Source organism: Lissotriton vulgaris, chromosome 9 (assembly GCF_964263255.1).
Source record: "Lissotriton vulgaris chromosome 9, aLisVul1.2, whole genome shotgun sequence".
Lineage (NCBI taxonomy): Eukaryota > Metazoa > Chordata > Amphibia > Caudata > Salamandridae > Lissotriton > Lissotriton vulgaris.
Window position 1 is genome coordinate 924,397,568 of NC_141697.1, and position 144,179 is coordinate 924,541,746.

Below are 144,179 nucleotides of genomic sequence, written 5' to 3' on the forward strand. Positions count from 1 at the left end.
GTAGAAGATCCCGCGTTGCGGCAGCCATTTTAGTGCATTTGGATTACAGTTAGTAAAAGCACATAAGCGAGCTTCCCCTAGATACTAGAAATGTCGTGTGGTGCAATTATTTGTAAACAAAACATATTGGTTAGCATATTATTACGTTATTCTGAGAGGACTGAATCCAGGCAAGTCGCTTTACGTGCGCAACCTTGCTCCATCAATCCCCTCTTTGATGATATTTTATATCATCACTAATTAATGAAACAGATGCCAACTTTCACATTTCTCCCAACGCAATTTCTTCAAACTTTCTGTTTTGTTTCTTTTCATTATGCATGTGAAAGTTTTTCACTTTCTTGTACAAATTTCCATTCAACTCTTCTAATTCAATTTCATCAATATTTCTCTTCTTTCCTTTCTTATTTACTGTATATGTCTGTTTATGCTTACGACATTTGCAACAAATTATTATCGCCCAAATCAGCAGGGCTACTCCCACCATTGGCATCAGTATTCTACGTACAAAACCTTTTCCTACGTTAGAAAATCAACTACCGATAGAGGAGAGACCATCTGTAAGTCTCTTCCATGCACTATCAACTTCCAGTGGTTTGAGTTATTTTTCCAAATGTGTAATATTCTTTACATACCCTTTAATTTCAACACTTTTGTCATGTATGTAAGTGCAACAATGTTGCGCTTTCAACATTCTACAGACTCCGCCCTCTTTTGCAAATAATGTATCAAGAGCAAGTCGATTTTGCAAAACCCTTGATCTTATCACCACCAATTCTGTATTGATCATTAAAAATCCTCCAGCAGTGTCAGTCGATAAGCGATCCACCACTGTTGACACTTTGCAAATTATTTGAGTATTCAGAACCACTCCCACTGAAGGTATCAATGCACTAAATATATTGCCTACAATTTCTGAAAAACTAGCTCTTTTACTACGTGTTAGTCCATTAATTTCTTCATTGCTTCCAGTGATTGTATTCACATGATATACCGTTGGGAATACTATTCCAAAATATCAACTCCCATACCAATGATCTGGCAGTTTATAATATGCCTTGTTCCCACATATGTAATAAATTCCAGGAAATACTGGTTCAGTTCCATCTTTGAAACCCCAACCCCCAATTACCTTATAATTGTGTTCACATTCACTGGAACCAATGAATATATTGTTATAATAACTCGTTCTCTCCCTGTGGAAACAGCGTTTCCCTTTCTTTTCAAAATCCAGCAACTTAGCAGCGCGAATCTTGCCATTTAAGGTGAACTCTTTACTTTTAGCCCATTTAGGAATCTTTTGTTTCTGTTCTGTTGCTTTTCTCTGGAAATCCTCTCTCCTTTTCTCAACTAAGTTTAAAAATATTTTCTCTTTTTCATGTAAAAAGCATGGTAAATTGTTCTTGTGTGCTTCAAATACATCTATTGAACCTATTGTTAGAAAATATTCACCCATATAAGAGTTATGTTACTTTTAGTATGTACAGGATTCATGTTACTACGTATAGGAAGTTCAGAAAAAATCACATCTGAATTAGAATAATAATAGTGTAATGGTCCTTTCTTATAAAATAAACTAGCTAAAATACTACATGAAATGTCATATGTCAGGGGCAAATGGTGGTACGTAATACCCTCGGCTACAGATGTGGGTAATTTCATACAAACATAGCAATCACTTATTTCCATTGCTTCTACATAATGTACTACTAACAGGTTAGCAAATACATTCAAGTGTGTTCTATTTCTAACTCTACTATAGTGTAATCCTTCCTCATCTGATGCTTCTAAATCTACCTTTTGCAGTCTGAAACTATCTATCTTTTCATGTATATTTAACTTTTCAGGTGCATCTACTTTCTCATGTATGTTGGTTTTATTCTTCATGTTTTTACTCATTAGATAAGGAATAGCTACTGTCAGTCCTAGCCATGCTGCATATTCTACAGCATGCCTTTAAGCAATTTATTTTCGGTCTTCCATTAACGGTATGATAGCCATTTCTGATTAAGGAGACTTAGCTCCTCTTTGAGACTTTTTCCACAGAATTTTAACCTGTGAACCTTTTTCTCAAGTTGGTCTCACTTCTTCGGCAGTTTGGTCATCAATCAGCTCGTCATCACTTTCATCACTTAGTTCTAAATTTTCGAAATCTTCAAGGATGACATAAGTCCATTCTGGGCCTTTGAAATTGTTATTCAGCCATTTCAGTCATGGACTCCTCCTTCTCGGTTGCTCTATGGATGGTCCAGCCTGACTAGATATTTCATTTACTTGCCCTGGTTTTTCATTTATTGGTTTGAGGCGAAATTTCAGTCTTTTGACAAAACCAGGCCACTTATCCCCCTTTCTGAGTCTTTTAGCTGGCACTGTGCTTTGATTTTCTTCAAATGCTTTTTTATTCTCATTTAGTTGTGGCATAATTTGTACATTTTCATCTTCTGTATCCCTCTCTATCTGACTTTGTCCAGGTCTTGTTTCTGTCTCTTCTGCCTGGATACTAATCTGGCCTTGTTCAGGAGTGTGCTGAATTTGACTTTGATTTGGTGTTACATTCTTGCATTCCTTCATACTTTTTTATATTTGGTTTGCCTTCTTCTTCCTGAACATGTTTTTCTACAACTATCTGGTCCTGCTCAGGTATCTCGATCTCTTGTTTTTCTTCTTCCTGAGCCTTTGCCCAATACCTATCTGTCCCTCCTCAGACTCTGGAGCTGTGACAGGTATGTTGAATGTCTGAGTATATTGATCACTCCTTATCTGTTCCTCCTCAGAATTACTATTGGCTTTGATTTCTGTAATCTGAGTACGTTCTTCTATTACTGACTCATCCTCACTATCACTCTGTCTATCTAGATAGGTTTGACTTCTGGTTCTCACAACATCTGCAGGAATGTCAATCACTGGAATCCATTCATCCTGACTGGTGCTCGGTTGTTCATCATCAACTACTTCTGGATTAACTTCTTGAGACCCCTCAGCTGCACAACCTTCAGCTTCTGTTTCATCAGGTTCAGTCACTGTTTTGGTGTGACTCGCATGGATCCAATTCGGAATTCCCTTGAACTTCACAGCTGTGGTGGTAACCAATATCACTTGATGTGGCTTTCCCCACCTCGGAGCTAGGCAAGATTCTTGAGTATGTTCCTTTATCACAACCCAGTCACCTGGAATCAGATCATGTGCTGGAGTTGATTGTCTGACGACGGCGTCTTCTCCAACCTGGTGAGAGATAGAATGCACTTGGTCAGCCAGTTCTTTGCAGTACTCTAGTACTAAGTCATGAGATATATTTATCAGCTTGTGTCCTGGCACCCATGCCTGCCTCATTGCTCTTCCTATGAATATCTCATGGGGACTCAAGCCCATGTTTCTGTCTGGGATGCTTCTGAGTCCCATCAGAACAAGAGGTAAAGCATCAGGCCATTCTAATCGAATAGATTCATATAGCTTTCCCAATCTTGACTTGATTGTGTCATTCAGTTGTTCTACCACTCCAGAAGCCTCTGGACGGCATGCACAGTGCAGCCTTTGCTCAATTTTAAATGCTTCACAAATTAGACCAATTATTTCATTATTAAAATGTCTTCCTTGGTCTGATTTAATTGTTACTGGAAAACTGAAACGTGGAATGAGCTCTCTAAGTTGGAGTTTTGCTACAGTAATGCTATCATTTCTTCTCGTAGGGTAGGGTAGGCTTCCACCCATTTTGAGAATAAGCAATGACAAGGACATATTTCAGTCCTCGACAAAGGAGTAACTGAATAAAATCAATCTGTAGTCGTATGAATGGACCTTCGCCTTTCCAATCTTTTCCTGGTATCACTACAGTTTTCTCTCCAGGATTCATTTGTTGGCATATTAAGCACTTATGGCAAAGACTCTCTGCTACGTTCCTGAACCTCGCATTGAACCAAGTTTGCCTGAACAACCTAATCATGGCGTCCCGCCCTAGGTGAGAATCTCCGTGGTACATCCTAGCCATAGGAGCAAGCATACAGTCTGGTAACACACCATCAAGGTAAACAATGACACCATCTTCAGCTCTTCTCTGACAACCTATCTTTGCCCACTCTTCCTTTTCCTTTTGTTCTGCATCATTTTGCAAGTCTCTCACTTCCTCCCACGTTTTCACTCTTCCAAGCAACATAAGTTGGCAGCTGTTTCCACATGCATCAATGGTCTTGTTTATTGCCATTTTATTTTTGGCACAATGTTGGGCTAATTGGTCAGCATAGCGGTTACCTGCTGTAACTCTGTCGTTGCCAGATTGGTGAGCTGCACACTTGATCACAGCCACTCTTTCTGGTAATTGGATTGCTTTTAGCAAGTCTTTCACAAAATTTCCAATTTTAATAGCAGTACCTGATGAAGTCAGAAACTCCGTTTGCATCCAGAGTTGGCCAAAGTAATGCACAACCCCATAGCCGTACTGGCTATCGGTGTAAATGGTTACTTTCTATTTTTTTCCAATTTTGCAAGCCCTTGTCAATGCAATTAATTCAGCTACTTGTGCAGACTTGACTCCAGGTAAATAGTATGCTTCAACTGGGCCCCATAAAGTACACACAGCATAAGCAGCACTCAATCCTACTTCCTCATGTCGCATGCATAAACCATCTACAAATAGCTCATGTTCTGAATTTATTAATGGCTCTTCTCTTATGTCTGGACGAGGTTTGGTACAGTATTCTGTAAGGTCGATACAATTATGTTTGATTTCATTTTTGACTTCTGGAAAATGTGAATCAGGCAATAGTGTTGCTGGGTTCAGAATATTACACCTAGCAATGGTCACATTGGCTGCACCTAGAAGGATTCGCTCATACTTAGTCAGCCGACTAGGAGTCAAATACTGAGTTTTAGTTCTTGTTAACAAAATCACAACTGCATGTGGAACATAAACAGTTACTGGATGTCCCATAACAATGGACTCACTTTGCTCAAGACTCACTCAAGTCACAGCTACTGCTTTCAACCATCCTGGCAATGCAGACGCCACTGGATCCAGTTTGGAAGAAAAAATATGCCACAGGTCGTCTCATCAGACCATGTGTCTGAGTCAGAAATGAAAGCGCACAATTGTCTCGTGTATCACAAAATAATGCAAAATCTTTTGAATAGTCAGGTATCCCTAATGCTGGAGCTGAGCACAGACAATCTCGTAATTTTAAGAAAGATGACATGCTTTCGTCATCCCATTCTACTGGGTCCTTTGCTTTTTTCTTAGTCATTTGTATCAATGGTTTTGCTAGAACTGAAAATCCCACAATCCACTGCCTGCAGTAACCTACAACTTCAAGAAAAATTCTGATTTTTTTCTGTGTTTGAGGTAGATCCATGTTTCGAATTATTCTGATTCTTTCTGAGGTAACCCTTCTGACACCTCTCTCTATCTGGTGCCCCAAATATTTTACTGATGTGGTACAAAATTGCAGTTTCTCAGGTGATACTTTGTGCCCTCCTTCACCTAAATGATTCAGTAAATCAATGGTATCCACAACACTGTCATTTCGAGTTTTAGATGCCACTAGTAGGTCATCTATATACTGCACCAAGACTGAGTGTCCGGGCAGTATCAAAGATTCAAGACACTTTTTCAAAATCTGATTTAAAATCGATGGGCTTTCTGTGTACCCCTGAGGGACACGGTTCCAAACGTAGACATGGTCGTTGAATTTGAACGAGAAAAGATATTTGCTATCTGGATGTAATGGAATTGAAAAAAATGCACGACACAAATCAATTACAGTGAACCAACCTGCTGCCCACGGTATTTGATACAAAATCATAGCAGGATTTGGCACAACTGGGCAACATAGGACAACAATTTTATTAACTTTTCGGAGGTCCTGTACAACCCTGTACTTTCCGCTCGGTTTCTTTATGCCAATTATGGGTGAATGACAAGGACTGTTCATTATTTCTTGCAAAATGCCTGCTTCAACTAGACGCTGTATTTCTCCTACAACTCCTGCTTTTATTTCTGGGCTCATTTTATACTGTTGTATATTCGGGTAAACTGCACCTTCTTTTACTGTCACTTTTATTGGATTGACATTTGCCATTAATCCTACATTTTTCCCTGTGAAATCCCACACATTAGGTTTCACTGTATGCTGTAATTCTCTTGGCAAGTCTTCTAGAGCCAACTTTTTATTTTCAGTTTCCTGTTTTGCTAACATTAATTTATAAATTCCATCTTCATCTGGGGTTTGGATTTCAACACCACTTGGTGTGCAAAAGATAGTGCAATTCATTTTACACAGCCTAACAGGTTTACTGGACTAGAATCACATACCACAAACTTGTGCATCTCTTTAAAATTGCCTATTCTGACTTCCATTGGTTCTGTTGGGGTACTAATTGGTTTATTAGAAACGCCCGCTACTTGGATCGCTTCTCCCGAGAGTGGTAGGTTTGGAACATCTGCTGTTCTTACAGTAGAATGGGTAGCGCCAGTGTCCAATAAAAAGGTAACACCATTTCCTTCAACTTTTCCTTCAATATATGGACCTGACTGATCTACCGGCAAGGATGCGCCAAGTACGCACTCCTCGTCCTCCCCTCTCAGGCACCGTCAGAAACTGTCTTCATCAAAGTATGTGTCACTCAAAAGAAATTGTGGTGTCACTGTGTCCCTTTCACCACTTCCCTCCCAATTTGTAGTATCCACACTGTATGGGGCTTGACTCCCAGAATTTGGCATAGGCGCTAGTGGTAACTGATTCTGTATTACATGTTGTTGCTGTATTCTTAACACCTCATTCTGCGTCTGTGAATTTAAATTGTTAGTTTGCATATTATTCAATACAGCTTTACACTGGCTCCTCCAATGCCCCAGTTTTCAGCAAACCGTGACACGGGAACTTTTTCTTGGCCTCATCTCTATTGAATTTTCCCCTTGGCTTATCCCCACTTCCATTTCCTTGTGCCTGATTATTTTTCATCTTGCTTCATTGGAGTTCTTGCTGCTCTGCTAATTTTACTTGTGCCCACATTACCTTTTCTTCCAAATTCTTTCGTTTATTGTCTAACTCATCTCCACAATATTTTGGATATCTCAAAATGTCATCTATCGGCTTGGCCTGCCAACAGATTTTATGATCTTTAATCATTTGCAAAATTTCTGGTTTTAATCCTGACACAAACCGATAAATAAAATGTGTCATGTCTTTTGTATCAATGTTTTCCAAGCCACTGTACTGCTTGAATACCTGTAAAAGGCGCTCATAGTATGCATGTGCCGATTAAGCCTTATTTTGGGTAGTTCTGTCTATTCTTGTCCAGTCAGTTTCCTTTGGGGGGTACCTTTCCTTTCAAGTACAGTATTACTTGATTATACTTTTTCATAACTTCATCTGATGGGGCTCCTGTCTTCGGGTCTCTAGGGTACTCGTCAGTAGGCCAATCAACTGCAATCTTACATTCTGTCCATAAATCTACAGGGACAACCATGTCAAATAATCCAACTAAATCTTTTAGCAACACTTTTGAGACTTTTACAAATCTTTCGACCTGCCTGTACCATTCTACAGGTTTCTCTCTGAGTTTTGGAAAATCATTTGTAAATGATCAAATATCCTGTCGGGACCATGGGACATGCACATACCCTCCTCCTGGCACTTCTCTCATCAGACACAACTTTTCTACTTTTTCTTTTTCTTTTAATACATATTTAGATACAGTGCTTTTCTCTGGGGCTTCTTCCTTTTTCTTTATCAATCTAGCTTTCTACCTTTCTAAATCACCCCATTTTTGCAGTAAAGACAATAGTTCCTTAATTTGCAATTTACGACCTAACACATTCATATTTTCTAAATCTTTGTCAGAAAATTCAGCTCGATAAGGTTTCTGTAACACTTTAGATTTACCAATATCAACTCCCATTTCCAAGGCCAAACTCGTTAACTTTTCATGAAATATTTTTGTATTTCGAGTAATACTTCGACATATAAGAAACAATTCCTCTTCATTCAATGTATTTAATCTGTCTTATCCCACATTTCCAGCAAGCAATTCTTTTAATTCAACTCTTAATTTAAAAATACCAAATGTTTTTGGCTGGGATTTTGGCTTTTCTATTTCTCAGGACCATCTCTCAATTTCTTCTGTGGTAACTATAGTAGCACGTCTTTTACCAGAGTATGTTTCCATTCGCACCTCTCTAGAACTTGCTGGAGTAGTTTTCCTGACTGAGGTACTTACCGGTTCTCTTGTAGTTAAATCCATCAGAGAAATTTCCGACTCACATTCACTTGCTTGATCGTCCACTATTAATGTCTCTTTTCTTGTCTGCACTACAGAGTGGTCAGAACTGAAGGTTTAGGACTAGTCTTCTTATCTCCCTATAAGGGAAAAACAGGACCTACAGTTACTGGAATCATCAAGGCTTCAGAACTTGTATTCAACTGTGAAATTTTCTGAATGTAATAATTTCCCTGTTTATTTATCACTTCTCGTTCCCTTTCCTGTGACACCTTTTCCAATGAAGTCTCATCTATTACTTGCAGAACCAAAGGTGGCTTTAAGAACGGAGCACTAGCATTAACTGGGTTTAACTCCTCATTATAAGGTGGCGGATTTTTCATTACCAAATCCGCCAGGTAATCATCTTCAGGATCAACACTAGTCATTAGATGTTTTGTTTTCTCAGTACTCTTACTTCCTGTTTGTTCTTCTAAGGCTCGGACAGGATATAACCCTTCTACTAACATTGATTGTCTCCATTGTTTCATTTGCTTATCTCTTGTCTCTTTAACCGCATCATTGCTGCAGCAATTCCCGTGCTGTGCTGCAATTTTAAAAATCCCGGGTTATGTGACAAGGTGAACTCGTCACACGCACAGCGCAGGTAACACCCATGACGAGTTGACCTTGTCACACGCATCGAAGGGGTTAGGAAATCTGGGATAAAAATTACTCCAATTTCTGTCACTTATGGGTCTATCTCGTTCAAAAGCCTCAGTTTCCCATTCTTCTAATGCTTCGTACTGGGTTAATCTAGGTCTGGGATCTAATTCATTCATGCATGTTCTTAAATTATACAGAATCCTTCCATTAAAGGTACCATTTTCCGGAAATGCTAAAATAGCGTCATCTTTTGTGTACTCAATCCAGTTCTCTAACCACACACAAGTGTGATAGCCCCTTTCAACCAACATGTATGATGCTGGCATATTCGGTGGTGGAATAATAATCCCTTCTCTGGTTTTAATTGGTTTATCTTTTTTAAAGACATTTTTAACTTTCTTAATGAACGACAATTTTCTCTTATCTCCGTACATGATATGAGGTCTTCCTCTTTTGTATTGCTCTTGCGAAAAACCTAAGTACCTCATATCAGGTCTATTTCCTATTATTGCTGGGTCTAAATACCACATGTAATTTTATGCCACTTTGTTTTACAAGACACTTGATTGTTTACTAAAAGACTTCCAATACCAGGACGCTTCTTAATTTTTCAATGACCAATCGACAATTAGAATTCAAATAATTTCTGCCAATAGTTGCGCGGCCTTCCCGTGAGATGATTTCTCACGCTCCTGCACTCACCCCTCCTTTACAGTATTACCTCAGCTACACAGCCGCTGTCTCAACCAATACCAGCGTGGCTTTAAAAGTCATCAGTGCAGCTCCGCGACTGACTCCCTTCTTTGCAAGGTAGTACGAGAACTTACTTCTATTTACTTTTAAATGCACATTTCATTAATTAACGACGTAGAAAACACTCGCCACTGTGCCTGAGTGACTAATTCAAAGGAAAAAAGATTTGCACTCGCTGCGAGTAACTCCCTTCTGTTTATTCTTCATACACTACAAGTAGATCCCTCCATCTACCTTTCACGCAAGCATCGGAGAACCTGTTACTCCTTCGGGCTTACCCTTTCTAGGTGATATAAGGCCAACGTTTCACCAGCGAACCCCTTTGCTGTCAATCAAGTTCAGAAGAACCTGTTACTTCTTTAGTGTGACCCTTTCTAGGTGATATCACACCAGCGTTTTACTAGCGAACTCTTTGCTATCAATTATTCCCACATTTATACAGAAAGTCCCTAAACTAGTGCTTCCGGTTTTACCTAACCATGCACTTACTTCCACAGGCCAGTGACCTCACTGCAGTGTGGCTTCCATTTACCACCCGCTATTCTGCCTTCGGGGATTCCAAAACAAACATATCACAGGTACAAACAAGTTTGGTTAATACATAAATCAAATTCAAAATACAAGTCAATAATCCTAACAAGACTAACTACCTATCTTAACTAAACCCTAACCACTGCTCTGCTACCAAAAGAAACTGATAGAGCGTGGGTTAACCTGCTCATTCACCATACTCACCTGGGCCCATAAAAACAACATTCATACTTTGAACAGGTAACTCTTTACTCTCCACCAAATTTGAGTTTTATCAAATATGACCTATACCGTTGACTTGCCAACCCTAGTCACCGGTACCTAGAATCCTAAGGGATCAAGGGAGTTAGCAAGAAAATAGGTAGTAAATAACATTCCTTGTATGAATTGACCACAAATTCAGGGAGGTTTAAACACTTTATCTAGGAAAGTTTTAAGTGTCAGATGACCATACTAATTCAGTCAGAGTTTGTTATGATTAAAGCAAACTGATGCGGAAATATTTTACGAGACTTTCTTTAAGCATTGAGATATAGGGAAGGGAAGAAAAGGAAATAGTACAACAACATGGCCACTCTATTTCATATTTACCTAGAATGGTGTGAAGACCAACCCTGGCCATGGGCTGGGATAAAGAACAGGAAACCCCCCAAAAGTGCAGGTGCCAACAGGATAGAACAGGTGCAGACCAGAAATCAGGAAAAATACGGACCAAATTCGATCAGGACAGGACCACCGCAGATCAGGACCGGCACCCACAGCTAAAGTGCAACGCCAGCGTCACACCCCTCTCTGCAGCTAACAGTCGGACCCCGATTGGGTTATCAAATTCCTTCCCAGACCCCGATTGGGTTATCGAACTCCTTCCTTGAACCCCAATTAGGTTATTGAATTTTCTGACAGAGTGCTCCGTCAGCACCTCTGCTCTCGATCGCCTATTGAGTGCGTTGGGTCAGTGACAGGTCAGCTATTGGGACAAGTCGGACAATCTAGCTAGCTAAGCCTACCTTAGATATACCATTTTCCAGGGCAGTGTACCACTCCCCAATGTTGCAAGTTGTGTATTCCCGCAATGTGATTGGTCAAAAGACGAGGAGAGGTTAATCCACCATACCAGTCATGAGGTTACCTCATCCGTATAATCAAATTAATGTTCCCTCCCATAACTTTATTTTCCCATGCACTTTCATTCCACCCGGCAGTGAATGTATCAATATCAATAACATTGTATAATAAATTGTACAGTTCAGCTTCCTCTTGTGAGGTTGAGAGGTCAGCTTCCCAGGCGCATCTTCTAGCAAGTCAAGATTTAGCATCAATTCAATGCCATGGCTTGTGGACTCAAGTGAAGTCAGCGCATGTTCAGTTCAGAACCCAAGATGGAGTAACCTTGTATTGGATTGGTGTTAGACCTGGCACCATTGGTGTGGGTCTCCCTTCCATTTTTTGCCGTTGACTCAGGTATTTGTGCTGGTGTTAGATGCTTTGGGCACTGTGCCACTGCTATTCAGTGCCACAGTGCAAGTGCTCCCTATTGTAAATTGATGTATGGATTAGTGATTCCATGTTTGGCTATTTTGGTTTACTTGTCAGACCCTAGTCTAGTGCACTGAGTGTGCCAGGGCGTGTAATCCAAATGCTGCTGGTGGGCACTGTTCCCCCTAACCTGCGCGCTTGTGCACGCGCGCACTGAAGTCTTCCCGTGCGCGCAGTGTCTCATAATCAGCGCGCACATACCACTTAGTTCCCGCTAGGGCTCGTGTTCAACAGCAAGTGGCTCTGGCACTTGCTTATTTATTTTCTAATAGTGCGAGTCTGCTGGGCTGATTGTGGGCCTTTGTGAAAGTATTTGTGTTAATCGCAGTGCCGTCATGCACTGCAATTAATATGAATACTTTTACAAAGGCCCACAATCAGCCCCGCACTAGTACGAAAAGGAATGCAGAGTCTAAAACACGACGTGTGCTTTCAGAATCTGAAAGCACACGTCGTGTTTTAGACTCTGCATTCCTTTTCGTACTAGTGCACAGCTGCGAGGTTGATTGTGTGCCTTTGAAATGGAATTCCTTAATTGCAGCGCACACGGTGGGGGGGGGGGCAAATCTCATGGCCCACAATCAACCCCACAGCCGTGCACTATTAAAACAGGAAATTGACAACTTTATGTGCTCAGTACCAAAGAAACATTCATAATACAACTCTGAACACAGCAAATCAACAACATATATCTTATAGGAAACAAAAACATGGAAAATAAACAACTGATGAAAGGGATGTGCGGCATAGAAAACCCCGAGTTGGATGAAGCTAAATAGCGGGACTGCGTACCGTATGATTCCAAACCATCTGTAGGAATGTCCACATATAGACTGATGCATAATGGAGCTCCACGGAGCCTGCTTAAGGTTACACCTGATAATATGGGTAAGATGGGAGCGTTCTGAAAATGAGTATGGACGTGATAGAGATGTCGAAAGATAAGTATACAGCGAGAGCATACTTGCCCTTGGGGTGTGCTTCTAATATGGCAGAAGTCTGCGTAGGCCGAGACCCCTTGTACGTAAAATTACTTTAATTACTTTTTTCTGCATATTTATATAGCGCGAACTCGACCCAAAGGTATTGGAACGCTTTACATGAGCCCCGTATTTACATGACACATTCATTATTAATGCAGGTCAGGCTGTGGGCTGCAAGTCTCAACCATAGCTGGCAAGGTTTCAGATTGCTATGTGTGAGCAAAGAAGAGGAAAGTGAGACGAACAGAGCTGAAGATATAGGCAACGGAAGAAGGAATTACAGGCAAAGATAAAGTGGTGAGACAATATGATAAAAATTGATAGAAGCACAGAAAGAGTGGGAGAAACTAGAAGAGATAAGGAAAGAATGAAAGAGGACGACGCAAAGAAAAATAGGATGAACCAAGAAATGTAAGATAGAAACACAGGTGAAGAAAGAGGGAAAGGCCGACAGAGTGAGGAAGGGTCAACTAGAAAGAAGAAAAGACAACAATATAGAAGGTGAGACAATAAACACGGGATAGGTAGGTACATTTAGAGGGTGTCAAAGAGTCATAAAGAAAGAGAAACATATAAAGACATAATGAGACTGGAAACACAAAATAGAGAAAATGAAAACGAGAGTGGCAGACCTAACCTCATGCCCATTTGACCTGGTACCGGCAGCACCCCATATGTTGCCTGGGGTAGAACCCACAACAACCCTTTTTTAGGATAGGATCGCATTTTCTTGCACATCTGGGATTGTAAGAGGGAGTAGGGGAACAGATTCTTATAAAAAAAATATAACTGTGAGCGTTTTAAGAGATTAATTTTCTGTGGATAACGTGCAGCATCTTCAATGCTTAAAATGTGAATAATGTCTCCTTCCTACAAATGGTGCAAACGTGTTTCCTGCTCCGCTGTTGTTTCAGCCTGGATTCACCTGGACATAGATCGTCTGTCATCATTACCCCTGGTTGGAGTGAAAAGACCGCACAGCTGTTGGCATGTCTGTAAATGAAGAGATGAGACGGGTAGGAAAGATGTGGGATATAAATATAATCCTTCCAATTACAAACCCTCCTTCCACTGTTCACATGATCCAGCCTGGCACTTGTTGCCTGCCCCCTCTGATGCTCGAGCGAATCTGGCGCGCTCTGGTTAGAACTGCCAAAGTGAAGGAGCAACCCTGTGTGTTCAGTGTGAGACGCGAGGAGGCTAAGGGCGTTAGATTAAAGCAGGCCAAGCGAAGTTAGTGTCAAAACAGAGTTTTTTTTTCAGGAAAGGAGACAGATTAAGTAAAGTCACAGTATTACGGCTCGTATCCAGAAGGGTTCGCTCACTGGCGTTAGACCACAGCGCCGCTCCTGATTGGGGACGATAATAGCACTGATAGGACCCTTCATCCGTCTGTTGGACTCCACTGAAGACAAACACGGCCTAGCCTCCAGGGGGTCCTCGTGACGGTAATGATACGATACTTTCTTTGTATAGAAACAATCTCATATTCGGATACTCTGATGTACACTTTACGGTCAGAATTCCTCCTCTGGTGACCATGCTCCCGGGGCTCAACACAACCGATGGTTTCGGGTAAGAATCTGTATTGAGAATGACACATACAAAACAAAAATGCGAGAAACTAAACACCTTCCACCCCAGCTTGATTCAGCAATCGTCTCACGGGCAGCTTTTCCCTGAAACCTAAGTTGTGTCCGACAGCAGACAGAGTCTGTGACTTCCCTTTCAGAAAGACAGCAAGAGAGAAAAAGAAAGTCTGAAAAAAGCAAAGCGAAAAAAGGAAAGCGAGAAAGTAGGACACGAGAAAGAAAGAAAGGGTAAAGGAAAGAAAAGGAATAAGAGAAAGAAATAAAAATGAAAAGAGGAGGAAGGAGGAAAGAGAAGGATAGAAGAAAAAGGGGAAGAAAGTAAAGAAATAATCTAAGAGAGGTAAAGAGTAGGAAAGGGAAAAAATTATGAAAGAAGGCGACAAAAAGAATAAAGGAAAGAGAAAGTAGAAAAGAAAGAGGGAAAAAGGAAAAAGAGGATAACTTAAGACAGAACAGTTTCAAATGGACACAATTTGATCTGGTGGCTGTAAACTAGCAACAGTCAGAAAAGCAAAACACTCCTTAAGGAATTTCAAACAGCAATTGCCAGAGATGGGATCTGATAAAGATGGAATGTGCATCAGAGGCGCCCTGCTATCAAACGAGGCTCCAAACACAAAGGCAACACTAAAGTAATCATAAACCAAGAACACTGGCACTGAAGGGAACTCACTTGTGTGTGGATGTGCTCTTTGTGAAAGAGCAAAATGCAGTCACTCAAAGTATGGTTAACCAGTGACTGACGGAATGTTGTATGCTGTAGTGGGCAAAAGAAAAATGTTGATGACAACAACAGACCAATGGATTGAGAGGTGGCTGAAAACCCCTATATGTAAGCATGTGATACATAGTTTAATAAAATCAAAAGGTCTTGGGCTAACACCAGACCTAAAATGGAAGAATTTGAGTAGGTAGGTGGATTGTCAATCGCTGGCAACGGGGGACCTCCGCACTACAAGTGAGAAGAACCCTGCAGCATCGCTGAGCAGGGCAGCTCTGGGCCTTCAGCATAAAGAAGACACAAAGCAACAAACCAGCTGCGCACATACAATTGTTCAGTTCTGCCATGTATCCCCTTCCATGGTCTGCTATGGCATTAAGTCACTGTGCATAGACGAACCCCGACATTCAGCTCCCTTGTATCTCCTGTGCATGCACTTATTGTTATATTTATAGTACAACGCTTTACAAATCTGCAGATCCCCTCAGCATTCCTGCGCATGCACATATTGTTGTATTTAAAGTAGAACCTTTCTTTACAAACCTGCACTTCCCTCATCATTCCTGTGTACGCAGGAGGACTTACATTGGCCCCTCACAGTTGGAAGCCTGCTTTCCGAGATTACCTGTTCACACCTGAGCTGCTGCCGGTGCATGGCCTGTGGGCGCGAGCCGTGCCCTCTTATCTTCTCACGTTGGACCTGGGATCCTTGGGGCTCATGCACCAACGCACACCTGTCAGTGACTGATGCCAGACAGGGCTACCGGGGGCTCATGTGCAAATCACATGCTTTTACCTGTGAGTGCGTGCAGCATTTACCAGGAACCCTCTCCAAGGCAGGCATGTGCAGTTCAGCGCTTCCCATGCTCAGCCTCACGACATCAGAGCTGCGTAATCGGACAGTACGTAAACTGCTTACTTGAAACAATGACGCAAGCAGGAAGCACCTCGTTCAATTCTCCAGTGTCCTGCCTATAGCACCATATGGCCAACACTTGCTGCACTTCTGTAAATTCAGCTCCAACACTCGCAGTCACTGACTCCTATTCCACAGGCATTGTCAAGGTGCTAAAATTAGTGATTAATGCATCTTAGTGCAGTGTGGTGGACCATGCCTAATGCTTACTACTTGGCAGGGCTGGGGTATTCATGTTAATTGCAGAGCATACGCGTGGTCTGGTTTCCGGCGCACTTAGCCTTGGTTGCAGTGCTGTCTTGGCAGGGTTTTTGGCTCTATTTAGCAGTGATATAGACTTTAATCTTGCTCATATCTAGGATAGGTATTCTTAGCTTGTGTTGGCCCTTTTAAGCCCTTTCTTCCAGACCTAGAAGAGGCCATCTATTGCCTATTGGCTTTGGCCTGTTATTTTTGCTTATAGTAGAGGTTGGATCCTGTGGTCCTGACTTTATATTACACATTGGTATGGTTTATGTAGGCACTCTGACAGAGCTAAGGGTTATTTCATCCTTCTCAGGCGTATAGGCCCAGAACTAGAGGGACTCCATCTTGATGGAGCTGAGAGGCTTCAAGGGTAAAGGTAAAGTTTATAGTTAAAGCTGTTGTTCGCTTGGAGAGAACCGGCTCAGGCTGGCCCTTATCGAAGGAATGTATTTTTCTCCACTCCGAAGACACAACTTCAGGCTGGCCAGCTGGGAACGTGTCCTTGGTACGGGGAGGTACAAGAATTTGGTGGGCGGCAGGTTACTGGACGTAACTTTCCATGAAAGGACAAGCTTCCATATTAGCGAACTGCAGGAGAGGAGGAGTGTTCATTCCAGCTTGTGTGCAGTCCAGCTTGGAGGTCAGTTCAGCTTGGAGTCAGAGCAGTGTGGTTCTTGCAGAGGAGAGAACAGGATGTCTGCTGGAGCTGCAGAATAGAGTGCAGTTCTGGAATGGAGAAAGAAGGCAGACGATTGCTGAAGATGAAGAGAGAGAGCAGTGCAGAGAGCATCAAAGAAGGTTGTCAGCTGGAGCAATTGAACCAGAGGCGTGGTGATGTGGTGACGGAGGGAGAGACAGAGAGAGCCCTGATCCCACCAGAGTCAGAGAGAAATCTTCCTTCTAATAGGTGAGGTAGTCTGAACTAGTCCCCTTTACAATTACACCTTAAATTCAAATTTATTTATTATGTTTTGGCTCTCAAAGAGGGCCACATAAGCATATACAATACAAAGCAACACAAACACAGAAATTACAAGAGTTTAAAAGCACAAGATTCGATCCGCAATAGCTATACCACTAACAATCAATCCAACAAGGCCGGACAGACACAGTTTCTCCAGTAATATTAATAAATAGCTAAAAATCCTTTAAAAAAGTTAAAAATATAAGAACAGAACATTTCGTTTGGAGGGCAATAAAGTGCATGAAGAAAATCTTTTAAAGTGACAATGCTAAGGCGAAGACAGATTACTTTTAGCCATCGATTGCGCAAATTACGTAACATAGGACAAATCAATAATACATGCATACAGTCCTGGTTGTTCAGTTTACATAAATTGCACAAAGCAGAGGTGCCATACCATTTGGATAGCAGTAGATTAAGTGGGATTAAATCATAGCGTAATAAAAACCAAAACCTACGTATCCCATGTGGTAGATTCCATAGGGCATAAGGTTGTGGCTGTTTCAACCTATAGGAGGAGATGAGAGGCTCCGCGTTCCTTTTATCACCAACTGATTTTTTGTCGGAGAGGAAACAAAACTCCCACGAGGCCTCCTTAAGGACATGTTTTAACTGCGTGGGGGAGTAAGCGAAAAGAGCACAGAGAAAAGTTTAAGTATCTTCACAGCCCTTCTAAAATTGCTTACGAGTTTAGAGAACTCCTTAAAATTGCCCAATAGTTCGTTTTTGAGGAGAACTCGCAGGGTGCCATCTCCCGCTCTAGCCAAACTGGCCACCCATCTTATTAGGGCGCATAGACCCTGAACCCAGGAACTCCTGAGTCCAAAGTCCAGCCTACAGGCGACCAGTGGGCAAGCATTGTTAAGAGTCGAGAGGGATCTTAAGAGTTTCCCCTCAATCTTATGGCAAAAGTCCCAGTTTTTCACCTCTATTAATTCAATACCATACAAGATAGTTGCGGGGATTTTTGCTCTAAAAACTTCTAGAAGACTAGAAAAATGTCTTTTCCCCGTTGCCTGGTATAGGGACTTTAACCCATTGCCATGGGCAAGAGCTTTGCGGGAGCAGTGCTCTATATGAAGTTTCTCACTCATATTGGACGAAAATATTTTTCCCAAAAAGGTATAGGAAGTTACGACCTCCAATCTATGCCCTCCAATAGCCCAACCGTAATTTGTCGAGCGGCACTTCTTCTTACCAGCTATACACATCACTTTACTTTTAGTAATATTAATCTTCATGTAATGCTCCCCAGCAAAGGCCTGGAGAGCCTGTAGCCGGTTTGCAAGACCAGAAGGAGTCAAGTCAAGCATCAGAACATCGTCGGCATACATCAGGCAGGATATTGGGGTCCCTCCTATCATCGGTGCAATCCCCTCACTGGCGGACACGGCAGCAGGGAGGTCAGCCGTATATAAGGAGAACAAAAGGGGTGCCAGTAAGCAACCTTGTTTAAGGCCATTCCGAGATGGTATTTTGGCCGAAAGCCCCCTTTCGCCCCCCATTAAGACCCTGCACCAAGTCTCAGTGTGCAGAGCCCGCACCAGTTCCAGCAGGGGGGTAGGGACACCCAGCGTCGCCAGTTTTCTCCACAGCATTCCATGATCTACTTTATCGAACGCTGTGGAGAAATCAATGAAGGCGGCGTATACCACTCCTCCTCTCACCTGGACATATTTATCTGTGATCACCTGAAGGGCAGTCATGTTGTCTAGCGTGCCATGCTCCCTTCGGAAACCAGTCTGTTCAAACGGCAGGATATTGCCATCCTCGACCCAATCAGAAAGAGAACTAAGGAGACATTTCGCAAAGACCTTTCCGATGGAGTCGAGGAGTGCAATCAGGCGGTAATTACTAGGGCTATCCCTTGTACCCTTTTTAAAGATAGGGACCAAAATACTTCCTCTCCAGGAAGCAGGAACAGATTTGGAGAGGTGGCACGCCTTAAACAAGGGGTACAAAATTTTACTCCAACTTAAGGGATCTTGTTTAAGGACCGTCATCGGAAGCTCATCCGGTCCCATGGCCCCAGAGGGTCGCATATTTTTTATAGCCGTCTCGATTTCTTTCTCTGAGGGATGGAAAACCAGGTCTTCAGGGGCAGCATACATGAAATTATCAATACCTGTGGTCCCGTTCCCTGCATAGAGCTCTCGGATATGAGAGGACCATACTTCTTCTGGGATAGGAATGGGAATAGGGGAATGGCGTGTACCACATCCTTTCCCAATTATTGCCCAAAAGTCTTTAATGTTACCATGTGCAGCAGATTCCCTCAGTTTAATCCATACTTCATCCTCCCTATCCTTTTTAATTTTTTGCTTGAGTCTGCTTCTCTTTCTTTTTAACCTGGCGATTTCTTTCCCACGTTCCGGGGCCCTTTCAACATACTGTTCGCGAATTAGTTTATTTAATTCCCTATTTAGAGTACGCAATGTATTGGGTACTACCTCTCCTTTCCTAGGGGGAACAGTTTTTTTTGCGTATAATAAAATCTTTCGCATAAATTCTTCAAAATAAACTAATTCGCTGCCATTCCACTCGTTTATTACCATAAGGGTATCGGCCAATAGGTCCTGCACCCCATTAATGGCGGCACAGTTCCAGAAGCACCTTCCAGAAGAGGCATGGAAGGTAGCCTCATTGCCATTAAGCGACCAAGACGCCGTATTCAAAGAATTTAAGGACACTGTTAAAAACAATATACTATGATCGCTGAGTGGAGTAGGTATAATCTTTAGGTCCAGAATATGGGGAAACAGGCCGTAGTCGGCAATAGCATAGTCCAAAATTGACGACCCAAAGGGGGATTTGTGAGTATAATTAGCGGGAACGTCAGATGGAAATCTTCCATTTAAGATAATACCATCCCCAATCGCTAGTTCTTTTAACAAAATCTTCCCTCTTTTATTTGTCATCAGGTTCTCCGGAAAAAGCGTCTGGGGGATAAAATGTACCTCTTCCTTAACTTTATTCCTGAAGAGTTTTAGACTAGCATTTGAAATTTTGCAATTCAGATCACCTACAAGCAAAATTACAGTTCCATATATTGGAGAACCTGCTGCAGATTATTATTAAAACACTCCTCAGGGGGTATATATACATTAAAAATTACCATGGGATATTTTTTACCATCATGGAACAGATTTTCTAGAGTTATTGTGTGGAAAAGTCTACTGGGATCAATATAATGGGAGAATCTCCATTGTAATTTATTTGACAATAAGCAGGCAATCCCCCCCCTGGCATGCCCTTTCTTTGAGGGCGTAGCTGGAACTTCCAGGACGTAAAAATCTTTTGAAGGGGTTAACATATCAATGCACCATGTTTCCTGAATGCACAATATATCAGCACCCAGAGAAGATAAAAAAGCAAGTTTCTCAGGGCTGCTGTGGAATCCGGCCGCATTCCAGGAAATTATATTTACTGCGGTGTCAAAGATGGTGAAACAATTTGGGGTTATCCTTCGTTTTTGTTGATAATGCACTATGGAGCCAATTCCACCGGTTATTATCATCTATGAGTGAGGAATTCTCAGTTAGTGGAAGTGGCTTCACATGCGAAACTGAGCGTTTTCCCCTGGAAACCCAAATTTTCAGGTCTCTCAGGGGAGAGGTTACCCCGTTTTGCTCACCACCCCCAAACCCCTGGTTACATAAAAAATTTGTCTTGCCTGGGTTGGGGATAGGGAGAATGTCAATACCTAAGCGCTGAAAGTTTTCGGCTTGTTCTAGTATCAAGTTTGTTATAATAGGCGAATAAAATTTCACCCGTATGCTCAATACCCTACTTCCACCCAACAGAGACACCAATTCTATGTCTCTAGATTGAATATGATAGAGACTTTCAACCTCACTAAAACGTTTGAGAAGCCAAGCTCTATTTAACAAAAGGTCAGTATCAAATAAGGGTACAAAATCTAATACACGCACGCCCACCGGGGCCTTAGTAATATTTACAGAACGGGCCGGAGGACGATAATTTTCCGATTCAAGTGTTACAGCAAAGGGGGGGGGCCAAGGGGTTAAGAGCCCCAGATGGATAAGAGATTGGCACTCCTAGTGTGCTCCGTGAAGGAGAGCATGGGAGAGAGCCCCCTATTTGCGGTGTAGCTTCCTGCGTAAACAGACTACATTGTTCATTTTCCCCCTCTACAGAGGTTAAAGCAGTTAAGTTCACGTCAATGTCCACCTTTAAGGAAGTAGAAGAGGGTTCCACATTCATTTCATCATTCTCCCTTGCCGCTGTGATATTTTGAAAAATAATCCTCCGCTGCTTCTTCTTTCTGTATTTTCGAATTGGTTTCCTCTTGTTGGCTTTGTTAATTTTTTGTTTACCATTTTTTCCCCTTTCTTCTTTTACCTCTAGTTTATCGTCCAGGGGTTCTTTTCCGCACTCAGGCACGAAGATAGGGAATAACTCCTGGACCGTTTTAGGGCCAGCCAAAGCTTTATCCTCCTCCTCTATCTCCAGGACTATATTTTTGATACAGTTGGGAGCTGCAGTAAGTAAATCCTTGTGAGGATCCAGAGTAGGCAATTCATTCTTCCTATCCAGTTCCTCTCTAGTATCTCTGGATTTCCCCTCAGACAAGTAATACTCAGACTTGGGGGGAGAGGCCTTCCTCATATCCGGCGATTTCTGCAGCAATGTCTTTAAAATTTGAGTGACTGATTCAAGAATACAGTCCGAGCTGCCTACAAATTTCCCTAGAAGCAGTAAGATTGAGGCTAGGAGTTGTTCAAGCGCGATCATGGACTCAGAGATCGGCTTTTCTCGTGCTTCCACAGTGCAACACTTATCCAGGAGATTGAGATCGGGGCTCCTGGAAGTATTTAATAAGTCAGATATTTCATGGCCATTTAACGAAGGGGTGCTACTATACAGCAGTAACCCAGAAGGGGTGGCACCCCGTGGAGCTTTAAACTGCTCCAAAGATTCCACTTTAGCTGGGCTTACGTAGCGTCCCCATAGTTCCAGGTCAATAGATAGTGCAGACAAGTCACCCCCCGGCCTGTCATTCATAGGTGACTGAGGGATCGATGGTATATGCACTGGATCACCTACGGTCGTCAACTTCCCCTCTGTGGAGTCCCGTAAGGAAGACCCCCCTACCATTGATTGAGGGGCCCCCTGCTGTACCAGGGGTGGTTGGGGGTCTATGGTAGCTGGTGAATGTAATTCCCGGGCTTTAGTATCTGGTTTTTCTAGCGTAGCAAGTTTGGATTTTTTTAGACCAGATAGATCCCAAAGTTCAGATAGTTGGCATTGACCTTTCAACGGTGGGTTATTCACTGATTTGTTTCTTGTGCGGGTGGTAGTTAATTTTCGGCCAGGTTTTTCTCCCACTACCCTTCCTGAGCGTAGGGTTTTAGACATTTTCCACACTATTTTCCACAAAGATAAACTTAAACGAGAAATGTAGAAATATAAAACGGATAAAAGTCTGGAGTGACGTCAGCCCCTGACAGGCCAAGTAGGACCGAAATTCAGTATAGCTATAACAGTACTCGAATCACTCACACACCTACTCAAGTGGACACAAGTTCAATGAGGCGATAATGAAATGTAAATGACCGGGCCCAGCCCGGCCTACCTCGGTCACTGAGGGCCACAGAGGGCCCGCCCTTTGCCCGGGCTTAGCCCGGCGTTGCCCGCGCGCGTCCCGCGATGCGCGGTCTCCCAGCGATAATGAAGGCAGGTGAGGGGGGCGTGGCGGCGAGGTGTAGCTGGCCCCGCTGACTTGTGGGCAATGTGGTTCTCCTCCCTCTCGAGCCGCCAACAGCCTCACCCAGCGAGTGTTTCCCGCGGAGCGGGAAACGCGAGCAGTAACTCCCTAAGCGCTGCCAGATAGCGCTTGCAGGACAAAGGCGCTTAAAGTTCTTTTCAGCTCGCTACTTCTTTTCTGCAGCAACGGACACGCTCTCCTCGAGCACAGCAGCACTTGGTAAGTGATTCTCCACTCCTCAGCGGTCTCCCAGCGATAATGAAGGCAGGTGAGGGGGGCGTGGCGGCGAGGTGTAGCTGGCCCCGCTGACTTGTGGGCAATGTGGTTCTCCTCCCTCTCAAGCCGCCAACAGCCTCACCCAGCGAGTGTTTCCCGCGGAGCGGGAAACGCGAGCAGTAACTCCCTAAGCGCTGCCAGATAGCGCTTGCAGGACAAAGGCGCTTAAAGTTCTTTTTAGCTCGCTACTTCTTTTCTGCAGCAACGGACACGCTCTCCTCGAGCACAGCAGCACTTGGTAAGTGATTCTCCACTCCTCAGCGGTCTCCCAGCGATAATGAAGGCAGGTGAGGGGGGCGTGGCGGCGAGGTGTAGCTGGCCCCGCTGACTTGTGGGCAATGTGGTTCTCCTCCCTCTCGAGCCGCCAACAGCCTCACCCAGCGAGTGTTTCCCGCGGAGCGGGAAACGCGAGCAGTAACTCCCTAAGCGCTGCCAGATAGCGCTTGCAGGACAAAGGCGCTTAAAGTTCTTTTCAGCTCGCTACTTCTTTTCTGCAGCAACGGACACGCTCTCCTCGAGCACAGCAGCACTTGGTAAGTGATTCTCCACTCCTCAGCGGTCTCCCAGCGATAATGAAGGCAGGTGAGGGGGGCGTGGCGGCGAGGTGTAGCTGGCCCCGCTGACTTGTGGGCAATGTGGTTCTCCTCCCTCTCGAGCCGCCAACAGCCTCACCCAGCGAGTGTTTCCCGCGGAGCGGGAAACGCGAGCAGTAACTCCCTAAGCGCTGCCAGATAGCGCTTGCAGGACAAAGGTGCTTAAAGTTCTTTTCAGCTCGCTACTTCTTTTCTGCAGCAACGGACACGCTCTCCTCGAGCACAGCAGCACTTGGTAAGTGATTCTCCACTCCTCAGCGGTCTCCCAGCGATAATGAAGGCAGGTGAGGGGGGCGTGGCGGCGAGGTGTAGCTGGCCCCGCTGACTTGTGGGCAATGTGGTTCTCCTCCCTCTCGAGCCGCCAACAGCCTCACCCAGCGAGTGTTTCCCGCGGAGCGGGAAACGCGAGCAGTAACTCCCTAAGCGCTGCCAGATAGCGCTTGCAGGACAAAGGCGCTTAAAGTTCTTTTCAGCTCGCTACTTCTTTTCTGCAGCAACGGACACGCTCTCCTCGAGCACAGCAGCACTTGGTAAGTGATTCTCCACTCCTCAGCGGTCTCCCAGCGATAATGAAGGCAGGTGAGGGGGGCGTGGCGGCGAGGTGTAGCTGGCCCCGCTGACTTGTGGGCAATGTGGTTCTCCTCCCTCTCGAGCCGCCAACAGCCTCACCCAGCGAGTGTTTCCCGCGGAGCGGGAAACGCGAGCAGTAACTCCCTAAGCGCTGCCAGATAGCGCTTGCAGGACAAAGGCGCTTAAAGTTCTTTTCAGCTCGCTACTTCTTTTCTGCAGCAACGGACACGCTCTCCTCGAGCACAGCAGCACTTGGTAAGTGATTCTCCTTAATCTTGTCCTTATTCCCTAGGCTATTGTATGTCTAATCTTTTCCCTTTCAGCGGTGTGTTAAAAGTTCCTGTTACCCCGCAGATAAATTGTATGTCTAATCCTTTTCTTTCAGCGGTGTGTTAAAGCTACTGTTAGTTATAGAGAGCCCATAGATTTGTGTATGTGTACTTTATCATTGTTATAATAAAAGAAACCCCAGTTCTTAGTGAACTGACATGTGCCTTGTATTCTTGTTCAATCATGGTAACTTATGCTTCTAGTTGAGCATTGTTTGCATGAACGGATGTGAAATCCCGATCAGGTAAGGAGTGACCAAACAAATAGGAAGCGAGGGGACCTTTGATGCCAGGAGCAGAAGGTACATATTGCAATTTGGAAAGCCATACCAAGTTCTAGTATTGTAGTAGCAAACCCTTAGTGAATAGAGAGAGAGACTTCCCAACATAGAGAGACAGAGAGCTGAAGGTATTCATAGGAAAGTGGTCGTCATTGGTAAGTGGCGTTAATGAGAACACCAGGGAGGACACTGGTGTGTAATGAGATCGCCTCTAGGGAAAGTGGCGTTAATGAGAACACCAGGGAGGATACTGGTGTGTAATGAGATCGCCTCTAGGGAAAGTGGCGTTAATGAGAACACCAGGGAGGATACTGGTGTGTAATGAGATCGCCTCTAGGGAAAGTGGCGTTAATGAGAGCACTGGGGCTGCAGACCCATGTGTGTAGACACGCCGGATTGTGTGTCATATCTGCCCCAGGGTAGATTAGTCTGGGTCTGAGTGGCCGCGAGACTAGCTGATATGAATAGGATATGGTAGAAAACCTATGCATGTTTATTGCTATTTCCCCATCCTTAGGTACGAAATGTACATACATATATCCATACCCATTGTAAATACGTTCTAAGGAGGGAGGTGATTACGTTCTGGCTGGGTTAGAGGGGCGCCTAGGGGCTGATCCCATCTAAGCGGAAAATCCGGTCATTACATCTGGCGTAGTCGGCTGCTTACGAATCCTGTGTGACCTGGCCATGTGCTTTGATAATTTCCCATGTGTTGTGAGGGAGTGCCCTGAGCGCCAATTACATCTGGCGTAGTCATCTGTTTACGAATCCTGTGTGACCTGGCCATGTGCTTGGAGAGGTTCCCATGTGTTGTGAGGGAATGCCCTGATCGCCAGTTCCATCTGGCGTAATCGTGCGGTTTATGTAGCCTGTGTGACCTATGGGCTTGAAAAGTTGCAGTGTGAGGAGATTGTACTACATCATGGCATTTGGCTTATTCAGGGTGGAAGAAATGGTTTTCGTTTTGGTGTTTGAACTGTCAGGGTTGAAGGATGACATTACATGAGGGAGCCAGTAACATCTTTGTGATGGTCCAATTGTATAAATGTGTGTGAAAAATGCTTTTAAATTGCCCATTAAATTGCTTGCTGTGTCTGCTTATGCTGTGCAATGTGAAATTTGTTCAATGTAATATGATTTGTGGAGTTCTTTGTATATAGCTTCTTGTAAATATGGCTTGTGAATAGCGCCATGTAATTGTGGCTTGTGAGGAGCATGTTCTCATTTTGACTTGCTGTGTTCCTTGTGAATTGCGCCTTGGATATGTTCCTTGTGAGGAGCGTGTCATTTTTTTAACTTCTTGACTTCCTTGTAAATATGGCTTGTAAATAGCGCCATGTAACTGTAGCTTGTGAGGAGCATGTCATTTTTTTGACTTGTTGACTTTCTTGTACATATGGCTTGTGAATAGCGCTATGTGGTTATGGCTTGGATAGAGCATGTTATCATTACGTTAAGCAGGAGAGAGCTGGATCTCTTTCAGGTGCTTGGGGATAACGTTTTGAAGATGTGCGTACGTGTTATGTGAAAACGTGGAGAGATGAGTTCATGACTTTCCCATGTATCTGCAGACATTGGGGAATGATTGTGCTTGAGCTGCCAAAGGGTTAATATCTTAAATTGAGATGGCAGTATTTATTTTAACATGCTGTTTAACATGCATGGTTATTTGAGCTGACTCTAAAAGTCAGTGAGTGTTTTTATGATTGATGGTTTGATTTAACTTTTGTTGGTTTCTGGGTCTGCCTGTGTGCTTTGTCAGCTTAACATCTTGTGCTGAGCGTAGGGCTCTGTTCATTTAACATTCTTTTTGGATTGCGTCTACGAATTTGTGCGGGTTTGCCTTGGAACTGGTAACTTCATGTGTCTGACCCTTAGAGGTCGGTAAGTTATAAATCAACCAGTCGGATTGAGATAAGGGTTTGCATGGAGAGAGCAGTGTTCTTTTAAATGTGCTACTTAATATGCATCCACAGACGTGTAGAGAATTATTTTTGAATGCATGATTTAAAATGAGTGAAATATTAGAAGATGGCCCAGTTGGTGTGCGCGCGCTACGGGGCTGTTTTCATTAATTATTTCTTTGAGGGTTTTCCATCTAGAAAGGAATGTGCTGGCCGGTGTTTTGCAATGATCACAGGTTGAGAATAATCAATCATGCCCAACAGTGCACAGTAAAATGTGCTTTAATTAGTGTATTGCAACCGTGTGCTTTTATAAAAAATGTTCTGGAAAATATAAATGTGTATTTCCCTGATGCAAGCTGAACCTTTTTTCAAATGTAGATGTTTTAATATACAGCAGACCAGCATATGTAAGTCAACCCACTCAGTTGGAAAATAAATGGCTGTTTGATAATATATGAATTTGGCCCTTTTACTAGGTTGAATTGAAAGGCTTGCACGATAAATTATGCTGCAATGCAAAATTACATGTTGCCCCTGGTTGAAAAAAAAACAATGGTGAAATGTGTCTGCATTTTATGTTGTTTTAATATTATTTCCCTTTCAACAGCTGACAATATATTGTGATTTCATTTTTTATTTTTTGGATGCTAGTGTGTATAGTTAGGGTGGAGCAGAATATATTGTTCTATTTTGACTAAAAATGATAACTATGACACACTACCATCTTAATGCATTGCTATGTGTCCCTTACATTAGTTTAATTTGCATTTAGTTTCAAGGCTCGCCTATGTACTTTGACAAGCTGTTGATAGAAAGGTAATACCTTGCACGGTAAAAGCAGTGTTCATTAAACATGCTGCCTGATATATATATGTGCAGAGAAATATTAAACCCAACAGTCCATGATAATTCGTTTTTCAAATGCAAAATGCATGGGCTTGTGTGCAGAAGCAAATTGCCCTTTTTTGTGTGTTGATCTGCATGCTAAATAAATGCCCATGTTTCAAATGTCTTGCCTTCTAGCTGAATTAGTTAGACAAAAGTGTTTTTTAGAAAGTGGAGCTTTTAAGTAGCAGTACATTGTAACAGAATTATTTTAAAATGCTTGCATGTCACTTAATTACAAAAAATATATGCTCTTATTACTTATTCTAGTTTTTTAAGTTAATTTGGTCAGTTTTGAGAACAGAGGTTCTCATGGGAACAGAATTGTTTTGGCTTCCAGGAAATGTGTTTGACCTTGATTTTGCCTGGCTAAGGGAGGGTTTTTTCCCTCTAGAAGCTCCGAGCACTGCCTGTCTTGTTATTCTTGGCCAACAACCAATTTTGTTCCGCGCAAGAAATGTTTATGTAAGGGAGGGGTCAACTCGCTCTTCCTTGCTGTCGGCGCAGACAGCTTCATTGCCTCCAGATAAGGGATCCTTGTATATGCAGAGTAGTTGGCAGACTCTTGGCCCTTGGAGTTAGTTAGATACAGCAGGCCTGGGTAGGCTTCCCTGATTAGAGTCTAGAGATGCTTGAACCGAGTGCTTGGCAGCACCTTGCTCCTGCAATGAGATCAGCACTTGGCAGTGATTCAAATTACTTCACACTGTAGCCTGGCTTCTGCGTATTTTTTGGAGCAGATTCAAAACTCTGAGCACGAACATCTTTCTGAAGGGAGGAGCTGTCTCACAGAGGATTAGGGTATTATTAGGCCCCAGCCCTTCTGGCTGTGTATTAAAAAAAATTAGATTTTGCCCAAACAAATTTCAAAGTATATGATTTTAATTATTTCTTGACTTCAGAATAATGTTTTTAATTAATTAAGATGCTTTTTTTTCGACAATGAAAAGCACTTGGGGTGCTTTTTAAATGGAAAATTTTATCTTGCTAGATTAATGATACTGGTTTTCTCGTTCTAGGTTGCTGGGTTGTGGTGTTTGGTGCGTGCGTCGGCCCACCCCCCTCCCACTCCCTTTATTATTTTACTTTTTTATTTTCATGTTTTTATGTTAGTTTGTTATTTTTGGAAGATGGAACCAGACCAGACCAGACCGGATTGGTGGTGGATGAACGGCGAAAGAAGTGCTTCCTTGGTACCGGATACAGATGAAGATGCAGGGTGGTGACCTACACTGATGTCCCAAAATTGACTGCCTTGAACCCCAATATTATAACATTGGACTTACAACCTGCAATTGGCTGAGCTCGTCATGAGCATGGAAGGGGTTAACTATAATCTACGTTTGGCCGCCTCAGCGGTCAGGTTCAAACCCCATATATATTTTTGACAAAGACAATAGCACAATTTTTTTTTTATTTCTCAAAGAACCCATCATGATACGATTTCCCGCAAAAGGATTTTGTTATGTAATTCCTTGGCCTGCATTATTCCCATGTTTTTTCTTTGCAATCACTACGAACAGGCCCCACTTTTAAACAAAAAAAAAAATGTTTTCATGGTTTTGATGTTTATGTAGTACTATCTTTGCTTTTTAGGATGCAGTCACCTATTATAGTTTTCCTGTTTTCTGCAAAACAGTTTTGCCACTGAAGGATTGATACAGAAAATGTTTAATTTTTAAATGGTGGTGCACACATGTGTTCCACAGTTCGAAGAACCTGGGTGCTAACTGTTTTGTGCTTTTATATATACACCACATTTATATATATTTCTATGCATAGTGCTACACCAGCTATTTTGTAGGAATGGGGTTGTCTTTATTTTCCTGTTATTACACTTTCACTTTAATTGATTCAAGGGTGGTTACCCTAGACTTTAAGTTGTCCTGGGAGGTGTGTGTTTTAGTATGATTATGTCCTACATCTATTATTAATGTTTGCCCAGACCTTGAGAACCGTTTGTCATGTTTATTTCTCAGATTTCACCAAATTTTTCCTTAAGTTGACCAATGTCAGTAGGCCTCATTTAGGCCCATTGTTATTTTTATCCCACAAACAAGGCCCTACACCAATAGATTTCATGAGTTATCATTAGCTTAAGTTCACCGAAGTAGGTAGGCCTCATTTAGGCCCTTTGTTGTTTTCTCATTAGAAGTTGAAACACATTTAGTTCTTAAGTTGTCCGAAGTAGGTAGGCCCCATTTAGGCCCCTTGCTGTTTTCATTCAACAAATAAGTCCCTACATCATTAGATTTCACCAGTTATCACTAGAAGTTGAGGCACATTTAGTTTGAGGATGCTTTGGATAGTTTCTGTTCTTATCAGTTCACATCTTAGATATGTTTCAGCATTCAGGTCGAGGGTGCTTTGATTTGTTTTCAGTTCGTTGTTAGATTTGTATTCCCTACATTAAGTTTCAGGTGGAATTTCTTTAAGTTGTCATTCATTTTAGAGAGTTTTTTGGTTTTTGATTTGTTGATAGATTGTGTTGATGTTTGTTTATATGGATGTTGTTGTTTATAGATGTTCGCAAGATAAAGTCTAAGGGTGGAATGTCTTGGCAGGGTTTTTGGCTCTATTTAGCAGTGATATAGACTTTAATCTTGCTCACATCTAGGATAGGTATTCTTAGCTTGTGTTGGCCCTTTTAAGCCCTTTCTTCCAGACCTAGAAGAGGCCATCTATTGCCTATTGGCTTTGGCCTGTTATTTTTGCTTATAGTAGAGGTTGGATCCTGTGGTCCTGACTTAATATTACGCATTGATATGGTTTATGTAGGCACTCTGACAGAGCTAAGGGTTATTTCATCCTTCTCAGGCGTATAGGCCCAGAACTAGAGGGACTCCATCTTGATGGAGCTGAGAGGCTTCAAGAGTAAAGGTAAAGTTTATAGTTAAAGCTGTTGTTCGCTTGGAGAGAACCGGCTCAGGCTGGCCCTTATCGAAGGAATGTATTTTTCTCCACTCCGAAGCCACAACTTCAGGCTGGCCAGCTGGGAACGTGTCCTTGGTACGGGGAGGTACAAGAATTTAGTGGGCGGCAGGTTACTGGCCGTAACTTTCCATGAAAGGACAAGCTTCCATATTAGCGAACTGCAGGAGAGGGGGAGTGTTCATTCCAGCTTGTGTGCAGTCCAGCTTGGAGGTCAGTTCAGCTTGGAGTCAGAGCAGTGTGGTTCTTGCAGAAGAGAGAACAGGATGTCTGCTGGAGCTGCAGAATAGAGTGCAGTTCTGGAATGGAGAAAGAAGGCAGACGATTGCTGAAGATGAAGAGAGAGAGCAGTGCAGAGAGCGTCAAAGAAGGCTGTCAGCTGGAGCAATTGAACCAGAGGCGTGGTGATGTGGTGACGGAGGGAGAGACAGAGAGAGCCCTGATTCCACCAGAGTCAGAGAGAAATCTTCCTTCTAATAGGTGAGGTAGTCTGAACTAGTCCCCTTTATAATTACACCTTAATCTTGTCCTTATTCCCTAGGCTATTGTATGTCTAATCTTTTCCCTTTCAGCAGTGTGTTATAGTTATAGAGACCCCATAGATTTGTGTATGTGTACTTTATCATTGTTATAATAAAAGAAACCCCAGTTCTTAGTGAACTGACATGTGCCTTGTATTCTTGTTCAATCATGGTAACTTATGCTTCTAGTTGAGCATTGTTTGCATGAACGGATGTGAAATCCCGATCAGGTAAGGAGTGACCAAACAAATAGGAAGCGAGGGGACCTTTGATGCCAGGAGCAGAAGGTACATATTGCAATTTGGAAAGCCATACCAAGTTCTAGTATTGTAGTAGCAAACCCTTAGTGAATAGAGAGAGAGACTTCCCAACATAGAGAGACAGAGAGCTGAAGGTATTCATAGGAAAGTGGTCGTCATTGGTAAGTGGCGTTAATGAGAACACCAGGGAGGACACTGGTGTGTAATGAGATCGCCTCTAGGGAAAGTGGCGTTAATGAGAACACCAGGGAGGATACTGGTGTGTAATGAGATCGCCTCTAGGGAAAGTGGCGTTAATGAGAACACCAGGGAGAATACTGGTGTGTAATGAGATCGCCTCTAGGGAAAGTGGTGTCAATGAGAGCACTGGGGCTGCAGACCCATGTGTGTAGACACGCCGGATTGTGTGTCATATCTGCCCCAGGGTAGATTAGTCTGGGTCTGAGTGGCCGCGAGACTAGCTGATATGAATAGGATATGGTAGAAAACCTATGCATGTTTATTGCTATTTCCCCATCCTTAGGTACGAAATGTACATACATATATCCATACCCATTGTAAATACGTTCTAAGGAGGGAGGTGATTACGTTCTGGCTGGGTTAGAGGGGCCCCTAGGGGCTGATTCCATCTAAGCGGAAAATCCGGTCATTACAAGTACACCGAGACCTTACTCTGACGCACATAGAGGAAAAGAATTAGAGGGAACATTGCTGGTGGGCCTGCAGCACTGGTTGTGCCACCCACAGAAGCAGCCTTGTAAAATGTGTCTGAGGTCTGCCATTGCAGAGCCTGCGTGCAGTCTGGTACTGTCTTGCTGACTGGACAAGTGCACCCACTTGCCAGTCCCTAAACCTTCCCTTTTCTTCATATCAGTCACCCCTATGGTAGACCCATGGCAGGGTGCATTGGAGGTATAAGGTAAGACAAGCCCTGATGTGTGTGGCATTTCCTAATAGTGAAGTACAGCCATTTTCATTGTTCACTATTGCAAGGCTACCTGTTCTCCATAGGCCAGAATGGGCTGTTGGATTTGTTACATTTTATAATCCTAACAGGCTCAGAGAACATGGTAGAAATTCGAGTTTAGTATGCCTGAACTGAATAATAAAATACATCTTTTAGTAAAGTTTATTTTAATATTCTGTGTTTGCAAATACCACTTTTAGAAAGTAGGTATTTGCTTGTCTAACCATTCAAACCTGCCTCTGCTAGGTTGTGTATTCCTATGTCTGGTTTCTGTGACTGACTGGGCTGGGGATTTCCAGGAGACAGGCTGAGTCACCCAGTGGTGAATAGAGAGATCTGCATCTAGATGGAAGGGAGTAGTGCACCTGAACTCTGAATAGAGCTGTGCCTGCCTTCCACAATGCTGGCTCCACCCCCTGGGGAGCGGCTGATGTCTCTGCCCTGCACACTGAAAGAAGAGAAGGAGTCTTGTCAACAAAGTGCTCCAGGACAGTACTTGCCTTCCACAATGCTGGCTCCATCTCCTGTGGGACGTCTGATGTTTCTGCACTGCACTGTGAAAGGAAAGGAGAAGTCTGGTAAACAAAGTGCTCAGGAACTGGTTTGGACTAGGCAAAGGCCCCACTCCCCTCAGAGAACAAAGGATTTGGGGGTATAAATATTGGGACCCTGCTCCCTAGAAATTAGATCACTTTTGGACTACAAGAAGACACCTTTACTGAGGAGAGGAACCTGAAGAAACTGAGGAGAGACTATTCCCAAGCTGAAGTGCTGCTTGGGGGATTGGCCTGCAGTGGTTGCCTTACTGCCAAAGGAAGGAGAAAGGAACGTTGTGTACTTTGCTTTCAACTTGTGAAGGATCTCCAAGGGCTTGGAAAAGAGATTGCCTCCTGCTGAAGTCTCAGGGACAACAGACTTCACCCCCCAGCTCCCCAGAGTTCTTTTGGAAGTGCCTGCTGCTGTTTTGGGCCTTCTGAGGAACTGCGTGTCGCAAGGAGCTGGAAGCGCGACTCAACGAGAAGAAGCGTGTTGCTGTGCCTGCCGTTGCAACTCCGGAAAAAGGATGGTGTCGCCGCTGGAACTGTTGCTCTGCACCGCATCGGAGAGAAGCGTGCCGCAACGAAGAGGAAGCGTGTCACCGTCGCTGCCGTCGCAACTCCGAAGAAGGAGGGTGTCGCCGCTGTGGTTCTCGCACTGCACCGCATCAGGAGAAGAATCTCGCGACAAGGTCGGAGCGTGTCGCCATCGCTGTGCCTGCTGTCGCAACTCCGGAGGAGGAGGGTGTCGCCGCTGGAACTGTCGCATTGCACCGCATCGACCAAAAGCACCTTGCATCCCCGAGAAGTGCGCCGCCGTCGGAGCTGCTGCCGTCGCATCTTGGATGTCGCCACTGTAGTTGTCGCATCGAGCGGAAGCTTCACATATCGTGGAGAAGAGCGTCGCCGATGGATCTGTTGCCGTCGCATCGTAAGGGTGTCGCCGCTTCAGTCCACGCATTGAAACGAGAGCTTCTTGCATCTCCGAGAAGCGTGCCGCATCTGGAAGATCTTCACATCTTTATTTCTTTGTATCTGAACTTTGCCGCATTTCCCATCGCTGCGACATTTCTTGTCGTGGAAGGGAAACGCAACTTAAGGTACATTGATGCAGAGTGTCGCATCTAAGAAATGAACTGAATTAAGCTTTATCTACCATCTTAAAGTAATCATAGTGTGTATTTTTGTCGTTTATGGTCTTGTGGTAACTCTATATAAAGTCTAAGTATTTTTTATATAAAACCTGTGTGGTGTCCATTTGTAGTGTTGTCACTGGGTTACTGTATGTGGACACAACTGCTTAACTTACAATGCCTCTGAAATTAGACTTGACTGCTCGCGCCATGCAACCTAGAGGGTGAGCAGGGGTTATTTTAGGTGTGTAAACCCCTTTCCCTGACTAGAGGAGAGGGTCCCTATTTGTCACAAGTACCTACCTGTGCCAACTAGAGACCCCCAAATCTAACAAATGGTCCAAACACGAGCTAATAACAAAGTCAAAGAAGAACAGTTTTAGAACAAAGAATAAATGAATGTACTGTATACCACTTATCACTACTCTATTTCCATTATTTTATTTTAACTACAGCATTAAGGGTTAAGCAGAACGAACAATTTAGCAAAATCAGCTATGCAGCCTTTAGCATGTTAAAACATAGAGAAACCATCTCAGTTCTAGTGCGCAGAAGCAAAAGTTTCCCACCAAGCGGAGAAATACGTCATGTCACGTGAGTGTGACATACGCATGCGCAGTAGAAAATCATGCGCTGCGGCGGCCATTTTTGTGCATTTGGATTACAGTTAGTAAAAGCACATAGGCGAGCTTTCCCTAGATACTAGAAATGTTGTGTGGTGCAATTATTTGTAAACTAAACATATTGGTTAGCATATTATTACGTTATTCTGAGAGAACTGAATCCAGGGCTCGAGTCAGGGTACCACGCGGGTAGACGGCGTCCCCCCACTTATTTTCCAGGGGGGACACCGTCCCCCTGCCTATTAAAACGCCGTCCACCCTGTGCTGGCCTGCTCCTACAAAATGCAATAAAGTGCCCACCGCGCGCACCGACCAAACCCTGCATTTCCAGGAGAAGCTTCAACCTGCTGCTGATCACCACGCCCTTGCACCTGGGTTAGGTTAACTACGCCTATCGCAGCTCTTGCAACCCACCCCACCCCTTCTTAACCTTGCCGGAGAGTCGGACTCGGACCTACCAGTGGAACAGAGACATCTACGACAAATCAGTGGTCATAGCAGACGTCACTGGATGGGTGTTTCTGCACCTCAGCAGTCCCGCCCTTGTGCTCCATGCCCTTTTAATTTTCGGGCTTTTCTTGCTCTGGCTCCTTTCCTTTTTGACCAGATCTGGATATCGAAGCGGTTCGCCGTCCCTGCCTGGCCTCGCCTGCTGCCTGACCAGCTGGAGACATCCCTTCATGCATCTACGACCTACAAAGTCACCTAGGAAACCATTTTCGGCTTGGTAACATTGGCGACAGTTTCCCTTTTGAAGTAAGTGTAAGTTTAATGGCTCGACTCGTTTTTCCCTCAATTTTTTGTGCCCGTCTGCCCTCTGTTCCACTCGTTTTTCCCTTGTTTTTTGTGCCTTTCTGCCCTCTGTTCCACTCGTTTTTCCCTTGTTTTTTGTGCCTTTCTGCCCTCTGTTCAACTCGTTTTTTTGTGCCCGCTGTGCCATTCGTTTTTCCCTCATTTTTTAGGTCTCGCCTATTCTATCCCGCAGGGATAAATAGGCGAGATTATAGTAAGGGGAAAAGAAAACTCTACCTCGCTGCGGATCGCGCACAGTTCATGTGAGCTATGCGTGTGCACATCATCGCCAGCCACATCACACACCACCATTTGTCTGTGCCTCGGCATCAGACTTCAAAGGCTGCCGCTCCCCCGCCTCCCGCATCAGACTTGAAAGGAATGCACTGCCCCTCCCTACCACAGCAATGCCAAGAGCTTTTTTAATTTTTTTCCTACATGGCTCGTTACTTATTTCCTGCCTTTCTCTGGCTCACATTTTACTTTCTTCTCTGACTCATGCTTTTTTCGTCGGATCGTGCATTTCTTTCCCCACTCTTTCATCTGCTAGTGATTTTTTTCCCCACTCTTGTCGGCTCGAGCTTTCCCCCCCCCCACTCTTTTGTCGGCTCGAGTATCCCCTCCCCCACTCTTTTGTTGGCTCGTGCTCCCCCCACTCTTTCTCAGTGCATTTTTCCCCCACGCCTCACAATGCTGCACGCCTTACACTGTTGCCCGCCACACACTGCTGCACGCCTCACACTGCTGCACGCCACACACTGCTGCACGCCACACACTGCTGCACACCACAAACTGCTGCACGCCACACACTGCTGCACGCCTCACACTGCTGCACGCCTCCCACTGCTGCATGCTACACACTGCCACATGCCTCACACTGCTGCACGCCTCACACTGCTGCACGCCACACACTGCTGCACACCTCACACTGCTGCATGCCTCACACTGCTGCATGCTGCACACTGCTGCACGACACACTGCTGCACACCACACACTGCTGCACGCCACACACTTTTGCACGCCACACACTGCTGCATGCCTCACACTGCTGCACGCTGCACACTGCTGCATTACTCACACTGCTGCATGCTGCACACTGCTGCACGCCTCACACTGCTGCACGCCTCACACTGCCGCACGCCTCACACTGCTGCACGCGTCACACTGCTGCACGCCTTACACTGCTGCACACCTCACACTGCTGCACTCCTCACACTGCCGCATGCCTCACACTGCTGCATGCTTCACACTGCTACACAACACACTGCTGCACGCCACACACTGCTGCACACCTCACACTGCTGCACACCTCACACTGCTGCAAGCCTCACACTGCTGCATGCTGCACACTGCTGCATGACACACTGCTGCACACCGCACACTGCTGCACGCCACACACTGCTGCACGCCTCACACTGCTGCACGCCTCACACTGCTGCATGGCTCAAACTGCTGCATGCCTCACACTACTGCATGCCTCACACTGCTGCACGCCACACTGCTGCACGCCACACACTGCTGCACGCCACACACTGCTGCACACCACACACTGCTGCACACTGTTGCATTACTCACACTGCTGCATGCTGCACACTGCTGCACGACACAATGCTGCACGCCTCACACTGCTGCATGTGTCACGATCCGACAAACTCCTCGGGGTCAGGGTGATGCTTAAAGGACCCCATCTCCTGACTTCCCCACACTCTGACTAGTGATAAACACACAGAGCGTAGAGGTAATCAAGCGAGGGAAGGGAGGGAGGGAGCTGCAGTGGAAGGGATACCTGTAACGAGAGAACACAATGGTTAGGCAACACTAAATCCTAGCTACTCTCAATAATTCTCGCTATTTTCAACACCCACCTAAAGTAACGACTCTGGAGATGGACCCTTCCTTTTTTCTCAAATATATTCAAATTCCTGTAAGACCAAAAACATGGATTATCGACATCCACCTGGAACAATGCGGTACCTTTAATCACCAATCATTCTTCACATACATACCCTATCTCGCACTCCCTCTAAGGTTAAACCAATATCAAAGTTCTCTCAATGAAGTCTTGAGTAAGGTAAGGATTCCTGATGATAAAAGGGGGAGACCATGAACATCACAGAATCCACGAAAGGTAGTAACCCAGTTCAGGAGCACCAGAATTAGCTCCACTCCAGAGTAATCCCACGGTGAAGAAAGGTTCAAAAATAATATGGCAGTCACAATAAAATCAAAGAAGAAACAAAGGAGAATTATAATTCTCTTGTACCATGTTCATGCCTAAGGAGGGACGGCTTACCGGACATGCAAGTTCTCTCAACAGACAGCTGAGAGGATAGCTCCGTGAACTTCCTTGGGTAAACAGGTCTTGGATCCAGGAGAAAGGCAATCCACACCGCCCTCGGGCAGAGCAAGCCAGAGAGATCACCGTAGCAGCCGCTACTCATGGAGGCAGCGAAAAGCCTGTTCAGCCGAACAGGCAAGGTAGCCAGATGACAGGGGCTCAAGAAAAAAGATGGGAGTCCAGCCGGACTCAGAAGGCAATTCACCCCGCTGCAGCCGCTAGCGGGGAAAAGGTACCGGTGAAGCACCCTGTTCAGACGAACAGGACTAGAACACAGCACCGGCAAGCAAAGGAGTTCAGCCAAACTCGAAACTTCTGGGTTCCCGCAGCAGCCGCTAGCGGAACACGGAATACTGGAACACTGCTCAGCCGAGCATGAACTGGAGCCGGTAACCACGGGCTCGATTCAGGAAACAGCTTCCCAGCCGGAAAGCTCCAAAGCGGCAAGGCTGATCAGACGCGGAACCAGGACGGCATCTCGACCTCCCGTAAAGTCAATACAGTACAAATATCACGTACAACGCGCGGATGCGTCACGTGATCTAAATATAGCAGGGAACCTCCCAGAAGGCCTTCTGGGCAATGTAGTCCGATTGATTCTTAGGTAGGCGCCAAGATCAGTTCCTGACAGCATGCCTCACACTGCTGCATGCCTCACACTGCTGCTCACTGCTGCACACCTCACACTGCTGCATGCTGCTGCATGACACACTGCTGCACCTACACACTGCTGCATGCCACACACTGCTGCACGCCTCACACTGCTGCACGCCCCACACTGCTGCATGCTGCACACTGCCGCACGCCTCACACTGCTGCACGCCTCACACTGCTGCACGCCTCACACTGCTACACGCCTCACACTGCTGCATGCCGCAAACTGCTGCACGTCTCACACTGCTGCACGCCTCACACTGCTGCATGCCTCACACTGCTGCACGCCTCACACTGCCACACGCCTCACACTGCTGCATGCTTCACACTGCTGCACGCCACACTGCTGCACGCCTCACTCTGCTGCCCACCTCACACTGCTGCACGCCTCACACTGCTGCATGCTGCACACTGCTGCATGCCACACTGCTGCATGCCTCACACTGCTGCACACCTCACACTGCTGCACGCCTCACACTGCTGCACACTGCTGCATTACTCATGTTGCTCCATGCTGCATACTGCTGCATGCCTCACACTGCTGCATGCTGCACACTGCTGCACGACACACTGCTGCACGCCACACACTGCTGCATGCCACACACTGCTGGGCGCCACACACTGCTGCACGCCACACACTGCTGCACGCCTCACACTGCTGCATGCCTCACACTGCTGCATGCCTCACACTGCTGCACAACACACTGCTGCACACCAAACACTGCTGCACGCCTCACACTGCTGCACCACCACATCACTCTAGGACACCACCACATCACCCTAGGACACCACCACATCACTCTAGGACACCAGCACATCACTCAGGGACACCACCACATCACTCAGGGACACCACCATATCACTCAGGGACACCACCAAATCACTCAGGGGCACCACCACATCACTCAGGGGCACCCCCACATCACTCAGGGGCACCACCACATCACTCAGGGGCACCACCACATCACTCACAGACACCACCACATCACTCACAGACACCACCACATCACTCAGGAACACCACCACATCACTCAGAAACACCACCACATCACTTTGGGACACCACCACATCACTCTGGGACACCCCACATCACTCTAATACACCACCACATCACTCAGCCCAACCACATCATCACTCAGCACCACAACAGCATCACTCAGCACCACAACAGCCCTGTCCTTGCTTGCTACCAACAAACATTGCCATAGCCAATAGGACTCGCATTAGGAAAGTGTAAGCTATTGGCTTTGTGAATAACAATGCTATTAATTTATATAAATATTTTTTTAAATTGTCATTTACAATACCAATAGCTCACACTTTCCTAATGCGAGACCTATTGCATTGCAAATGCTTGTTGTGCCTTTCTGCCCGCTGTGCCACTTGTTTTTCCCTTGTTTTTTGTGCCTTTCTGCCCTCTGTTCCACTTGTTTTTAATGCTTGTTGTGCGTTTCTGCCCGCTGTGCCACTCGTTTTTCCCTCGTTTTTTGTGCCTTTCTGCCCTCTGTTCCACTCGTTTTTTGTGCCCTTCTGCCCTCTGTGCCACTCGTTTTCCCCTTGTTTTTTTATGCCCTTCTGCCCTCTGTTCCACTCGTTTTTCCCTCGTTTTTTGTGCCTTTCTGCCCTATGTTCCACTCGTTTCTTTGTGCCCTTCTGCCCCACTCTTTTTTCCCTCGTTTTTTGTGCCTTTCTGCCCGCTGTGCCACTCGTTTTTCCCTCGTTTTTTGTGCTTTTTGCCCTCTGCTCCACTCGTTTTTCCCTTGTTTTTTGTGCCTTTCTGCCTTCTGTTCCACTTGTTTTTCCCTCGTTTTTTGTGCTTTTCTGCCCTCTGTTCGACTCGTTTTTCCCTTGTTTTTTGTGCCTTTCTGCCTTCTGTTCCACTTGTTTTTCCCTCGTTTTTTGTGCCTTTCTGCCCTCTGTTCCACTCATTTTTTTGTGCCCTTCTGCCCTTTGTGCCACTCGTTTTTCCCTCGCTTTTTGTGCCTTTCTACCAGCTGCGCCACTTGTTTTTCCCTCCTTTTTTGTGCCTTTCTGCCCTCTGTTACACTCGTTTTTTTCTGCCCTTCTGCCCCACGTGCCACTTGTTTTTCCCTTGTTTTTTATGCCTTTCTGCTCTCTGTTCCACTCGTTTTTCCCTTGTTTTTTGTGCCCTTCTGCCCTCTGTTCCAGTTGTTTTATTGTGCCCTTCTGCCCTCTGTGCCACTCGTTTTTCCCTCGTTTTTTGTGCCTTTCTGCCCGCTGTGCAACTTGTTTTTCCCTTGTTTTTTGTGCCTTTCTGCCCTCTGTTCCACTCGTTTTTTGTGCCCTTCTGCCCTCAGTGACACTCATTTTTCTCTTGTTTTTTGTGCCTTTCTGCCCTCTGTTCCACTTGTTTTTAATGCTTGTTGTGCCTTTCTGCCCGCTGTGCCACTCATTTTTACCTCGTTTTTTTGTGCCTTTCTGCCCTCTGTTCCACTCGTTTTTTGTGCCCTTCTGCCCTCTGTGCCACTTGTTTTTTTGTGCCCTTCTGCCCTCTGTTCCACTCATTTTTCCCTCGTTTTTTGTGCCTTTCTGCCCTATGTTCCACTCGTTTCTTTGTGCCCTTCTGCCCCACTCGTTTTTCCCTCGTTTTTTGTGCCTTTCTGCCCGCTGTGCCACTCGTTTTTCCCTCGTTTTTTGTGCTTTCTGCCCTCTGCTCCACTCGTTTTTTTCTGCCCTTCTGCCCTCTGTTCCACTCGTTTTTCCCTTGTTTTTTGTGCTTTTCTGCCCTCTGTTCGACTCGTTTTTCCCTTGTTTTTTGTGCCTTTCTGCCTTCTGTTCCACTTGTTTTTCCCTCGTTTTTTGTGCCTTTCTGCCCTCTGTTCCACTCATTTTTTTGTGCCCTTCTGCCCTTTGTGCCACTCGTTTTTCCCTCGTTTTTTGTGCCTTTCTACCAGCTGCGCCACTTGTTTTTCCCTCCTTTTTTGTGCCTTTCTGCCCTCTGTTCCACTCGTTTTTTTCTGCCCTTCTGCCCCACGTGCCACTTGTTTTTCCCTTGTTTTTTGTGCCTTTCTGCTCTCTGTTCCACTCGTTTTTCCCTTGTTTTTTGTGCCCTTCTGCCCTCTGTTCCAGTTGTTTTATTGTGCCCTTCTGCCCTCTGTGCCACTCGTTTTTCCCTCGTTTTTTGTGCCCTTCTGCCCGCTGTGCAACTCGTTTTTCCCTTGTTTTTTGTGCCTTTCTGCCCTCTGTTCCACTCGTTTTTTGTGCCCTTCTGCCCTCAGTGACACTCATTTTTCTCTTGTTTTTTGTGCCTTTCTGCCCTCTGTTCCACTAGTTTTTCCCTAGTTTTTTGTGCCCTTCTGCCCTCTCTGCCAATCGTAGGATTAATTTGTGTCACAGAAAGCTATCACTTTTCACTTGCATTAAATTACTTGTATTCACTGTTTTTACATGTCTTAGTTCCAACGTTGCCAGCTGTAGGACTTTGTTGTACTTTTCACAGCAGAAATATTAACTTTGTTTAAATGGTGATAAATATTAAGAGACTGCTTAAACTACAAAAATATAACTGCGCACAAATCTAAGGTACACTTGCAAAAACTGCATTTTTAAAATTCGGATACTCTTTCATTCAGGCTTTAGGCAAAAAAGGTAAACGAAATATAGATTACCCGGGGTTTCACTCAGTACATCAAGTCACTTTTCATTAAAAAATATATTTTACTCATAATTACACTGAAAAGCACACAGGATTGTGAAGTCAAGTGTAGGTCACTTGTGTGTTCACTCAAAACTGGTAATAATTAGAATGACAGGGAATTGTGAAGCTGTTTTGAAGCAAAATATTTTGGCCATAATCACTGATTTAAAATGCGTTTTAAACTCGACCAGAATTCAGGTGCTAACAATTAAAGGTACTATAAGTATTGATTACGTGAGATGAAAATGTCACTCACCTCTGTAGGCAAGTGAGGGTATTTGGCAAATCCAGGCTAAATTGGATTAACTGCAAATGACTGTCCTCCTCAAAAGTCAATATGAGGAAATTACCAACAAAAAATCAAGCAAAAGAAAACATTTGAAATCGTTTGCTAACAAACAAAGTCATAACATTGAAACAAATCCCATGGTAAAAAAGTGTTCTGCGCTTATGCAGACTCACAGAGAACATAAACAAAGGAATGCTAGAATGACAGCCATGATAAGTGTGGCATTCAGTAAATGTAGGAAATGGCCACATGAGTTGATACCAATAGTCTTTCCTTTCCACAGTGTTTCTAAGAGCTACCACACACAGCAGAGCAAGCACTGTCATAGTCAATATGCATTGTCTTTTTTCCCCAGCGTTTTATATAGCGTGAACTTGACCCGAAGGTATCAGGTATCAGAGCCCTTTACATGAGCACCAGTTAAGTTACGTAACAACACGTTTATTTATTTGTTAGGCATTGGGAGATTTGCACATAAATGAGGTTTCCAACCTGTACATTTCCATATTTATTTCACTGATTGACCCGCACTCATACTTTGCTGTCTGTCGAGTTTTAGCTATTTAAGCTGGCAATTATTACATAACAATCAATCCACTGTAATACCAACATTATACCATAAATGTATGTTGACATTTCCAACTGACTTTCCTCTTAGTTCCCTAGCGGAATTGTTGTTAGGGCAAGGAAGCATGGAGGTTTCTAAGTTTAATGTTAAAAATGATCTCTTTTGAAAGGTCGCAATACAGTCAATAAAGGCAACCTGCTGTGCCGCCAACATCCAAAAGCGGTTTAACCTCTTCAAATATTAAAATGTGGGTGCTCAAGATTGATTGAAATCTATGGAATGCCTCAGAACCGTTTCTAAGGAATGAATGACCATGGCAGCAGGATGCCACAATTCCTTCAACTATGAAAATGCTTAGAGTTGCCTAATGTGGAATATTTTATTTGCACTACAGCTTACAGTATCTTGGGAGCCATCCTATTCAACAGATCTCCCTGACTTGCATTTGTCCTGCTCACACCTGCAATGGTCAATCCTGCAACACAGCAGGGCCGCATTGGGTCCAATGCTCACCCAGGACACAAAACAGATCACCAGGAAGTCGAACAGCCAGCTGCTGCCAGACAGGAAACTTTACCTTCTACCCCTAGCACGGATACTTCAACAGTGGTAGCCAAGAAAGGTAAAAAGCGCTGGTGCCCCTTCCCCAAAAAGGTTTGGTTCATTTATGACCACAAATCATTTTACTTTAATGTTCATACAGATTCCAGAACTTTCCACCACAAAAATGTGAGGAAAATGTGTTTTTTTGACAATTTTTATAGGAAACGAAATGAGCAATAGCACACCGGTAAAATTGAAGATCATCATTTGCTAATTGAGGGAATTTTTCTTTTTTAAAAGGGCATTGTGTGACTTTCTCCTTTTTTAGGTTTCGCCTGGCGTCCGCTGCGCAGCAGGGTTCGCGCAGGCGAAATCTTTTGAGAAGCAGTACGGGGGCTTTGTCCCGCCTGCTCTTCCATTGGCTAGCTCCATAAATGGAGGCTAGCCATTGGAAGAGAGATCTGTCCGTCATTGCCGGAGCAGATTCGTGGGCGTTCCGGCGATTTTTTCGCTCTCCGCCCCTTTGTGACGTCATTCAGGCGGTGGGCGGTTGTTTTTTGGTTTTTTTTTGTCTCTGCATGTTTGTTTCATTTCCAACATGTGCTTTGCAGGGGTGGGCTGCGTGATTTCACTTTCCTTGAGTTGCTAGCAGGTAAGCGGCATATTTTACTATTTTTTTTACCCCGTTACCGCCCCCCCTCCCGCTGTCCGTGAGCCCGTTCCCGCCCCCCTCCCGCTGTCCGTGTTCCCGTCCCCGCCCCCCCTCCCGCTGTCCGTGTGCCCGTTAACCAGCCCCCCTCCCGCTGTCCATATGCCCGTCCCCCCTCCCGCTGTCCGTGTGCCCATGCTTCTTGTTCTTCTCGTGCCTTGTTTGAGTTTTCACTTTTCAGTTCACCCCATAGCTCGTGTTCTTGCATTGTTGGATTTCGTGAACGTTGGCGCTTTCGTAGTTATCGCGTTCCCGCTCCCCCTCCCGCTGTCCGTGTGCCCGTCCCCGCCCCCTCCCGCTGTCCGTGTGCCCGTCCCCGCCCCCCTCCCGCTGTCCATGTGCCCGTGCTTCTTGTTCTTCTCGTGCCTTGTTCGAGTTTTCACTTTTCAGTTCACCCCATAGCTCGTGTTCTGGCACTGTTGGATTTCGTCGAACGTTGGCGCTTTTGTGGTTATTTGTTGTCCGATGGCGGTTCTCTTTTGCCACTGATGAGATCGTAGTTGCTTATGCATTGTCTCTGGTTTTGTTTTGGTGGTGTAGTTGTTTCTGGCACTATTACAGATATACTCAGACACGGCAGGGTTCCGTCTGACACTGTTATGGTACAAGTTATTATAGGCACTGTCGTATTGAATTTCTGAGAAATCTGAATTATTCTTTGGGTACTTTTGGTCCTTTTCGGGTACTGGGGTGGTTTTGGCCTGACACTCTTATGATTTTCTGGCACAGCACGTTTTGCTATGGCACAGTGCTGGTCCTATTGTGTCACTTGGGTTCTGTTTTGCAGTTTCTGTGTGTCGACTGGTCCTGTTGCATCATTCTCCTGTCGGAGGGGGTTGTATTCTGCTGCTGTTAGTATGTTGCAGTCCAGGCCCTTCGAACAAATGTTGCCCTTTTCTGGTTCCCACCTAGCCCCTTACGGGCTCTCTCCTAGCTCTCTTCCTGGTACGGCTTTCCTCCTGTCATCTCGTACTGCCTGAGGGTGACACATGAGAAGCGTGCAGCAAACTGCACACGGGACACTTGTTTATTTCTTGAAGTGACTTCCACTTACAGATCTTGAGCAGTATAGCCATGTATCAGGTGACAGATCTCACTAGCTCCTACCTTAAGAGATCAGATCAGATTTGGCAGAATTAGGTGTGCATTGCTTTTTACAGGTACATCGAAAACTCTGCATTTATATACCTTGAATGCCCAGCATTTAGAGTAGACCATAAAGTCCCCATTCTGCTGACATATAGGCTCTAATTGATATTTAACCTATTTTAGGAACCGTATCTGTATATGATTGTTGATGTAAGTTTTGGCAGATGTTGGAACGAGCTGTAATGCAGACACAAGGTATACATGTTAAATTTGGAGCAAATTGATTCTTTATCAAAATACTGAAATGTTAATCTCATATTTAGAATGAGCTGAAAATGTAAAAAAAAGTTGGTTTGCAGTACGAGCTGCATGTTCTAATGTTCATAGCTTTAAATACGAAGGTGTGTTGGAGACAAGGTTAAATGTCCTCACCTGTGTCATGTTCCCAGTTTGTGGGAAATTGTGGAATCTCAGATCGAAACAGGCATTGGTAACACCAGTAAGTCTCAACTTAATTTGCCAATCTATGTAAACACACACATTCACAAATGTATTTCCATGTGCTGCATGCACAAATGCTGTTTATTACATTAAATCCTGTCGTGTTGGCCTTGCCAGTGCTGGGAAAAAGGATTGTTCTCTGTATGGAATACATATAGGAAATAAATAATTGAATGTGACAAGCAGCGCGATGATTGAGTGTACAATTCAAATGCCCTTGTCCCTCATGCATTTCCTGGAAGGTAGAAAGCAAATAGGCACTAGCTTGAGGTCAGAGAGTATTACTCCACTGGAGGACGCCAAATCCCACTTTAAAGAATTTGTAACAGTACATCTTGCTGACAGATGCGTTGTCAATTGATTCCAGAAAAGATTGCTTTCTGTAAATAGTGCATGTGTGGGATAGAGAATTTCATGTGTGATGATTCAGTGTACTTTCGGGTGGATGTAAAGCCCATTCTGCTTATGAATAAGTTATTGATAACAGTAGGTCTTGGGGACAGCTATGCTGTCAGGCAAGACCTCAAACACGAGCATTAGCAAAGCCAATATATTTCACTCTTGAGACCTAGTGGCTTTACTACTGCTTTTTAGCCAGTCTGTTCTAGGGAAGTAACACTGATGGCACTAATTGGGTGGGGGGGAGCAGTACAAGGGGTATTGAGGAGAAGCCGTTGGTGACAGTAGGAAGGTGCAGCTGAGGGAAGGAAGGAGCACAGTCTGGGTATGAGGAGGAGAAGCAACGAGTGACCGAAGGAAAGGAGGTGGGATGAAGCAACATGGATGGCAGGCGTGGGACATCCAAAGCACAGTGGTATGCAGTAGTGTACGAGGTTGTTATTCCTCCACTATAGTTGTACGCTGTCCTCTTCCCAGTTCAGTGGTATTTGTCTCTCGCAGTTACAATTGCAGCCTCTCTCGTGTAGTCAGGACATAATGTTTCTACTTCTGAGGTTTCATTTAGCTATTTAAGGTACTCTGGGAGTTGTTTTCGTTTGAGTGGCAGGCCGGATACCAATTGTTCAGAATAGCCAAGCACTGGAAACAAGGCTGTGCTTGCTTCCCTGCCCCCTGGCTGTGCTTGCTTCCCTGCCGGTGCTTGCTTCCCTGCCCCCTGGCTGTGCTTGCTCCCCTGCAACCTGGCTGTGCTTGCTTCCCTGCCACCTGGCTGTGCTTGCTTCCCTGCCCCCTCGCTGTGCTTGCTTCCCTGCCCCCTCGCTGTGCTTGCTTCCCTGCCCCCTCGCTCTGCTTGCTTCCCTGCCCCCTCGCTGTGCTTGCTTCCCTGCCCCCTCGCTGTGCTTGCTTCCCTGCCCCCTTGCTGTGCTTGCTTCCCTGCCCCCTCGCTGTGCTTGCTCTTCTGAGTGGGTGTGTGTGGCTCTGGGTGGGTGTGTGTGGCTCTGGGTGGGTGTGTGTGTGTGGCTCTGGGTGTGTGTGCGTGTGTGGCTCTGGGTGTGTGTGTGTGTGTGTGGCTCTGGGTGTGTGTGTGTGTGTGTGGCACTGGGTGTGTGTCTGTGTGTGTGTGGCTCTGGGTGTGTGTGTGTGTGTGGCTCTGTGTGTGTGTGTGTGGCTCTGGGTGTGTGTGTGGCTCTGGGTGTGTGTGTATGTGTGTGTGTGTGTGTGTGTGTGTGGCTGGCTCTGGGTGTGTGTGGCTGACTCTGGGTGTGTGTGTGTGTGGCTCTGGGTGTGCGTGTGGCTCTGTGTGTGTGTGTGTGGTAGTAATTGCTGTCTGCTGAGCTCATCCGTAGGGTACAATAGGTCTCACATTTGCGAGAGATTAAGCTATTGGCAATGTAAATGACAATCCATTTATTTATCTGTTTTCAAAACCAACACATAAATACAAATGTTGTCATTTACAATGCCAATAGCTCTAACTTTTCCAAAGGCGAAACCGTTGCATTGTAAATGCTTGCTTTAATTGTAATACCACCACAAACCGGGATGGGTGGCTCATTGGACACAAACATTTTCCTAAGTGCAAAAAGTAATACGAAAAATATTTTTGCCAAGCAATTTTGCAATTTTTTCTCCTCACCAACCATCAGTGAATATGAGCGTGACCAATGCAAAAAATATAGCTGACCCAATGCTTTCTGCTTTCTACAGAAATAAGTAAACGCAAATCCAGAATCATGGATTTCTTTGCAAATGCGAACAAGAGATCTTGGTTCGAATCGGAAAGTAGCCTAGTACAGCCCAGTGCGTGCTTGAAAGATGTACCTGCACAACATACGGAGATTATGATGCCAAGCCAAAGATCGATTCAACCTTCTCGACTGGAAGACTCTTCAACAAAGATCCTGGATGTGGGCACCAGTTTTGAAAGGGATACCAGCTTGCCAGAGTGTTGGGACCACAATCAGTGGGCTCAATTTAAAGAAAAGTATCCATGGCTAACCAGTGAAAATGGCCGCCTTGGCTGCAACATATGCAGTGAGGTTAAGCTACTTGGAGCATCACAGGGTGTGGCTCTGGCTAGAGAATGGGTCACTGGGAGCATTGCTGCATCTGGCCTAAAAAAAGCAAGCCAGTTAGACTCACTTCGGAAAAAAATACATAAGCATAAAATTTCAGTAGCACATTGTAACGCATGTGATATCCGAGCTGCATCCAAGGAGGAGGTACTGCAGTCAACGATCCTGGAGCAGCAGAGGCATTGTCATGTTTCAACGGTAAAGTTGTTTTGCACGCTTTATTTTTGTGCAAAAAATAATCGCCCCTTTTCAGACTTTACAGGTCTAGTAGCCTTGCAGGTTGCTAATGAGTCAGATATGGACTCGATTATACACAGCGATTTCACTGCAGCACAGTTAACTGATTGCATTGCTAAGGAAATGTGAAGTAAGCTTTGCATTTGCCTCTGTCACTTCCTATTGTGATGTCACTTCCTGCAGTGATGTCGCTTGCTGTTGTGATGTCACTTCCTGTTGTGATGTCACTTCATGTTGTGATGTCACTTCCTGCTGTGACGTCACTTCCTGCCGTGATGTCACTTCCTGTGACACCACCTAAATTGGAGAGAGCCCCCACTTCTTTTTTTAGGACTTGAGCCCTGACTGAATACAAGCAAGTCGCTTTATGTGCGCAACCTTGCTCCATCACTTTCTTGACATTCAAGGATAGTTGGTGACCGGACTGTTAGCCTCCTTCGTTTGTTTTCTCTCCCTCTCCTGCACTGTTTACCTATTTTTCATGTTGTATTTTTATCTCTGCTTTGCTTCCTTACCGCCTTCCTACTATGTAATGCACTGTTCTTCTGTCTTTATTGTGTGTATGTAAAGTGCTCTGATACCCACAGGTCAAGCTAGCGCTATATAAAACTTTTAAAATAAAAAATAAATAAAATATAAAATAAAATAACACCTAAGCAAACTTCCGTACCCCCATCGACACTCTGCGGGCCCCCGGGATCTCTGCGCTGCCTTTGTTGAGGCCACCTGGACAATAGTTGTGGGGGGCATCTGGACACACCAGCTCGAGGATTCCTCCACACCCTAGATCACTGCCTGAGTGCAACAGCACCCTGAAGGCCTAGCTGAACGTGCACAGCAAGAACCCCAGCAATGGAAAGATCATGCTCTATAAACAGGTAATATACATTTGTCCAACCGTAAATCGCTTCAACTCTTCTCAAAATATAATCTTGAGTGAATCTGCAACTTGTATATGTGTAACTCTAAGCACTAGTATCTGTAGTAGACATATGTACTTACGTACTACCATTCTTATGTGAGTTTAGAGTTTATTTGTTTCGTATATATTATGTTATTCATGTACTACGAAGTCCTTATGTAGTGTAACTGGTTCTACTCGAAAGCGCTCTGACACCTTCAGATAAAGTTCACGCTATGTAAAAAGGCAAAAATAAATCGGGATGGCGAAACAATTCAATACAGACTCTGGTAAAGACTAGAGCATGCATGATTCATCCTGTAAAGAATAGGTTGCTGTATGTGCGTCACTGGTGCCCGCCCACTTATGACGACTTACCGTGCGACAGACCAAACCCTGTACTAAGAGCACGTGTGCCAAAAACAGCTCCGCAGCCAATAAACAATTTGCAAGCGTTTTCTCAACCAATCCTATGCCACTGAAGTGACAGATGCCCTCCAACCAATAAACAGCTGACAGGACCTCACTAGCTAATCCGAGGCCGTCACACTTTCCCACCGCTAATATAGGCATGCTGCTGCCTATCTGATTGGTTGTGACATCCTACTGGGTGGGATACAAACCTGTAATTATACGGGACAAAAGATGTCTGTTAAAGAGTAACAACGTATTTCGTTTAACAAATAAAGGACAGTCCCGGTATGTTCTGGACAGGTGGCAATCCTGTCTACAGAGGGAAGAGGGGCGTTGTGTGGGAATAGGGTGGAACATTTCTTCGATGTCGTTGGGCCTCGAAAAAGAGGCGTGGTATGGGTGGTGCTGTCGGAGGGGGATGGGCATCAGGGATTGTCGGTCTGGAGCGAGAGCGGTTGATGTGGGTATTTGGGTGTGGGAGTATAGCAGTTAATCTCCTCCTATGCTGTTCTGCGGAAGCGGAGATGGCAAAGTCCTATCTTAACCCCCGGTTACCGTGAGGTGAGTAGCTGGGCGGTGGGTGAATTCAGAACTGCTGTCTCTTAGCTTCCGGTGCTTTATCTTAATGATCAAACAGTTCATCTTTGCTCGTGGCGGTTTATACCTGTTACTATTACTTACTTTAATCGTACCCAATGTAACTAACTCGAAGGACTGGAGGTAGGGTCTTTCTTGACAAATTGTAACGCATAACTTAGAAACCACTGCAGGTAGCAGCGGCTAGCAAGAATCAATGAGTGCCCAGGGGGGTGAAACCTAGTACGATTTAAAAGATTAAACGAGCCGAAGGGGCCATATCCTTTAACCAGTCGGATTCTTGAGTAACATACTGCTTGCCGTCGAGCGTTTCAGTTCGGTGGGGTTATTTAAATGTAATCACAATACACATCATTATAATGTACTTTTGGAAATACTGGTCAGTAACGCTAACGTCTAAACTGGTGGGCATCGAATTATACATGGAGGTTCCTTTAGCACCAAAACATTGTCCTCCGCCCAAGGAAGGTCATTTGAAAATGACATAACCATACCTTTCCGCCTCTTAACAGTAACACCAGAGGAAAGTTTTAAGTTTATTCAAGTTTGTAACAGAGGAAAATAAGAAGTAGAGTTTTTAAGCCCGTTGCAGATCTAAAGGTATTAAGTAAAAAAGGCAGTATGTCCCTGTTTAGGAAGGTAAACGAAAATGCTACATTTTAAATGACACATTTTGATGAAATTAACCAGAACTGAATTTGAAGCTGAAATTAGTTTATTCAAACACCAGTCAACAGTAAGCTCGTTAGCAGTACAACTGTCGAGTAGCTGACGGGAGATTCTTAAACATTCTACTGTAGCAACCAAGTGGTAGGTAGGTAGGGGGACACTACCCAATAGTTTGTAGTAAACCGTATCTGACCAAATTGTTAGAGGCTGAACAAATGATTATACCAGTAGATGGGGTGACCATATGTCCAGGGTGTGCCGAAACAACAACCCTAGACATACCAACATCCCTTCACTTTTCAATACTTTGTCCTAGTGTTAAGATAATCTGGGGGAGCATAGGTACCATAATGAAAATGTTGTTCACACTTCTGTTATACTTCTTTCTTGTTATTCCCAGTGGGGCTATTTTTGTTTTCTGACATCAAAAACGAGACCACTTGTCTGCAAGCATTGTCTCAGGATGCATTTTATTTATTTATTTAGCGATTTATAGAGCGCCTGGTGACCCGGAGGCATCCCCGCGCTATGAAATCAGTGGAGACCTGAGGGGAGGGGGAGGGATACTATTTGGGGAAAAGGTGGGTTTTCAATCTTTTGCGAAAGAGGAGGTGGCCGGATTCCAGACGCAGGCTGCGGGGAAGTGAGTTCCATCCTGAGGACGCTTTGACCGCAAAGCGTCGCCCACCGGTGCGCACCTTCCTGAATCTAGGGACAGTGGCCAGGCGTTCGTTGTCCGAGCGCAGGAGTCTGGGAGCTTTGTAGGGGGTGACCATGTCTTTCAGGACAGCTGGGCCTACACCGTTGATGAGTTTGTGGGCAGTGCACATGGCCTTGAATTCTACCCTCTGGCGCACAGGAAGCCAGTGTAGGGCCTTGAGGGCGGACCTGGCAGAAGCTCTGGGGGGGAGATTCATAATGAGCCGCGCTGCCGCATTTTGAGTGCGTTGGAGTTTCGACAAGGTGGATTCGGGAGCACCAAGGAAGACGGCGTTGCTGTAGTCCAGGCGGGCAAGAATGAGACCTTGAACCAGTAGTTTTCTGGATAGGGGAGGAAGGAGTGGAAGGATCTTGCGGATGGATAGCATGAGTCCAAAACAGATTCCTGCTGTTTTGGCTGCCTGGGTCTTCATGGTCAGCTCAGGTTCAAGCCAGACTCCCAGTGTCTTAATTTCTTTTTTCGGGGTTGGCACCTCACCGAAAACGTCTGGCCAGACCGACTGGGGAATGGATGTCCATTTCTTGCCCATGAGCATGATTTCAGTTTTCGCTCCATTGAGCTTAAGAGAGGACTCGCTCATCCAGATGAAAATGTCCTGGAGGCAGTTCCGTAGGTTGTCTGGGTGGTTGTCAAGGTGGGATAAGGAGACAACCAGTTGCGTGTCGTCCGCATAGCTCACTATTTTTAACCCGTAAGGGGTAACAACATCCTCGAGGGGGGCCATGTAAACATTAAACAGGGTGGGACTAAGCGAAGACCCCTGGGGGACTCAGCTAGAGAGTGGTAAAGAGGCAGAGTGTGAGTTGCCGTCCCAAACCTGGAATGAGCGGCCTGATAGAAAAGAGTCAATCCAAGCGAGCGCGGCGCCCGCGATTCCAGCCCCGGCCAGCCGATGGAGAAGGACACGGTGGTCCACCGTATCAAAGGCAGCACTGAGGTCCAGGAGGATCACTGCCACTGATCCTCCTGAGTCCAGAATGCGCCTTGCCTCCTCGATGACAGCGAGGAGTGCGGTGTCCGTGCCATGGCCGGGGCGGAATCCAGTTTGAGACTGACGCAGGAGTTTGTTGGCCTCGAGGTACTGGGATAGTTGCACGTTAACCAGTTTCTCAGCCAACTTGCTGATGCATGGGAGGAGCGAGATCGGTCTGTAGTTGGCCATGCCATCAGGGTCCAGTTGTGGTTTTTTGAGAAGGGCCTTGACAACAGCGCTCTTCCAGTTCGGAGGAACGGAGCCTTGCGAAAGAGAGATATTGATTAGTTCCATGATAGTGGGAGCTATGCTAGGGGACACAGTTTTTAAGAATCTTACAGGGGCTGGGTCGAGGGGAGAGCCGCTTTTCATCTTGGCCAGTGTAGAGACTACTTCGTTCAGAGATACTGCTCTGAATGTGGACAGCTGAGTGTATAGGCTGTTACCAATAGGGTTAGTGGCCGCCTCTTTGTCCGTGTGGTTGGATGGACTGGTAGGTGGGAGGGAGGCTAGTATCCGGGCAATTTTGGAATCGAAGTAGGTAGCCAGTTCCTTACTTCTGTCCGGAGGAGGTGGGTGCGATGAGGGTGGCACTGGTATTTTAAGTAGTTCTTTGGCTATGAGGTAAGATTCCCTCGCCGAGTTGGTGGAATTTTTTATTCTGGCGTCATAGTAGGCGGCTTTGGCAAGTTTCAAGGTGGATTTATATATTCTTACCGAGCTGCGGTAGGCGTCCTTACTGGCATGAAGCCAGTCCTTTCTCCACAATCTCTCTGCTTTTATGCACTCTTTGCGGAGAGATCTGAGTTCAGGGGTGTACCAAGGGGCAGGGCCCATTTTCCCGTTTTTTTCCTCACAAGTTTTTATGGGGAGGATGGAGTCGAGGGAGGTGGAAATCCACTCCCTGAACTGATTGTCCGCAGTGGTCGGGTCATCCGGGAGACTGGGGGCTGTTGAGTTTAGGGCTCTGGACCAGTCCTCCGCCGAGAGTCTGGCCCATGCCCTATCCCTGGTGAAGGTGGCTGGTTTGTGGGGTTTCCTGAATGCCCCTGGTAAGTGGATAGTGACCAAAAAATGGTCCGTCCACAGGAGTGGGAGAGACTCTTTAATTTGAAGGGGATGGATGTTAGTGAACACTGGGTCTAACAGATGTCCCTTATTGTGTGTGGCTCCGGAGTTGGCAAGATGGAGGCCGTAGGCTGCCAGGTCAGTGATCAAGTCGGATGCCCCTGTGTCTAGCGGGTCGTCGAAGTGTATGTTTAGGTCTCCTAAAATCGAAAAATTGGAAGTAAGATGGGCCAAGGATGATACGGATTCCAGGAGAGCGATCGCAAAGGGGCCAAAATGGCCAGGGGGGCGATATACCAGTAGGCCAGACAGGGTACTAGTCGGGCCTAACTGGATGGTAAAGAGGCAGCTTTCGGAGTCAAGGATTTGAGCATCGCTAGATCTGCAAGAGAGGTGATCCCGGTAGATGATGGCTAATCCGCCTCCTCTGCCGGTGGGGCGTGGTTGGGACTGGATAAGGAAGCCCGGGGGTAGAGCCATGACTACATCCGAATTCGAGTGGTCGGTAATCCACGTTTCTGTAAGGAGCAGAATATCCAGGTCGTGGTCTGCTATGAGGTGATTGATGAGCAGGGCATGCATGGGTAGCGATCTGCAGCTTAGTGTGGATATTTTAAGGCCTGGGGGTGGGACTGGAGGTTTGGGGAGTTGTAACTGGACTAAGTTGCAGACAATGCAGCTAGTAAAGGTCCGTTTAGATCGTGTACATAGTTGCAAGTACTGTCTTTGGTGGGTCTGAGACTAAGAAGGTCTCGACGGGAATAGCTTACCCTTGTGGGAACTGGGTCCGGCATAGGTTCTGGCCCTAAGCCCGGTCGTGCGCGGACGGGCGCAGACGGGCTTGCCTTAGGCGCTCCCGCTGCTTTCGTCCGCTGCGCTGGTATGGCCGACACATTTGAGGCGAGGGAGGAGGGCGTGGCCTCGTTTGTGGGCGTGTCTACGCCTTCGAGCCGCGATGGCGGTTAGAGGGGTTTCCCTGTCTCAGCGCTAAGATCCGCTGTGTCAGGGGGTCTCAGGAGGGCTGCTCGGCGCGCAAACGGCGCTCCCGCTGCGCTCGTCCGCTGCGCTGGTATGGCTGACACATTTGAGGCGAGGGAGGAGGGCGTGGCCTCGTTTGTGGGCGTTTCTACGCCTTCGAGCCGCGATGGCGGTTAGAGGGGTTTCCCTGTCTCAGCGCTAAGATCCGTTGTGTCAGGGGGTCTCAGGAGGGCTGCTCGGCGCGTTAACAAGCGCTTCCAGTGAAGGTGAGTTCGTTTTAAAAACAGTGAAAATACAGGTACATTTTAAAACTGAGCTAAATACAGTCCTCCGGCTTCCGCCTCAGAGGTCAACAAATAATAATGAGAACGCTTTCAGTCAGCGGTTATATAGTGCTAGGAGTGGGCGTGGCCTCGTTTGTGGGCATGTCTACGCCTTCGAGCCGCGATGGCGGTTAGAGGGGTTTTCCTGTCTCAGCCCTAAGATCCGCTGTGTCAGGGGGTCTCAGGAGGGCTGCTCGGCGCGTTAGCAAGCGCTTCCAGTGAAGGTGAGTTTGTTTTAAAAACAGTGAAAATACAGGTAAATTTTAAAACCGAGCTAAATACAGTCCTCCGGCTTCCGCCTCAGAGGTCAACAAATAATAATGAGAACGCTTTCAGTCAGCGGTTATATAGTGCTAGGAGTGGGCGTGGCCTCGTTTGTGGGCGTGTCTACGCCTTCGAGCCGCGATGGCGGTTAGAGGGGTTTCACTGTCTCAGCGCTAAGATCCGCTGTGTCAGGGGGTCTCAGGAGGGCTGCTCGGCGCGTTAGCAAGCGCTTCCAGTGAAGGTGAGTTTGTATTAAAAACAGTGAAAATACAGGTAAATTTTAAAACCGAGCTAAATACAGTCCTCCGGCTTCCGCCTCAGAGGTCAACAAATAATAATGAGAACGCTTTCAGTCAGCGGTTATATAGTGCTAGGAGTGGGCGTGGCCTCGTTTGTGGGCGTGTCTACGCCTTCGAGCCGCGATGGCGGTTAGAGGGGTTTCCCTGTCTCAGCGCTAAGATCCGCTGTGTCATGGGTCTCAGGAGGGCTGCTCGGCGCGTTAGCAAGCGCTTCCAGTGAAGGTGAGTTCGTTTTAAAAACAGTGAAAATACAGGGAAATTTTAAAACCGAGCTAAATACAGTCCTCCGGCTTCCGCCTCAGAGGTCAACAAATAATAATGAGAACGCTTTCAGTCAGCGGTTATATAGTGCTAGGAGTGGGCGTGGCCTCTTTGTGGGCGTGTCTACGCCTTCGAGCCGCGATGGCGGTTAGAGGGGTTTCCCTGTCTCAGCGCTAAGATCAGCTGTGTCAGGGGGTCTCAGGAGGGCTGCTCGGCGCGTTAGCAAGCACTTCCAGTGAAGGTGGCTCATTAGAATTCAGTTGACCATGGTTCACGGTCCTAACTTGGTCTTCACTAAGCCAGTCATTGCTATATGTGTTTGCAAAAATATAATTTAGAATGGATCCCTGTTAGACTTGGCTTTTTCAGCACATTTACCCCCCCATACTTTTTAGGTCGAGCGTAGCGAAGAACCTATTGTCGGCGGTTTTGGGGGAATCTGAGACAGCGTTCGGGCTCGCGCCTCTGCTGTCTCAGATTCCTCCTCGAGGGCACGCACGGCGCCGTGCACATCCCCTGCCTCCCCTTGACATGCTCTCTCAATCACACACAGGCAAAGTCACGCATGCGCACACACATTCCCACGCGCACCCACTCACCCCCCGCACCCACCCCCAAACGCAGGGCTTACAATCACACACAAACGCAAGGCTTACAATCACACACACCCTCCCAACCCCACTCATCGGGCACACACAGGGCTTCCATCACTGTGGGGGGGCGGGCACCGTCCATGTGCCCCGACGCCCCCCCTCACCGGGTCTGTTATACTCCTCACTCCTCTCGTCCTGTCCCTCCCTGTGTCCAGGCTCGGCAGTCCGCTCCGTTGTTTCTCCGCCCCTTCCTTCCTTCCTGCGTGTCACGCCTCTCCTTTCTCCCGGCCGGAAATCCGATTTGCGTGTCAGGCCTCGTTTTTAATAGAGGAGTCTCCAGGGAGTGCATCGTTGTGAGCCTCGGACAGGGTTCCTGGCAGGGGGTGCTATCGAGTGGGTCAGTCCTTTGTTCCCGGCTCTCGGGCGTCTCTCCAGTGCGTGCAGACTGACAGCGAGCTCAGCCGATCAGAGGCCTGTCAGCCCAACCCCGCAGTTAGAAGACAGCAGCGCAAGACAGCAACTCGTCAAACTAAGGGGCCACGTGATGCTAGCAAGCAAATACAACACCCCTGGAAATCGTGCTACCACCCTTGCTGCTAATCATACAAGCGGGCCACTACATCTCTCTAGCTGCAATTATTTTGAACAGCCCCGTACATTGTAAACCATCACAAGCGATATCTCTAGCTAAAAAACGTGATGGATCAAGCCCTGATCTGTTGACTGGGTATGAGTGTTCTGTTTAATTTAGATACTCTGTCCATCACCACCCCCTTTTCTGAATCGTTTTGTCCACCATAAGCGTGGAAGGGTATACTCAGATGTGAGTCCCTTGCTCATTGCACCATCAGGATTCAAGCAAGCCGGGCTGAAGACGGCTGTAATGCCAGAAACCGGTTTCCCGGAAGCTTGTTTCCTTCCCAGTATAAGAATTGGCTTGGTAGTTTGGTCTGCCCTGTTCCCATGATGCACTGGGCCAGGGACAGACTAATTTGCATATAGCCGGGTTCTGAGCTGGGATGGTGCAGTGAGCTAAAAAACGGTGATGGATCAAGCCCTGATCTGTTGACTGGGTATGAGTGTTCTGTTTAATTCAGATAGTCTGTCCATCGCCACCCCCTTTTCTGAATCGTTTTGTCCACCATAAGCGTGGAAGGGTATACTCAGATGTGAGTCCCTTGCTCATTGCACCATCAGGATTCAAGCAAGCCGGGCCGAAGACAGCTGTAATGCCAGAAACCGGTCCCCGGAAGCTTGTTTCCTTCCCAGTATAAGAATTGGCTTGGTAGTTTAGTCTTCCCTGTTCCCATGATGCACTGGGCCAGGGACAGACTAATTTGCATATAGCCGGGTTCTGAGCTGGGATGGTGCAGTGAGCTAAAAAACGGTGATGGATCAAGCTCTGATCTGTTGACTGGGTATGAGTGTTCTGTTTAATTCAGATACTCTGTCCATCACCACCCCCTTTTCTGAATTATCTAGTTTGTGAGCACTATTTTCTTTAATGATTTTTCCCCTATTCCACCCACAACACGCTTTCCTAGAATGCAGCACTGCCCGCTTTTATATTTTAATTAGTACTAATGGCCGGGCCACTATAGCGGTCACGCTTATTTATTTAATTTGCTAACACGGTCCTCTTTAACTTTAGCGGCCGTGCAACAAAACCTTTTTTTTATTTTTGGGCGAAAGCACCCCATGTTGTGCTTTCACTTTAATGGTGGGTGTGCCCCTTTCTTTAGGCGATGTTCTCCGTATTAAGGTTACAGCGAGCCCAGTCTAAAGAAAGAGGCGTGGCCGCCATTAAAGTGAAAGCACAGCATGGGGCGCTCTTACAAAAAAATATTTTTTGTGAACTTCACAAAAAAAATTTGTGTTGTTGTAAAAGCGCCCCATGCTGTAATTTCACTTTATTGGCGGCCGCGCCGTTTCTTGAGAGGCGGCTCGCTGTATCCTGAATACGGCTAAGCACGTCTAAAGTTAGGGGCGCGGCCACCATTAAAGTGGTCTTGCATTTACGAGAGTTTCAGCTTTTGGTATTAGAAATGACAAGGCCTATTTGTGGTGTTTTCAAAACACATAAATAAAAGGCATTGTCATTTACAATGCCAGTAGCTTAAACTCTAGCAAATGCAAGACTTATTGCATTGCAAATGCTTGTTGACCTTTTTTTGTTGGTTTTAGGAGTCTGGGCACTTTACCACTGCTATTCAGTGCTAAACTTCATATGCTCTCTATGTAAATTGTGTTTAGGGATTGGTGTTTCCATGATTGGTTTATTTGATTTACTACTAAGTTCCTATTACAGTGCACTGTGTGCGCCCAGGGCCTGTAAATCAAATGCTGCGAGTGGGACTGCAAAACACACAAGATGATGGACGAAATGTTTCACAATGGCAAAACATTCACTCCCAGTCACAGATCTGGGTTTAATCCATCGCTATTTTGCTCACCAAGCCACCCCAGTTCCGACATGGCCATATGCAAATCAGTCTCTTGACCCTGTGCCTCAGGGGAGCAGTCCAGCCCGAACTGCCACGCCATGTCTTCCCTGGACCGGAATCATGCATCCTAGGACCAGTTTCTGGCTATTAGCCATTTTCAGCCAGGATAGCTTGACTCCAGTGGCGTAGTGAGCAGGGACCCACGTCTGGGCATACCCTTCCCACATAGTGTGAACAGCAAAACACACAAGAGGATGGATGAAATGTTGCACAATGGCAAAACATTCACTCCCAGTCACAGATCTGGGTTTAATCCATCGCTATTTTGCTCACCAAGCCACCCCAGTTCCAACATGGCCATATGCAAATCAGTCTCTTGACCCTGTGCCTCAGGGGAACAGTCCAGCCCGAACTGCCACGCCATGTCTTTCCTGGACCGGAATCATGCATCCTAGGACCAGTTTCTGGCTATTAGCCATTTTCAGCCAGAATAGCTTGACTCCAGTGGCGTAGTGAGCAAGGGACCCACGTCTGGGCATACCCTTCCCACATAGGGTCAACTGTTTTTTTTATAGTAGGACTGCAGCACTGATTTTGCCACCCACACAGGCAGCCTTTCAAAGGTGTCTCAGACCTGCCACTGTAGTGTCTGCGCGCAGTTTTTACTGCCATATGGACCTGGAAAGTGCACCCACTTGCCAGACCCAAACCTTCCTTTTTCTTACATGTAAGGCACCCCCTAACTAGGCCCAAAGTACCCCCCTTGGGCAGGGCGCAGTGTATGTGAAAGGTAGGACATGTACTGGTGTGTTTTACATGTCCTGATAGTGAAAGACTGAATTTTGTTTTTCGTTATTGCAAGGGTATCTGTCCCATAGGCTGACATGGGAGTTGCTTTGTAACTAAATGGAGTTTAGGCTTCCTGAACTCCGGTTTTAAAAATACATCTTTTAGTAAAGATGATTTTGATATTCTGTGTTTGAAAATACATCCATGTGCCTCTGCCTGTTGTGTATTCGCTGTATGGGTTTAGACAGGTGCTGATTTGTGCATTCACAAAAGACAGACACCAAGGGGTGTTGAGGTGTTTCCTTCATTTCCTGAGTGACTCAGAGCCAGGCTAAATAGACCTGCTCCATTTAGACTAGTGGGAGGAGTTGTTGCTTGCACCTGAATGGGCTGTGTCTGTCTTGCACAATGTTGTCTCCACTCCCTGGAATGAGCTCGGCAGAACTGGATTATATATGCCAGTGGAACTTTGTTTGTGCTAACTTCAAAGGGAAATGTGGTATAAATATTGTGTCCCTGACCCCAGAACTTTAGATTACTGCTGGACTAAGGAACCTGCCAGGAGGAGTACTGCCCCCTTTGCCATTGTTGCTTTGTTGGGTTGGTCTGCAGTTGCTGCTTCTGTCTTGGGCAGGGAAAGGACTGGACTGCCCTTTCTACATTCTAAGTATCTCCAAAGGCTTGATGTAGAGCTTGCCTCCTGTTGGAAGTCTCAGGGAGATCAAAGACTTCAACATCTTCTGGGTACCGGCTTTTGGAACTGGAGGTTTCAGCTACCACAGAGGAGAGCGGTAACCAGATGCCGCCTCCGTGACCTGAAGGCACAGCAGAGGGCACCGCCGCACTTCGCACCGCAACCCTGGTCTTACCGCCGATGCTGTATGATGCCGCCACCGAACCGCTGCTTGTACCGTGACCATCCGGCTACTCACCTCCACGCTTCACACCGCCGCCCTGGTATCCAGAACGATGCCGTCACCGTCGCTGCTGCCTGCACCATGACCTGTGGACACCACTCGTGGGGAACACGGACCAGCGGACCACTTTGCTCCATAGCCCTGGTCTCACTGACGACGCACCAAGCTGACCTGGAGGCCGCTGTCTGCACCGTGGTTTGCGGGCACTGCTCGTAAGGTACACAATGTACCGCCGCATCCCACACCTCCGCTCTGGTCCACTGACACCAGCACCATTGACTCCTGATACCCAGCCGCTGCTGCTGCTTGTACTGCGACCTGTGTGCCCCACACACCGCATTGACTCATCGCCCTGCAGTCTTGTGTCTACCGATGAGTGCTTCAGCAACTGCGCCTCCGCTGTTGGTACTGTGAACTGTCAGCTTCTCAACGAGCACCGCCCTACTTCGCACCACAGCCCTGGTCTCGCCCAGGCAGCTGGGCAACCTCCACCAAGTCACTGCCTGCACCATGACCTGAGGGCTCTGCACGTCGCACCGCTCTGCTCCGCTTCACACCGCAGCCCTGACGCCGGCGCTTCTGACTTCGATTTCGAAGGAGTTCGACCTGCAACAAGTGTGACTTCAATGGCCTGACTTCCGGAACCGACGCCACTCCGGAGGTCACCACAAGGTCCAAAGGTACTAAGGGGTCTCCCTGACATGTAGCTGGACCGCAACGCCACGGTCGAACAGAAGTGTTGGATTTGTTGTTCATGACTCCGTGATAGCCTCGGATGGAGCTATCGACTTCAAGGGACTGTATACAAAGTCTATTTTTGATTTATTGGTATTGTGGATTACTGTATGGTGGATTTTTAAAATCTTTTTGGTCTTGTTTTACACAGATAAATATTGGATATTTTTCTAAAACTGGTGTGGTGTCCTTTTGTAGTGTTTTCACTGTTTTACTGTTTATGTGCAAATGCTTACACACTGCCTCTGGGATAAGTCTGACTGCCCATGCCACGCTACCAAGGGGATGAGCAGGGGTTATTTTAGACGTGTATTCCCCTTATCCTGACTAGAGTGGTCGATTCTGCCTGGGTTATGTTCAAACCCTAGCCAACCAGAAAATCAATTTCTAACAATCGCCAGATTTGAATTTCCTGTTCTGTGAGTGATTACCACAAAACTGTCCCTTTATATGTCAGTATTTAGCTGTTCGGTTTTAAGGTATATAACAATGTCACTAAAGTTTCATATTGTTACAGTCCTTCTGAGCTGTAGTGTGTTTGAATGTGGTCACATTGTTGTCAAATAATTCTCTTCCTGTGTCTTCTCCAACGTTTTTTTGCTTGCACAAAAAAAATTGCTAATTCTTGTTTATACAGCCAATAAATCTTGTCCAAGTCAGCATATACATAGATGTTTATTTTACATTCAGTGCAAGTAGAAAGGTCCCTTCAAGTGGAGTGAACGATGCACTTTTTTGGTTTTACACATAAGCTTGCCAGAAGTGGTTTGCTGATGCTACAGGAGGCTGCTGACGACTGAATTAAACATTCTGCAATTTCTGTTTGCATCTCTGAGGTGATGCTGTGTTATTCATTTGAAAACAAGACCCCCAAAGTGATTTCAGATACTAATTAGGGTTCACACAGCCTACAGAGTGCCTTGTGCAGAGCATGGCAAGATGGTGGAAAGGTAACCAGGTGAGACGTAATGAGTTTTCGGACGGAAAACACGCATTAGAAAATCCAATATGTTGTAGAGCAGCATGGGTAAAAGTTATTTTTAAAAAAAGCTTATACACACACCGCATCTTAGCACGCTAAAAAAAAAGATTTGATTACTGGCCTTCAGTTAGATTTCCTATTTATCACCGAATCTTGGCCTAAAGGGTGGTGTAATCCAGACATTGCTCTCGCCCACCCCCTGGTTATACCATTCTCAGGCAAGATCGAGCAGGGACTCGTGGAGGTGGCTTGGCAATTATTTTTCGCAATGCTTTTCAATGTGAAACTGTTTAAGCACCTTGAAAGGAGAAAAAAGTTTGGGTTTTTGTTTTAAGATTAGCCCTTATTTGTCTTTTGTAGGGGGCCTAATGTATCGCCCCCTAGACCCCATTTTTTTTGCGTTTCTGGGAAAAGTACTAACTCCTCTTGTACTTCATTACGCAAACTTTACTATTTTGGGACATTTTAAGTGCAGTAAAGATCCTGAAGTAGGCAATTTTACTGACATTTTAAGTATCACGGGCCTCCCATCAATTTGTTAACTGTCCGATCTACGTTGCAGGGCATACTCTTGATGGGGTCTGCTCTACCAACCCCAATTTGCTAATTGAAGCCCCCAGTCGACAGACCGATCGCATGTTGGTTTCTTTTAGAATTCGGCTTGAGCGAGACAGTTCTCCATCGCTGTCCTTGATCCCCAAACCATACAGAAATGGGGCAAACTGTTGTCTGACCCCAGTCTCTCTCCGTGCCTAGCTATTGCTACCCCTACCATGACAGGTAACATAGCAGAAGATGTGTAATCCTTCAATAATTGGATTACCGACAACATTAACAAATTAGCTCAGCAACTTCTTCTAAGAAGACGCTCTGATCACAGCCTTCAGCCCTATGGTTTACTCGGGCCTTAGCAGAACATCTGCACTGTAAACAATAAGAACGGAAATGGTGGCTGGCCTACAATGCAGAGGATTTGCTGCATTTCAGATTGGCATTGAAAGCATATCATGGTAAGATTTAAAAGTGCCCAAAAAGTTTGCCTTTCCACTCAGTTTGATGAAGCCCAATTTAATCAAAAAAACTATTTTCTAGATTTCTAAATCATTTCTACAACCTAAGGCAGTGGCTAAGGATATCCCACCCTCTCAAATCTTAAGCTATCAAATATCTTCATTTTTCGAAGAGAAAATACATGCAATCCTACATGATTTTATAACTAGTCCATCTTTGTTGGATGATATGGCGGGTAATATCCCTCAGTCAGGGCAAGCCATATTGTCCTGCAAATCAGGATCCCCAAACGATTCTTGCCCCCTTGTATTCTTCATAAAGTTGTTGACCTTGTAACTCCAGTGATCAATGACGTTTTGAATACTTCATTGGCCTTGGGGGAGGTCCCAACTGACTGGAGATCAGCAATTGATTGCAGAAAAAACATTTAGCTGGCCCTACCATGCTTTCTAATCTCCGGCCTATTTCATTACTTCCTGTCTTAAGTAAAATCATTTAAAAACTTGGCAATAGTTAATTAACTGCTTTTCTGAAAGATGCTAATATATTTCATCCTCTGAAGTCTGTCTTTCGCCCAAGACATTTGAGTGAGGCAACCCTGTTGGAAGCTGCAGATACCTTTAAAATTAACTTTGGATTCTGGGAACAGTGCAGTGTTGATTTTATTAAACGTATCCAGTGCATTTGATACCATCTCTCATGATATCTTGCTCCACCATATTAAGGAATGTGGAATTTCTTAACTTGCACTGTCTTGAATCTGATAGTTTCTTACAGAGCAGAGACAAACTGTTGCACTGGGTCAATTTTTGTTCCCTGAAAGTTCCACAGGCCTTGCATTATTTACCATATATATGCCCCCCCCTGATTTAGTTGATTACATTCTTTGGAATTCATATGCCCACAACACGCAGCTGATCTTCTCACTGGATAAAGCATACTTTGGCCCAGAGCTCAATTTTTTTAAATTGCCTCACTGTTGTCATTTGCTTGATGCAATCCAATCATTTAAAATGTAATACGGACAAGACCGAGATCATGCTGCTTGGATAGTCAAACTCCCCCCCCCCCCCCCCCCGCTCAATCTCTGCCAAACCTGATGCCCCCACCACCTCCTCCATCTACTGTTGAGGTTGTAAGAAACCTCAGAGTTGTATTTGATGCCTCCTTGTCTTTTTGTCCACAAGCTCTTCCAGTAGCAGGCACGTGTTTTACTACCTCCCATTGATGGCAAGAAAGACAGTTTGTATGCAGGATTCTCAAAACAAACTATCCAGAAACCTCAGGTCTTGCAACATTCGATTGGTTTTGAAACTTCCTCGGTGATCATCAGCCTCGGCAGCAGTGCATAAAAGCGTCCTTTTTTAAAAATTCTTTTATTTACATATAGAGCCTACAGATCAACTTGACCAAGATATTTAATGGTCAGATTCACACACCGTACCACCAAAGGGACACTGGGATCTACCCTTGTGAATAATCTTAAACCCTACCCTTTCATGCTCAGAACTCGAGAAATTAATCCTTCTCAATTCTGGGTACTAAGGCATGGAACCAACTTCCCAGCCATTTAAGAGTTATTGAATCTGAAGTAATTTTTAGAAAGCAGTAGAATACCTAGCTTTTTGCAACCTCTGATTCTCTGATGTATTATCATTTTCTTGTTTGCACTGCAATTTCCTTGTTAGCGCCAGGATGCTTCCTTTGAGAGTGGCAGAGCGCTCTAAAAGTATTCTAATTCGTTCAGTGTAGGCATATTTTTTTCTCTGATGTTGCTACCACCATAAGGCCAAGTTACCTGATTCTGTCCACCTCCCAGTGCAGATATATATATATTTTTTCACTGAAAAGGCCAAAAGTTACATGGATGTTCTAGCTGGGGTCAGATTTCACTCGTACCAAGCCAGAGAAATATGGCAGTTATAGTTGCTTTATCTAACTATAAAGTACGCCCCGTAATGCACTTCTTATGACATCACGTATTACATCACTCAACTCTTGACCTGGTCAGTGACATCACTGATGACATCATCCACAGAACCATTCACACACTAACACTCCCATACAACCTCTTGTAAGCCCACTCACACACCCGTACAACCAAAGACATATTCTCGTGCCAACCCCTAAGCCATTTCTGGCCACAGGGATCCCATCCCCCCAAGGCCTGCCTCTTTTAATAAAAAAAAAATAAAATTAAAAAAACACACACACAGCTCGTCTCCTCGGCTGATTTTGTCCACCAGGGACCTCATTCTCCAGGGCCTGCCCTTTTTTAAAATATATTTATATATCTTTTTTTATAATAGGGAGGGGTGGCTGTGTGGCCCCGCCCAAGGCCGATTCCAGCACCAGGGATCCCATAGCCAGGCCTTTATATATGTTTTTTTTTAAATAGGGAGGGGGCCCGTGCGACATCCTGTGCTCCCGACATGCCATAGCAAACTGCAATGTCGCAGGGGTGGGCACTCCGGGATATTGCAGTACCCTGCCCTGGGTGGTGACAGTTCCCAGGGCCATGTAAGGCTCCACGATGGAGATAAGCTCCCGGGAGATGGTCGTTCCCGGGGCTGCATGGGGGAGGCGGAGTCCTCTTGTGCATTAATATTTATGTTAGTCCCAGGGAGGTGCCGATCCCCTGCATTCCTAATGTAAAGTGCCCCCACCTCCCCCGGAGAGGTGGCAGTACCTGGGCAGCGGGAAGCCATGTAAAGAATGTATGTGCCCTAGGGAGGTGGAGGTCCTCTGGGCTGCGAGGGGGGGGGGGGGGGGGCGCTCAGCCCCCTGCATTAATTATGATTGAAGCCCCCAGGGAGGTGACGGTCCCCAGGGCAGCGGGGAAGGCTTCCCCCGCATTCTTTTTTTTACTTCATCTCTGCCCCAGGGAGGTGGTGGTCCCTGGGGCTTTGAACAGCCTGTGGAGCCCCTTGAGCCCCCTCCCATATTTTCAAATACCCCCGGGCCCTGGCCCACCCGAGGGTCTAATTAAACAAAGCACTGGAGACTGTGCTTCGTTTTTTAAATTTATTTATTTATTTTCGGCAGGAGTTGCAAATCCCAACGTGTCTCCCACTGAATTAAAATAATAAATGCTTTTTTGGCCCTGGTGGGTCCTGACCCCACCTCCAAGAGGCCTAAGGGGTCAGGGTGGTTCTACCCTGCCCCCTTTTCTTTCACCTCCCCCCCCCCCCCCCCGTTTTTTTGTGGCTCCGTTTGAGTCACAAGATGGCTGCCAACACTTCATGGAGGTCTCGGATCCACTGTGGCCTCAGTTGTATATCTGAGAAATCTTTACATTTCTCAGCAACTATTGAATGGATCTACACCATTTAACATAGAGTGCTTTCTGGACCAATAGCTACCTTTCTGCCAAAGTTGGTGTAATTCCGTTCAGTATTTCGGGCTGTGTCTAAAGTTTCCTATGGAAATTAACATGGAGAAAAAGCATTTTGGGACCCCCCCCCCCCTTTTTTTTTCTCAGCCCCCACGTGGCGCATCACCCCAAAACTTTTCAAGAAAGCAGCTGAAGTGAGCGTCAAACTAGTTTTAAATTGTTCACCCGCTAGTAGGTAATATATACTGAAAAGTTTAGAGGGATGTTCTAGTTAGGAAATAGATTTTCTTTTTAAACTTAGAAATTTGCTGAAAAAAACCAAAGGTTACAGGGACCTTTATAGGTAGGCTCAAATTTCACTTGTACAAAACCATAGAAATTCAGCAGTTATAGTTACCTGAGCTAAGTAACTTATGCCCCACAATGCACTGCTTATGACCGCTAAAGACTGACCTACAAACATGAATTTCTCATGAATCTTATATTCCCTTCCACTTGAGGACCATCCTTAAATAGTCAATTCCCTCATTATAAGTAGGATCAACAGTGCTCTTTGGTGCTGAAGTTTCCAATCAGAGAATCATACCTTCTTGTAAAGGCCATATTCATTTCTTGCCCGAATGTGTTGAACTTGCCAAACTTTAGGTCAAGAACTCATGTTTAACCTTTATGGAAAGTGTTTCTTCTTCCCATCAGTGGATCAAATAATGTTTTGTCATTTCAATGATGTTTCTCTAGCAGGAACAACCTAATACACTGCTATGATTGTCAATGTGGGCAATTATATTAATTATTCCAAATTACTGAAAGATACTTATTGGTCATCTTCTTGATAGAAAACTCAGGAATATGGGGGTTACGACAAAAGTCCTGCCAATTAGCATTTTCACGCTTCAGATAAAAACAGTACCCGCTCCCCATTAGCATGCGTGGGCTTATCCCGTATCGTAAGAAATGTAGGGGAGTAGGATGATGATATTTTAGGCACTTTGTACTAATTCTGGAGTTTTCTGCCTCGCGAATAAGAGGATATTGTTTTTACTTTTCCAAGAGGAAAGGGATTCTGGGTAAGAAAACGTGACCGGATCCAGACAAATAAACAGTACCCTAGATTGCCCTTAGTCTTTAGTTTTCAGACATTTCTTACATTTATAAGTTTTTCTGGGTACCATCTGAACCTTGTTCCCAAATACTTAAATCTACCATCCCATAAGTCTACCATTTTGAAGCCTCTTTTCTTCTCCTCACACAGTCACATATTTGTTGGTCTTTCTTGTTCTGTGTGGTAGGCAAATTCACAGATGTGGGGTACGGTTGTTATCATGAGAAGTGTTGGAATGCTGAATGACAGGATATTTGCAATTAGTTGATGTTAGCCGTATTTTAAGATTCCCATTTTGAGAGTTTATAAGAAAAGTCTTAAATAACTGACTCCAAATCTTGTGATATTTATATTTTAATAAAATAATCGGAGTGGTTAAACTTGCCCCAACTCCTAAACTCTAGCTCATGGGTACATTTTAAACGAGCATTAGAAAAGCCAATAGGCCTGGCATTGGCAGCCAACCTTTCGTCAAGTCTTGTTTTGTCATTGTCTTTGAAAACTTAATTGTTTGGAAAGCGGCTAGGCCCTCACCAGTCTGATCAAAAACATTGGCTGAAGACAAAATGTTGTTTTGGTCTCCAAAAAAGCACACATTGCCTTAGTACTCCCTGACACTGAAAGGAACTGCTTTATATGTTGATGCCCTCCTTGTGACAGGGCTGCAAGCCACAATGCATAGTGAAGTTAGGAAGCATGGCTGGACTGGGTGGAAGAACAATGTGAATGACAGAACTACAGACTCATTTACGAAGTCTGACTGAAAAACCCTATAGGTAGCAATGTTGTACACATAGCATCAGTAAAATAAAAGAAGTCTTGTCATTGGCTGCTAGCATCTTGCCTTTGGGAAAGAAAGCTAGAAAAAAATAAGAAAGAAGGCAAGAAAGAAAATTTAAAGAAGAGAAAAGAAAGAGAAAGGAAGGAAAAAATGAAGAACAAAGGAAAGATGAAAGCAAGAGAAGGGAAGAAGAAATAAGGGAAGAAAAAAAGAAGGAAATAATGAAGTAAAGGACACAAAGAAGAAATTACAGATTTACTATTAGTTTTGCAGAGATGGAGCACCCTCATGTGCTAATATTCATAGTTCATGTGAGTTGCTGGTATGGAGTGAAAAACCAACAGTCAGATAAACTAAAGGTCCCTTCAAAAGGAATTTACAACAGCATAGACAGGAGACCGAATAAAATAAAGCTGGAATGTACCCTGTTCCCTGGCAGAGAGTGTCCTGCTATCACATCAGTGTACCAACAAAGGCAGCATTAAAGTAAAAACAAACACACTGGCACTGAAAGGAACTAACTTTTGTGTGATGTGCTTCTTCTGAAAGGGCAAAATACAATCACTCAAAGGGAAGTTAGCCAGTGACTGAAGTAGGCTGCTCCATGCTGTACGCTGTAGTGGGCGGAAGCAAAATGTAAATAACACAACAACAGACCAATGGATAAAGAGAGGTAGCTGAAAGCTCCTTATTGTAAATATATTATAAATATAATAAATTCAAAAGGTCTAGGACACCGCCATACATAAAAAACATGACTCCTTCATACCCATTTTCTTTTCGATTTCTTATTATCAAGTTATGCTTGATCGATATAGTGAGAAATCATTGCAGGCCACGGTTCAGTTGTTGGCGATGGGTATCACAAGTTTTGGATAAACTACATTCTGCATCTAGAAGAATCTTACAGATGTGAGGTGTATAACATTTTATATGTCAGCTTTCAGTGTGAAAAGTTAGATGAGAACCTTGTGGTCAGGGTCACTGTTTCCCATTAACATGCTCTATTTTATTTCAACCATTAGTTTATTATTAAAAACCTTGTAAATTCATGACCGCAGACTGAATTCAGAATTGTGACTAGTTTTCAGAAATGTGTAGGTTTCTAGGATAGGGAAGTTTTTCACATGCTTGTCACACAAACTGCAGTTATTTAGAAACCACACAACTATGAAATGTTGACCAGCGATTAGAAAAGTGTAAAAATAGTGGTGAATATTTTCTATTGCCTGTTTCTGAAAGTCATGAATTGGACTGTCTTGGTGCCATGAATAGAACAAGCATTTGCAATGCAATAGGTCTCGCATTTGTGAAAGATAGAACTATTGGTGTTGCAAATGACAATGTATTTTAAGTATGTTTTTTGGTTTGCAGTGTACTGGATGTTTGTGGTGTGGTGTGGAGTTATGTGGGTTGCATTGGAATTATTAGCTGTGGGATTGTGTGGCTTAGAATTGTGTGGTGTGAAGTGTATTTGTGTAGTGGAATTATGTGGCGAATAGATTGGGGGAGAGGCGCACAAAATAGATAGAATGGATGATAGAGAGGGATAGGTAGTTTGTGCAGGAAGTAGTGAATAAACTGGAAATGGAGGAGCAGAAAGTGTGTTTGCGAAAGAGCCATGAAGTAGATTATCCTGGGTGCTGTGCAGGCCAGGGATTGAAGAGCTATACAATTACTACATTAGGTCATACGGTCTGATTGAGGAATACATGCAATGATATATAGTTTCTCAGTGCAAATTAACACATCCTGCAGGTTAGTTAATGAGAAATGGAACATCCTATGGATGAGTGTACAATTTTTATAGCTTAAAATGTCCCTTAAAAGGGTGGTTAAGTTAAAGTATGGCCTTTGCTGCAGCGCTCATGTCTTTATCCCATTAGACAGATACAGAGTTATCTTGGCCATAGCACAATTTCCCATATTTTGGATGCCCCACTGTAAACTAGAAGCCCTTAAAATGGACCTTAGTAATGGACATAAAAATTGGGTGAACTTGGCCAGACTTACCATTTTCTCTGCTATGGTTATTGAATTGTAAATTGGAGGCCTTAAACAGATCTCTGTAGATTTAACCACCAAACAAACATGACCGGCTTTCGTCGAGATGTGCAAGTACTGTAAATCAAGCAACTGTCTTTGCCCGTTTTATTTATTTTTTACTGACCTATAAGTAAAGCAGGGGAAAAAAAAGCATACTCCTTCTCTAAAGTCCGCTATGGTAAGAATTCAAGGGCAGCGTTTCGTATGCCTGTATCTAATGATTAAAGAGATGTGCTTGCCACATCACTGATAGTTCAGTCACCGAATCTATTGTAGTGAGTGGGCAACTATCTGTGCCAAGGTAAGTACGGGTAGGGTAGACCCTGGAGGGATGTCTCCTTTTGTGGTGCTCACGAGTAATGCAGTGCTTAGATCAGAATCAAATAGAAGCTATTGAATCTCCTCTCCTACTTAGTCCCTGGCAGCAAGGTGAAAAGACAAGTGTGATCAAAATGTACGCTCCCGCTCCTTGTTAACATATGTGGAATACAAGTATATAAAGTCTCTTTGTAGTGGTGGTTGGGGATTTGAGCCCAGGCATGTGGTGTGTTTTCAATTAAAGGCAAAGCGCTGTGTTCAACTTGGAATTTAGCATGCAAGCTCCGAGACACACCTCCCCCAGTAAGAGTTCAGCTAGAAGGTGCTCCCTCACCACAACAGCGACTGGTCGGCCTCGCTTAGTCCAAGGACTTTACTGGACACACATCTGAACACCTGTGCTCGGCTTTCTGTACTAAATGCCAGCAAGGCACCCACCCCAGCTACTCCCAGGGCCCCCACGAAAGTCCTCCCCGTCCGCGTTGAAGGAGAGCTCTGGAGGTGCTCCACTTCCCCCATCCCCTTCTATGGAGTTCATAGGGCTAGTTAGGAGCACTCAGGCTCCTTAGTATGGGGTGCGCGGCGTCTCGTACCTGTAGCAGATAAGGGCTGTGCCAGCGCCAGCCCTCTAAGCATCGCGACCAGCAGCAGCCACAGTCCAGCTGGTGTACCCATGAAAATGTAAAGCTGAATATGACGATCCACGTGTAAAGAAAGGGGCGTGCTGTCGGCGGTCAAAGTGCATAAAGACCAGTATAGAAACTGTGACTTAGAAGAGCAGAGTCCCACGAGTGGTGTGTGCGGTGGCGGGCAACATTGTGAAACCAAAAATAAAGTGGAAGCACGCAGTAAATTAAAAGGAAAAGCAGCCGCCGTTACATGAGCAGCGTCTTGCGAGTGGTGTGTGCAGCGGCCGATATTCTGACACAAATGAAAGTGAAAGCACGCACTTCGCACAGGAAATTTACAAAAAAAATAGGAAAGTGAAAGCGTGCAATGTGTGTTGTGCCTGCCTGCAGTGGGAAAAACTCATTAAAGAAAGTAACGACAGCCATGAATCAAATGATCCAGTCTGGGTGGGCGGGGCTTAAAGGAGAAAGGACGGTCACCAAAAAGCCTCACTTTCAATCAGTGCCCAGCTTTCAACATAAAGGATGACGCACCCCAATAAAAGTTTGGGCGGAGCTTTGAGACCACCTCCGAAAGCAACCCGACGACAATAGATCTTGCAGAGCGAGCAGCGCATGCACTGCGACGCTAGGCAAGACCTAAAAAAGCACACCATTTCGTGTCCAGCGCCATTTCTAGTTTGTGATTTAAAAAAATAAGGAGTTTGGCTACGTTCTCCTGTTTCTCTGCATAAATATCAAATCATGGATACCTTAGCAACACCCAGGATAAATAAAACAAATACAAATTTAGCCTGATAATTTGTGGGAAAACAACTTAAACTGCCTCAAAAGGCAATAAAGAGCTCATCACTGATGAGAGAAGATAACGTTTGAAGAGTTGGATTTTTGAATATATTCAGTATGATCAAATATTGCTCTAGCCAATAGAACAAGCATTTACAATGCAATGGTTTTGCCTTTGTTAAAGTTAGAGCTATTGGCATTGCTCTTGACATTATTTTTATTTATGTTTTTTTTAACATAAATAAATGGCATTGTCATTTACAATGCCGCTAGCTTTATCTCTCGCAAATGACACACACAAACACACACAGAGCCCCCCCACACACACCCCCACACAGAGCCCCCCCCACACAGAGCCCCCCACACACACAGCCACACAGAGCCCCCCACACACACAGCCACACAGAGCCCCCCACACACACAGCCACACAAAGCTTCCTACACACACAGCCACACAGAGCCCTCCACACACACCCACACAGCACCTGCGCCTGACCCAAGACCACCTCGCCTTCAGGAAGAAGCTCAAGACCTGGCTGTTCGAGCAGTAGCAGCAACCCCCCCCCCCCCCCCCCCCCTAGCGCCTTGAGACCCTCCGGGTAAGTAGAGCGCTCTATAAATGTCTATGATTGATTGATTGATTGAACTTAATACCGTTCCTCATATTTATTTCTGGTCGAGGTAGGAAACCTTAAGGTGATCGGAGTATGGAGAGGAATATAGTGGTCATGGTGGACTCTTAATCGGATTTCTGCTTTATTACCAGCTATGCTGCAGCATTGACCTTTCCCATGAGCACCTGTGAAAAGGTCAACATGTAACAACCAATCAAGAGTCCAGTATGTGTACAAAGCCAGTCGACTCTTGGACCACTCCCTCTTTCTTTCCTGCTCCAGCAGTTAAGTGCACCATTTTTCCTACACTCCTCTTATGGCTTTCCCCCACCTGCCTGGGAAACTCACAGTGAAGCATTGCAAAAGAATACAGAAATCTACGAGAAACTAGATTTGTGTTGGGAAAACCCTCCCTCAAAGGTCCTGCTGAGTTCCCAGGGACCTGTAAAGTGCAATTCTCGCTTTTGGAATTCATTGGCTTTGCCAAAGGTTTTAGCTATGCTGCACAGCAGCCCCGATGCTGGGCTGCATGGCTAGAGAAGGTACATTTTGTAGGCTCACGCACCATGTATGCGTGCGCCTATAATGTGACATGGTGCTTTTTTTTTTCTTTTTAGTTACCAATCCAAGTTGGATCAGTAACTAAAAAGGAAATAAATAAATCCAAAGCATTTTTTTAAGTGGGTGGGTAGAAGCAATACAGGAGTGTGGGTTGGAGGTGTAACAAAACTGGGCACGTGTGGGGTGTTAAATGGGTAAAGCCAATGTCAGTGGCGGGTGCAAAGCCCAGGAGCGAGAAAGCAGTGTGGGTTTAAAGAAGGTGAATCTCATGGGTGAGCGAGAGGAACAGTGAATGTGGCGGAGAGGAGGAGAAGCACCTGAGGGGACTGCTGGTAAACACATGCACTCTTGTACAGTGCTTCAAAACAAAAAAGTAGCACCTGAGAAGCAAGTAGTGGAAGGAAATAGTAATTTGTCCATTCTCCGGGGACTGGAAAAATACAAGATGAGGAAGGAAAGAAAGTGTGCACAGCTAACCAATAAGAATCATGCAAATAAGAGACACCTTCAAGCCAACACGTGGAAAGCATTTTTCGGGCTCTAAGCCCATTCTAAGATGACAATATGTCTCGCAACAGACAGCGCATGAACTATTTTAGACAAGACCTTAAAAGAAGGAGAACTATAGTGATTGAACTTTACCAAGGTGTGTCCTGCATTATTTTTCCGTTGATACCACGAAAGTGCCACTCTATGAATTCTTTAGCTAGACCTCCAAATTCCCATTGATACCCCGTTCTTTCTGGTGTCCAGTATGGTGAGTTACACTCATGGTAGAGGTGATAATCTTGCTGAATTGGTTTTGTTTGGTCTTTCAATGTGTTATTTGCTAATCCAACAGCCACGTTGTCGCACGTAGAGTCCATTGAAATTGGGTCTGGCCAGGCCAGGGAGGTGCAAATAACCTCTGTTGTCTCCTGACGCAAGTGATATGGTCTAGGGAATAGCATATCTACAAGACCTTTAATGGAATCCGAGGGCAGCCAGTGGTTACTGGGAATATACCTCTGTATCCTTTTCCACTGGTAGCCAGAGACGCACTATTGCTGTATTTCACTGAGATAACCAGGTTGCTGGTGTTCAAGACTATCCTAGTTATCATGGGGAGGAATTGAGACACTCTTGGAGGTGGTAGGGGATTTGAAGAGTTGAAAAGACATCTTCTTGACGGCTTAAGAAATGTTTTCCAAATCGCCTAATCTTGTGGTGCTAGGAGTTTCTGCTGTGGTGGCCGGTATTGGAGATTTTTGGCTGGATCTGCAAGCCCAAATGAAAGTACTTTATTTAGCGAATTGTAAATTTGTATTTGAAGTAGCTGGAGGCAAAATTTCTTAACCAGCTGTTTGTGCTAAGAATGCCTTTTATGTTCACTCGACCCATGGATAGTGGCATTGTTGCTGGTGGCAAGCTTGCCTACCAGCCTGGATCCGCTGACGACGATGAGAAATTAAGCCTGGCCCATTCCACTTGTTATCCCTTCTTTCTCTGTGCGCACGGCTGTTGTTTGTGGGATCCAGTACTCCAGCTGAGTTAGCATTACTTCTCGGGCTGGCCAGTGAGTTCCCGGGCAGCTGCCTCGCGGGACTGTGTCCCTCAGATTGGGATCATTGCCTGGCCTGTGGAGCTGTCACACCAGCGAAGGAGCATACGAGCCTTGTGTGCAGGTAAAGGTGATGTGAGTTCTAAGCCTCTTGCCTGAAGGTAGTGCAAGACTCCCTTTGGGAGTGGAGATGTTTGTTTACCTTGTTTTGTCGCCCCGCTTCTTAACCAAGCGCTATTTTCTTTCAGTCCATCATTGGAGTGTATGTGTTTTCCGTCTTTCTCTCTGTCGTGCAACTTCCTCTGAAATTTCTGTCCGCACCCATTGTGCGCCATATTACCCCCTCGGCTTACCCATTACTTCCCCAAATCTGGCTTCTAAGGTTTTTTTCCATTGCACCTCACGACCCCCCGCTGTGCTTCCCCAACCCTCCTGTGCTTCCCCAACCCTTCTGTCACTGCCCATTTACAAGAAACATGTTTTCATATTTTTGATGACTTGTTAGCTGCCATTTGCTTCTCAGCTGCGCCGTTCTCACAAAGTGCATTTGTGCGCCTTGTTCAATGTGTTTTTGTTTACATTTTTAAGCGACGTGTACCTTCTTGAAACAGTATATATTTTTTTAATGACCGCTTTTTCGTGCTGCATGCGAGCACGTTATCGCGCCTCGCCACGATAGAATCATAACATGGGCGCATTGTTTTCCCATTTTTTTGTCACTTCCTCTCTAAAATGCCTTTAATTTTTTTGATGATGCTGAGCGCCGGTAAAAGGCATTGGCAAAGTTAAAATGTGGAAAGGGCGAGACCAGTTGGCTTTTCCAGTTCTTGTTCCGTCATAGCGCTTTGAGCTGCTTTCTAACCGCTCCCACTTTGGGCATATCATTGAACCTGTCTAGAGGTTCATAAGGCGGTTTCTGCAGCAGGCCACGCGTTGGATATTGGCGCCACGCTTTGAACTCGGCGCCTTGATGCCTCTGTAGCAGCTTCTTGGCGTTTCATTTGAGCCCAGTTACGGCCGAGAGCTTGGAGGCGGCCTCGGTGGCGGAATGTCGCCTTTGCCAAGACACTTTGTTGTTGATTCGCTCTTGTAAAGGGCGCTTTGTGCTTTTGCCACTTTGCATGTGAGAGGTTTTTGTGTCGTCTTCAGAGGACGTCCTTGTGAGTGGTTACAGGCCGCGCGGCCTGCCAGAGTCCGGGGCGGCCCTGCGGGAAGGAAGGCTCTCGCGCCTCGTGTGTTCTGGACATTTCTGAGGCGGCATGGCTGCCCCCGGCGGACCACGCATTGAGCTGCAGAGTCCACAGGGGCGGCAGGCTTTGTCTCCCCGCCGCCGCCAGACAAAAGGAAGGCTGCCCGTGTGACGGGCTGAGGGGCGGGGGCGCAGCACGTTTAGGGAAACCCACCCCTCTCTGGCGCTAATGAGCTCCGGAGCCGGCGGATGTTTCCAGAAGGATCTGACACATGGCGGGGACTGGGGAAGCCGCCGCTCCCTGCCCGCCTGGAACACAATCTACGCCATGCCGGGGGTTTCCGCCGAATGCACGGTGCAGAGACAGTGGTGGCTTCTTATAACAGAGGGCTTTGGAATTAGGCGGCAGTGGACACAAGATGATCGGGGAAGAATTGATAACAAGGCGGCAGCGACCTCGCTTAAGCGGCGGCCCGTAGCGACGAGTGAAGGTAGGAGACAGGGGGAGAGAGGTTGGGGCAGGAAGGCAGGGGAAGAGAGGAGGGGAAAAAAAAAAAACAAATCGACTCACCTGCACCTTGCGACGGCGGCACTTCTCCGGTCTCCCTCTTCGGCATGGGAGACCGGCAACGTCCTCCGCATCTCCCGGGGTTCCCTCCAGGCCACGGGAGCCCCGCGGGCGCCGCCATACTTCTTGCCGTCTTCCTTCTTCCCCCGGGCTGCGGGGGGCGGGCACTTCCGGCCGGCCGCGCTAGGATTGGCCGGCCGGCCAGTCACGGGGCGGGAAACGGGGGAGGAGAGACGCAGAAGTGCCGGCAATGCCGGACCAGACTCGGGGGCGTTCCCGGCGTCGCGTGACGTCGGCAAAAGCCAAAGAATGTCGGGAACGCCCCCGTGTCTGGTCCGGCATTGACGGACAGGCCCCTCGTCCAATGGCAAGGCTCCATTTACGGAGCCAGCCAATGAATGACGAGGGCCGACCCAAAGCACACTACAATTCTCATCAGGTTTTCGCCTGCGTGAAAAAGCTGCGCAGAGCGCAGCTTTCGCCAGGCAAAACCTAAAAAGGAGGGAGGCAATGACTGGAACTTTGTGTAAGTCAAGGCCTTGGGTGCCTTTACCCCTTGACTGCCCTCATAAAAAGGTATCACCAGGATGCCTTCGTGATATATATATATATATATATATATTTCACAACACCAGTTCACCGGCAGCCGAACGCAGCAGCGGGTGCCTCCGTAAGGTAGGTGACTCCTTTTCGCCTCGCCAGCAACTTTAAACACACGGAGCACAGGCGGGATTGTTCAACAGAATATAGGTTTAATGTGGCAAATGCATTTCGGTAATTGTACCTTCCTCAGTGCCAAACCAATTGTCAATGCCCTGATCAGCCTCCAATATTTCAAATCCTCTCTGCATCCTGATTGGATCGGGCTTCTCCATCTGTAACGGCACCTCCTTCAATGGATAACGAGAACGGAAATGGCGGGGACTCAATGTTCCATGATGCACCTTCATTCTTTTCCGTTGTCGTTGATTGTGAATAGTTAGGCTTTCTCATTATGTGCCAATTTGTGCCGTTATCAGCGCGATGTCCATTGATGTTATTTTGAGGTTGAACAGGCTCCCCTCGCTTCCCGCTGATAGTAGTGGCACAGACGCCTGCAGGCGGCCCTCCTATGAGCAGCAGCTTTCGCCAGGCAAAACCTAAAAAGGAGGGAGGCAATGACTGGAACTTTGTGTAAGTCAAGGCCTTGGGTGCCTTTACCCCTTGACTGCCCTCATAAAAAGGTATCACCAGGATGCCTTCGTGATATATATATATATATATAGTCTTTTTTTTTTTTTTTTTTTGTGAGTTAAGGTGGCAAACATCTTCTGTATCTGGTGTTCTGGGCAAGATTTGCTGGTGCTTGGCCCTTTTATGGGCTCTGACAAATTCCTGAATGAACCTGCCCTCTGCTCACCTCTGGGCTGCTTTAATATTATGCTTGTGATGTCACACAAATATCGGATGGGCACCTAGGAGGGAATCCCTAGCACCTCCCAGGTTAATCCACGAATGAAGCTTGTTGGAGTAACTAAGAGAAGGGCTAAAGGCATCTGTTACTTCCCTAGTTCATCCAGGACATGCCGCCCCAAGGCGATCCACCTTTTTCGGTCTTGCCTGAGAACGACTATGTGCTGTCGCTTATAAGATCTTTTGTTAACTTAAACTTAAAGGGGGCTTAGAGTCCGCCTTCTACTTACCATTAGTTGGCTTCCTTGTTGCTCTAATTTCTTTGCTTCTCATTGGTCGGTTCATGTTAATTTCACTTTCTCTCTTTGTATGTTGGTCTCTTCGGTGAAGCATTGTCCAACTAATGTCTCCCGCTGCTTTCTCTTGGATTGAGGCACTTTGACACTGTTGCCTTGCACTTACATAATGTTTAAAAGCTCCAGGGCGATGCAGTAGGTACAGACTTATTTAATGTTTAAAAGCACTTTGTTTTCCAAATGCAGTCTTTAATACAATATTGCTTTTATATCCTCCAAGGCGACACTATAGCAGCACACATAATTTCATGTTTAGGAACATTTTCTTTCTTTTCAACATGCAATTTTACCGTTTTATGAAAGCAGTTCCTGCAACTGCATATTTTTCTGTGCATCTTGTTCGCACTAACATTGTAGCTACGGAAAGCAGTTTGTACCTCTGTATTTTTAGGTCTCGGCCTTATGTAGGCATCGCATGCGCTGCCTCGTCTTACAAGGCTTCTTGGAATCGATACGATTCCAGAAGCCTCGTCTCAGCTCTGCCTTAACTTTTGATTTGTGCGCCTCGTTTTGCGTCACAAATTATGCCAAAGACAGTGCAATGATAGGCATGTCAATAGGCGCTTGTTGCCACCCTGTCTCCTTTGAGTCCCGGCCACCGGGATTTGATCTTTTACTTGCGGCAGGAGACAGTGTCTCCTAATTAGCTGCTACGCACATTTTTGTGATCATTCCCCTTTGGCAAAGGCAACGCGTGTTTATAATTGCATTGCGATTTCACTTTAAATGAAAGAGCGATGCAATTATAAATACGTGGCTGCCTTTGCCAAAGCCGAGAGCTTTTTATGTATTATTTCTCTTTTCTTGATGTCTCCCCGTAAAATGTGAAGTTGCCTACCAACGTTGGAACCGAAACGTGTCAGAGAGATATATGTATGCCAAGTTTAAAGGAATAAAAAACGTAATTTTGTGAAACCTGCTGCAGTGTTATAAAGTTTTACAATATTTCTTTGATTTAGAGAATGCTTTTGAGACTATTAACATTAAGTCATCCACCTTACGACCTGTGCTTTCTTGTGTAGTATTTGGCAACTGGGTTGTAACTGTACATTATAGTGGCTCTGACTTTGACAAGAATACTGTTTAGTATAGCGCACCGTCTCTTTTTTAGATGAGTAGTACTCGCAGAGTCGCTGATATCGCAGATGCTGGTACCTACACAAGCTGCATAGCTCTGCCAACATAGTGTACTCCCTTTTTGACCAGTTTCGGTCGGCTCCTCCAACTCGGGGTTCAGTCCCTTTCCACCAGGAATAGTAAACTCGCCTATATCTGCCCAAAGACAGTTAAAGTCCATTCGGTTTACCTCTAGAGGGCGTCATGGGATGGTTGGCAAATTCTGTTTCACAGAATGGTTAGAGGAAGGATCTGTCTGAAGATTGTGTTCTTGCACAAGAATAAGGCAATGTGCAGGTCTCAAAATCATTAGGGCTTTAAAAAGACCCCGCAATCCACTGCTGATGATGTCACATATTACATCATTCATGACATGGTCAGTGACATCACTGATGACATCTCAAATGACATCACTGATGACCTCTCATTTGACATCACTGATGACATCATCCAGTGACTGTGTTTCTGTAAAGTTTAAATATGTTTTACATATTGAAGAATGAGTGGATGTATAAGTGTCTGGATGAAGGATTTAGTAGGTGCGTGACTGACTGTATGAGTGAGTGATTAAATGTGTCTTACTAAATGCATGGGTAAGTGACCAAACTGTCTGAATGTGTGCATCAGTATGTCTGTTGTTGTGTAAGCTGTTGCATGTGTTGATCAGTAGCTATATGAGTGGCTATATGGGTTATTGATTGGTTGCCCAAGTATTTGAATGGGAGACTGAGTGTGTGTGTGGGTGGCTGGGAGGTGTGTGACTCTGTGCATAGATGTGTGAGCAGTTGATTCACTAGGTGTATGAGTTCAAGAGTGCATGTAGAAACAGCTATATGGGCGGTTGACTGTGTGCATGGGTGTGTTGGTGAGTGAATGGATATCTCAGTGCTATATGTCCAAGTAAGTACATATGTATCAGGCCACTGTTGAAGAAACCCTCTTTGAATCCTGAGTGTCTACAGAATTATCGACCCATCTCCCTGCTACCATTCCCCGCAAAAATTGCCGAGCGCTGGGTGAGCTTGTGCCTCTCCAAACATCTGGAGCAGAATCACTTCCTGGACGAAATACAATTTGGCTTTCGTCCAGCCCATGGCACCGAAACAGCTCTACTTACTGCCATGGAGGACCTTCGTATGCGTGCAGACAGGGGCCAGGCAGTAGCCTTGAGCCTGCTGGACCTGTCTGCCGCATTCGATACGGTCAATCACGTGATTCTATTGGAGAGACTAAGGGAGGCCGGGGTGGGCGGCACTGCCCTGGTTTCACTCCTTCCTGCTGGATAGGAAGCAGGCTGTGTCCCTCCCCCCGTTTCAATCGGCCTTCTCCCCGGTGATCCACGGGGTGCCTCAAGGCTCGTCCATCAGCCCGATTTTATTTAACGTCTACCTTAAACCACTGATCACGTTAATAAAATCCCACAGACTTAAAACAATTAACTACGCCGACGACACTCAGCTCATCCTCTCTTGGGAGGGTGAGGAATCAATCTCCTTGGAATCGTTTCATGACTGTCTGCGAGACACGGCTGAATGGCTACACAAGAATTCCCTACAGTTCAACGCCTCCAAAACCGAGGTTCTGTTCTGTGCCGGAAATCGGATTCCCTGCCCGTTCCCGGCGGAATTTTGGCCCCATGAAACCCCGGATAAGCCACAGCCAGTCACCACTGTCCGCAATCTGGGTGTTATGATGGACAACAAACTCAGTATGGAAGCCCAGGCTGCGAAATCAGTATCCACTTGCTCGGCCCACATTCGTTCTCTTCGTAAGATCTTGCCACTCCTTCCCTTACGTGCCCGGGCCTTAATAGTCAGGTGCACCATTCTTAGTCGCCTTGACTATTGTAATGCGCTGCTGCTCGAGGCCCCGTCCGTGCTGTTAGACAGACTCCAAAGAGTTCAAACTACCGCAGCCAAATTGGCCCTGGGCTGGCCAAGGAGATCTTCGGCCACTGCGGCAATGGCCGAGCTTCACTGGCTCCTTATGAAACAGCGAGTTGCTTTCAAATCTGTCTGTCTTGTTTTTAAAGCCCTGCATGGAGTCGGGCCTGGCCCCCTGCAATCTATGTTTGAATGGTACATTCCAATCAGAGCCCTCCGATCTACAACGGCCTGTCTTGTCAAAGTACCAAGATTTAAAAAGGTCAGGACCGGAGAGAGATCTATCAAAGTTGCAGCGGCCAAACTTTGGAATAGCTTGCCTCTGGACATCCGCCAAATAAGGGAACTTCTCCCTTTCAGGAAACGGATCAAAACCTGGCTGTTTCCTAAATGTTAACTGCTGGCTATTTTACTGTTGTCTCTCAGTGCATCTATCTTAGGAGTTATCTCAGCGCCAGGATACCTGTAAGGTGATAGCTGCGCTTTATAAATGTTTTAAATAAATAAATATGTAAAACACAGTGCATGTGAGAGTTGGCATATATAAATGACTATACATGAGAGCCAGTGAGTGGCTGTATGGATCATTGTGTACTTGTATCAGTGATTGTATCAGAGAGTAAGTATGTGTTAGTATATGTTTGAATAAGTAAGGAGTTGTGTGTATAACTGTATAGTTGAGGAAATGGAAGTGTAATTGATTCTTTACATGACTGACTAGGTGTGTGAGTAACTCCATGGATGAGTGGCAGTGTGTGAGTGTCTGTATAGGTGTATGAGTGCATATGATAGTGTTGTATTGATGAGTGATTCTATGGGTGAGTGATTCTATGGGTGAATGAGTGAATGTGTGTGTAGACCTAGGAATCAGTGAGTGCGTATGTAGTAACTGGTATTGGTGTGTCAATTGTTTCAAGAATGGTAGTCTGTATTTAACACTGGGTGTATCAAAGGTTATATTAGAGTGTTAGGAGGTGCATCGTATTATCACATGAATGATATCATCAGGGATGTGATCAGTGATGTCAAATGAGATGTCATCAGTGATGTCAAATGAGATGTCATCAGTGATGTCATCAGTGATGTCATCAGTGATGTCATCAGTGATATCACCGACCATGTCATGAATGATGTAATATGTGACCTCATCAGCATTGGATTGCGGGTGCGCGAAATATAGTTAGTACAACTAACTATATAGGAGCAATTTCAATGGTTTTTTAAATGCTAATTCCTAACTATATAAGGCCTGAAACCTATATTTTTTTTCAATAAATTTCAAAGGTTTTGTAAATGCTAATTCTATTAGCAGATAACGTTTATATATGTTATTATCCTTCTGGGACCACCTGAACAGCCATCTTGTTTCTCAGGAGAAGTGAGGTACAAGAGAGCACAAAACAAGAGTGGAAAATGCGAAAAGGGGGCAGGGTAGAGACCCCCTGACCCCCTAGCCCTTCTCAGGAGGTCCCAGAAGGACCACCAAGTGCAATTATTATTATTTTTTTAAATCGCGGGGTACGCGTACGGTGCGCGTACCCCGCAATTTTTTCGATTTTTTTTTTTTTTTTTTTTTTTTTTTTTTTTTTTTTTTTTTTCTCCTTGAGGGTCCTTTTGGTACCCCCCTGAGATGGGCTAGAGGGTTGGGGGGGTCTCTACCCTGCCCCCTTATCGTGTTTTCCACTTGTTTTGGGCTCTCTTGTGCCTTAGTTCTCCTCAAAAACCAGATGGTGGCCCACACTTCCTGGTTTGGACAGTTTAGAATGTTGACAGTCGACTGCCAGCCAATCAAACTCGCTCGCGCACGTAAGGGTGCGCGTACAGTGAAAGCATATAGATATATAATTTGCTCAAATTCAATTTTCTCAACTACTGGAGGGATTTTCACCAAATATAGAAAAGGTACTACTGCATACCTGTCCCTACCATTTTGCCAAGTTTGGTGTAATTCTGTTCAGCCGTTCAGGCTGTTGCCGTGTCTAAAGGTCCCATAGAAAATGCCATTTGAAAAATTTCAAATTCCATTTTCTCAAAAACTACTGGAGGGATTCTCACCAAACATAGCAAAGGCACATCTACATACCAGGCCCTACCATTTTGCCAAGTTTGGTCTAATTCCATTCAGCCGTTCAGGCTGTAGCCGTGTCTAAAGGTCCCTGTGGAAATTAACATGGGGAAAACACGTTTTGGCACCCCCCCCTTTCGGCCCCCGCTTGACGAATCCCCCCGAAAGTTTCAGGGAAGGAGCGAAGCGGAGCTGGCAAATTCTGGAAAATTACACGCAGATTCCTCAATCGGCGCCAAAGTTATTCCCAATAGAATGTTGAGCGCATATAGATATATAATTTGCTCAAATTCAATTTTCTCAACAACTACTGGAGGGATTTTCACCAAATATAGAAAAGGCACTACTGCATACCTGTCCCTACCATTTTGCCAAGTTTGGTGTAATTCCGTTCAGCTGTTCGAGCTGTAGCCGTGTCAGAATGTCCCTATGGAAATTAACATGGGGAAAACACGTTTTGGGACCCCCTTTTTTCTCGGCCCCGCTTGACGAATCGGAGCGAGGCAAATTTAAGGAAAATTACAAACCGATCCCTCAATCGGCACCAAAGTTATTCCCAATAGAATGTTCGGAATTTTCTATAGTAACTAGGTCCTAACTATATATACCTACTGGCGACAGCCAGTAGGTAATATATACATATATAAACATATATACATCTGCATATCTATTTAAATACAAGTATAAATGCATGCATACATATGCATACATATGCAAGTTATGTACATGAAAGTTTGAAAAACACTCATAAAAGCAAAGCCAATAATCCACCTAATTACAAACAGAATTGCTTTAACATAAAACGAGGGCGAGACCTATTGCATTTTCAATGCTTGTTTTCTATGCCTCTTCCCAATTCTTACACAGTCACCATGGGCTTATTTCATGTTTAAAATCCCCAGGATGATACTGCAGCGCCAGATTTATGTAATGTTTGTATACACTTTGTTTTGTTTCCAATGCAATTTTCACGACAATGTTGCTTTTAGGATCAAATCTTTTTTTATTCCATCAACAACACTGCTTACACAGCATGCCGCCTACAATAACGTTGAAATTAGGTCTTTCAAGGGAACAGTGATGCCCTGAAAGACCTAAAAGCAACATAATGTTCAAAAGCATTTTCCTTCTTTTCAACGTGTAATTATTTACCCTTTTAGGTCTCGTGGCGTTGAACAGCGCGAAGCGCTGTCTCGCCACAGATCTATTGTTACTGAGTCTGCTTCCCAGGAGACAGCACCTGGCCGCGGGCATTTGCTCTCCGAGGAGGCGATTTGAGCGGGCCACACGCTCGCGAACGCGCTCGCTGTGGCCAGCTTCTGTCTCCTGGGAAGCTCCAACACTACACACGCATGTGCATACACCGAGACACACACACACAAGAGCACGCACCCACACAGAGAACCCGCCGTCGCATACACACACACACGCGCGCACACACACACGTGCACCGAGCCCCCCTTTCCCACCCCCCCTCACCCCCGGGCCACTTACCGCCACTCCGGACTTCAGCCGCCACCGCGGGGCTCTCCCTCGGGCATGGGAGCCCCTCGTCTCCAGCACTGCTTCACTCCGTGTGCACGGGCTTCCGAAGACGGAAGTCCCGCCCCGAAAGTTTCGGTTTCGCTCACGTCTTTATTTTGAATTGGAACACAAAACTCCGTGCATGAAACATCAGGCAGCAGTAACACGGTTACAGCTCCTTTCCCTGCGCTGCTGTCTGTTCTCTTCGTGTCAACAGTGGTCCCGGAGCGAGTTTTGGCTGAGCAACAGGCATTGTAAGTACGTTTGATTACAATCCGGCTCGTGTCTATTAATGTTGTGGGGATGGGGGTTGGTTTTGAGGCGGACCCTCGTGTTGCTGTTTTTTTTATTGTGGCTCGAGGAAACCTACACATATAGCTCTCTCAGTTAACAAGAGCCCCCTCTGCGTGATGTTGAATTGCTCTTCCCTTTGATTACAATCCGGCTCGTGTCTATTAATGTTGTGGGGATGGGGGTTGGTTTTGAGGCGGACCCTCGTGTTGCTGTTTTTTTATTGTGGCTCGAGGAAACATACACATATAGCTCTCTCAGTTAACAAGAGCCCCCTCTGTCTGATGTTGAATTGTTCTTCCCTTTGATTACAATCCGGCTCGTGTCTATTAATGTTGTGGGGATGGGGGTTGGTTTTGAGGCGGACCCTCGTGTTGCTGTTTTTTTATTGTGGCTCGAGGAAACATACACATATAGCTCACTCAGTTAACAAGAGCCCCCTCTGCGTGATGTTGAATTGCTCTTTCCTCTGAAAAAAATATTTATTTTTCTTATTAATGAAAATGTTTCATGTTTGTTTTGTTATTGAGTTGGCACAGCAATGTAAGATGTGGGTGATGTGCGTTGCATTGAATTTTGTGTTGTTACTGCAGCGCTACACATGTTAGACTCCTAGTCACTCCTATCAATGTCTTCAAGTGGCAAAAGACGGTCCCAAGGTGTTATATGGCCTTTAAAAACAGATCCTAACCCTTAGGAACAAAGTGCAACCAGCAGATGTTGTAATCACCAGCCTTATGTGAACTGCCACCATGCTGTAGTCCTGGCACATGTTAACTTGAAAGTCCTTCCTGCTGTTCATCTTGCCTGTTGGGCAGTAAGAGCTTTTGACAGTACTGGGGGCAGACTATTCACCTACCAAGTGGCTAAGATCTATAATTATCTCCTTCCGACATCTTGCGATCTCTCTCATCCCACACAGTTTAAAAATCCACCAATTGGCTGTCGTAGGTTAATAAAATCGGCTAGAAACTTCTTTCGACTTCCATTGCTCAGTCTACACAGATGTTGGCTCTCACTCTCAGGGACCACTGTTTCCTAAAACGTGTGTTAAAAATATAATTTGGAGCCACTGAAAGATCGAAGACACTTTTAGATTATACTAAACAGGTTTAATAGTACCACAGTGTGTGCTATTTCTCATCTAAGTAAAGCGACTGGTGTTCCTATTTGCTAAAGTAATGGAACCTAACTTATGAATTTCAAGAAGGGTAAAAGGTTGAGTTGCACCTGGAATGCTGTGACTTATAGATCATATATCTAATGTCGGAGGGGAATGCTTACCTCCCTTAAGTGTTATATTAAAAATTATTATGTCCAAATTATGTCTTTTTTTTTTTGGATAGCCAGAAAATCTGATTCTATATATTTTTCTTAAATTGTTTATTTTTCTAGCGTGTTTGACAACATGCTGTATAGTAATATTAGGCCACACTCCAAAAATTAAGTTCTGATGAAATACTTATCTGCAGACTATGGTGAATAAAATAGGATGGAGGATTGATGATAAAGAGGAAACCAGGGTTTTCAAAAACTATTACCCTTGTAGTCAGCCCCGTGCGTGAGTTGCATCATCAAAGCTGTGTGAATAATAACAGCTGTGAGCCCGTGCCTGAGGTGCATCATCAGAGCTGTGTGAATAATACCTGCGTCAGTCCCGTGCGTAAGGTGCATCATCGGAGCTTTGTGAATAACCACTGTGAGCCTGTGCCTGAGGTGCATCATCAGAGCTGTGTGATTAATAACAGCTGTGAGCCCGTGCCTGAGGTGCATCATCAGAGCTGTGTGAATAATAACTGCGTCAGCCCCGTGCGTGAGGTGCATCATCAAAGCTGTGTGAATAATAACAGCTGTGAGCCTGTGCCTGAGGTGAATCATCAGAGCTGTGTGATTAATAACAGCTGTGAACCCGTGCCTGAGGTGCATCATCAGAGCTGTGTGAATAATAACTGCGTCAGCCCCGTGCGTGAGGTGCATCATCAAAGCTGTGTGAATAATAACAGCTGTGAGCCTGTGCCTGAGGTGCATCATCAGAGCTGTGTGATTAATAACAGCTGGGAACCCGTGCCTGAGGTGCATCATCAGAGCTGTGTGATTAATAACAGCTGTGAGCCCGTGCCTGAGGTGCATCATCAGAGCTGTGTGATTAATAACAGCTGTGAGCCCGTGCCTGAGGTGCATCATCAGAGCTGTGTGAATAATAACAGCTGTGAGCCCAAGCGTGAGGTGCATCATCAGAGCTGTGTGAATAATAACTGCGTCAGCCCCGTGCGTGAGGTTCATCATCAGAGCTGTGGGATTAATAACAGCTGTGAGCCCGTGCCTGAGCTGCATCATTAGATCTGTGTGAATTATAACAGCTGTGAGCCCGTGCGTGAGGTGCATCATCAGAGCTTTGTGAATAATAACTGCGTCAGCTCTTTCCCAGCAGGCCGCTGTAGTGGATGCATGCTCCGCTCGTTAGCTCCTCTTTAGGAACTGCAAAAAAATGTTACGTTGCTGCCTACCTTTTGGCTGCCCTTGGGGGCAATGAAAATCCCAACTCAAAAGACCTCTCAAAAATCCTTGAAAGCGTTGGAATCGAAGTAGACAAGGAACGCGCCAACAAGGTTATCACAGAACTGAACGGCAAAAATCTTGAGGAAGTCATTGCTCAGGGCTATGGTAAACTTGCAAGCATGCCCGTTGGCGGAGCTGTAGCGACGTCGGCAGGTGCTGGTTCTGCTGCCCTAGCTGGAGGTGCTGCTGCTCCCGTGGAGGAGAAGAAGAAAGAAGAAAAGGAGGAAGAGTCAGAAGGATCAGATGATGGAATGGGATTTGGTCTTTTTGACTAAAATATTGGCTATAAGAAAAAAACAATAAAAACTTTGTAAAAAAAAAATAACTGCGTCAGCCCGTGCCTGAGGTGCATCATCAGAGCTGTGTGAATAATAACAGCTGTGAGCCCCGTGCCTGAGGAGCATCATCAGAGCTGTGTGAATAATAACTGCTGTCAGCCCCGTGCCTGAGGTGCATCATCAGAGCTGTGTGAATAATAACTGCCATCAGCCCCGTGCGTGAGGTGCATCATCAGAGCTGTGTGATTAATAACAGCTGTGAGCCCGTGCCCGAGGTGCATCATTAGATCTGTGTGAATTATAACAGCTGTGAGCCCGTGCGTGAGGTGCATCATTAGAGCTGTGTAAATAATAACAGCGTCCGCTCCGTGCGTGAGGTGCATCATCCACATTGCTCAGGTCACCCAAATTCCTGCACTCTCTAACACACTGCTTTCAAGAACAGCATACTCTTGCACACACTCTCACTGCTCACCAATTCAAAGTTTGCTAAACATTTTATGCAACGCATTGTCATACACCATGCCAATAACTCAAAGTTTAATGCTGCGAGACCTATTGCATTGTAAATGCTTGTTATTAAAGTAGATTGTGCAGCTGCATGTTTTTGTGCGCTGTGCGTCTTCTCTGCGCTAGCACTGTAGCTACGGAAAGCTGTTTGTGCTATACAATACCATACAGTAACGGGCCATAACATGCCAAACTATACAATGGCAGGCCATACCATATCAAATATAATATGCTATAAATTGACTGCCCATACCATACTGTACAGAAACCTAACATACCTTACAATGGCAGGCCATATTTTACATGAGGCTATACCATACAATGATAGGCCATACTGTACCAAATTATATACTGACAGGCCACACCATACCATAGCCTCCATTACATACAATGACAGGTTATACCCGTCAGGCTCCTTCTTCCGATATCTTCGGGATTGCTATATGGGTTCCACCTCTTGACGTCCCCAGAGTCTGAAGTGAATATACACAGACTGCCGGGATAGTCAAGCGAGGGAAGGAAAGGAAGGGAACAGCGGGGAGGGAGATCTGCAATGACAACAAAACACACTAAGTGCACACACTAAATGTTTACATGTAACCTTACTACCTTTGTCCCTCCATTACAGTACAACAGACTTCATCCCCACATTCCTACCTGTAAAGGAATATACTAATGCCTCAAATCTAGGAAGAGATTAGGGGAATATCAGGGATAATACCAACTGTAAAAAGAGGCAAAAGAACACATTGGAAATACTGAAGCTGTGTCTGTTATTTCGTCTTATGAGCTATATTCCACAACATGCCAAACACTGATTGTGTATCTTCTGAAGTCCGATAAATCCCATAAATATGACACCCGATAATTCTCTCTTCTGTGATAGAAACAAAATAGAAAAGGTTGTGGAGAGAAATCAAATATGAACAGCAAAAATGGTTAATAAATCCTTAACGTTGTCTGCACCACGGCAAGGTTCCTGAAATCCAAAAGCATCCAGCAACCGTTAGGCTGACCAAGACTTCAGGTACTCCGTAGGAAATCCGAAAGTACAGTTTTGAGCCCAAACCGTGTATAGTAATTACCACCAAGACCACAACTGCCCCGTAAGTAAACGGGGATTGTAGTCACCTCCAACAAGGTGTTCAATGCATCTTTGTATGTTTTCCCCGCATCAAGACGGCGGATTGGCAATCTTGGCCAACGGGGGAAAAGAGCTCACTCATCCGAGAGAGCCCAAAGCAAAATCAGCAAAGGCACGAAATGCAAGCCGAAAATAACGCTCGCTACGTGATTACTTCAGCAAGTCTAAGAAACGCGTACCCAACCCAGAACGGGGTACCGCTTGGCCAGAACAGGTCACAACAATACTCTTACTGCCTTCCCGGTAGATTACCAGCCGCTTGAATACTTCGGTATGAATAATCGGCAACGTTGGCTTCCCCGACATGATCTTTATTTCCTGTGTTTGTGTTTACGCGGCTCACGTTGCAACGTGACATGCTTCCCCGGCATGCTGGGAAACGTAGTCTTTTGGGCATAGACCTCCGTGTGTAGCGCGAGGAAGGTCAGCGCTTACCGAAGGCATAAATCCTTACAATACCATACTATACAATAACAGGCCATACCATATACATATACAGTGACATAACATACCATACTATATAATGAGAAGGCATAACCTAAAAAAGGAGAAGGTATAACATACAATGAGAGACCACACAATGCCATACAATGACAGGCTGTTCTGTGCCATAACATAGCCTCCATACCATACAATGACAAGTTATACCATACTGCACAATAACAGGCCATACCATATAATACAGTGATGGACTATACCAAACTATACAAGGACTTGGCATAAAATACCTTACTACACTATACAATCAGAGGCTGTAACATACCAAACTATAAAATCACAGCCCATACCCAAACCTGCTATGCAATAGCAGTCCATACCATTCCATACAATACAATGACAGGCCATACAATACCATATCACACTATACAATGGCAAACCATACCATACTAAACAATGACTGGCCATCCCATACTAAATAATAATGGGCCGTACCATATCATACCATAACATACACTAACATACCACGCCTTCCTATACAATGACCAGTCATGCCATACTATACAATAACAGGTCAGACATTGCCATACTATACAAAGACAGGCCATACCATACTATACACAATATCTTAAAGAATTAACAACGCCAATAGATTTTGAATAGGTGAGACCTATTGGCTTTGCACTGTGTGTTCTGTTGGTGGTAGGGATGTGGTTGAAAGGGTAGAAGCAGCACCCTGCCTCCTCACACCCTACCATCAGAAGAAGTGATCCGGGAGGTGGGGTTTGGAAGGCGATAGGCTGGGATTGTTCCTAGCCCCTTCCTCTTCAATCCCCACTTCCTGATGCTTCTCTGCACAAGAGAATCATGGGAAGAGGAAGGAGTCGACTTGGAGTCTGCTTTCCTCTGCTGAGTTCTCAAATCCAATCACTACACCTTTGTATGATTCTGGAGAACAATGGACCTTTCTTGACCAAAGTGCCAGCCTGCACACATCCTAAATTAAGTACTCTTACTTTTGGACTGACGAGGAATGCCTTGAATTAAATTGAAAGTTGAATGAGCCCATTTTGGAAAATGCATCGTATGGCAGCGCAACCCTAGATATTATCTTCTGCATAGTATACCAACAGCTAGCCTTAACGAAGAAGAGGCAAGCAAGTGTCCTGGCTAAAGAAGATCAATGGTGTTGCATGATGCCCAGAATTTTTGATATGGATACTAAACATTTTTATGGTCATTGGTGGTTCTCTTTCCTTTTACTCTACAGAAAATGCTATCTATCAGAAAGGTAGCAGGTTAGGGTACTGTCAGAAATGAGGAAGCCCCTCTAGATTTAGTGAGAACTTTTTATCCTTAAAAGAAAGGGAACTGCTCTGGGATGATCACGTCCTCCCAAAAGACCAATATAAATTTGACAAATTTGATCTGCAGTGTTTGGGCCTATTTTCATGTTCGTTTTGAAAGCACTATTCAATGCAGTATGTTTTTCTGACTCACAAAAATGTGATAGAAACAGTCATCTGCCTGTACATTATTGCCCGATCTCTCACATAGATGTTGTGCGAAAACATTTTGGGAAATCCCATTGAATTATATTCAAGGCTGCTATGGTGACTGGGAAGTCACAACTCTCCTTTACAAGTAGGATTGAATAAGCACAATTGACCAGTGTTTTTGATCTGTTCCTGTTATTTCAAAATAAGTTATCTTAAAGAAAGGGCACACTTTTTAAGCTACTATGGACTTGTAACTGTGGTTGCATTTGTAGACCTTTCTCTGGGACTATTAGGGCAAATGGTGTGAAGTCTGAAATGCTTCACTTTTTTCCAGACTCTGTATGTGGGCATTCAGCAAGGATTTACAGGGGGACGTGAAGCAAGTTATTTGATGTCTATGTAATTGCCTCTGGCGTCCGTCCAGGATGTGTCCTTTTCCTAGCACTTTTATCATTAACTTAAACGGTTATCATCTTATGTGGCGCAGTCTGGAGTAGATTTCTTGACAATTGGTCATTGAAGATACCAGTGCTCTTATTTGCATTCAGTATTTTGCTTGGCCACTCCGAAAATGTACTCTCTACCCTCTTCATAACCTTTATGTAGAATTTGTCAGGAAAAAGGTCTAGAAATAATTGGCCAGGAGAGTAGGGCCTTGGGTGCCATGTATAGAATAATGTGGGTTTTCCACGCAAATGGCTTACACTGTAGGTTGCCACTTTAACTACTTGGCGGTCAGATTTGTGTAAAATGATTCTGGGGGCCCTCAGGTGAGCAATAGTGGTTATTTTGCTCAGGTTTCAAGGTATCCTAATGTTCTCATTATAGTGGTTGTTGGTTGAAACTTTGAAAGTATACTTTGAGAGCCGTATGAGGACACTACATAGGGCTGAGTTGAGGCGGTATTGGGTTGCCAACATATGAGTGATACTAAAATTAATTTTTAAAGATGCCTCTTCTACTAGTTGTAATAAAGTAGGATTTCCACAGGATGTGTTCATCAAGTAATATTTATTCAGCCCCAACCAACAGTCAGCTGGCAACTGACACATGTGGAATTTACAAGACAAGGAACATTGGTGTAACATGGTTCCAAGCTCTAGGTTCCAACATGGAACCAGCACACCCAGGAAGACAGGTCATTACACTTCTCCCTCTTAACCACCAAACAGGTTTACATGTCCAGCAATGAAATAGGAAACAAAAAGATAAGGAAAAACAAAGAAGAAATTACCTAGACATAATCACGCAAGTGAACAGGAGGCCTGCCTACTCTCGCACTCTTATGAGAATATTTAGAATCCAGGTCAGGAGCAATAACAAAGTCATCACATTTCTCTTTTCCCCCAAAGTGAGAAACAAGACTATTGTTCCAGATACGACCATCCTCCGTCTTTACAGCATTTTTGAAAATTTTCACAATGGTTCTGGGAACAGAGAACTTCGACCAGTTTTGACAACCCACAGGAGCCCTAATCTTTACTACCTGCCCCACCATGAATTTGGAATCCTTTGCAGAATTTCTCTTGTCTACATATATTTTCCTTTTCCTTTGTAGACTCAATTCCCTTTCTCTCCAAGCACCCAGATCATTATTTTTTACACCCTTGTCTGCAGCCATCCAAGCAGGACATAAACAAGTGTTAGGAGCTCTACCCTTGAAAAGCTCAAACGGAGTTTTTCCTGTTGTAGAGTGGGGAGAGAAACGATAAGCTGAAATTCTGTTCTGTAATTCTTTCTCCAGTCCAAATTGTTAACCCTTGCCAACTGAATGCTCTCCTTCAAAGTTTTGTTGAGTCTCTCCAAAGCACCATTTGCCTCCGGATGATACAAAGAAATCTTCTTGTGAATTATGCCACACCTACTGAAATACTCCTCAACTTTCCCTGAACAAAATTGAGGCCCATTGTCAGAAAGAATGGAGTTCGGGAAACTCTCCTGTTTAAACACAGACTCTAAAAAGGAAATAACAGACTCACTTGTAATCTCCCTTACCAAGCTAACCTCAACCCACCTAGAATACAAATCCAATAAAACCAACATAAATGGAGTTTGATGCTCACCGTGTAAAGGCCCCACAATATCAACTGCAATTTCATCCCATGGGGACCTAGGCAATCTCCTGCAAACCATTGGAGAAGATCTCGTCCTCAAAACTTTATCACTGGCCTGACAAGAAGAGCAATCCCTAACGGTACGTTCCACCAACAAATCAATACCAGGCCACCAGAAGTCCATTCGTATACGTTCTTTCGTTTTTGAGATACCCAAGTGCCCCTCATGAGACATGTCCACCAAAACACTCCTGAGATTAACAGGTGGAACTAGCCTAGTACCTCTCATGAGTAAACCATCCACCACTGCCAACTCATCAGCAATCAAAGACCAAGGTTTCTTTAAAGAACGAGTCTCTCCACCTTCCAACAACTTAATGACTTCCTTTAAATCTTCATCCTTACTCAGCTCTTCTCTCCACGCATCCTCCTTCACCCCTCCCAAAGTAACGTCACACACCTTTAACTGAGCCTCCAAATCATCATCCAAAGTTTCCTCACCACTCTCTACAACATCCACCAGCCTAGACAAACAATCAGCCGAGACATTAGTTTTTCCTGGAATATACTCAAACTTGAACACAAACTCCTGCAAAGAAATTACCCATCTTCTAATTCTCGCAGAGATTGAGTCTAGCCCCTTCTTTTCAAACACTTCCTTCAGCGGCTTGTGATCAGATCTTACGGTAAAGAAGGAACCCCAAACAAACTTCCTGAATTTATTCACAGCCCAATATATACCCAGAGCCTCTTTCTCTATGACAGAGTAATTCAACTCCGCCCCCTTCAAGCACCTCGAAGCACAAGCTATTAGGACCTCTTTGTCTCTCCTCACCTGTAACAACAAAGCACCCAGACCCTTACTGCTAGCATCAGTTACAATAAACGTCGGATCCCCTGGAACAAACGCCTGCAAATTTGGTGCATTCCTCAGATCCATCTTCACCTGATCAAATTCTCTGCTACACTCCTCAGACCAATTGAACACAGAACCTTTACACAGGTCATTACACTAGTCATGTGGACACCAATCCTTGTTTTACAATTTAAATTGAGCAGGATGTGATTGAGACCCAAGCTTCTCACAGACTAATGTAATTCTGGATTGCATGAGGCAACTTAACACACTTGTCACCCAAGCTCAGGCTTCAAATGGCATTAAACAAGAAAATTGCTGTTCATGCTCACCTATACTGGACAAGTTAACTTCCCTTCCATCAATCATAAATTGCCTCTTGGTGGAAGTGAAATTGAGTAAGCTCCTGTGTCCTTATATAAAACATGCAGATGCTAAAGGCTAAGTCCACACAAAACTCCTCAAACTGATTATGAACCAAGTACAACCAAACCCTGGAAATATAAGCATAAATAAAATATTCGTTACTGAGGGTGTGCATCCAGTTAAGGGCATGTATAGCATTCCACCTATAAATATAGATAACCTCGCTGGGCAAACTAACAACAAATGTCCAGGGTCATCGACCGGGAAAGCAAACATAGCGAATGAGCAAACACAGGAGGGAAACTGGCAGGGAAGGGGCTGTGGCAGCACTGCCTGTCAAGGCAGACAAACATGCCCGTTGGGCTCCACCTCTGTGGGACTATCACACAATCCACATTTGGATAGTTGATAAAGGCGTATCTCGCTTAAGTAACGAGGAAGATGCTCAACAAAGGAAGAAATAGAGATTTTGTGTCCGCAACCACGCAGCTTAATGAGGAGGTATACTCGAGTCTCGATAAAAATAAGGAAATACCGGCTAAAGCAGTCCCTACCCATGTTGCACCCACCGAGTGAAAACATTGGGCATAAGCTGCAGATCAATCAAGATAGGTACATACCCTAGTGCCCCCTGGAAATTTGGGGAATGCAGTCTCGGGAGGAAATTAGCCCAACCAGAGAAAATGGATATAATTGCAACCAGGCACCCAACGTAATAAATTATCATGGTACCCAGAATATCAAACCAGGGGCAATCAAGTCTTGCTTATCCGTACTAATATTCTCAAATTAATGGTAGACATAATACCAGAGACATAATCACTATTGTGTATATCCTTCATGTGGGATCCACTCAATGGAGCCCACAATTGGTACCTTTGCTACAGAACAACTTGCCAAACTAATATACTCACGAAAATTCACACTAAGGAATTGGGGCAAAAACAACACTCCGAATAATGGCGATGCATATCCCCCCTCCACCATCCAATCAGGAATCCTCTCTACCAGGGAGGTCCTAGTCACTATCTATCCTGAGAAATGCAGTGGGGACAACATCAGTACCATCTAGTACCCTCGATCATAATGTCTCTCTGTTTTTCAGGTCATATAAACAAGTGAATGGGTATGAAGCTTTGCAATTAAAGTGCAATTCTTCAGAGTGGGTTGGCTCGCGGCCGCTATCTCAATGAAGTCCAGTAGCAATTAAATGACAACGATCCCCACACAATCGCAACCAGTGGTGAAGGAACTTAATATCTGCAGATGAAATCTCGGGAGTCTACCCAGCATAATCAATGAAAAGATCTAGTAAGATACTAGCAAAAATGTCATAATATTATTATTATTATTGCAAAAAAGCGATTCAGTTTCACTTACAGCATACATTGAATACCTCAGCCTGGCAATCACAGTCAAGCAGCAGGCCACCCTGGGGGTGGATTTCCAATGTATATGAGCTCCTGTCTGAATGTTCTCACTTCACAGCTCCCAATAACGCAGCCTGGGATCTTAACAGTACTCTCGGATGGCTGGACCTCGGAATGCAATATATCTTTAATTATTATAAACATACACCTGTATCACAGATTAAAGAAAAAAGGGACAACTGAAAAACGATGCCAAACTATAATGGACCTGAAAACAGATTATAATGATACGGCTATCGTATTGACAGCCGACGCCAACCTGTTTCATATCCAAGAAGAAAAAGCAGATCATTACAAGATGGGCAATTCCTGAACAGCATCCCCCACCCCCCAAAAGGCATGTAGGTAAACTAGAGAAAAGCCTTTTCCACCTCAGTAGGACAGAGGGTCTTAATCGACAGGGTCTCAGGTGATATTCCACCATCATGGACCAGGATAACTATGGGGAATTTCATATTTAGACTATACATTGGCTAATAACACCTTTTTTTAGCCACATCCAACAATTTAGAATAGAGTAACACCTGGAAAGCGATCATCCCCCCCAGTTTACTACGCTGGTTTTGAAGATGCTGACCCTACACCAGTCGGAGACCCTTCTGGCTGAAGCCCACACCATCAGTCTGAAGCGACTAAGATGGGATGAGGAAATACTGTTAAATCCTTTTCTGCTGTACAGTCTTTTTCTCGAGCAGCACAGTAAGTGAAGACCCAATAAATGTTTGGGAGCATTTAACAGAGAATACTGTATCAAACATTTCTAGGAAGCTCTTTAACAGTGGCTACACCTTAAAAGCGTGAGGAAAAAAAATGGATTTGCCTTGAAGAGAGATATATCAAAAACACTTTAAATCAACATCTTGGGAAGCTACGAGCCTTCCCCCCCAGAGCAGAGAACTAGAAGCGGGAGTGAACTTCTGTAGGGAAAGACTGAACAAGGAGCTCAGGGCACTTGAAAGATCCAATCGTTCTGTAATTATGGAGCCAACCGTACATGTGCCAGTAAAAGCAAGAACACTGCGAAATTCTGGCAGAGAGCTAATAAAAAAAGAACACAGGCTGCATAAATCTAATAATTCAAAAATCAACAAATAGGAATGGGTGTGGTATATAACCAGTTTTCGATTAGTGGAAGCTCTCAGTCCAAAAAAGCAATATAAATACTACGATGAACACTACAGGTAGCTCCAGTGGGAACTCTGATACGCCATGTATTACTGCCCAAATCCAGTTTCTAAAGAGCTAGGATTCCACCATGAAAGAGGAATACAATGGCCTGGGCCTAAACTTACAAGATGACCGTACTAGTGAAATAATAGATCATACCAGTGTTGATATCCAAAAAATAACCGTTGACTCAAACCTACTGTGGGCCAGGCCTGAATGGGATTCCCTAGGCTTTGTTCAAAAAGCTCTCAACACTATATAGGCACATACTTCAGACAGGAAAACTTCTAAGTCTCAAAGGGGATCAGTAGTTCATCCAATCAAATAAAGATTGGGATTCAGCACAGCCCAGTAACTACCAGCTGATAGCTCTCCTAGACATTGAAGCAAAATATTTCACAGGCTTACTGTAAGATGATCTCAAGAGCTGGGCCGATCAGCAAAGCATTATTTCCTGAACCGATCAGGATTCCTGCAACAGCAAGCCTACTTATCGCATTTAATAGCAGTTGCCATGCTCGATGATCATACAATCCCAACGCGCTCACTTCTGTATATGTACTTAGTTGACTTTAAGGCCGCTTTTGTCTGAGTCCCATGGAAGTTATTCTGGGAAAACTACACTTATGGGGACTCCTGTCAAAGCTCCTGAGAGAGATATAGAGCTCTTGCACATAGATGGGTCGACCCGAATAAAATTGGACAATGGAATTTATATCTCAAGGAATATAAAAAATACAGATTGTTTAAAACAAGAGTGCGTTTTGGCACTTTTGCTTTTCAACTTGTAAATTTGTTTCATTCATCACAGCCTCATTGGACTCAGTAAATGCTCAGCCTCCGACGCTCAGGAAGAAACAACTAACCAACCTATTGTATGCAGATGAACTGGTGATGTTGAGTCGAACAAGAATGGACCTGCAGAGGCTAATCACCCAACTCAATGAATACACCAGGCTAAATAACCTGGAGTTCAATTTATCAAAAACAGAATTCATCATCTTTGGGGAAAAAGGTTCAACAAACCTGGCTCATGGCAGATGCTATAATACAGTTCTAAAATAGAAATATTGGTGGCTGGCTAGACTCGAGAAGAAACTTCCAGCTACAAAAAGAATAATTTAAAAACCAAGCCCTTGCCTTTCAGGCCACTTTCATAACCATAGCAAAAAAATCTATAGGGTCCCAGCCTGGATCCAGTCCTCCAGGTGATGCAGGCAAAGTTCACCCCGACATTTACACATGGAAGTGTAATAATGCTGGGTGCAGATGCAAAGCTGGTGGATGCACTAGTGATAAGAACTTATAAATCCATCTTCCGTCTGCCAAAAATGGCCTCCCCGACGCAGGCCCAGATTAAATTTGGCCTTCTTAAACAAACTGTGGGCAGGCGATGTGCTTTCCTTAAGCTCTACTACAAACTGTGATCAGCAAATCCCTATATGTTAGATAACATTATATGGAACAACTGAAAGACCACCTGGGGAAAGGCAGCTAATGCCCGGTATCTAGAAGAAAGTTTGAAGAACATATATACTGTTATGGCACCGATTATGTTAGCCAGAAAGAATTCAGAAGAACTGTGAGCATCAGCTCCTTGACGTTGAGCTGGGATAAAAATTAGGCCTGGGCGGTAAATTACGTTCCGCTCATGGAATTTGGGTAATTTCACGTTCCGCGGAGAACGTGAAATTGCCCAAAATTCTATGTTCCGCTGCTTCGCAGAATTTTTTGCTTGTTCACGTTCTCAAAGTGCGTGTTCGCGAGATATTTCTATCCGATCACGCAAACAGCGATTGCAAATCGGGAAAAAGCTATTCCGCGTGTTCGCAGAATTTCTGCATGTTTGCGGAGATTTCTTACCGTTTCGCGGAATTTTGCATGGCGCGACTACGCAAATTCCGCCCACCCCTAATAAAAATACAATGGCACAGTGTTTCCACGTATTGATGGTGTTGAATTCCCATGGACATAACCATACCTGGGAATAAATTACTATGCAAAAAGCAAGTTTATGGTTCTTCTGTTTGGGGCAGTCCAGCACTGGACTTAGTTCCAAAGTGGCAAAAACAATAAAAAAGAGAAATGCAGATCATGTAAAAATGAAATGGAATCAATTACGCACATTGTGTGTTTGTGCCTGGAGCACTTGGAAGCCCTCAGACTTCTGCTATGGAAGCAGTTTAACGCAATTACGGTCAATACATGCTGGTAGGCTGTTGAAGTGGTCCTAAACCACATAAACACAGTCCTGAATATACATTTGTTAAATTTATATTCATATTTTCTCATATGCTCCGCCAACAAGAGAAGGACTGACAGATGGTATGTACATACAGGAACCACCACTGCTTCATCTGGCACTAATGTATATGGACTCAATTCCTTTAACCATAGTTTTATATGCACCCCTCAGATTAATTCATTGTAATATTGTTCATAACTGTGATTTTAATAGCAATTCTTTTTTAATTACGAGCTGTAATTTTTTATGGTGATCTTCCGTGTATGGTTTTAATTAACTAAAACATGGAAAATAAAAATGACATTAAAAAAATATATTTAATGTATTCACGTTTTTAGCGTTTTGCACATAAAAAATGGTATATACTCTGTCCTTGTGATGGCTACATCAACAATAAATATATAAAACTACACCTAAAGCTCCTACAAATGTAAGGTTGTTGTGGATCTCTCAAAATGATACTTCTTCCTCTACTTTTTGTTTTTAAGGCCACTGGTATAGTAGAACATTTCTAACACTACCCTCTCACGTTCAGGTCTGCCTGTTCCTTTAATCTGTTGCTTTTTTGTCTCTAACACTAGCATTTGTTACGTTCTTTGATTTCTAATTCCTCATATTTATTTTGATTGTGGTATGACAGCCTAGATAAGGTATTGGCGATAACGATTTTTCATCTGCCGCATTTAAATTTTTGCCTCTAATCCAACGTGGACTGGATTTTCGGCATTCGTGTGCTAGCACGGCAACGTGAGGGTTTTGACGGTGATGGGCAATTGGCCCCTTCTGGAAGGATTGTTTTCCTCTCCACACTTTTGAGATCAAGGCCCCTTGGTTGCATGGGCTCGCACTAAGATTTATCTGGCGAGTTGACCTTGTAACGAGAGACAATTGATCTTGCCTGCTACTTACCTTGCAGTACTTTGAAAAGAAAATTTGGAAGCATCATAAGGGGCCCTCTTTACTCCTTTCTTGGGAACCACCCTCTCACAGTTTCTATGAATAGGATTAACATCCAACTTGGACAACATATACATTATGAATATGTCCAGGCTAACGTAACAGTTGTCCTTTTGTCCTGATGAAGACCTGCATGCGGAGGTAGAAATTACCCTTATCGCGGAAGACTGGTTGAAACATCAACATTTTCCTTCTTTGGCATGCATTACTACCTTTTGACCCTGGTTCAATGTTCAGAGGTCATCTAAGAAATAGGAACGTGGATTGATATTGTATACAGGCCTAACATTGGTTTGGTCGACTTATTCGCCTAATCCAACCAGTGTTGTATATAAAAAAAAATAGGCTATCTTTACTTCTCATTTTTTCCGATTGTTCCCTTTTCTTTACATATTCACATTGCACATAAATACTTCCTTTTCACTTTTCTTCCGATAAACGCCTATTGTCATAACAATTGATTAAATTATGCTTTTCATAAAGACTATATAAAGAAAGTTTTTTCATATAAACATTATTGTCTCTGGTCCTTCTTTCTGCGACAATAATCTATGTATAGAATAACTCTTTATATGACCATTTGAATTGAATTATCCAATCCTGTGCACTTGAGGTGGGCTGGAAAGATATGTCAGGACCAAGTGTTGCTTATACTGAATAGATTCCCAGGTCTTAAGACTTTCTCTGGGTGAACCCGATTAGTATGTAACAGTACATTTTAATTTTCAGCACTGTGAGCATATTCTTGAAATTGTATGAACATGTTAGCGTTCTTTGAAGTATTTTATAATTATACTTGTTAATAATAAAGAGACTTGTGATAATTTTGTACGTGTTAGGCATTCCCCCCAGAATATAAACGACCACCTGGAACCTTGAGTGCTATAGAAAAGAAAGAATTGGAAATGGGAATCTCACATACAGGCCAATATAGCCCTTCTTAATAATGGAGTACTTTCCCACCACCTTTGCCAGTGAAAGGAACTCCTATGTTATCATATCTATAGTAGTTGATAGCAGTCTGAATAAGATTGTCATTAAGTGAATGTGGAATTAAGATTAACTGAGTTTGACTAATTGTGGATGTTTTGATGGATGGGTGTACAATCAAACTGTTGAAGAAGGCAACAGGAAGAATCATTCAAAGGGGCTTAACTGTAGCTTGTTTCTGAAGTGATGAAGTGTGTGCTAGAAGTATGCTGCTCCTGAATCATTATGCTTTCTCTTTCCAGAGCTGCACTGTATGGAACCTTTGTCATCATGGGGAAGATGCTGTCCAAGGTTTTTGGCAGCAAGGAGATGCGTATTCTGATGCTCGGTCTGGATGCAGCGGGAAAAACTACTGTCCTCTACAAGTTGAAGCTGGGCCAGTCTGTCACCACAATCCCCACCGTGGGTTTCAATGTGGAGACCGTGACCTACAAGAATGTCCGGTTCAATGTCTGGGATGTTGGTGGCCAGGATAAGATCCGGCCCCTTTGGCGGCACTACTACACTGGCACACAAGGGCTGATTTTTGTGGTGGACTGTGCTGACACTGACCGAATTGATGAGGCCCGCCAGGAGCTACATCGCATCATCAATGACCGAGAGATGCGCGATGCCATCATCCTTGTCTTTGCCAACAAACAAGACCTGCCAGACGCAATGAAACCCCACGAGATCCAGGAAAAACTGGGCCTAACCCGCATAAGAGACCGAAACTGGTATGTGCAGCCATCCTGTGCATCAACCGGGGAAGGACTCTATGAGGGATTGATGTGGCTGACGTCCAACTACAAGTCCTAGACCACCGTTGTACAGAGGGGACCACAACTGAGGAAAATCTATTTTTATTTTCATTGTAATTTTTTTTTAATCTTCTTTAATAATAATGTGCCGCAAAATGCCCAAAAAGGCTGGTGGAAAATAACTAGCAACATGCAAATCACTGTATAATTCTATTTTTTAACATTAAAAGAGTTTGAGGACAAACCCTCCTCAGAAAAGCAATAAGTAAAAGTTATTGTGGTTTTTTTTCCCTCCAAAATTGAATTTGGTGAGAGTGGAGTACCATAGAATTTGTGATTCCCATGAGATGGTTGTGCATGTGACTTCTACTTTTATAGTGTATGCTCAAAGGAAGGAAGTACTGAGTAGGATGCAGAGATGCACTGGGGGAACCAGTGTAAACTGCTTTTCATTGGTCAAGTTTGTCTTTATTAAAGCAGTGAGTCCATAAGCTGCTTCACAAGCCATTCTTGGCTGATTCTGAAGGCCTATAACCTTCTTGGACATGTATTGTTGTTGGGTTTTACTGATTAGAAGAATCCAGTACTTTTGTTGCCACCTATGTTTTAATATACAAAAGGGACGAGAAGAGTTCTTGAGATGGCTAGTAGAATTGAGGCGCTGGAGGTAGGAGTAATGATATTTTAATAGGTTATTTGGGTAAGGCATCAGAGGAGTGGGGCTGATTTGATGCAACAATGGGTATGAGGTCTGTAGAGTCTTAGTGTTTAACATCCATCATCAAAGGGAGAGGGAGGGAAAATGTAGCGACTACACTCTTAGTCCCCAGCAATATAGTTTAAACAACAAAAGAGTGTAACTACTGTAATTACAATAGAGAGAGCATCAGAATAAGGATACAAATCTTTTTAGATTTATATAGAAGGCCTGGTCGGTGACATGCTTCATCATTGGGCCCCACCGGGAGAGGCCGTGTTAAACATCAATACAGTACCTAGTAACGGCTTCAGGGAACCTAGTGGGTACTAGGAAAGAAATGCTGGGCATGTCCTGAGACTTCACCACCTCTCCTCCAACTACAGGGTGTGGTACGAGAGCATCTCTCGGAGCCTGATCCTAAGCATGTAGACTGCCTAAGGAATGCATGGGCTGCTTGCACCTTGGGTGCAGTGCCGAAGTGTACCCCCAATTGGTGCCCTGCATCTCTACCGTGTCAATCTGGGGGTCAAGAGCTAATCCTTCAACATTCCTTTCTGCTTTAAATGTTGCCAACCCAAACTGAGAACACTGAATGTCTGCAGAGGATGGTCAAACCAGTTTAAGCTTTTTCATATTTACACTTGCTAATACTTTTCCTGATAGTGGTAGTGATCGAGATACTCATGCTGGCCCTAGTTGAAGTCTGAATTCCAGCAAACTTTTTCAATTCAGAGAATTCCGTAAGCCAGCAGGACTCCTGTTGGGGGACCTCTTGGCTACCTTATATACAATTAATCATTCCATTCTTATTGATTATTTTGCGAATTTTGACGTAGTAGAACACACCCTGGATTTGTTAGGCTTTCCTTCTGGGACACTCATGTGGTGTTTCTGCCTCCATTATGGTCATTGCAAAGACTGGTAATTTTTGGGATGCCCCGTTGCCCATTCTGTACAACTACTATGTAAAGCCCCTTGTGATAGCCATTATGAAGTTGGTACTATAAAAAATTGTCTTTAAGCTATCAGAATAAACACAAGGAGATGATGGACGGAGCGCTGAAACTTTTCAGACTCTCACCTCCAATCTCAGATCTGGGTTGAATCCATCGTCGTTCTTTAGCTCACTGCGCCACCCCAGTTCAGACACTGCTATATGGAAATCAGTCTTGACCCTGTGCCTCATGGGAATAGTCCAGCCCGAAATGCAAAGCCATGTCTTCCCATGCCCGGAAACAAGTATCCTGGTCCCAGTAGCGGGCAAACACCCCTCATCAGCCTGGCTAGCTTGAATCCAGTGGTAAAGTGAGCAAGAGACCCACGTCTGGCATACTCTGCCAACTTAAGACAAGCAAGTAGAAATTCTAGTCCTAACCCTAACATTTTTTGGGATGGCCAGAAATCTACCATACAAGGTCATATGATCAAACTAATATCCTGGAAGAACAAACATGACCACTCAAACTTGAATAAAGTAAATCCAAATTAAATGAATTAATGAAGCTGAAATATTAATTCAACAAAATTCTCAGCAACAAGGCCCACATCATCGTACACAAAAACAAAGGTATCTCCTTCTGCTGGCATAAAAAAGCAGGAAGAATATAGCCTCTTATCTTAAACAAAATTACCACCAGTCCAAGATAATCTCCATTACCAAGAAAGATGGCTCACCGTCCACCAAAAGAAGATGATATACTTGTTGCCTTTGAATACTTCTACCGCACCCTCTACTCTAAAAGTAATCACACTCCATACGAATCTTGCTGACAATACCATAATACGATTCCCATTACAGAAATAGACAACAAAACTAAATCTGTGCTAGAGAATCCTATTTACTGGTTGTATGTCTAAACAACTACTGCCTAAACCACGACTTCCTTAACCACGAAAGCCTAACCACGAGATATTCTTAACCACTACCTTTTTTAGCACGACTTCCTAAACCACGAAATGAAACATCTCGTGTTTGGCCATTAGATGGCACTATTGTAATTACAATACTTCTTGCGTGAACCACTCGTAAAAAAACGGATCTTAATGTACTATGTTAGTATGCATTGACAACGCATACGGTTAGCTCTTTTTTTTATTTATCCTTTTTTTGTGAGGGGTGACCACCCCCCCCCCCCCACGCCCCCCCCCCCTTATCTTCCCTTAATTCTGAGGAGTGACGTTATACAGGAGCGGAGGGGAGTGGAGAGACTCGTGGTTTAGGGAAGTCGTGCTTAAGGAAAGTCGTGGTTTTTGAAAGTCGTGGTTCCGGCTTCGTTGTTCAGGAAAGTCGTTATAAAATCTATGTTGTTAAGGATGTTTCCCCTATTTACTATTACTCAAACCTGGGAAAGCACCAAGGACAGACGGCTTCCCTGCTTCCTACCAAACCTGTGGACCATCCATTATTACTCCCCTAGAAAGAGCTCTTTTCTCCCTTCTGAGCAACAGGAATGGTCACAGGGACTGTTACGAAAGCCACGATAATTGTCATTCCCAAAGAAGGTAAAGATCCCTCTATTCCCAAGAACTACAGTCCACTTTCCCTAATAAGCATTGACTGCAAAACATAAGCTAAAATGTTAGCCATTAGAAAGGAACCCATCCTACAAACAATAATACACAGGATTCATTAAGGGTAAGTTCAGCGCGGACAATATCAGTATCTTCAGTCATGTCACTGAGAAAGCACACTACCTCAACCAGCCAAAGCAGTAGACGCCGAAAAGGCCTTCGACAAGGTCTCGTTTTTTAGGTCTCGCTGAAGCCATCCCGTTAGGGATACTTTGGCGAGATTAAAGTAAGGGCTCTCAAAAAGGCGGATTGCCTACAGTGCATGTGAGCCGGGCGCAAGCACATAGCACACCATTTGTCAGTTTGTGAGCCTCTGCATCAGACTTCAAAAGAATCCGCCCCCCCGCCACGCAATGCCGAGAGCTTGTTTACCAAGTGTCTCACAGTGGAGACGCATGCGCTAGCGCAGGCTCGAGCCTAAAAACACATGTATGTGATAGCTCCTGTGAACAGCATGTTTAAAGCAAAAATCAGCACACTAGTTTCGCATCCCTTCACAATGGCCAACTTCCTCCTCTCCTTATTTAACATAAGACATAGGTCAGTCCCAACCACCAGTTACTGCATAGCCCTCGGCATCTAAGTAGTCATTCCGTTCCTTTCGGCTGCCTTTGCACAGCGCATTCATCACAGAAAGACTACCATAAGCTGCTAAAGGGTTAATTTAAAAGGGTGTCGCATAACGAAACAAAACATCTCACACTTTCTCCACTAAATGCTGAAGGAAAACACAGTCACTATCACTGCTTATTGCCACTTTGACAAATCCGTCTACTCCCAGATATGCCGCCCTACATTCTAGAGTTCAGCTCGTCCTATTTTCCACAAATTAACAACAAAAATATATTATTTTGGGCTCGGGAGCGGACCCTTTTGTTAATTAATTTCACGAACTCTCACGGCGAATTGTTTCAATGTTTTAAAAATAGAAAATTAATTAAGTTTCACGCGGCGCTTCCAAGAGCCCTGCAGGGGGGCACTCTCCGGGAAGGGCCCTCTCCCCGGCTGTCAGCACACTGGGCCATTTGTTCTCTGAGCAAATACTGAGACAGGTAATTGAAAAGCTGGAGAAACGGCCCATTAACCTGCTTAATAAAACTTCAGCAAAAACGCTTCCCGTAGCCCTGACTCCTGCAGTATTCTTTAACCGTTTGAAAAAGTAATTCTATTTTTCATGGGTGGCTTGGTGCAGCAGGCAACATGCGCCGTGCATCCTGCTGAAAGATGACACGCTTTTCTTTTTTGGATAAGCACTCCATGAAGAGAATGCATTTGTTTTCCAGCTGTCCCCCTCATGCACTGCTCCCCTGCTAAATTTCTGCTCCATATTGCTCTCTTCCTCATGTGCTGCAAACTCTTTGTGCTTCTCTTCTCAAACTCCTCTGCCCCATGCTCTGTGTTGCCCTCTCCCTCGTGCCCTACCCTCACCCCTTTGTTCTCTTCCTCATGCACTTCTCCCCTGCCAAACCCCTCTGTGTTATTCCCTCCAACTTGTTGTTTTTGTCTTTTCATTCCCTTTTACGATTTCTCTCCAGCCCCCTCGTGCTTGTGGACTGGACTTCTCTATTGTAAGAAATGGAAATTGCATCTTGCCCTCTAGTGTACTCCTGAATTACTGTATTACGTTTTTGTCCATGTAAATACTAATCATGTTGCCGCTTTTCACAGACCACCCCCTTTAAAAACATCAGCTTAAGATGGCCGCCGCAATCCCCCTGTATCCCGTATAGGCACCCGCACCGATCACATGTTCGGCGTAGTCACATGACCCCGCACACTGCTTCTTAGAGGCAAACGCCCCCTTCACTAAACGTAGAGCACTGAATCCCAGACCGGAGCCGCCCACCCGAATCGAGCACCGTCTCGGAAAGTTTTATTTCACACCCTTAGCTCTCCCCGGGCTCTGCTTCTAGAGCTCGTAATTACGTCCAAACTGCTGGTGGGCAGCAATCGTTGATTAGTAATTTTCCCATACAGGTAGAGTTACGTGCTGGTCACCACACCAAGCATGCGCTGTTCTACCGACCTACGGAAGGATCAAACTCTTGCCATTTACCCTTTCATAAGTCCCCCTACGAGGCCTCCGGTCCAACTTTTCACCTCCTCATCCCGGTAAGAATTTCGCAACACAGTTTCCTGCTCTCGGACTTTTTACCCTTATCTTATTAGTCAATTTTCCTTTCAGGAACTTCTCCGTGCTGGCGTCCTCAGAATCGCGAATTGTGCGCCTCTCCAAGGTGACCCTGGTAAATCCTGTTACCGCGCATCTCCTTTCACTCATGGCCTTTTACCCCTCCTGTTTTGATAGACACTTAAAACTTTTAACTTTAGGACAGTCGCGTCTAAGCCCCTATCTGTGCATGGCCTTGAGCAACACGGTCTGTTAATCATCCACACGCGATCCATTGTCTTCATAAATGTGCACATCTATTGATCAACACTACCTCAAATTGCCGTACTCCTTTCATTTTTCATACTGCATCCTGTTCACATTCAAGGTCTTTTTAAAACATTGTCACTCTTGTCAGATATCGTATATGTATGGTCTGCCCGAACACTAATGCTGTTTTCCCCCTTTTCCTTCCCACTTATTTTCTCCTGACACCGTTAAATTGCTTCTGTATTTAGACATGATTGTAACAAATGTCAAGTACTGTTCCTACGCAGGGATGCTTATTTATAAGTCCTGAAGATGATCCCATGATTTTTTGCCATAGGGATCGAAACGTCGTCGACACCAAATGTACCATATGTATTTGAAACAATGTGGATCATGATGTACAATGGTACCTTAATCTAATTCTGCCTAACTGTATGATATGCAGAAACCCCCTCTCTTTCCTTGCCTGAAAAAGTTTTCTTTATTCGTTGTTTGTCTACATATGTAAGTTAGATACAGGCTGTGTCCCACTTAAAACCGTACTTGATTTCACTTTAATGCACTTATTTGAATTATTAAAATTCTTTCTGGCTGGATAAAGAACATATAGTCTATCTAGCTTATGTTTATTATCTGCTTGAAATCCGTAACTCTCTAGAGACCACTGTCTTTAGTAATTCCCAACATCATGTCAACCATCCAGGATGATTCTACTGTCTAGGGTTACAACCGTAAAAAAGGGGAAAACTGAGGTTCTGCCCCTTAACGTCCATTGCAACAGCTCAAATATTGGAGACCTTGGCCTCTAATGGGCCACAGACAAACTAAAATACCTAAGCATCTGGTTCAAGCAAAATCTCAAGGAATCCTTTGATCACAATGAAAAAACTACCTTAACCAAAGTAAAAGACCTACTTGATAAATGGTCGGCTAGATTCATTACTTGGTGAAGGCATATCGAAACAATCAAAATGATGATCTCCCCTTTCATCAACTTCCTAATTAGCTTGTCACCAATCTATCTATTGGATAACTTCACTAAGATCGATCTCCTACTCAATGACTTTTTGTGGCATACCAAAAGACTGAGAATAGCCTTAAAAAAAACTATGCCTGCCAAAGAAACTCGGAGGCCTAAATCTCCCAGACTATTGTAGATTCCAAACTGCATTCCTAGTGAGACCACAGCTTTACTAATTCCACCAACTTAACATAGCTCCTCCAACTTGGCTCAATATTAAAATCTCTCTAGCCCTACCACTATCCCTCACAGCCTTTATTACCACAGACAGAATAAAGACCTAACACTCTGCAAGTATTCTCTCTCACACAGAACAAGCTTTATGGAACATTGACAATAAACTTAAAAAAATAATAGGCTACTCCACACTCACATCAATATGGTACATCAATATCCTCCAATCAGAGGGCAAAACACTCTTTGTAGAGAAATGGGCACACAAAGCTTTTCTTTTAACAGGAGACTTAGATTCCCCCATAGACCCCAACCCCTTAGCTCAAATTTGAATTTGACTAAATAGATTTTTACACTTTTTAAAAATTAAATCTATTATCGCCATACACAAACCCCCGAGAACACCCGACCTTACTTCGACGCTGAAGAGCATTGCCAAGGGAGGATACATAGGAGCCGATTACAATGTTAGTTGGAAAGGCTCCGACCGCTAGTCGGAAGCTTTCCAACTGACACGGTTGGTTTGCGGTCCAATCTCCTGATTACAATGACGGTGGTTGGAGCGTAAACCGGCCGGTCTTTCTGACTTGGTTCGACCGGCTCTCAGAGTCTTCTTGCTGATCGGAACTGCACCGTAATCCACTATTGGCGGTGGTTCCACCATCGGGATTACGATGTCTGTTTCCCACAGCCATTCCATACCAGCCTGTCCGACACGGAAAGGATGTTGGCAAGTGACTTTGGGGGCCCCTAGCAGGACCCACTTATCTCCGCGGACTACGGTTGGTAGTCGAAGGGGTATCTAGGGTACCCCCCTGTAAAACCCTGCACTGTGAGGCAGGCACCCCATCTCTCTTTAAGAGTGTGTATTATGGCAGTGGCACACGCTCTTATAGAGAAAACTGAGTATCCCGGACGAATTGTGTTCCGTTGCATCGTAATCAGGCAGTCGAAACCGCTAGCCGGAGGTCTGTCGGTTCCAAAATGGTGTTGGTCGGAGGCAATGCCAACCAACATCGTAATAAGCCCCATAGCCTTTCAAACCCATTCAATACTAACTTCCACAACTGTTCCCTAAACAATCTAATACAAGTTAAATGGAAATCAATCTTGAACAAAATGAAAGCCACACAGAACTTGCCCCTGATCTGGCCATCCCTTTGCTCCAACCTAACATCTAATAAGATCACACCCTCATTAGCTCAGTGCAGACAATGGACCAATTACATGACCCAATAGACCCCCACCATACTAGATAAACCAGATCTCTGAGACTCCAATAAATGTTGTAGTTGCAATTGCACAACAGGCGACTTACCCCCATATACTATGCGAATGCAGCTACCCCAAAATATTTTTTTTTTACCTGGGCCCTTCATATCAAAGATCCCTTGGATAGGCTGGACCCCTGACCTTGCACCTATGGCACTAAGTAGTCTCACTCCCGAACTCTCCAAACGCCTTGACTATGAAGGTTGTATCTTAGGGGACATACTAATATCAATTGGTCTTAAAAGCTATCCTCTCTGAATGGAAGTACATCGCCAAACTCTGTACCCTCACTTGGTGGGAATGTATCTGTTAGACTTGGCATCTTTTGGCATGTTTCCCCTGAGTTTCTGCTTTCCGCCCTCCCGGTTTTGACTGTTTTTGCTGGCGTAGTGTTTCTGCGCACTTTTCATACTACTGATCAGTGGTAAAGTGCAAGTGCTCCTGTGGTAAAGTATGTTATGGATTGGTGTTTCCATGATTGGCTGTTTGGTTTTCTTGTCGGCCCTTAGTAAAGTGCACTGAGTGTGCCAGGGCCTGGGAACCAAATGCTATGCGTGGGCCTGCAGCACGGATTGTGCCACCCACATGAGTAGCCCGGAAAAGTACCTCAGACCTGCCATTGCAGAGTCTGCGCGCAGTTTTTAACTGTCATGTCAACTTGGCCCGTGCACACACTAGCCAGTCCCTAACCTTCCCTTTTCTTACATGTCAGGCACCCCTAAGGTAGGCCCAAAGTACCCCTGTGGGCAGGGTGTAGTGTATGTGAAAGGAAGGACATGCCCTGGTATGTGTGGCATGTCCTGATGGTGAATTACGGCCCATTTCGTTTTTCACCATTGCAAGGCTACCTGTTCTCATATGCCAGAATGTGCAGTTTGATTATAACATCTTATAATCCTAAACTGACCCAGGGAACAAGGTAGAAATTCAAGTTTAGTATGCCTGAACTCAGAATGTTAAAATACATCTTTTAGTGAAGGTGATTCTTACATTCTGTGTTTGAAAACACCACTTTTAGAAAGTAGATATTTTCTTGCTCAGTCATCCCGTGTGTCTCTGCTGGAATGGGGATTGCCTGTCTGGGTTTTGGACGACAGATGGGTAGGAAGCAAGGGTGGCTCCCGATAGTCTAGGTAGGTCAGGAAAGGGCTGAATAGACCTGGGCTGCGATGGGGGAAGAGGGAGGAGATTTCCTTGCACCTCAAAGGACCTGGTCTGCATCTGACAATGCCATCTCCACCCCCTCCTGGGAAATCACCCCAGAGAAGGCAGAATTGGTTCTGCCTGGGCACAGACACCCTCTGCCTAGAGGATCAAAGGATTTTTGGATACAAATTCTGGGGCCCTGACCCTGAACTTTAGAACTCATCTGGATCAAGAAGACTGCCAAGAAGAAGAGCCAGAGAAGCTGTAAGGAGGACCGAGCGCTTTGCTGAGTGCTTTGCTGGGCTGACCTGCAGGGGCTGCTTCTGTCTTGGGCAGTGAAAGGCCTGGGCTGGACTTTCTGCAACCTAATTTGTGAGCCTCTCTAAGGGCTTGAGGTAGAGCTTGCCCCCTGTTTACGAAGTCTCAGGAACCGCAAAGACTTCAAGCTCTCCTGCCTGCAGCACTGGTGACTGTGTTTTGTGCTGCCACAGAGGAAAAGTAACTCGACGATGTCTACGACGCCGCTGCCGACTCAGTGTCCTGACGGCACGGCTGCAACCCCGCACCACGACCCTGGTCTCACTGACTACGCCTGCTGACGGTGTGGACGTATGCTGTGAATCTGGATCCTGTGAAGGGACAAAGCGAGAAAGAAAGAAAGGATCAGTGAACAGTCTTGAAGAAGCATTGGATATATAAATAATGAAAAAGAAATAATGGAGAGTGACCCAAGAAAAACGTTAGAAGAAAGAGTGAACATAAAAGCACTGGAGGAAATACTTGGAAAAGAGTGAACAGCTAGAGAAAACTAAAACACATATAATCCGTGTCCACCCCGTGTCTAAATTATGACATGTCTGTAAAAAGCCCAAAAATCACACAATCGTGAAATGATTATGAAAAACTCTAAACAGATTTCCTAGTTGTGAGAACATAAAGGCGTAAAATAAAAGGAATACTCCTGGGTGTAGAAATTCCTATGCAATACTCTGACGGGTCCTGAAGAAGGTGGTTCCTACTATCGTTTATCCCACCAAAACGCGTTGACCAAGTCTATTACTTAATCCTACGGAATGTAGTTGACTAATTGTGATCAATAGATAAACAACTGAAAAGTTTTAACTCGTGCAGATGGAGTGTGCAGTTTGACTAGTGTGTATGTATGATGTTGTTTGCATGTTTTCTCTACCCAGGCGTGTATGAAACTCAGTAGAGGCTTATTGTATAAATATTTTTTAGCAATATTGTATGTTTGTGATAGAATTATTTGTTTTAGAATTTTTACTCACAAAAGAAAGAAGTGGGAACAAAAAGAAAAAGTAAAAAAGAAAAAATCATCATAAATGACTATATAAAGATGACTAAATAAAGTGAAATAAGAAAGTAAAAGAAACAAATGGTCTTTGGTATCTGTTAGTGCCCTTGGTGGAATCTGTAATATGGATCCTTAAAAATAAATGGGCCGTGAGGGAGAGTTTTTATAATACGCCTGCTGACAATGCCAACGAGCCGCTGCTCGCAACGGGACCTGTGGGCACCGCACTACGCACTGCCTCGCTTCACGACGACCCCTTGGCCTCCCCGACAAAGACGCTCCAAGCCGAAATCGATGCCGCTGCTTGCACTGTGGTTTGAGAGCACCGCTCGTAAAGTTACACGACGCACCACCCTCATCCCGTATCGCAGTCTTGGCCTACCGACGCCGGCACCATTGACTCCCGTTCATCAGCCGACTTCAGCAATGACTACGCCGCTGCTTGCACCGTGACCTGCCAGCACCGTGATGAGCACCACCTTCACCTCGCACTGCGACCCTGGTTTCACCAACAATACCAGCTGACGCCCCCACCGAGCCTCTGCTCGTACCGCGACCTGAGGGCACCACACCACTGCACTTCGCACTGCAGCACCCGACGCCTGCCAACGCCAGCACTCCTGATGCCAACAGAAAGGAGCTCGACCTGCAAAGCGAGTGACTTCAAGTGCCTTGGCGCCCTGCATCTCTAACCGGTACAGTTTGCGGGTCTTCCTGACGCCGTAGCTGGTCGTCGACAACGTGACCAGCCTGAACTGTTTGGATTTGTTTGCTCTCGACGCCGTGATAGCCCCGCACGGAGCTATCGACATCGAGGAACTGTTTTTAAAGCGTATTTTGATAACTGTAGATTTTTAAGTACTGTATTGTGGTTTGTTATCGTATTTGGTCTTGTATATAAAAATATTGGCTATTTTTCTAAACTGGTGTGGTGTCCTTTTGTAGTGCTTACACTGTATTACTGTTGGTTAGGTGCAAATGCTTTACACACTGCCTCTAAGATAAGCCTGACTGCTTGTGCCAAGCTACCAAGGGGGTAAGCAGGGGTTATTTTAGGAGTGTAACTCCCTTATCCTGACTAGGAAGAAGGGTCCCTACTTGGACAAAGGTGCAAGTCCTTGCCAACTAGAGACCCCCATTTCTAGCAGTATCCTATTCACCAGAGGTGCCAGCAACTCATTAAACTCCTTCCTAAAGTATCACTTAAAGAAAAAGAGATATGGTTGAAACTAGACTTGTACATCTTCAACACCACATCACCATAGATGCTACCCTCCCTTCTTCCAATTCCCCAATCCCCCTCTTCTAACCCCAACCTCCCCCTCACGCATCCTCTATCCCCCTCCTCTGCTAGTAGTCACTTAACCCTTTACCTACATTTATTGTACCATTGCACTACATTAGGGGTTTTGGTATTGACCTTTTACCTAGTTCAGCACTGCATCCATGTGGTGTGGTTTTCCCCGAAAACTAGCATCATTAATTATGCTTGAGGAATCTCAGAATCACAGCAGGATTACCATCTCCTACATAATAACTATGTATAAGGGTCATCCCTTCCGTCATCCTCAACCGACATGACAGAGCAAGGTAGAATCCCCTGAGGGTACCTTTTGGGTATAAATACACCACATCTTTGCCAAGGTAGGCAAAGGAGGAAGACTTCCATGCTGACGCGAGACACTGAGGTTTCTGCACTCAGTGGTCTGACATTCCTCGTGGGGTGTCCATCTCGAGACCGAGATGGGGTCCTTCATTCTCTAGCACCAGGTAATGGGTTTCGCCTAATCCTACGTGAATTCTTGGGTCTACACCTAGTAAGCATTGCATCGTAGGAGTATGCATTATTACTGTCATGTATTCATATGCTTGCATTCATTCATTGTTTTAGCACTATGGTAGAAATATACCATCCATTTACTCTGTTGGTGCTTATAATCGTTTTTAGCAGTTTCTGTCTTATGGTTGTTTCAGCCCACCTATTTTACACTTGAATGATGCTGGCTCAATAAGTTCTTATTGAAAACGTCCCCACCGTTAATTTGGTGTATCTCTCTGCGACAGAGTGAGCACGAGTGACTGAGCGAAAAGTACTGTACTGTTGCCGCAATCCCTGATGGGACAGAGTTGTTATGTGCAATAGTTGCCAGGAGCTATTCTCTCCTTGGTAAGAGGAGTTTGGGTTTAGGGATTTATAAAGCGCATGGCTACCTGCAGGCATCCCAGCGCTATAACAGGTAAGAGAAGCTATCTGGAATGAGAGTTAAGGGAACAGCCAAGTTTTAAGTTTCTTTTAAAAAAACTGTTCGTTTACAGTGGCATTGTGAGCTAGCTGGTATACAGGCGAACATATCCGGTGGGGGTGTCAGGAATCAGTCTGGACACCAATCCCACAGTTTATGTTGTCTAAATGCCCAGATCCTATATAGATTTATAGGAAATACGGGACATAGCACTGCCAACGTTGGTTTGGTTCTTATTTAACTGTCAAATCTGAGTAGTTCAGTAGTGCTTTTCTCATAGACCCCTACTTCCATCTACCCAGAGACGTCTGGAGAGAGAAGGGAATAATCTGCCACAGCTAAGTAGGCATTTCCTATGTATTGGCTGTAGGTTTAATCAAGCTTGAAGGATAAATAGTTCCTGTTTGTGCATAAAACCTTATCTCTGTTTCCTTGAAACTCTTTCAACAACAACTGAAGACGACGCTGCAGAGATATTACATATGAATGCAGCGAGGAAAGAAGAACAGGAACGAGCGAAAAACATTTCAGAAAATGTTAGAACTGCCCTTACTTTAAAACTAGCAGACTACAGAGTCACATCTAGAGGTGGGACAGTAACTTTTGTGATTGAGTCACACAAATCATACAGGACGGAGGTATTCTATTTATGGGTCAAATTCCCACCTGCAGATGCATGCACAAACACATTTAATTTTTACACTGAAGATGAAATACCAAAGGAATACTGTCCATAAGAGGACATTGAAGTTCCGCTCACCTACCAGAAGCACATAAACTGGTTTAAAGACGCCCTCCCACACACAACAGATAAAGTAAGACTCTGTCCGCTTGGCAGAGATGGAGCGACTTGGCCGGTCCTAGCGGCCTACACACCGCATCCACACATTGACACAATGCCAGTAGTAGACTTGCATCCATTACTCAAAGAAATAATAAAACTTTACAGAAATCTGACACAGTACGTTATGCGAACACTCACACTTCAGCCAACAAGAGCTACACCAGCAGGACAAATTCAGTGGTCTGCAACTAAAATAACTCCACGAACACTAAACACAGTTATGGGTAAAATGACCACTAAGCATGAGCAAATGCCATTCTGGAAATCTCAGAAAATAACACAGAGGCAGTGTTTCCACACAGAAGCCCTCAAGAAAAACCTAGAATGCTAACAATATGCTTGCCAATGGGAATAACTCCCCAGATAGAGGATTGTACCTCTTGGGGTACAATTTTCACTGCCATTTATACCAGAACTCATGGTATCCCTTCAATAGCAGTAATGTCAGATATATTCAGACCGATGCAGAATGAGTATGGATCAGAACCTGCTGTGTACAACAGGAGCGTAAATTACCTAAAATTATTGAAGATACATATGCCAAACTAGGTAGAGATAATTTGGGAGCTAGAGCAACAAAACCTCAACTCGTGGGTTGTCCTGAAAAGGATAACACCAAGCAAGCATCAGATTCTTCTAAAAAAAAATAGGACAATAAAAAACTAAAGAATAGAGATAATGTCAGGATTGCCGGGCGCACATGCCTGGGGAACTACAAACATGGCTGGTCCCTGCTAGCCTGCATGAGCAGGAACCGGCAGGAGAGCTTAAATCCTCTCTAATCCCGAGCGGGGACTCTTCGCTTGCCAGCTTTGGGGTAGAGTAAATCTCTTCTTCTGGTTCACCTACAGTCTCTTCCGGTTCATCGTCTGTCCCGCACCGGTGTCCTCCCTCGTCGAGTCGGGGCCTCGGGGACCATAGTTCTTTTCCTGACTCCTCCTTGCCGCTCCCCTGATTATGGATACGCCGGCTCCATGCTCCAATTTCCTGGGGATAATTACCTGAAGAAAAGACATAAAAAGAAAGAAAAGCTGCAGTATTCATTTACGGTAACATCGCTTTAGCGCTGACATTGCTGATTATATTTTTGATTCCTTATGTTACTTATCTAATGTGAGCTCTTTATCATGGAGATCTGCTCTGCTCTTGCTGTTGATTATCATATGAACATTCCTGAAAGATAAGGACGTTTGTTAGGTTTGCCTGAAGTTAAGGTGGATGTCCGGCAGTGCACCATATAGCATCAAAGCGCCTTATTTAATATGAAGTTGGAAACCCTGTATTTATTAATTACATGTTTTAGGTGGGTTTCAGTACAGTTTGCCTTATATACTTTCCTATACATTATTCTTATCTCTGAACCCCTTATTACTCGCACCTTTTTTCCTTTCTAGATAGAAACACACCTTCACTCACACCAGTTACTAGCATTCATGGAAGAAGGGAATCATTCAGGTAGTTACATACACGCATAGAAAAGCAAAGATTTCAAGATTAGTAATTTCCTGCATACTTATCTCTTTTCTGTCCTTTTATTTAACAGAGATCTCTCTGGACTGTCTCGTTCTTCCCCAGAGTGGGGTGCGTCGTGGGACCTTTTTGTTTTCCTCCTTGTTTTTTCCCTTCTTCCCTGGGTTAATGTTGGTACTTTGACTCAGTTGGGTACAATAGTGACCAGGAGAGGTTGAGGACCTTTCATCATTTGCATGACGTTCCTGCGGAAACGTGAGTAGAACCTGACATAGATCACAATCAAGTAAAAGGTCTCCTCAACAGGAGCACTCCGAAAGGAAGTACAACCTTAGGAATCGTGATAACATTAAAAAAACTGTTAAACTGTTAAACTTAAAGTTAGAAACGAAGTGACAAGGATACTGAGGACTCAACTTCTTAACAGGGAATGGACTCTGACGCTGCTAGACAGCACAGCAGAAGTAACAATAGCTCGACAGAACCTGATGGAATTTCTGGTGACAGAGGCGTTGAATGAACATATCACGGTGGAGACACCTGATACTAGGGCAAGTGTCCTGCACATGTTATATGAAATAACACTCCAAATGGAGGGGGACAAACCCAGAAAAGTCAAAGGGAGAAACATTAATTTTACCTGCTTTTCCGACCTCGTTTCAGTATTACAAAAACATTCATAAGTGCAGGAGTGGGCGGTAGCACTTGCTCCAGCCTTATATTGCAACCGTATTGGGTGAGATACTGAGTCACCACACCATGTAATCCCAGTAAAAACGACTCCAACTCCACAGAGACAGTACCCAATAAAACAAGAAGTGAAAAAACAAGCCAGAGCGATCTTAGAGCAACTTGAATACCAGGGTGCGATAGAGAATTGCACCTCCTCAATGAATAATCCTTTGTTTCCCGTAATGAAGCTTGACAATTCATACCGTCCAGTTTTAGACTACAGACATCTGAACACATGCACAAAGACATTTGCAGTACAGAATGCACACAGTGCCACATTAATGAATACCATTGTGCGAACAAAATACAAAACCAGATTAGCTATTTAAAATGGATTTTTCTGCCAAATGTTTGTGCCGAAAAGCAGATATTTGACAGAATTTTCAGCCCTAGGCTCTCAGCGTCAATTTTGTAGCCTGCCCCAAAGGTATAAGAATAGCCCTGGGTTGTTCTCAGCTAGGGTAACAGAGTTACCTAAAAATTTGGATGAAAAGGCATTGTCTTATGTGGATGATATTTATCTGACGGATGGTGATTTATTGGATCATTTCACCAGGGTGAGCAACATCATTTTGGGATTTGTGTCTGAGGGCTAGAAATGTAACTTTCAAAAATCAGAAATAGCTCACCTTCTATTTTTGGGATACGAGTAATGAAGTGAAGGGAAAAGCCTTGCAGCTAACTTTTTAGGAAAGTGTGCGCCGCCCCAACCTCCAAAGACCCTGAAAAATTAACAATCCATTTTAGGATTCCTGCATTTTGGTAAAACACACATTTTGGATTATGCAGAAAAATTGAAACCTTTCTACGATTTAATCAGACCTCATTTTTCAATGAGATATTGAACACAGAAACACACGGATATCTTACATTCCTTACAAGCTGACATGCTTCCAAACACCTACACACACATGTAAATACCACAAATCTGGTAATCCGCAGGCCAATCAGGATACACTTACCTAACCTTCAATGAAGGCGAAATGGTACCCATAGCATACAAATAACACTTGTACACAAATGCTGAAATAAGTTTTGCTTCTACAGAAAACATTCTGAGAGCAGTACAGACTGTTTTAGTGAGAGAAAGAGCACTGGCTCAGGGGAAATGAAAAATTGTCGTATCTCCAGTACTGCTTTATGGAGGCTGTTACAAATGCAAGCGTTCCAAATGCAAAAGCTTTACATCCGCAAATGATACAATGAGCTAATTGTCCCTGCAGCAGAAATAGATTACAAATATGATTCCACATTAAAACAGAAGCATTTCTGCAATACGAACAAGAATATCCTCCCCCCCCAAATGAAATAATGCCTCTAGATCAGTATGAATATATTATTTACACTGACGGTTCTGCTCAGCCTGCCGTAGGTAGTGAACAATGATACAGCGCAGCTTGTGTGATTGTAAAAGGACATATGCAGGAAGGCAAGTTCCTTTCTAGCAGAACGAGAACACAGTCTCTTGGAGACTGCATGGCACAGCTGGCAGAATTAAAAGTTCTATTATTGACACTAATAAATACAGATCGGGAATTCCCCACACCTATAGTGTGCGATTAATTTTACTGTGTCCAATTTTACAATGAATATCTTCACTACTGAGGTCAGAATGGGTTTAAAGACTCAAAAGATTGCACAATAAAGCACATATTGCTTTGGGAACAAGTGGCAGAGCTGAGAAAAGACTTGCCACAGGCTCACATGATTCATACGCTGAGTCATCAAAGGTATGGCATTCATGTCGAAGGGATTTCATTGGCTGATGAGCCACAAAGGCGGCAGTACGAAATGCTGCAATCACTCGTTCTAGCATAAGAATAGACGGAAGCACAATTATATCTGTTATTGCTTCGCGCAAAAACAGCACAGCCTTCCACTCAAGTACTCCTACAAGTTAGATGCAAAAAATATTTTGTATGCTCAAATTCCAGGAGTGGGGGATAGAGTAACACCAAGCATGGATCGCAGATTAGGTTTAATTCTAGTTGCACACAAGGGTATGGGTTCTGCACACACAGGGATTACCACAACAGTTTCTCTACTGAAACAGCGCTATTGGTGGCCTGGTTTAACTAAACAGACAAAAGTATTTGTTCTTAAGTGTGACATCTCTCAGCAGATAGAGGGTTCCATTGTAGCACGTCAAGCACAAACACCACTACTGATTTCAAACAGACCTCTCACATGTGTCTATTTGGACCACTGCGGCCCCTTACAATCTGATGGGGCATACAAATACATCTTGATGGCAGTGGATTCATGCTCTAAATTCCTGTGGGTTTGGCCTCAGCACTTGGCTGATGCTCAAACTGTTAAAAAAAGGTTTGGGAGTCTTCATAGGGACATACACATTTGGTACATTACATTCCGACCATGGCCCGTGTTTAACTCTACGGCTTACAAGGAAGACATAGGAAGTTTGGGTGTTGCATTGTGGTACTCCCCTCCATACCATCCCGAGGGAAATTCGGTAGTGGAGTGGAAAAACCGAGACTTAAAGCAATCCTTAACAGAAAGGGTATTAGGTTTGGGTGGTAGTTGGGCCAATCACCTATATGGGGTCCAGAGGGGTCTTAATAACATGTCAATAAGTTACCTAGGAGGTCTCACCTCTTACGAAGTCCTATTTGGGGCGAGAATTTGGGTACCTGACCTCAATTGTGGCAGCACTGTGGCTGATGAAAAACCATTTGACATGAATAAACGTTTGGCTGTTTTACAGGATCTCAATGAATTCCGGGCACTACAAAGCAACAAGCAAGTAAAACGCACTGCCACTGTGGAAATAAAATCAGTCACAGCAAGACCTGCCTGGATCTCAAAAGTCGGGGATCTGTTCAGAGAAAAGATTGTGGACAAGAAGGCTTTTGGGCCATCTTACAGAACGCCTGTACCTGTCCTGCCTGTCGGAGGAACAAGAACAGTATTTTGTCCGCCTCTTGCCGCGAAAAACGAAAAGAGATTCATCTTCATGAGCTGATCAAGCAGCACTATGTGGCGATTCAAAATAGCAGGCCATGTGAACTCCTGGGTAGCCACTGCTCTCCTCTCACTACCATACAGGCGGTTCAGACAGAAAGACTAATAACATTAGAAGATTCTACTCTACGAAGTAATGAAGTTACCAACAATGGAATGGAACTCGTGCCTATTGAAATTGAACAACAACAAGCTTCAAATGAAACACAAATATCAATTTGGCCTAACACCGACTTCTACATCAATATGCCTCCACAAAAGACATCTGCAAATTCCACAAAACCTGCTGAGCTACCAAAGATAGATCAAACTGCATCTAGCTACTTCATCGATTTTGACACCTTTTCTCTGGATACTAGTGAACCTGAGTCACCGCCAACTTGTTTCCCGTAAAAAACGACGTCATGATTTCTAAATTTTTCTGGAAAAGACATACCTAGTATCACCATGGCTACAGCTCTGGATAACTGTTCCTACTATTCTGGATAGGTTTACTGACTGTCTTTTTATTATTCATGAATGGAAACTATCTCCCAGAACTCTCATCAGTATATCACATGTGAACTTGGTACTGAAACCTCATACGTCATCTCATCGTGAACAGAGAGGCCTGTCCTATGTGAACATTACAGCAGTTTCACACCCTGACGGTATAGATTTGGGATAGTTTCATATGATGTATTTGGTCCCACTGAACTATTAAAAATACTACATGTATTCAAAATTTCTTTAAATGATATCGTCACCTCCAGTACGTACTCTGACGATTGGGATTTTGAGACTGTTAATATTATGTTGTCTGATTTAGAACTGTTTGCAGCATATACAAAAAATGAAATGTTTTAGGGCTCCTCTGATTTTTATACCATGTACAGTTATCAAGATTATGGTAATCACTTTCTGCACAGAACAAGTGTACCACATAATATTTTTATATAACACCAATGGCAACATTGCCCAACACCACGAAAGGTAGTTCACAAACCTTTGCACAAAAGTTTGCTTATTTTTCTGGGTTCAATACATCAGATCCACGCTCATATTATTGTAAGCTTGCACCTACATCCGCAAAGAAAAATATGTTCACTAACCTGAAACAGATATACTCTGCATCCTTTATTGCCCAACTGTCAGACAGGGTATCGACTTTTGGAACGATACTATAGACATAAAATTAGTCTGGGGTACTGAGGATGCCTCATACCACAACAAATGATTTTCCTGAACAACACTGTGCAACAGACTTCTTGTCTTGGGTTATCCAAGATTAAGGACTTGAACACACCTCGTATTTCCTCACTTTTATCACTTGGAGGGATGGCAGAACTATACAGAAAATGGTGAAGGTACACTCGATGACATCATGCATGATGTTTCATATAATTTAACAGATTCCAATTGGAAGGGATGGTTAGTTTGGCCTATCGACACTAATAGGTGTCAGTTAAGATTCAAGGATATCACCAAAGGGTTTAGTATCCATAGGCATGACTTGAGCTATGTACAATGAGAACACCCAGGGGTAGTGACGTCATACAGTGTTGGGAAGTTATGCATAGATTGGCTGAGAACCTCAACACTGTCTCAAGTGAAACAACACTTGTCCTTACTCTCAGAAGACATGGGTTTAAGGGATTTTGATGCCAGGTTCCCGAAAGCCACATAAGAAACACTTCTTATACACTGTTTATAAGGAAATTTGGAAAATCTCTCAACAGGAAGCTGCAGAGAGATTGTGCGAAATTGACAAAATTAACTAAGAAAAGGCTTTGGCTGTGGTTGACAATGGCATGACCACACTAACATCCAGGATTTATTCACTGGGCAACATTGTATCTTCTGCAATAGGTATAATGGAACAGGATCTGTCCATCTTACAACACGGAAAATCACAGTGACTATTGTATCATTAAGCTGGACACTACAAGCACTGCATTCCGGTTATGTGCCCTGGCGATATATCAACAGTATGTCTCTGTTCTCTGCATATAATTTGACGGCAAAACAGATAACAATGGCACAAAGGGATGTGAAAAATACAATGCGGCGCATTGAAAAATCAGAACGATTACCTTTCACCCTGGCAGAGGCACTATCCACAGAATGGTTAATTCATGGCCATATAACATTGCCAGTGACAACTTACCTGTTTCAATATTGCTTAGAACACCACCAGGTAGGCAGGTATGAAGCAATGAGGAGGTGATTCATCCACGAATCTTGGGAATTACCATATAGATTTAGATGCAGGAACGAGGACACCGAAGTGTTTCTCAACAGTACAGACTGCGAGAATTCCTTGAGTGGATCTCTAATTTGCCAGAATATTATGCTTCATGGGGCCAGTAACGGTTCAGTAGCTAACTTATCCTGTCAATTGAAAGATTTGCCAGCTGCGGTGATTACTCCGGTGTTCAGGCTGCTCTCAAATGGGAGTTCCTTAATGCTGAATGATCAAGGTTGTTGTGGGATGTTTCCAGGCATCGCATATCTTGCCACTGTAAGTTCCAGGGTTACTGGTTGTATGCAAGTATTGGTTCAACCGACCCACACAGTCAGAGAGGCGCTGTTATAGCCTTTGTTGAATGTTTTCTTTATTCAGTTTGATACTCTAAGCCGAATGAAAGCCATACTCTTAGAGAAGGATGTGCCCTTAACCTCAGCCCGAGAGACTTTTGATCTCCAGGTTGCAAGGTCCTCAGCTGAGATTCAGGCTCTGGTACAAACAAATTGATCTTTTCATTTCGGAGAAATGGAACAACGTATCTTTAATATGTCTGATACGAAGGGTATAGTACACCTATTTACGACCATAGGTTCTGAACTGTTAAGCACCTTTCAGACAGTCTTTGAAGAGTGATTCCAGCCTTCATACACTCTGTATTTGGAAGTATTTTTAGAGGGATTCCGCAGATCCTGTTACTGATAGTGGGTATCCTGATTTTTATTTTTCTGCTAAGCAATGGATGTCCAAGTCATCAAGGAAATGGACAAAGCGCTCTTGGAGCGATGTTACCGTGGTCGCATGGTACTCTATCTTGGCACACCTTGCCTTCGGGAGCTAAGTGAGTTTTGATTCCTATCATTTCAACCAGTCTGTATTGACTGTCCGTTGCTGCTTGTTTTACAGATATGAATGCGTGTTGGACCTCTGTCAAACACTTCCATCTGTTGCGCCACCAGACATGGATGCATTGCTGAACCCTTTAACGGCCCACGTACTGCAGTGTCCTCAGCATATTCCCATGTTGATGTCGGCATTCTTGGAGCCACCACGGGATGCTTCCTCTCCTATTGGAATGGATACAGGCTCTACTACAGGCACACAGGTTTTGGATGTTTCAACTGCTCCTCCAGCATCGGCTGTGGGAACTGAAGCAGATCTCCTTTGCTCGATTGACCTGATCTGTGAGGTGTTACACAGACCGTCATCTGCGAAGGCAAGCAGCAGTGATTTTGCGTCTCCCACACAGCACACAAACATTTGGCTCTCTTTTGTGCTGGGAAGAATTTGGCCTTTTTTCCAAAACTACCGAAATTGAATTTTGAACAACATTTTTCCTCTCTTATTACTCTTACTGAGCAGCATGGCTTTCAGACGTACTCAGTTGCGCAGACTACATATATATGAACATATTTTGAATGGACTTGTTAGAGTTCATTTTTTAGAGATTTTATGAACTTTTAGAAAAAAATTAAACGTCTTTTAACAATTTTTAATGCTTGATTAGAAGGACATTTCCTTTTTTAGTATGACCCCCCGGTCGGATGAGGAGTGGGTTTTATGTTTCGTAGAGTACCCCAATATAGGCTTGAGTAGTCACCTAACCCTTCATGTGCATTTACCCTACCATTGTTCTACATAATGGGTTTTGGTATTGACCTTTTACCTAGTTCAGCGCTGCATAAATGTGTGGTATTCCCCTAAAAATTAGCCTAATTAATTATGCATGAGGATTCTCAGAATCACAGCAGGATTACCATCTCCTGTATAATAATTATGTATAAGGGTCATACCTTACGTCATCCTCAACCAACATAACACAGCAAGGTAGAATACCCTGTGAGGGTACCTTTGGGTATTAATACACTACATCTTTGCCATGGTAAGAGAGGACAAAGGCTTCCATACTGACGCGAGAAGCTGAGGTTCCTGCATGCAGACACTCCAGGACGTAGTGTTCTGACATATCTCGCGGGGTGTTCATCTCGAGACCAAAACCGGGTCCTTCATTCTCTCGCACGAGGCAATGGGGTTCGCCTCATCCTAGGGGGATTCTTGGCTCTACACCTACATACATGCTAGGTACACTTAGGTACATCTAGTTAGGGTTGCATTGTAGGAGTAAGCATTATTACTGTCATGTATTTATATGCTTGCATATATTCATTGTTTTAGCACTATGATAGAAATCTACCATCAATTTACTCTGTTGGTCCTTGTTGGACAGGCCACATGAAGGGCTTGCTTCCTCCCCGCATGACAGGGCCCGAGCCCCGGCCCTCCAGGTGTTACCCACAGAAGCACCCCGCACCCCGTCTCATACGGGACTCCTGCCCCCGGACATCTCTGTATCATGGGGCCGAACCACTACCGGACCTCGCCCGGCCCGGCCGCCATCTTGGACACTGCACCACGAGGCCGCGTGGCCTCAGATCGACCCTAACCCTGGGCCTGGCCAGGCCCCGACATCCCGGCACCACCATCCACCCAGGAGGTGAACGGACCACTTGGCAGGTCAATGGGAGAAAGAAGTGTCGATGGCTCTCCCCCGCCAGGTGCCGATCGCCCCCCAGCTCCCCCGGGCGCTGGCTCCACCCCCCTGCTGGGTGTCTGGACTCCCTCATCCCGGACCTCCCGACCTCCAAGTGCGAGGGTCCGGACATCAAAGGGCGCCAGACCTATAACTGGGGCAGCCCCAGAGCAGGAAGGCAGTTGTATCCTGGAGTCGAGAGACACCGTGAAGAACTCATCCTTGACGGACTACTGGCGCTGCCGTAGCTCTGCCTTGCGAACTATCATCTTGCCTGCTGGCGCTGCCGCAACCTTCTGCATCCTTCATCCTCGTCGGGACCTGCTGCCGCGGACCGTTGTAACTACCACCTTCACCGGGACCTGCTGGCGCCGCCGCGGACCGTCGCTACCTACAATCATCTCGGGACCTGCCGGCGCTGCCGCGGCCCGTCCAGCTAGAACGCCGAGCTCGAGGATTGTGAGCTATTCATCACACCATCGCATCTACCAGATTGGTAACAAGACTGTTCCGCTACCCCCTTCCCATCCAAGAGACTAGAATCGAGGGGACCCCTGAGTCCAGACCTCCTTGTACCATTCCACCGTACTTAAAGATTGCTTATAAAGAACGTCAAACCTTATCTTTGTGTGGTGTACGTCTGTGGGGGGGAAGTTACTCGTCTGTACGATCGCTGGAGACGGCTCTCCCTGGAGACCTCTCCCCTTGTCCTCGGCCGACCCTCCCGGTCCGTCTAACATTGGTGGCAGCGGCGGGATCCGAATCAACGCGTAATCGTACAGAGAGTAGCTCACCCCACGACGAAACCACAATGACAACCAAAGAGAGCGGATCCACCGAGAAATTCCAGATGGAGAAATTGGAAGAGTACAGCCATCGTGAATTGAAACAATTCTGCATTGAACTAGGCATTGCTACCACCGGTCTGAGTACTAAAGACGATTTCAAGCACGCCATTGAGTCATGGGCAGAAACCGGGGCCGTCAGACCCCCGGACCAAAACATTGCAGCATCAGAGAGGAACACCACGGCTCCCGAGGAGCGAAGAACGGGTCTCTCGCAGGAAGAGATCCAAGAGAGAGAAAAAAGCAGACTACATGAGTTAGAAATGGCCCGACTCAAAATGGACGGTGAACTCAAATTAGCCGAACAAAAACTGAACCTAGAACATCTGCGGCTCCGAGAAGAACGGGAAAAAAAACAGAGGCAGAGAGAGCTCGAAGAAAAGAGATTAGCGTACGAACACGAGCGCCAACTAGCAGAAATAAACCTACGGAAGCAGAACAAAGAACTGGGGGTGCCCGAGCAACCGCGCACCCCAGGAGCAACAGAAAAGAAAGTACACATCCCCAAGGATGTCGTTCGAGAGTATTTCCGAGATGACGACATACAACAGTGGTTCAAGGCCTACGAGATCGCCATGACCTCCCACCGGATCGATCGAAGTGACTGGGGAGCCGGTCTATGGGGGAGGTTCGTCAATGAAGGCCGCAATGCCCTGTTACAGCTCCCAGACCATCTGATGACCTCCTATGACCACATGAAGGCGGCCCTCCTCACCCGATATGGGCTCACACCCGAAATGTACCGCCAGAGGTTCAGAGACTGCACCCGGATCCCGGGTACAACTTGGGTGGAATATGTAAACTATTTCAGCCGAGCCTTCGAGGGTTGGATCAAGGGAAGCCATGTAACGACCTACGAGCAACTTTTTAATCTCATGGTGTGGGAGCACCTCTCTAACAACTGCTTCGTCGAGCTCAGGCAGCACCTCCTCGACAGTAAATTGACTGACCCACGGCAGCTCGCCGCCGAGGCTGACCGGTGGGAGAGCACTCTAGTAGGCCGGAGTGGGCCACACGAACAGAACCGGAACAACCAAGGTCAGCACCGTCCCCGAGGAGGAGGAGGAGGCCAGGGACGAGGAAGAGACACCGTCCCGGCCACTCCCGCTGCCAGCACCCCGCCCCCGGCCAACCGAGGCAACCCCGTGGTGCGCCCGGGGTTCCGAGCCAATGTCACGTGTCACCGATGCCAGCGAGTCGGCCACTACGCCAATGACCCGAACTGTCCACAGAACCAGACTCCGAGACCCCGCCAGGTAGCTGCCGCCGCCCTGGGGGGAGAACAAATCTCCGAAGAACAGGAAGAATGCGAACAAGAACAACAAGAGTGGGAACCGGCCGCCATGGTTTTAGCGTGCCTAGGGGGAAGAGACATGGTCCCGCGGGCTCCCCTACCCGCCAACACCAGAAAATATAGTCAGTGGGTGAACATTAATGGGCGCAGGGCCGAAGCACTACGTGACACAGGGGCCAGTGTGACGGCCGTCCGCTGTCACCTGGTGACCCCAGAACAGATCCTGCCGAACATTCTCTGCCCCGTCCGTTCAGCCGACAATTCGGAGAGTCTATGTCGGATGGCCTGCGTCCCCTTCGAATGGGGAGGAGTCTCCGGCATGTTGAAGGTGACGGTCCGAGATGATGCCCCCGTGGACTGTCTCCTGGGGAATGATCTTGAGAGTTCCCCGTGGGCCGCCGTAGAAAGAAGAGAGCACCTGGGGATGTTGGGCCTCCCGGACTGGGCGTGCGTAACCACCCGGTCCATGGCCGCCCGTACCATCCCCCGACCAGAAGAACCCGAATGGCCAGCACCTCCTCCCCCGATCACTCCAGTAGAGGACACCGACCCCCCAGAGCAAACTCCCGAAGGGCTCGCTCAGCCCCAGGACCTTCCTGGCCTGGCTCAGTGGCGTCAAGAGGGGGGGTTGGAAGAGCCCCTCCGTCGCCAGTGGGACGTACTACTGCCGTGCCTCCTCTTCGCATATCGAGAAGTCCCCCAGAAGTCCCTCGGCTTCAGCCCGTTCGAACTCTTGTACGGACACCCTGTGCGAGGGCCCCTCAGCCTAGTCAAAGAAGGTTGGGAGATGGCCCCCCTAAAGACCCCTCCAGATGTCTTCAAGTACCTCCTGACCCTACGCAATCAGACCAGGCGATTCAGAGAAATGGCGAAAGCGAACCTGGAGGCCAGTCAGGAGGACATGAAAAAATGGTACGATCAAAATGCCTCCTCCATCGAATTCGAACCTGGCCAACAAGTGTGGGTGATGTCCCCCACCGAACCATGTGCCTTGCAGGACAAGTGGACGGGGCCCTTCAAAGTGGTCGAGCGCAAGAGCCCCGTCACCTATCTCATCGATATGGAATCTCCACGGAACCCCCTCCGGGTCCTCCACGCCAATAGACTCAAACCCCACTTTGTGCGCTCGGAGCTCAGCCTCCTGATGGCTACAGACAGCGGAGCGGAAGAAGACTCCGAGCCTCTCCCTGATCTCCTAAAGACCCGGGAGAAAGATGGTTCCGTGGACGGGGTCCGACTCTCAGATGCCCTCACCCCGGAACAGCGCCAAGGCTGCCGGGACCTCCTGCTGCAGTTTGCGACCCTGTTTTCCCTCACTCCAGGGGTCACCCCCTCGTGCTTGCATGACGTGGACACTGGGGACAGTCCCCCTATCAGACATCGGGCGTACCGCGTACCAGATCGGGTACGGGCCTGCATCCAAGAGGAGGTGTCAAAGATGCTCACGATCGGGGTCATCGAGCCTTCGGACAGCCCCTGGGCCAGCCCGGTCGTGCTGGTCCCCAAAGCTGCTGCCCCCGGCACCACCCCTGAGCTCCGATTCTGCGTCGACTATCGGGGCTTGAACGCTGTCACCAGAACCGACGCTCATCCCATCCCCCGAGCAGATGAACTGATCGACCGCATGGGGGCTGCCCGCTACCTCAGCATCTTCGACCTGACGGCGGGCTACTGGCAGATCGGTCTCACACCCCGGGCTCAAGAACGATCCGCCTTTTCCACTCCCGATGGCCACTACCACTTCAAAGTCATGCCGTTCGGCATGAAGAATGCTCCAGCTACCTTTCAGCGACTGGTGAACCAGGTCTTGGCGGGGCTCGAGGAGTTCAGCGCCGCCTACCTGGACGATATCGCTGTGTACAGCCGCCACTGGTCCGACCACCTCCACCACCTCCGAGAGGTCCTGCAGGCCCTCCAACGGGCCGGCCTCACAATCAAGGCCAGCAAGTGCCAAATTGGTCCGGGGTCCGTGACCTATCTCGGACACCAGGTGGGAAGCGGTCTGGTGGCCCCTCTTCAACTCAAGATCGCTGCCATCCAGTCCTGGCAGCCTCCCGTCACGCAGACCGAGGTCCGAGCCTTCTTGGGACTCACCGGCTACTACCGGCGGTTCGTGAGGGATTATGGCAGCATTGTGGGGCCCCTCACGGAACTCACATCCAAAAACCACCCGAAGAAGGTCAACTGGACCCCAGACTGTCAAGCGGCCTTCGAGAAGCTGAAGGCCGCCATGTGCACTGCCCCTGTGCTCAAGGCCCCCGACTACAGTCGGGAATTCATCGTACAAACGGATGCCTCCGACCATGGTATTGGGGCGGTCCTCTCCCAGTTGAACCCCGAAGGACTTGACCAACCAGTGGCCTTCATCAGCAGACGTCTCCTGGCCCGAGAACAGCGCTGGAGCACCATCGAGAGGGAGGCCTTCGCAGTGGTGTGGGCCCTCAAAAAGCTCCGGCCCTATCTCTTCGGTACCCACTTCTGGGTGCAGACAGATCATCGGCCCCTGCAGTGGCTAATGCAGATGCGGGGGGAAAACCCCAAACTATTGCGTTGGTCCATCTCCCTGCAGGGGATGGACTTCACTGTGGAACATCGACCGGGCCAAGACCACGCCAACGCAGATGGCCTGTCACGCTTTTTCCGCCTCGACGAGGAGAGTCCCCAAGAGGATGGGTGACTCTCCCCGCCTTCAGCTGGGGGAGACGCATGTTGGACAGGCCACATGAAGGGCTTGCTTCCTCCCCGCATGACAGGGCCCGAGCCCCGGCCCTCCAGGTGTTACCCACAGAAGCACCCCGCACCCCGTCTCATACGGGACTCCTGCCCCCGGACATCTCTGTATCATGGGGCCGAACCACTACCGGCCCTCGCCCGGCCCGGCCGCCATCTTGGACACTGCACCACGAGGCCGCGTGGCCTCAGATCGACCCTAACCCTGGGCCTGGCCAGGCCCCGACATCCCGGCACCACCATCCACCCAGGAGGTGAACGGACCACTTGGCAGGTCAATGGGAGAAAGAAGTGTCGATGGCTCTCCCCCGCCAGGTGCCGATCGCCCCCCAGCTCCCCCGGGCGCTGGCTCCACCCCCTGCTGGGTGTCTGGACTCCCTCATCCCGGACCTCCCGACCTCCAAGTGCGAGGGTCCGGACATCAAAGGGCGCCAGACCTATAACTGGGGCAGCCCCAGAGCAGGAAGGCAGTTGTATCCTGGAGTCGAGAGACACCGTGAAGAACTCATCCTTGACGGACTACTGGCGCTGCCGTAGCCCTGCCTTGCGAACTATCATCTTGCCTGCTGGCGCTGCCGCAACCTTCTGCATCCTTCATCCTCGTCGGGACCTGCTGGCGCTGCCGCGGACCGTTGTAACTACCACCTTCACCGGGACCTGCTGGCGCCGCCGCGGACCGTCGCTACCTACAACCATCTCGGGACCTGCCGGCGCTGCCGCGGCCCGTCCAGCTATAACGCCGAGCTCGAGGATTGTGAGCTATTCATCACACCATCGCATCTACCAGATTGGTAACAAGACTGTTCCGCTACCCCCTTCCCATCCAAGAGACTAGAATCGAGGGGACCCCTGAGTCCAGACCTCCTTGTACCATTCCACCGTACTTAAAGATTGCTTATAAAGAACGTCAAACCTTATCTTTGTGTGGTGTACGTCTGTGGGGGGGAAGTTACTCGTCTGTACGATCGCTGGAGACGGCTCTCCCTGGAGACCTCTCCCCTTGTCCTCGGCCGACCCTCCCGGTCCGTCTAACAGTCCTTATAATAATTTTTTTGCTGTTTCTGTCTTATAGTTGTTTCAGCACACCTATTTTACACCAGTATGAGATGGCTCAATAAATACTTTTTGAAAATGTACCACAGTTTATTCTGTGTATCTCCCCGAGACAGAGTGAGGACGAGTGACTGAGCGAAAAGTACTGTATTTTTTCCACGATCCCTGATTGGACAGAGTTGTTATGTTCCATGGTTGCCAGGAACTATTCTCTCCTTGGTATGAGTAGTTTACAGTGGCACTGTAAGCTAGCTGGTATACAGGCAAACATATCCGGTGAGGGTGTCTGGAATCAGTCACTAATCCCATAGTTTATTATGTTGTCTAAACACGCAGATCCTATATACATTTACAGGAACTACACAACAACTCCTGTCCTCTATCTCCTTTTCTTCCCCCCGCCTTGGCCACAATACTACCTTGGGGTATCCAATAGCACAAAATGGTAACTAAAACCCTATAGTTCCTCAATTACCTCTAGTACCCATGACAGCACAGCTCTTTGCTCTGAAAATACCATGATTTGCTACAACTTTATGCCTCCTTGATACCAAATCTCCTTTGATAACTCATTACGTAACCATTGTCATCCATCCTACCCCAATATGCAATGTCTTTATTTGTTCCAGCTATACTGTATTTATACTGTTTGTTTAATAAAATCTCACTAACAATTATAATAGCTTGAAATCAAACAGAAGAGTGGCACGAGATGCAATGTCAAAATGGAGGAAAATTCCTAAGGAAGCAATTGAAAAAGGAGGCAAGAAATTCAACAAAAGTAAACATTGCACAGTACCCATGAAATACTGTCAGAATGGGGCAGCAGGTATGTGGAAGTAGCTGCAATCCCAGTGTCAAAACACTGAGCAGGCATGTACATGAGCAGAGGCTGTGCAGTTTGTCACATCCTACTTAGTGGCAATGTACACTTAATTCCTGTATGCCATGCTTTTTGTGATCGGGAGCCTGAGAAACCCGGGACCACAGGTCTATGTGGTGGCTGTTGTTGATTTAGCTCCAGCTGTGGGGCAGTGAGATAGAGCTGGCAATGTAACTGATGTTCTCCGAGGAGCCAGTTCTACTGACTACAGTTTGATCTCTTAAAAAGGCCATTTAGGAAACCACTTTGGCAAAACAGCCACAGTGCAAGTAACAGGTACCATGAGCCCTATTCAGAAAGAGTTTTCTGTGATTTGCTCTTGCAGTATTCTTGGCTGATGCCTAAATTTCAGGAGTGCTTCTGGCTTAGTCCTGGAATTTGAATTACAAGGGAAATCTATACCCAATCAGCACAGCTTTATAAATGTGGTTCTGGAGTTCTGCTGCTTTTTCATCATTCCCTGCTGAGTACCTCAGCAAAGAGATATAGTCTCCCTAATTTTTCCTCATGCTGGTAATTGTGTCTGATGGGTGAAGGCTAGAGACTTTACACCCTTGTAGTCTACTTTGTATTACAGCCTTAGGGGCATGTTTACGATCCCTTAATGCATCCAGAGCGTCACTTTTTCTGATGCTCCTGTGGCATTGCTCTCTACCCCATATTTACAAGGTGGCGTTAAGCCACTTAATGTGGCTTAACGCCACCTTGTAAATATGCCCATTACTGCACCAGCCCGCTGTTGCAAAGGGGCGGGCAGTGGGTGTTGCTGTGGCCATTCCACCACAGCACCCATCGCTTTTTGATGCTGCCCTATATTTACAAGGCTGGGCCAGCGCTAAAAACTAAGACCAGCTAAAACCTGGTCTTAAAATGGCGATATGACGAGAAATTATTAATTTCTCCTCATAATTTGCTCTTTCTATGTGAAGAATTTTCAGCAAATTCCCTGCATGCCGAGAGGTAGTTTCATGTGGCTCCTTCTACTCCACTCCACCACAGAAGTGGCTGCTGGAACAGCATACAGGTGCATTGATATCAGTTACGTTCTTTCTGCCCCTTTGTACGCTGATTCAGAACTTACTCTTACTTTTGTTTTGTGAATTGACAAGCTTTTTTCTAAATGTATTACTAGTGTGCAAGGGACTATCATTGATTTTGGAGTGGGCTGTTTCGTATTTCTTCTTTGAGTTCTATCCTCTTGTTGCGTGGTTGAGTTGGATAATTACATTGTTTTATTATGTGCTCATTCTACACAATGTATTTTACTCCAGCGATGGCGATGTTCCTTGTGAAGGCGGAGTGGATGATGATTTATGCGAGTCTCTCCATTGGGAAAGCTTCAGGAAGTCTTCAACTTGTTGCGGGTTGATGAAGAAGTATTGCTTGCCTTGATGAGTAACTCGAAGACTTGCAGGGTACATGAGGGCATAGTCGATTTGTGCTTGTCTCAGTTTATTTTTGACCAGGACGAACTTCTTTCTGGCTTCTTGCACTTCAATTGTAAAGTCTGGGTATATAGTAAATTAATTCCCTTCAAACTGATGTTGCAACTTCTCTCTAGCCGTTTGCAGTGCAACATCTCGGTCGCGATAATTTAAGAGTTTTGCAATTATCGGATGTGGTTGCGCTCCCGGGGTTGGTTAAGGACCCAGAGAGCGATGTGATCTTTCCACAACCATGTGTGGGGAGAAAGAGTCGGCCTCAAAGACAGCCCAAAGTAGCCTCTCAGTGTACTTCTTCATTTGGCCTTTCTTTCGTTCTTTCAGGTATTCCCAGTATCAGTATGTTGTTGCGCCTAGAGCATGCTTCTAGATCTTCTTTTTTGGATGCTATTGCCTTTAGCAGTTTATCCATCTGCGCTATTTGTTTCTGTCTGCTATTAGTAGTGTCCTACAATTCTGAGAGCCTGTGTTCTACTTCTGTAATACCAGTATCATGTTTTTCGAGCTTGTGCACTATGGAGTCTATAAGATTTGTCATTGAATTCATTTTTGTCTTAATGGAAGTGAGACTATGTTTCATGGCTATCAGGAGTGTCTTTACGCCATGATCTTTACTTTGGGCAGTCCCTTGGGATTGATCCATCCCAGCGTGGACGGGTTTGTCCTGCTCTGTGCGCGTTACTTTCCTAGGTACAAACTAGAGTTTTGCTTGTGTCCCGCCTGTTCTCCCCATCTCTAGGCAGGTAATATTTACTGCAGCTGCTTCTTATTTGACTTGTGATTACTAAAGTCCCCAGGGGGACTCTTACTGATGCTGGTGCCTGGGGTGATCACGTCGTGTAGCCGAGCAAGTATTTGTTGCTGTCTTATTCCTGTTGTCTAGGGATTGTAGGCCCAGCTTGGGCAGCTTCATAGACCGTTTGCTGCTCCCTCGTGCTTTCAAGCCTCTCTACGATGCAATAGAGGGATCCATGCTTATGCATGTTTTTATATTTAATATATGCCACTTTGAGCTATTTAGACAGGTGCCTGCCAACAGTATGGGAAATTATGAAGCACAATGTCCTAACTGATGCCAACCTTACCGCCCTGTCATGCAGAAGTTTGCTTCATCAGTGCAGGCAAAGCTGGTGTGTGTCTGCTGCTATATCCAATTGCCACTGTTATGCTGCATATTATTACAGATATTTTCCCCTGTGTACTAGGGACACATCTCGCCTATTGCTGAGGGTCCCACAGTGTTAGCCTTCACTAGCTGCAGCACGCAATTCCGAAATCACCCACTGCAGCGCTGCTATCGGTGAGGATGGGGAATGGGAGAGTCTTCCGCACTTCCTAGGCCTCCGTCTTGCAGCTCACTTGATCGTGGCAGCGCCGGTGGCTGCCGCACTGAGGCTGTCCTCTACATCCGCAGGTGCTCATACCTAACACTGATGCCGCGATCGTTAGAGCACGCAATGCAGGGCCTCATCTGTTCCTAGCACCACTGACTTGTGTGATGGTGGCCCGAAGATGCATCGTTCTTCCGCGCACCGCAGGACCCGCTCAGTCCGGGTCAAGGCAGTTTCTGGTGTTTACGGCACCTGTAATCTTAGTTGCTTTCCTCTGTGGGTGGCGAACCTTTGCTTCTCTTCACGACCATCGTTTTTGTGTTGCTAGTGTCCATCCTGAGTAGGATAATGCCGTGGACAGGGCTGTTGGAGCCTCACTGGTGTGCAGCCATTTTACATGTGCGCCACCTAGCACCCCCGTAATGATAATTCTAATTATGATTTTGAAACATAGGCTTGTTTGGACCCTTCAGCACCTATTTCCCTAGATATAATACCTTACTGTACAATTTTTAATGTCTCTTAACAGATACTACCAGTGAATTTACCACTACAAAATAATGGATCACCGGTTTTGTGTATTTTGTATATGAAAATTTGCACATCTCTTTATTTCCCATATCCTCACAACAGTAGCACTAACAAGATTGTGATGAAGGCCACAACACTGATAAGGTTACAGGCCGAAACATGTTGAACTTTAAGCATCAAAGTGGGTCTAATGTCTCCGACTATGCTTTTATATTTTGAATCCTAGCACAGAGTTGCCTGAATAAAGATAAGTGGTGAACCCTGTAGTTAGTATTAACCCACCCCACTTCCTGCATTGCGTCCCTCACCACACCATCAAGCCCACGTTGGGTAGGTAGTAAATACCCTCCTAGCATACATCCATGAGCTCCTCCCTCTTGGAGAGGGGGTTTTAGCCCGCACTATGACTTGACTTCATGGTGCGCAGAGGTTCCACAATGGTGGCGCATGCCACCTCGGGTGGGTGAGTGAAACTGTCCTTTAAAGAGACACTTTCTGAATTTAGTGTAGACTCCTCTATCCCAACTTCATCATCCAGACCCGAGGGTATGTGTGTGTTTAGGGGAGCCTAAACGAACTCACCTGCCTATCGCTATTGCCGCCACCGCCATTGGAGTCATTGGGGCTGAATTCTCGGCATACTGAGGGGGCTGTTGCCGGCGGTCCTCTGCTTCTTGGCCTTTGCTGAGGCCACCACTGGAGCTAAAGAACAACCCCTTCCAGCGCCACAAGCGACGTGCATGCCACCTCGTCATCATCCTACACCTGGAGGCGCATATAAGCGGCACGGGACTCCCTTAACGCGGGAGCCTAAACAAACTCACCTGCCTATCTCTGTTGCCGCCACCACCATTGGAGTCATTTGGGGTGAATTGGGGCTGAATTCAGCATACTGAGGGGGCTGTTGATGGCGGTCCTCTGCTTCTCGGCCTTTGCTACTGCCGCCACTGGAGCTAAAGTACGACCCCTCCCAGCGCCACAAGCGGCACGCACGCCACCTCGTCATCATTCCGCGCCTGGAGGCGCATATAAGCGGCACAGGACTCCCACAGCGCGGGGCGTGCTTGGCGTGCCCGGGCCAAGGGCGGGCCCGTCTGTGCCCATCAGAAGCCAGAGGAGGCCGGGCTGGGCCACCCCCCTGAGAGGTGCTACCGAAATAGCTGTGCTGTCGGATTCAGGTGAGTGCCAAATAGACATTGCGATATGGGGAAACGCACCACCACACCAAGCTCTCGTCCCACCATTACAACTACCACAATTACCATAGACAGTATGTTAGAAAGGGCAGTCAACATTGTCTCAACAGAAATTGAGTTAACAGAAAGGCGACTATCCCTGGGATTGTCAGCACCTCAACCCACTGTGATGGAAGGGGAGGAGCAGGAGGACTGTATTGGCCCTCCTCTAACGCCAAATATAATTGTTAACACCAACAGACATTCACCAATCCAGAGAAGTGGCTGTGAGTTGGCAAACAATGGGGGCGATAAAGACGATGAAGTCCTCACGGAAAATCAAACCATGACCCCCGTAAAGGACATTATTCCAAATAAAGATGTCTCCCCAGATCCAACAACAGGGGCTAAAAGAAAAAGAACTTTGGCCAAACCAATTGTCATGCCTGCCGAGCCTGTAATGACGTGGTTGGCAAAGGCATGGTTGGCGAGTGCCGCTAAGTACTGATGAGCGCATGCGCAAGGACTAGCGCATGCGTGAGTAGACTATTTAGTCCTTCCTTTCTGTTGTTACGACGCTTTGCGTTCGTTTCGGGATTTGCGCATTGCTTCCGGGTTGTGTTGGTGGCGTCCGGACCTCGTCGGGAGTTCTCAGCAGTTTCGCTTCGTCTTCCCGATCGTGATCACTCATGGTACCAAGATAAGTACGAGTGTTCCATTGAGCTAAAGTAATCCGGTGTTTGGGTTACAACCAGGGCAGGATTAGCGCTGGGATTTATTTATTTATTTTTTTAAATTTTTATTTTTGGTGCAAAATACAAATAGTATCATCATCATCATCGGTCACATAGAAACGTACATTCGTAGGGCCTATTCATAACACAAGGCAAATGTGAAACGGTAAGCATTGTGATAGTACCCACTGGTCGTGTAACGAAGTCAGTATTCAAGGTGATCTGATGAGTAGGGAGTATAAGTATACCGTAAAAATTACAATTTGCGTTTTGTGTTTTTTAAATAACAGCGAACATAAACCAAAAAACTGCACACATAAATCGGCATGTCATTGAGGTAGCTTCGACAGCATCTAGCATCACAGTCGTCCTAAAAGGGACCAATCAGACATTCCTATACCCCAAGCCCCACCCCATCCCCCCAGCAAACTCCCAGCACAAATCCATCCCACTCCCATATGCGTTTTCCCATCAACCAACCCCAGACCCAATCAGTGTTCTTCTTCACTCTCAGAACCCTCAAGATCTTCCTCATCCAGTGGCTCACATATGTCCCCCCTATAGGAATTCCAAGGCTGCCAAACCCCATTCTATTTACGCGGATTATCCCGTAATTTGTATACTGCTCTTTCAGTTAGCATGAGCATGTCCATGTTTCGGACCCATTGAACCAGTGTGGGGAGATCAGCCGACCCCCATTTCTGTGCTATATCTCGTTTGGCCGTGACCAGCCCTATTGTGGTCCACGCTCTTGCATAAAAGGTAAGGTCAGTAGGTCCCCAGACATTCAGCAGGCAGATCCGCGGGTCCAAGGTGAGTGAGGTGTTTAGTGCCTAGTGCCTATGGTACGTAGAACCCGTTGCCAATAGCTAACAATCAACGGGCATTCCCATAACGTGTGTATAAACGTGCCCTCTGCCCCGCAGCCCCTGAGACAATTGGGATGATCCGCCCTGTGCAGTCTATGTAGTGTCGTGCGAGTGTAGTAAATCCTATGCAGAATCTTTAACTGTACCAGGCGGAATTTGGAGGATATGCCTGCCTCACGAGGGGACGCCATGGCTGCATTCCATTCGGTTTCATCTAAATCTCCGACATCCGTCGTCCATCTGTCTTTCAGCTTCTCTAGTGGGTCAGGCATGTTATTAATCAATTTACGGTAAGTCATCGAGGTCGCCCCTTCCTGTAGGAAGTCTGTGAGGAGGCGGTCCTCTAGCGGAGAGGATTCTGGTGGGGATGTGTCCGGTGGAATTGCCGCTTGTAGGGCGTGTCTAACCTGTATATATCTGTATAGCTCATTATCCCCCAGCTCATACTGCTCCTGTAGAGTTGCGAAAGGAATCACCCCCTCCCTCGTCCATAGGTCCCCCACAGTCGAGATCCCGATGTTATCCCACTGGGTGAAGCCCTTAGTGCGTCGTAAATGTCCCAATGCTTTCGTGTCCCATAGAGGTGTAAGTTTTGTGATGGTCCCATCCCATTTCAGTTTTGCTTGCGCCTTATACCATAGACGAACAGTGTGGTTCGTGGGCCCAATGAGTTTCGCCGCAATACCGCGGTGGTACAGTGAGGCCAACAAACTGTTCGTACCCAGTTGTGCCCTATCTGCTTTGAACGCTGGATCCTCTTGCTAGGCGTGTATCCACTGATTAAGGATCTTAAGCTGGGCCGCCCAGTAGTACAACCGTATGTTGGGCAACGCGATGCCTCCGTCGTACCAACTCCTATTCAACTTTGTGTGCGAGATCCGGGCTGGCCGGTTCCCCCAGAGCAGGCCCGTGATCTGTGCCGTTATCTTTTGGAGGAAGCTATCCGGTATCAAACGTGGAGCATTTTCAAGGATATACAAGAAACGCGGCAGGGCCATCATTTTAAAGAGCGCTGCCCTTCCCAGTAGCGTCAATGGGAGTTCTTTCCAATGTTGCACATCAGTACGGAGTCGGAGCAAGGGAGGCTGCAAATTAAGCCGTGCGAACTCTGCCTCGTCTCGGGTAATATGGATCCCCAAGTATTTAAAAGAAGTGGGCGCTATCGCTAGCGGACAAGAGTCCGGGAGTGGCGGGAGTGGCCCCTGGAGCTCGAAAATTGTCGACTTCGCCCAGTTGATGGTGTAACCCGAGACTCGCCCATGGGCATTACAGAGAGCCAGGAGGTTAGGAAGGCTGTCCTCTAGGTCAGTGAGGTATATCAACATGTCGTCCGCGTATAGGGACACTCTATCCTCCCATTGCGGAGTCCATTGGATCCCCTTCAGGAGCTGCGTAGTGCGAATAGTAACCGCCAACGGTTCCAGAACCAGAGCAAAAAGGAGGGGCGAGAGCGGACAACCTTGTCGCGTGCCACGACCTAGATGTATGGTTCTAGAAATATGGCCATTAGCCACCACTCTGGCTACGGGGTCTGTGTAGAGCATACGTATCCAGGAGATAAACACCGGACCAAAGCCCATGCGTGCGAGCACTGCAAAGAGATAGTTCCACTCCACCATGTCGAACGCCATCTTGGCGTCTAGTGAGAGGATCGCAGCTGGCTCTCGCAGAGGTGAGAGTCTCGCCACAACCCCATGCACCCTACGGAGGTTTAAGGCCGTACTTCGATGTGGCATGAAGCCGGATTGGTCTGGGTGAATCAATTGAGTTAAGCACGGCAAGAGCCTATTCGCCAACACTTTAGCTATAATTTTTGCCTCTGGGTTCAGAAGGGAGATGGGTCGATATGACGAGCATTCACTGGGGGGTTTACCCGGTTTCGGGATGGCTACAATAGTCGCCATCCGTTGGTCCGGCGGCAACATCCCCTTCAATCTACATTCCTCGTACATTTGAATAAGGGGTGTACCCAAGGATTCCGACATGGTTTTAAACCACTCGATGGGTATTCCATTGGGGCCCAGGGCCTTACCCGAATGAAGGGAGCCAATGGCTAGTTGAATCTCATCCACCGTCAAGGGTGCGTCGATGTCCTTCGACGCCTCGTCCGTCAATTTCGGCAGGGGCACATGTTCGAGTGCAACACGGCCCTCATCCTCCGTCACCACTGTCGTAGGGGTGTATACCTCACTAAAATAATCAGCTAGGACTTCCACTATCTCGCCAGGGCGGGTGTGGACGACGCCACACGAGTCAGTGAGCTGTAGGATATTTCTCCCTCCCCCCTGCTTCTTGTCTAGCCACGCTAAGAGTTTGCTTGCTTTGTCCCCGATGTCGTAGACCCTGTGTTGTGTCGCAGCAATATCCGCCACCGTGACCCTCCGTAAGTGGTCGGTGAGGCAACGTTGGTGGACCTGTAGGTCGTGTGAGTGTATCGTCCGAAGGATTTGCCATATGGACGGTGTTGGCCCTCTCGAGGCCCAATTCTAAGTCTAGCGCCTACCTCCTGTGTGCTTTTTTGTGATTCGCAACAATGGCAATGGCTTGGCCCCTAAACACTGTCTTATACGCTTCCCATAACGTGGAGGGGGAGTCTACCGAGGACCGAGTAAAGCCGGGTAGTTTTCTTCAGGTCTTTACTTATCTGTGGGACTTTAAGATATCCAGGGAAGATCGGGAACAGTCGCTGTCGTTTAGTGTCTGTGATGGTGATTGTCAGGGTGAGCGGGGAGTGGTCCGAGATGCCCCTCGGCTGTATACTTGTCTCGGCCACAGTAAGATGTCCGTTGCCCAATACAAGAAAGTAGTCTATCCTGGAGAGACTATTGTGGGTGGCCGAATAATATGAATATTGTTGCTGGCCAGGGTGTAGTGTGCGCCATATGTCCACCAAACCCTGTGCGTCTAGAAAGGTCTGGAGCCTGCTGGGACCGCCCGTGTGTGCGCGGGAGGGAAACCGGTCGAGGGTGTCTGTGAGTGTCATATTAAAGTCCCCTCCTATGAGTAGGTCCCCATCAGGGAGGTCCAACAAGAATCTGCCAAGGTCCGGCAGGGCTACAGAGTGTAGCGCTGGCGGTATGTAAACGGAGACTACATTTAACAATTTCCCCTCCCACTGACCATGTACTGCCGCAAAGCGGCCATGAGCATCGACTGCTGTAGATTTCACAATAAATTGGGAGGATTTCTTCTGCAAAATACCCGTACCACGGGACCCTGAAGTGAATTCTGCATGCACTATCATTTGATAACCTCTCCTGTCTAGGGCCTTCGTGGCCGCCCCCGTCAAGTGTGTTTCTTGTAAGAGAACAAGAGCAGGCCCCTGTCTTCTGATTCCCTGTAGCACCAATCCCCTCTTAATCTTGTCCCCCAGACCTCTAACGTTCCATGACATGATGAGCAATGGGTTCGGTGTGGTGTGGTTATCTGTTCCAGCCATGAGAAAAATGGTGAACCATCATGAGGCCCCCTCGCCGTACGCGAGGTGGCATGCGGAGGCAGGTGTAGGGCAAATGTGACTCTTTCCAACATTCCAATCCTTCATCGTCCCAAATAGACCAGATGCTCTCAGTAGAATGAAACATACCTGTAAACATATGTGTGCTTAGAACAAAACTCGCAGGACCAAAGGGTCCCGTAGTGCAAACTCACCCAAATCCCTCTCCCCCCCCTCCCTGCCCCCCTGCTGCACGGACTCAAAACTGCCCGCCCCCCCAACTGAGCAGAGTGCATACCCCATCCCCTAAACAGTGTACTTGCGCGTTGGGGTGAGGGACTCTCCGCTGCCGGCAGTCTCTCATTCACACCCTCGGAGGCCCTTCACCCAGTGTCCAATGGCGGGAAGCGCTTATGCGGCGTTAAATGTATGCAACAAAATAGAGTCTGATACTCATTGTTCCTCGAACTCTTCTTGGCCGCCTTCTGCCCCCAAAGAGTCGCTGTTTTCTGGTCCACCTCCCGAAGCCTGGGAGTCCTGGCGGTGACCTCCATTTCGATCCTTCTTGGGTCGATTTGTCCGTCTCAGATTCTGACCCGGCCTCCAACCTTCCAACCATTCCTGCACGTTTTCCGGGTTATCGAAGAACCACGTTTTGTTCTCTGCTACCACCCTCAATCTTGCAGGAAAGAGCATGGAGTACGGTAGTTCCCTTGACCTCAGTTCCTTTTTCACTTCGAAGAACGTTCGTCGCCGACGGGCGACCTCCGCTGTGTAGTCGGGGAAAATGGCGATGGTAGCGTTCTGGATCTTAAGAGGAGGAGAAGTTCTGGCCGCCTGCAAAATGGCGTCCCGGTCACGGAAATTAAACAAACGGGCTACTATGGGCCGCGGAGCTGCCCCTGGCTTTGGTTGGCCTCCTGGTACCCGATGGCCCCTTTCAACTGAGAAAAAGTTGAACAGCCCTTTTGGCTTAAGTTCATCCGTGATCAGGCTCTCCACAAAGAGGTCCATGGCTTTAAGGCCTTCCGACTCCGGCACTCCTATAATACGGATGTTGTTTCGCCTCGAACGTTCTTCCTGTTCATCCAGTTTCTCCCGGAGCATTATATTGTCCTGCGCCATCTTCCCCATCTCCCGTTGGAGTTCGGAGACGTCCTCTACTAGAGATTTCGTGACCACCTCCATGTTCTTAACTTTCTCCGACATTTTGTGGAGGTCCGCCCTGAGCAAGGTGACATCCGTGGAAATCGTACCCACGGTCGTTTGTAGCTGAGCCAGAGCATGCATGACATCGGCCAGCGTCGCCTTCTTACCCCCTGGGGTGTCGGCCGTCTTGCCTCCCTGGTCTTTCCCCGCCGGGGAGGCGGTTGGCTTGTCGGAGGTATACCGTTCGATGCGGGTCTGTGTGGCGCCGCCCTTGGGTCCTTTCCCCGCCATGCCGCTGAAAGTCGTGCTCCTCGTGCCCCTACGCTCCAGGATGTGCGGAGCGGCG

The 144,179-nt window shown here is 45.7% G+C and overlaps 1 protein-coding gene and 1 pseudogene across 2 annotated transcripts; both read left to right on the top strand.

Annotated features, from left to right (window-relative positions):
• The first annotated feature begins 50,229 nt into the window (after positions 1-50,229).
• LOC147692529 (ADP-ribosylation factor 6-like) lies at positions 50,230-103,028 on the top strand. Its single transcript, XM_086938746.1, has 2 exons — positions 50,230-50,366; positions 102,260-103,028. Exon 2 carries the CDS (start codon positions 102,288-102,290, stop codon positions 102,813-102,815), a length of 528 nt encoding a protein of 175 aa, XP_086794872.1. The 5' UTR covers positions 50,230-50,366; positions 102,260-102,287; the 3' UTR covers positions 102,816-103,028.
• On the top strand, positions 86,871-88,408 carry LOC147692530 (large ribosomal subunit protein P2 pseudogene; annotated as a pseudogene). The gene has a single exon (XR_015299830.1). The product of XR_015299830.1 is annotated as a large ribosomal subunit protein P2 pseudogene (transcript).
• Positions 103,029-144,179: the final 41,151 nt, after the last annotated feature.

Bases quoted from the DNA above. Each gene is read 5' to 3' on its own strand.
- LOC147692529 (XM_086938746.1), top strand. From the start codon at position 102,288: ATGGGGAAGATGCTGTCCAAGGTTTTTGGCAGCAAGGAGATGCGTATT.